General features: G+C 40.7%; 7 protein-coding genes and 3 long non-coding RNA genes across 12 annotated transcripts in view; 5 read left to right on the forward strand and 5 right to left on the reverse strand.

The window, feature by feature from the left end:
* LOC133151088 (multidrug and toxin extrusion protein 1-like) overlaps positions 1–3,128 on the reverse strand; it is an 11,871-nt gene extending 8,743 nt beyond the window's left edge. Inside the window, exons 1-4 of the mRNA XM_061273840.1 lie at positions 2,886–3,128; positions 2,653–2,754; positions 370–438; positions 50–198 (exon numbers count right to left, since the gene is read on the reverse strand). Coding sequence (XP_061129824.1) covers positions 50–198; positions 370–438; positions 2,653–2,754; positions 2,886–3,032 — 467 coding nt within the window. The 5' untranslated portion in view covers positions 3,033–3,128. The remainder of the gene's footprint in view (positions 1–49; positions 199–369; positions 439–2,652; positions 2,755–2,885) is intronic.
* A 5,144-nt stretch (positions 3,129–8,272) lies between these two features.
* LOC133152058 (multidrug and toxin extrusion protein 1-like) lies at positions 8,273–21,895 on the reverse strand. Of its 2 annotated transcripts, XM_061275589.1 has the most exons (16): positions 21,668–21,895; positions 19,735–19,836; positions 17,503–17,571; positions 17,136–17,284; positions 16,736–16,778; positions 16,603–16,647; positions 16,412–16,509; positions 15,862–15,959; positions 15,263–15,444; positions 13,318–13,426; positions 12,693–12,768; positions 11,149–11,218; positions 10,938–11,070; positions 10,770–10,864; positions 10,615–10,681; positions 8,273–9,515 (listed from the first exon to the last, which is right to left on the reverse strand). In XM_061275589.1, exons 1-16 carry the CDS (start codon positions 21,821–21,823, stop codon positions 9,289–9,291), a joined length of 1,719 nt encoding a protein of 572 aa, XP_061131573.1. In that variant the 5' UTR covers positions 21,824–21,895; the 3' UTR covers positions 8,273–9,288. The 2 variants fall into 2 exon arrangements, with proteins under 2 accessions (XP_061131573.1, XP_061131572.1); XM_061275588.1 differs by having other exon boundaries at positions 10,938–11,218.
* A 7,392-nt stretch (positions 21,896–29,287) lies between these two features.
* LOC133151191 (RIB43A-like with coiled-coils protein 2) lies at positions 29,288–30,292 on the forward strand. Its single transcript, XM_061273997.1, has one exon. The coding sequence runs from the start codon at positions 29,288–29,290 to the stop codon at positions 30,290–30,292; it is 1,005 nt and encodes a 334-aa protein (XP_061129981.1).
* A 5,988-nt stretch (positions 30,293–36,280) lies between these two features.
* LOC133151089 (multidrug and toxin extrusion protein 1-like) lies at positions 36,281–43,508 on the forward strand. The gene is made up of 15 exons (XM_061273841.1): positions 36,281–36,292; positions 36,760–36,827; positions 36,997–37,146; positions 37,826–37,868; positions 37,949–37,993; positions 38,106–38,203; positions 38,699–38,796; positions 39,101–39,282; positions 40,020–40,128; positions 40,638–40,713; positions 40,823–40,892; positions 40,966–41,098; positions 41,192–41,297; positions 41,767–41,825; positions 42,199–43,508. Exons 1-15 carry the CDS (start codon positions 36,281–36,283, stop codon positions 42,414–42,416), a joined length of 1,467 nt encoding a protein of 488 aa, XP_061129825.1. The 3' UTR covers positions 42,417–43,508.
* A 4,420-nt stretch (positions 43,509–47,928) lies between these two features.
* On the reverse strand, positions 47,929–74,027 carry LOC133151090 (multidrug and toxin extrusion protein 1-like). Its single transcript, XM_061273842.1, has 17 exons — positions 73,959–74,027; positions 73,627–73,775; positions 72,907–72,949; positions 72,782–72,826; positions 72,558–72,655; positions 72,175–72,266; positions 71,689–71,870; positions 70,841–70,949; positions 70,504–70,579; positions 70,325–70,394; positions 70,119–70,251; positions 69,931–70,025; positions 69,778–69,844; positions 69,289–69,396; positions 68,820–68,911; positions 62,804–63,030; positions 47,929–48,019 (listed from the first exon to the last, which is right to left on the reverse strand). The coding sequence occupies exons 1-17, from the start codon at positions 74,025–74,027 to the stop codon at positions 47,929–47,931; spliced, it is 1,746 nt and encodes a 581-aa protein (XP_061129826.1).
* A 3,728-nt stretch (positions 74,028–77,755) lies between these two features.
* On the forward strand, positions 77,756–84,658 carry LOC133151091 (multidrug and toxin extrusion protein 1-like). The gene is made up of 18 exons (XM_061273843.1): positions 77,756–77,908; positions 78,046–78,147; positions 79,287–79,355; positions 79,539–79,687; positions 80,365–80,407; positions 80,488–80,532; positions 80,659–80,756; positions 81,048–81,139; positions 81,444–81,625; positions 82,365–82,473; positions 82,735–82,810; positions 82,920–82,989; positions 83,063–83,195; positions 83,289–83,383; positions 83,470–83,536; positions 83,918–84,025; positions 84,403–84,510; positions 84,615–84,658. The coding sequence occupies exons 1-18, from the start codon at positions 77,756–77,758 to the stop codon at positions 84,656–84,658; spliced, it is 1,743 nt and encodes a 580-aa protein (XP_061129827.1).
* An 11,597-nt stretch (positions 84,659–96,255) lies between these two features.
* On the forward strand, positions 96,256–113,737 carry LOC133151723 (high affinity choline transporter 1-like). 2 transcript variants are annotated; one of them, XM_061274994.1, is made up of 9 exons: positions 96,256–96,551; positions 102,232–102,430; positions 102,509–102,620; positions 103,857–104,014; positions 108,138–108,286; positions 109,192–109,335; positions 109,518–109,671; positions 111,599–111,816; positions 112,166–113,737. In XM_061274994.1, exons 2-9 carry the CDS (start codon positions 102,247–102,249, stop codon positions 112,694–112,696), a joined length of 1,650 nt encoding a protein of 549 aa, XP_061130978.1. In that variant the 5' UTR covers positions 96,256–96,551; positions 102,232–102,246; the 3' UTR covers positions 112,697–113,737. The 2 variants fall into 2 exon arrangements, with proteins under 2 accessions (XP_061130978.1, XP_061130977.1); XM_061274993.1 differs by lacking the exons at positions 96,256–96,551; positions 102,232–102,430; positions 102,509–102,620; positions 103,857–104,014 and adding exons at positions 105,859–105,909; positions 107,513–107,583.
* A 6,691-nt stretch (positions 113,738–120,428) lies between these two features.
* LOC133151949 (uncharacterized) lies at positions 120,429–121,755 on the forward strand. The gene is made up of 3 exons (XR_009714022.1): positions 120,429–120,811; positions 121,254–121,433; positions 121,521–121,755. It is a non-coding gene; the product is annotated as an uncharacterized LOC133151949 (long non-coding RNA).
* A 308-nt stretch (positions 121,756–122,063) lies between these two features.
* On the reverse strand, positions 122,064–122,734 carry LOC133151950 (uncharacterized). Its single transcript, XR_009714023.1, has 2 exons — positions 122,482–122,734; positions 122,064–122,420 (listed from the first exon to the last, which is right to left on the reverse strand). It is a non-coding gene; the product is annotated as an uncharacterized LOC133151950 (long non-coding RNA).
* A 943-nt stretch (positions 122,735–123,677) lies between these two features.
* LOC133151951 (uncharacterized) lies at positions 123,678–124,898 on the reverse strand. Its single transcript, XR_009714024.1, has 3 exons — positions 124,501–124,898; positions 123,879–124,058; positions 123,678–123,791 (listed from the first exon to the last, which is right to left on the reverse strand). It is a non-coding gene; the product is annotated as an uncharacterized LOC133151951 (long non-coding RNA).
* Positions 124,899–129,866: the final 4,968 nt, after the last annotated feature.

Here is a 129,866-nt window from a genome sequence, read left to right on the forward strand (position 1 = left end):
ATAAAAAATAGTATGCTGAAGGTGATGGGGGGATTAAAACGCGACTTACCTGGCAACCTCATGGCTCTGTTTAACGGCAAGTAAAAAGGGTTCAGTATTGATGAGAACAGCCCAGCAGGGGAAACACGCCAGAAGGATAATCAGAACCCCTCTCTGAAGGATCACCCCCACACGCTTCAGGTTTCCACTTCCAAAGGTCTACACAAGAGCAGAATCAAATAAATAGCAACACCGGAAGCCCACTAATGAATACTGTAGTTTTGATAGATGGAAGAAATCCAAGGTTGAACTGTTTTGAAGTGGAGCTGAGAGTGAGCCCAAAGAGGTTTTGTTTCACTAAAAGTGCAACCTTTCTTGAGGGCACACTACCTGAGATATAAGGGTGTCACAAGTCAATGACAAGCCACTCCCAACGGCAATGCCAGTCACATTAACCACCTGCAATTAAAGAAGCATTAATAAAGACATGGCGTATAATGATATTTCTTTGACACAGAGGTTTGAGCACAGTATTCAGTCAAACGTCCTCTCAAATAAGCTAATTTACAATGTTTTTCCATAGTAAATTTCCTGTCACCAAGGCGCCATCTCATGGAAAAATAATCAAAACTTATGGCATTCAAAAAGCACTACCTCTTAATTGTGGGATTCCCATTGTCACCCTTTGCATTGAAGTACTACACATTAGCTTATATCTTTAATTACAACGGCCAACTAGAAAAGAGCCTACAATCTGCCAGGCAAAGTTATTTTACTAACTAAATAACCAAGACTAAAATTGATGAAACATTTTGTTTACGGAATAAAATAAAAATGAAAAGGCTTTTATTCAAACAAAAAAATAACAACTTACTTCTTACTACAATAAAAAAACACACACACACAAAAATGTAACTTCTGCTGTTGCCTTTCAGCAATAAGTTCAGGAATGCTCTGATTCACTTTGGAAATTACCACCCTCACATATTTTTGTATCAGTTAGCTACTTTCTTTTGCTACTATTTTTGAAAACAATTTAGATACGTCAAAAGGATGGGAGTGTTGTTAACGGAATAAAATAAAAATGAAAATGCTTTTATAAAAACAAAAATTAACAACTTACTCTTTACATTTCCCCAAACTAACCAAAACTAATAATAATTATAGTGAGAATGTCTTTTGTTTTTGTCTTTGGCACTGAGTTTCATACAGAAGCCTTTGGGGTTGATTTAAAATGTATTTATTTTGATATTACTCCATGGTCGTTTCAATCAGTTTTACTCATCGATAAATGCATAGCACTTATCCTGCTCATTTGAAAACAGAGGTTATGAAATAAATATGTTTTTATAGTATATTATGTCTGTGTATACTGTATATGTTATACACGCTGTACAAATATTGTACTAAAACAAACACATTAATATGTTATTGAACAGTTTGTCTATAACTCTCGCTGGTGAGATCACTATTTACCCAACAATTAAGTCAGAGAAGCAAAGTTTTACCATCTATTTCAGCTCGTTAAATATGATTTTTCATAGTATCTCTGACTCCAAATGTCACCAGTTTTTGTTGACTAAAACAAAGTGGCAAATCCAAATTCAGAATGTCAAAGCCCTGTCACAACTTGGAATTCAACCACAGCTGCTTCTCCTCAACTGGCATTCTACAACAAAAAAAAAAACAAAAAATATAATAATGTAACTTCTGCTGTTTCCTTTCAGCAATAAGTTCAGGAATGCTCTGATTCACTTTGGAAATTACCACCCTCACACATTTTTGTATCAGTCAGCTACTTTTTTTTTGCTACTATGTTTTAAAGCAATTTAGATACGTCAAAAGGATGGGAGTATTGTTTTCTTATTGTCGCAAATCATACAAGTGGTGTGGACAAAACAGACTGTGTTTGTTCTTTGACCTCCCCTGAACCCTTGAGGCTGGCTCACAGAACATCTGGGTAGTAAAGAACCACTTCGGAAGAACGTGCAAAATACACACAGAAACAATCACATCTCACTGTTGAGTCAATCTTGTCTTTCCAACAAAATCTAAATTTTGTCTGATAATTCATTATTTTAAATCATGTGGCTATTGCAGACAAATTTGCTTGGTCAATTTGTCTTTGACTTGTTGGGTAAATATATACATTATCTTGCCAATTACATCATTCTAAGATCATTTTATGAACATTTAATACACTGTTGCTCATAGATTTGGAATACAATGTTTTGTTTTACAGTGGCAAGCAAATGTTATGACGTCATTTCATCTATGCCTGATGCATGATGAAATCTGTGCCTTAGGTTAAAAGTGATAAAAGTAATTCATTTTGAGAACTATAATTATGGCCAACAGTCTATTTACCCAATGTTTTCCAGCTTTAAACAAGCCACTTCACAGTTTGAAAACCCTAGCAAACATTTCAAAAGTCCCAAAAACTGACACACGAGTCATGCTGCACATGCTCAATCAAAAGTAGCAAAATGATTGCTTTGACCAGTCCCCCTCCCAACGTTGATTTGGGTGACAAATTACAGAGCACTTTAAGGTAAAAAACCACAACAGCAATAAGAAAAAATGCATTGATTTTTTTTCTGAAAGTAACGTTTGTCAGGCAAGTTAATTGTGTCAATGTACTAGTGGAAATAACAATGGGGCAAATGTCCTCACCGCAATTGCCAGTGATACAGCTGCAAATTGTGTTTTCCCTAGATGACCGCAAAACACCATGCTGATGATACTGATCATGAAGATCATCATCTGGGAAAGGACCTGGAGTAGTTACAAACAAAGTGGTAAATGGTTTATCACCAGTATTAAGATTGATCAAATATACATACATATACAATTACACAATTTGAGCCAAATGAAGCTTTGTCAGTCATTTCTTTTTGGGATCTTACCACAGGTCCTGCCAGCATCAAAAGGAGAATCACTTCGGTGCGGTAACTGGACGGGATGAATCCTCTAATGCGTCCCAACCACATGCCGCGAGAAGAGGCTCCATTCGCCTCTGAATCTTGCCTAGCCTCTTCGGAAGTCTCAACCATGATGCTTATAGTGGGCAGAGAAGGAGATATTAAGGCTCATTTGAAGTTAATCTTCTGTGCAGTTGTGCGCCAGTGATGCAAGTTACTTGATCTTGCTGTGACTGAACCAGTGGAAGGGAGGGTGAGGGAAAGGGCGTTAATTTGGAGGACAGCATAATCCCATAAGAATTAAAACCAGTAGTTGTGCAGTCACAGCCTACAAGGTTTTCTCTGCTGCCCTAAACACACTCAGAAGCACTGACCTGCATTTTCAACTTACATTAAATTGTATAAATTTATTTCCCAAAAATAGATCTTCATTATATAGCTTGTGTCTTGGCTGCCCAGCTTCCAGCCAGAGTAATGAGGAGGACACCATTTAGACTTAGACTTAGACAGACTTTATTGTCATTTTATAAACACTTGGTGCACACAAAACGAAATTTCGTGGCATACGGCTCTCAACAATGAAATGATATTTTGGCTGAATAAAAAGTGACATTTCTATATAAATATGAAATAAGATAAGTATAAAGCGCAGCAGTGATAAAGTATGTACACAGTGCAGGAAACAAAAACAGTATTTACAAAGTGCGCAGAGGAATGCTAAGTTGACTGTTCAACAGTCTGACGACAGTAAGGAAAAAAACTGTTGCAGAACCTGGTGGACCTGCAGCGGATGCTGCGAAACCTCTTCCCAGAGGGTAGCAGGGAGAACAGTCCTTGGTGGGGGTCACTGATAATATTTCGGGCTCGGGACACGCACCGCTGGGATGACAAGTCCTGAATGGAGGGAAGAGGAGCCCCGATGATCCTCTCTGCTGTCCTCATCACTCTCCTTACGTTCTTCCAATCGGAGGCGCTGCAACCCCCACACCACACCGAGAGACAGCTTGTCAGAATGCTCTCTATGGTGCTTCGGTAGAACGTCCTCATGATGGGTGGGGGCAGGTGGGCTCTCCTCATCCTCCGCAGGAAGTACAAGCGCTTCTGTGCCCTCTTGACCAGTGTCGTGGTGTTCCCAGTCCAGGTGAGGTCGTCTGTGATGTGGACCCCAGGAATTTAGTGCTGCTGACCACCTCCACAGCTGAGCTGTTGATGATCACTGGAGCGTGGTGAGGCTGGTTCTTCCTGAAGTCGACGATGATCTCCTTCGTCTTCTCCACATTCAGTGCAGGCCATTGTCTCTGCACCAGCCCACCAACTGCTCCACCTCCTCTCTGTAGTCCAGGTCGTCGTTTTCACTGATGAGGCCCACCACTGTTGTGTCGTCTGCAAACTTCACGATGTGATTTACAAGTGAAGTGTTTGTATTTGCTTGTTTGTTTATAATTTAAGGTAACATTTTCAATTGCATTTAATCTTTTTTTCATTTTCAGTGTTAAACATTCTACAGTCGCACGTTTGATTAATTTTCAACTAACCTTGCCATGCAACCACTATTTCTGGATGAGCTAAGGCAGGGGTGGGCAAACTTTTTGACTCACGGGCCGAACTGGGTTCTAAATTTGGACCGGAGGGCCGAACCAGGAGCAGATGGACGTAGTGTTTGTGTGAAGTAATATAAGCGACCTGTAAAGGTCATTGCATAAAAGATTTTGGCCTTTAGTAGGTAGTAAAGCATGGATATTCCAAACAAGTGTTTGGAAAACAAATGCATTTATTAACAGCATTAAAAAAAAAAAAATCACTAATAAACTGCTATCAGTGATTCTCATAAAATACGACACTATTATTATGAATAACAGTCTCCATCACTTCAGTGCCTGCAGGTCAGATTAATGAAAGATGTTTAGCTTATGAGATCACATCAAACGGCAAACATACTGACCAAATATAGCATCTTGAAGAATTGGTGAAAGCATACATCCAAATAAAGTAATCAAAACGCCAACACGGTGAGGGGTATCTGAAAATCAGAGCAGAGTTTTAATTCACAAACACCTGCTAACAGAGGTGAGGAAACGGGAAACACCTAACTACTTTACAGGTTAAGATTAGTCGCAAACAGGTGGTGCATCAATGTCCTTGAGCATCCTGGATTGTTTGAAAATGAGAATGGTCGCTGGTCCCTGATATGTGTACAAATCATATTCAAAATGCATTTTTTTACAACAAACTTGAGAGCCTCCCCTTCATTTTCAGTGGGAACAGTGTTGTTGGTCTCCCTTTTTTGCTAGTGCGTCATAGCCTGGAGTACGTACACGCACTTGTGATTGTGCACCGAGCTTTCTGACACGGCTTCCGGTAGTAAATGCGCAGGCGATTGGTTCTCCATCTACTGGGGAAACGCAGTCATTGCAGGCAAAATGACCCCAAAAAATTGTAATAATACAATTTATTCAGGGTTGGCGGGCCGTAGTTTGCCCACCACTGAGCTAAGGTGTCTTCACAGCGTTACCCCATCGTAAAGTTTTCAATTCAAGCAATACTTAGTGTCTTACCTGCAGACATGGAACTGTTGTTGTGTTGTTTAGGCTGTAGTAGAAAGCGCACAATCGGTAAGTTGGTTGACAACTCCAACGGCAGTTGCCTCATCTACATTTTAGTTCCTGTAAATGTCTTCCAGCCCCAAAGCCCAAGCCACTACAGACTGAGATACTGCTGCCTGATGAAACGTTTATATACGGGCCGCAACCTCCTGGCAAGAAAACCTGTTGTGCAACATCACAGAATGTTTACTTATTGTAATTACAAGGTATAAAAAGACCTGCACTTTTTTTTAACAGGAAACACACGTTCTGAACAGTTAAGGGAAAACTTTCTTGTTGCCTCTGTTGTTTATGTTCTAAATGAGAAGCACAACATTTTGCTTTTGAGTCTTTTGTTACATCAATAAAATGTGTGCTAAAAATGTGTGTGTCTTTTTTATGACATTGAAATATGACAATATTGACATGGTGGAACACTGGTTACAATGCAGAGGTGGTGAGTTTGGTTCCAGCTCCAGTCTGGAGTTCTGGAGTTTGCATGTTCTCCTCATGCCTGCGTGGGTTTCCTCCGGGAACTCCGTTTTTTCCCACATTCCAAAAACGTGTAGTAGGCAGATTGTGAACTCCAAATTGCCCGTAGGTGTGCGTGTGAGTGCAAATCTATGTGTGCTCTGCGATTGGCTAGCGACTGATTCAGGTTGTCCCACGTCTACCGCCTGAAGCCAACTGGAATAGGCTCCAGCACGTCTGCTACCCTTTAGAGGAGAAGAGGTTTGAAAAATGGATGAATGAAATATGACAATTACACCATGTGGATTATGTAAAACTGTGTGTGTGTGCGTGCCTGTGTGTGTGTGTACTAGTTAGCACGTCTGCCTAACAGTTCAGAGGGTTTGATTCCACCTCCGGCCCTCCCTGTGTGAGTTTGCATTTTTTCCCGGTACCTACGGTTTCCTCCCACATCCCAAAAACCTGCTTGGTAGGCCAATTGAGCACTCCAAATTGCCCCTAGTTGCGAGTGTGGATGGTTGTTCGTATATATATATATATATATATTCATTCAGATCAGATTTTCAACCAGATCTTCTGGTGGTGCTTCTCTTAGCCTTTGTAGTTGGCGTCGGGGTTGGCCGCTGTCCATTCGAGTCATGATCTTATTTTTCAGGTCAGTTGCTGACTTGTTCAGGCTTGCATATTCTCTTGGAGCTGTGTACCCAATTCCTTGGGCAGTTGATGTTGACTCCTCTCTGACCTGGTATTCGGGTTCCTGTGTGACTTGGCATCTGTGTTGTACCTCGTCAATCTCAAGTTGTGATATCAATTGCCGTTTCTGGATATTGGAGCACTGAGTTACTAGTTGTTTAGCGGTTAGTGTTGAGTGTGGATATCGCCCTTGCCATTGCTCCCACATTCGCTTCATGTACCCTCTCTGTCTTGGTTCACTGGAGTAGTAGCACTCCAACAGTGTTAGGTTCTCACATCTCGCCCATTTCCGCCTTGTTCCAGTAGCCCACTTTACATCTAGGCGTTCTGGTTCCCCAACGCCTGACGCAGACCTTGTTTGTCCGGGCGACGTCTGAGCCGGCATCTCATTTGATTCTTTATCTTTCCAACATCAGGAAAAAAGAACTTGAGAAGCTAGAGAAATACCAGAGCCTCAAAGAAGAGCTTGAGAAGGCCTGGAAAGTGAAGGCCTCGGTGGTGCCCGTGGTCATTGGGGCACTTGGGGCAGTGACCCCCAAACTGGAGGAGTGGCTACAGCAGATTCCAGGAACAACATCAGACATCTCAGTCCAGAAGAGTGCAGTGCTAGGAACAGCCAAAATACTGCGCAGAACCCTCAAGCTCCCAGGCCTCTGGTAGAGGACCCGAGCTTGGAGTGGGAGACCACCCGCGGAGGGTGAGAGGGGAATTTTTTATATATATATATGAGTGATGTGACTATCTACAATGTGCAGTAAAGATTTTCATATACATCTACTTGAATTGAGTACATGCCGAACTAGTTACAGTTTTGCTCAGCAGGCCGTTATGCACTACATAAATGAGAGCTCGTCAGTCCATGCAATTAGTTTTGGTTGCTTGTCTTTCTTTTGGACTGCAATTACCGTGATTTTCCATGCAAAATACGCCCCCGTGCATAATACGCACCCTAAAAATGGCATGTCGATGCTGGAAAAAAGCATGTACCCATGTATAATACGCACCCAAATTTTGTCTCTTACTCAGGTCCGTAAACGTAAAATTATTTCAGAAAATAGATCATCTTCGGGAACAACCGGATGTTATTCTGCCGGTCAGTATCACTGCGCATGTGCTAGCGAACTTGATAGCGAAGAAATGTTTCGGATTTGTGTAGGATACATTGTGACAGACAGCAAACGAGCAGGTGATCGAGCAAGCGTCTGACACGAGAGCATTGTGTTCGTATGGAGCGTGTTTGAAGTGAACAGCAGAGAAGAAAGGAACAAGGCAAAGTGTTGTGAAATAAAATATTACCTGTAATACACATTTTGTTATTTGCTGATTGAAACTGCTAATTAAACTGTGAATTGAAACTAATAGGTCGAGAACTAAACTCTCGCTCTTTATATAGCTGACGTGTCTTGCGCATCCGTTCTGCGCATACTGTCATGGCGGCCTCCATATGATATCCGGTCTGCGATGGAGATAAAAAACAAACAATATTTGACAATAACACACCATCAAGGATTGTATCATCGCATCAAACGATGTGTCGTCAATTATGAATTTTACTGACTAAGTTAGTTGGGCAGGATGGCTGAATGCGATGCGCGATTGACAACTAACAAGAAGAAAGGTGTGATTTCAAGTTTTATTTCGAGGGAGATTTTATTCAAAAATTGTTGTACCCATGCATAATGCGCACCCCAGATTTTAGGACAATAAATTAGTTAAATTTTGCGCATTATGCATGGAAAAATCACGGTATGCCAAAGAAAATCTGTATGCATGCAAGATTTTTCAACTACAAACTAATTACAAAAGGAAGGGGCACATGGATGTGACTGAATTTGTCTGAATTATTTATGTATTGTCATTATTGCAAGATTTCACAGCAAACAGGTAGTCAGGCTGAATATGTTAAATTGACACATTGGGGGGAAAATCTCAGAGAGGTTTACAGCAAGAGCCTTTTTAAACCAACAACAGCATCTACAGTAATCTGGATTTAATTGAAGAAAATTATCATGAGAATAAAATCTTTCTGATGTAAAATACAATGTTAAAAATTTAATTGCACAATAAATTGTCACGAATTGAATCTGCCACATCTGTAATACATACAATGCATATTACATATTAGAAATATGTATAAAAAAACATTTTTACAATAGGAGCCCATTTGCTATCACCATAACTGTCTCCTCCATTAAATAAGCAACCCAAGTTTATCCCTGTTTCTCATCTGACAAAATTGAATCAAGACTTGTCTCCTTGAGTTGCCGTTTAGAGTTCAACTGCTGTTCCCACTCACAGAGCTTGATTGTCTTTTCTTTCTCAGGTGGAGTGTATTCTTCAGTCAATGCTTTGTTTTGTTTAAGCTCCACTTTTGGGCACGCTCTGCCTGCACGTAGTTTTCAGTCTTGCAATCATTGGCCCATAGCAAGGTGCAGAATGAACACTATTGCTGAATAAACACCAAACACAATGCAAAGTGATTGCATTTACATACATTATTGACACGTTTATGGTCGTGGGTTTGATCGTGATGATTTACTCATGATATAAGAGATGAGTTGATATTAGAAGCAACTAATAAACCCACTATTGAGTCCTCTAGTGTTCACTTAATGACTGTCCGTTACAAACCAACACGAGGCTCATTTCAGCAGTTTGACAAGGAAGTGACTGGCGATAATTCCGGCTGCTAAGATGGCAACAAAGATAAGTAAAATCAAGCTACGCTTCAAAAGCAGCTGTTTTACTGTGAGAACATTGCCGACTATGGTAGTTGCAGTTTTATGTTGATCTGGAAGCTGTTGGCCCTCTGAAGCACTCTCACACCTGGATGTAGGAGAAGTAACTGGGTCCTGGTTGGTGTTTGACTCTGAAGATTCAAAAACACAACTATAGTTTGAACACTTAACAGACAAAAATATTTGCTTCACTTTGTACTCGACCAGAGACAAAATACTTATAATACAATATATTGCATTGCAATGGCTCCATATACGGAAATAACACTCAAGATACTGACACAGTTTCTGGCCAACATCTGAGTATTTGCAGTTGCAACTTAATGGTGAATTGAACTTTGTCACCTCAGAATGTCTGTATTTATCTCCATGTTGAAAATATTTTTAGTACTATTTATTATTTTTATTTAGTATTATTTATTTATATTTTTAGTATTGTTTGCCGACCTACTTTCTTCCTTGTGGTATTCATTGGCGCCCAAATAATATTTTATATTTTTCAGCCATCTGGTTTAAGTGGTAACATTTTGGTTACATCAGGTAAAAAATACCTGTGTGCTCCATCCATCCATCCATCCATCCATCCATCCATCCATCCATCCATCCATCCATCCATCCATCCATCCATCCATCCATCCATCCATCCATCCATTTTCTGTACTGCTTTATCCCCACGGGGGTCACGGGTGTGCTGGAGCCTATCCCAGCAGTCATCGGGCAGTAGGCAGGGGACACCCTGAACCAGTTGCCATTCAACCGCGGGGCCCACAGAGACGAACAACCATCCGCGCTCGTACTCACATCTATGGGCAATCTATGGTGTTATTAAATAGTTATAATGAGAAATGAGTCATAATGAGAAAATTTTTGGTTTTTTAAGTGCGCCTTATAGTTCGGAAAATACGGTATATATGAATATATATATATATATATATATATATATATATATATATATATATATATATATATATATATATATATATATATATATATATATATATAGATAGAGAGAGAGAGAGAGAGAGAGAGAGAGAGAGAGAGAGAGAGAGAGAGAGAGAGAGAGAGAAGAGAGAGAGATACACACATACAGCTGGAATAAGCTCCAGCACGCCCAGGACAAGCAGTACAGAAAATGTACCACTGTGTATATATATATATATATATATATATAAAGTGTTTTGTTTGTTAAATCATCAAAATAAAGATGGCTATTTGTATGCCTGAACTTACCGAACTTGCAATCTTCTGTCTTGACCGTGTCGTCATAGGGGACCTGGACCCCGGCTCTAATTTTAGCCTGATTGAAGGCATTAAAAAATGTTACAATGCAAACCACTTGATTTCATAAAGTCACATTTGTGTTTTCAGACGATTGAGTAACCCACCTTTTCAGCAGCCTTACTCCAATCTAGTTTGTATAGATAAACGAGTAAGAAAGTAGCCTGCATGAAGACACAGAGAGTAAGACCTATCCAAAGCCCTGTTGAAGAAACAACAGCAGCGTTTCTGAAACTCACATGACACATTTTGATTCCAGAACATGCAGGTCTTACCTAGGATGTTCAATTTTGCCGCAAAGGTTAAGGCCAAGCCAATGGGAAAGCCAATGAAGTAGTGTCCCACCAGGTTACAAAGAGCACCAACCTTTTGTTTCCCAACTCCTCGGATGACACCTCCGCACACACCCTGCGGTGATTGTTGCAAGTTCACACAAAGCACATTTAAAACTTCTCCTAAAATGTCAGATAGGATTTTTTTTCTTACCGCAACAGCGTCAGAAAGATGCAAGAAGATGAAAACAATCAAGATTTCAGCAACCCGTTTCAAAATTTCTCTGAAGGTTATGAGACAAATATGATGAGATACAACATGAAAAATCTAGCAAAAGAAAAGCAAGTAGCTCTGTGAGGTGCTGACATGTAAAAATATTCCAAATAATTTATGGCTAATAATATGTACGTAATGTAATGTAATATGTACGCTTTCTTCACAAGCTATAGTCTGAATTTGTGAACTCATTGTTTTTCATTGTAATTTGTTCCCACTTGCACAGCATGGTATTAATTTTGCGTGACTTTAAATTTTGATCTACAATCACATCAGATTACATCTTAATTTTATTCACTTATATAGTAATATTTTTCTATTTTAAATTTTTTAGTTTAACTGGTTTGATAGTTCATTGAGAACTCTCATTCCTTTATTATTCACTGTCAATGGGGTGCATTAAATGCAATTGCATTTCAATTAGATTTAGCACTTTACGAAAATACGTTATTGTAAATAAATGTTAGTCGTAACAAAAACATAATACAGTGAGCACTCGTTTTTTGCTGGAGATGCATTCCAGCACCACCTGCAAAAAACTAAAATCCGCAAAGTAGAAACGATATATAGATTATTTAGAAAATTAAACACCATATGGAAATTTTCAACACGTAATGTTTTAGTTGGTTGCTAGGGAGCACAGGTGTAATGGAAGTCATTTAGAAAGTGTCTGCCTTCAGAAATACCACATTATGCTAACCCAGGGGACATCACGCATAGCGAAACCAAAGTGAGTCGGTTGCGGATGAATCTCCTGTTGCATTGTGGTCATATACATATATTAAAGGCTCCTCAATACTTTTACGCTACATAAACCGTTCCCATTCCCTTAATAACTATTCCCACACTGTTCTGTACATATATTGTACCTTTACAGTACCGTAATTTTCGGACTATAAGTCGCGTTTTTTTTCATAGTTTGGGTGGGGGGGCGACTTACACTCAGGAACGACTTATATACATATATATGTTTTTTTTCCACTTTTTTGGGCATTTTATGGCTGGTGCGACTTATACTCCGGTGCGACTTATAGTCCGGAAATTACGGTAAATAAAAGAACAGACATGTGATATTGTCACATGCTCCGATTCCTTCTGCACCATTTTCTGCATGTGGCCGGCTGCCGCCTCCTGCGCTTGAACTCAGTCACGTCCACAGTGATGCACATTGCTCAGAGGCACGTGTGTATTTCCCCGTTACTTATAAACCCGTGAAGTAGCGCATTCGCAAAAGGAGAAGCGCGAAGTGGCGAGGGATCACTGTAAACACGTTTTTAATCTCTATAACAACTTTAGTTTTATTCACTTTTTTCCCCCACAACAAATGACTGTTGTTTTAACTTACTAGGTTATAATTAAGTAATTCATTTACATGTTCTGATAGCTTTTTAATGTGAACTACTGTATTCTTTAAAGACAGTTCCTCGGTGTGGCACGTATTACGAGCGCCAAAGTTACTAATATGTAACAGTATAACTCACAGGTCTGAGGTGAAAATGTAGCCAATGACACTTTTGGCAAGGGTGATGGTAAGACCAACAAAAAAGGCCACGATAACTGCAATGGGAAACAGAGTAAGAGCAATAGATGTTTACATTTCAGTTACCAGATCAAGGATGACAAAAATGAAAATAACTGTCACAAAGGTAGTGGTGGTGGGAGGGTATAGACCAGGGGTGTCAAACTCGTTTTTTTCGCGGGCCGCATTGTAGTCATAGCTTCTTTCGGAGGGCCATTATGACTGTCAACCCAAATAATTGTATGAGCACCTCATATTATATACAGTAAAAGCTACAAAACAAACTGTCAAATAACTCGTTTTCAAATCATACGAGTAAAAACTGGTCAAATATTTTAAAAAAAGATATTAAAAGTGAAGACAATTTGCAATTCTAGTAATGACACATGAATTTGATGCACAATTTGTTTCTTATTCAGACATTTCTGTTATCCATTTCATTACTTGCCTATTACTACATGCCATGTGCTTTGTGGCCAATCTCCAATTAAGCAGTGTTTTTATGGCCTTATCCTTGCTGCTTAGCAAATGTAAAATTTACCAATACCATTTCCAGTTTACAAACATACATACAAACATTTTCTTACATGCACAGATGATGGAAACTTTGCTTGACAGCTTGGCTTGCTCAATGTTTCCTGCACCAAGCGCATTCCCTACTCGAACACTAACAGCTGCAGAAATTCCAAGTGGGAACTGCAAAGGTAGAATGTATAGAAACAATTATGCATTATTTAGGATTCCATCAAATAAAACTGTTAAGATCAGGTTGTGGCCAACACGAGATTTGTGAGATGAATGCAAATCATTATTTATTTTTTTATTTGGTTATCAGAGGTTTATCTCTTTCACTTTCTTCTGAAAAATGCTTTAAAATATTATTTGTTTCAATGATTATACAGCATACAGCTGATACGCCAAGTCAAACACTCTGATTGTGGCAAACTGGCTGTGTAGCTTGTTTGCATGCATTTCTTCCATGTTATTTACTAGAAAGTAGTTTCTAAATAAGCCAACAGTTAGCCTAGCACAGGGGTGGGCAAACTTTTTGACTCGCGGGCCGAACTGGGTTCTAAATTTGGACCGGAGGGCCGGACAAGGAGCAGATGGACGTAGGCGTTGTGTGAAGTCATATAAGCGACCTGTAAAGGTCATTGCATAAAAGATCTTGGCCTTTAGTAGGTAGTAAAGCATGGATATTCCAAACAATTTTTTTGAAAACAAATGCATTTATTAACAGCATTAAGAAAATAATAATTCACTAAAAAACTGCTATCAGTGATTCTCATAAAATACGACACTGTTATTATGAATAACAATCTCCATCACTTCAGTGCCTGCAGGTCAGATTAATGAAAGATGTTTATCTTATGAGATCACATCAAACGGCAAACATTCTGACCAAATATATCATGATCTTGAAGAATCGGTGAAAGCATACATCCAAATAAAGTAATCAAACCAGCAACACGGTGAGGGGTATCTGAAAATCAGAGCAGAGTTTTAACTCACCTGGTAACAGAGGTGAGGAAACGGGAAACACCTCCTTAAAGTAAGCCTTAAGAACTTTACAGGTTAAGATTAGTCGCAAATAGGTGGTGCATCAATGTCCTTGAGCATCCTGCATTGTTTGAAAATGAGAATGGTAGTTTCAATCCCTGCTATGTGTACAAATCATATTCAAAATGCATTTTTTTACAATAAACTTGAGAGCCTCCCGTTCATTTTCAGTGGGAACAGTGTTGTTGGTCTCCCTTTTTTGCTAGTGCGTCATAGTCTGGAGTAAAATTTGTTGTGGCAATTCTTAGGCGAGATCCGAGGTGTTGGTCCGTTTACCTTGATCTGTGACGGGTTGATGTTGATGTGGCTGAACGTCACGTCGCGTACGTCGAGCCAAATTGGCCACTCTTTTTTAACATTCGGCACTCACTTCTTTTTTTCGGGCCACTCATTTTAATGGAAGGATTCCAGGGGAAGGTTTGTGGGTGGCTTTAGCGCAAAACTGCATCTGAAAGCTCAGCGCGCGAATTATAAGAATGCTGTCGTCAAAACCCACGCTCTAAATTCGGGACTGATACGAATAGAGCGAGAGTGCGCCAAGTCCGTACACGCACTTGTGAGTGTGCACCGAGCTTTCTGACACGGCTTCCGGTAGTAAATGCGCAGGAGAGCGCTTCGCCATCTACTGGGAAAACGCAGTCATTGCAGGCAAAATGACAAAAAAAAAAAAAGTTTAATAATACAATTTGTTCAGGGTTGGCGGGCCGGATTAAACGGTCCCGTGGGCCGGATGTGGCCCGCGGGCCGTAGTTTGCCCACCCCTGGCCTAGCACCTTCTAGTTTTTGTTCCACTACACTTTCTTCCCCATTTATTTTGGGCAGTCTGGATGTCCAGTGCTACCATTATTATTTATTATTATTTGTGTCCACCACTGTAAGATACTTTTATTGTGGTAGTGCAGGCATTCATTTGTTGTGTGGCTGCCTGTGCTTATGATGCTGATCAAGTTTAGATGAATTTGTTTCACTTACCATGTAAGCTACAACTGTGAGCTGATATGTAACGGACTGGGCTCCCAGCTCTATTTCACTAATTATACCAGCAATGAATCCTCCAACTTCAAATAGCCACCATTCCAGACAAAGCATGAGCATGCTTGGGATGGCCAGCTTAACAAAGGGTCCCCACTCTTGTAAACAGTCGACAGACCAGCCTGTGGATCAAACCATTAAAAAAGAATAAACATAACTTTCATAAGATTGATGTGTTATAAACGTAAGACAAATAAGTATGATAAATAATTTATCAATTGAAATTGAGCATGCATACAGTATGTGCTTAAATGGATAAATCCAGAAAGTAATCCCTTAATATGTGCATGCATAATAATAATATGTAGTGCTTCTTGATAGGCAAATAATGAAAGTGGGACTCATCACCTCTCTAATCTGTTGCATTGTTTAGTTACAAAATGTAACCAATTTTGTTCAAACATTACACATTTGGACTTTGCTCACAAATGTACTGTAACATCAAATGAAATAGTGCAACTGGAAAGGAAAATGAATCATAAAGAAACACTAATCATTCATTCATTATCAGGTTTAAAGTGAGTGAGAGGGAAACTGACCTCCCCACGTGGCCTTGTGCAACCCCTTCCAATTAATGTAAATAAATAAGACCACAGCCAACACGTACTGTGAGATTGAATTGGCGGCAGCGGAACCACTTGAACAAAGACATAAACAGCATGATTTAAACACAGCTAAAAAAATTCTAGAATGTATTAGCTGCATTTAAACTATTCTTTTTCTAAAAGATGATATCAAAGTAGAAACTTATTTATTGACCTGAATTATTTTTATAATAATTGACAATCATTGGAGGCAATCACAATTGTCCAAAAAAGAAATGAGGGAAATCTGTTCAATAGTGCCATCCACAATAAAATGTCAAACAAAAACATCCTTGGGATTATAGATAGATTTAAAATCACGCAAAGGGGAATGTGCTTTGCATAATTAGGACTACAATTACAATGAATTATGCGATGAGAAAAAAACCTCTTCTGGAATATTAGCAGGCGAATTTCAGGTCTGGCTCCACTATATCAACAAAACATATTCTGACTAATATTATTTTCCCAAATGAACTACTAATACTATAAAAAAAAAACTTACGCAACTCCCAAATGCAGAAGATGTAGGAAAACATAATTGATGACTGCATTTAAAATGTTCCCAACTGCGCCGGTTATGACCTGTGGCCAAATGATTCCCTGCAAACAAACAAAAAAAAAGACAGAAAAACACATTCGCAAACATGTTATTTACATGTATATTATGAACTTGTGTGCCTTGCTTTACGGAACCTGATTTTGAAGATATCTCCCTTGCAGCTGGTACATAAATGCCGCCTGAAGGGGTAAATCATAATCTTACATGATAGAAGCACATAATGTCTAGTGCTATAACTCATGCAAACCAAGATGAATGTGAACTCACCGGCAGAGCAGGCATGGAGATCTTCACATAAAGTTGTGACAGACTATGCAACACACAAATAGCCATGTAAAAATTTGGGTTGGAAACATCCATGAACATATGTATTACATTGTACATTACACCATACAATATATGTATTATATTTATTTTGTTAAATTCCATTACTACTACTACTGACTATTACTTTTACAATAATTCAAATGGGCATTACGCAACTGAAAGAAGCCATGAAACACAGTGAAGCATTGGTTTATAGAGTATCCAAGAGTCTGACTGATTTGATAAAATGGAATGATAAGAACAACAACAACAATTATTAATATTATTGTCATTATTATTAACAATAGGCTCTTTCCAAAATTATTGTAACCAAGATGCTGCAGATTGAAAAGTGACTGACCTGGCAACCTCTCGGCTCTGTTTGGCTACGATTAGAATAGGTTCAGTGTTGATGAGAACAGCCCAGCAGGGGAAACAAGCCAGCAGTAGAATCAGAATCCCCCTCTGAAGGATCACCCCCACACGCTTCAGGTTTCCGCTCCCATAGGTCTACCCAAAGGCAGAATCAAATAAGCAGTGTTAGGAAACACTAACATCACACTAATGATTTGTTTAGATTCATGAAATGTAAACTAACTTGATACAATATATTATTGTTCAACTGTTTTAGTTGGAACCCATACAATCCGAGAGCCCAGTCAGAGTGGTTTGTGTTTCAATATCACTAATATAAATAAGGTGGAAGTGCAAGAAGTTGAGGACACTACCTGAGATATGAGGGTATCACAAGTTAAGGATAGCCCGGTTCCAATGGATAAACCAGTCACATTAACCACCTGCAATTAAAGCACCATTGTCAATAATATGTTATTTTACAGTAAAACACAGTAAAATGTTTACTGTGACATTCAGTAGATACATACGTAACAGAGGATTAGTTCTCCATGCCATAAAAAATATGCTGAGGATCTGTATGATTGTGCAAATACAGAAATCAATTTCCCATTTAACTTGGTCCACTTCTCAGAATGATCATGGAATTGCTTGTCTGATTGTTTAGAATGATCTTAGCATGACAAAAAATACTAATGTATCCTTTCTTCCTTTTTTTCCACCTTTCCTTTTACTTTTCCTCCATTTTTTTTAAAATTTTGGTTAAGTAGTTGACCGAAGTCTCCATTTTACAGTATGCAGTATGCTAGGAATCAGCAACTGGTGGCCGCACAGACCCCTCGATTGATTAAACAAAAATAATAATAATAAATATGGGGGGGGGGGGGGTTCTTATAAACTATTTTCCTCTTTATCTTGTAACCTTTCCTCTATTATGGTGGACCCCTACATAATCAGTTTGGCAAGACAGGCTTACAAATTCGTAAATTATTTTTTCAACATTTATTTTTTTTTTTGTTTTTTGTGTTTTGTGTTTTTTGGGTTTACATAAAAAAACAACTGTTGGGGGACCCATCCCCTCACCCGAAGGAGGAGTGACGCTCTTTGTTGGAAAATGGAGTGAGACCTCATCTCCTTGTTTGTGTGTGTATATGTGTTTTATGTGCCCGTAATTGATCTCTGCACATCATTGGACAATTGCTTTGCTGTAACAACCCTGCACATTGGCTGCTGGAAGAAGAATGTTTGTTGTGGGCTCTACTGAATGGCGAGCTTCAAATTATGCTGCTGTCAGTGTCAAGACTGGCCTCTTTGACATGTCCCTCCTTGTTACCGTCACCTTGAGTTTCTTGTTATTGTCTAGCCCTTGAATAGTGTAGATCAGGGATTGTCAATCGGTGGTTCGTGGCCCTCTAGTGGTTCGCGGCGGTATTGCAGGTGGTCCGCAAAATTGGAAATGGAAAATAATTGCAACATTTTTTTAAATGAAATTGATGCATTATTTTGACTTGATTAATTTTTCAGATAATTTTGTGCTCAATCAACTGACTTTGAACAGGTTGCCCCCTCCCCAAGCAAAGTTACAGGGGGTTACTAACTCTAATAGAAGCGCTATTAGAATAAGTCGGCTCGTGAAAATAAGTACCCACTCCCATTTTCAAATTCTTAGCCATCAACATTTTCCATCCAATGGTGATTCCTGACTGCCTATTTATCACGTGGCTCAGTCGTAGAGTGAAAGTCTCCAAACCTGGTGGTGCTGGGTTCTATCTTCAAGCCCGGTGATCATGTCAAAGTGTCCTTGAGCAAGGCATATTTTGCTCTCAGTAGGGTTTGGCAGCGCCATTCATGGCAGCATCAATTTACTTTTTCTGTCTTCTTGGGTTTTCACCAAGTGTAGCATATTTGAACAAGTTTCTCCCTCCCCAAGTGAAGTTACAAGGGCTTGGTTATAGAGTGATAGACTTCAACCAAGAAGGTGGTGGGTTCAATCGTCAAGTCAATTTAGACTTGAATTTTTTCCCAGCTAATTTTGTGAATCATTTACCCATTTAAACGACGTCAAATGTAGCTGAGATTGCCAAAATAAACATACAGATGGAAATAAATAGCCTGTGTAGGCCTATCCTCTTTTGGTGCAAAATGAAATAACATTCTGCCAAAGCACTGGTCCCCAAGTTGCTTCTTGGTTATATTGGTGGTCCCTTGGAGATAACCAGTTGAAAACCCCTGGTGTAGTTTTTTGGTTAATTGAATTTGTGAAGACTGTTGGGATAGGCTCCAGCACGCCCTCGACCCTTGGGGGGACCAGTGGTATGGAAAATAGATGGCTGGATGGATGAATTTGTAAAAGCTAGATGTGTTTGTTATTTTGGCTCTGGCTTACTCTGAAGGAGCTCTTCACATGGTATTAATCCACTTCTGATCAACCGTGTAGTATTTTATGTTATATCGTAGACCAACTTTTAGATAGTGGAGCAACTTTGAAAGCCAGTGAATGAATGCTTTTCCTCGCCTGAATGACAGAAAAATACCAAAATGTTGGTGGATTTGTGGACATAACCTGGATGTATTAATCACAGATAATTGTGAAAAAAATGACTTACTGCAATTGATAATGATACAGCTGCAAGTTCTACTTTTCCCAAATGACCACAGAACACCATGCTGACGATGCTGATCATGAAGATCATCATCTGGGAAATGATCTGGAGGAGAAAAACGAATATAATAAATATTGTCACTTGTTTCACTGTATTTCTAAAGTAATGGCTGCCCATTTATTTTCCCACACTCTAACTACATTGACTCAAGATTTTGTACTCTTGTATGTATTTTTTCTGCACAGCCATCATTGTAACATTGTAAAAGCGCTTAACACGGCCATTAAAAGTCCAAACATAAAATACCCGAGTAAATTAAAACTTATACTGAAACATATGCAGAAACATACTCTGCGTGTACATAGTTCGGGGCACACGTTTACGCAGCTGAGTTGGGACAAACGAATCGTCGAGGCAGAGTAAATGTAATCGATGCATTTTTCTAATCAAATAATTCAAAATACTTGATGAATACTTTCAGCCCTATATGAATGTGTGTGGGACATGTTGAAGCCTTATAAGCGAGCGGGTTGAATGATTTTATGAAACTGATTGCAGTTTTTCTGATATTGTTTTTTACATTCGTTCATAGTGGAGAATTTGAGGAAATGTCAACCCTTTAACCAGCTGTAAAGTAAACTACTACATATGTGGTTGGAAGGAGTAGGACATTGTAGAGAATGCACTTTATCCTTCTCCAGCTCGGTGAAATATGACAGACTTGAGCCCTAAAGGGAGTATTTGTTTCCTGGGGTCCATTGTTCTGTTCCAGTGGCGACAATTTCATCCAAATTTAACATTATTCTGGTGGAATCATTACTCCATTCAAGTGCTTCTTTTAGCAAGTGGATTAGCAACTGTTGCCCTCTTAGCAAATATATTAGACTACTTGAATAGCGTTTCACTTTACTCAAGCAGTGGCAGATTTGATGATCTCGTGTCCCTCAAATTTTGGTTTGCAGTTCAAAGCAAAAAAATCAACCTGTAACTTGAAAAACAAGTCAAAGTACCAAATAGATTTGTAGTGCGCATTTAAAATATGCCGTTTGAGAAACAGGTCCTGGAACCTTTCTGGCACCCATTTTAATATGGTTGATCATGGCATTGACTGAATATGACAATTAACAAGATAACACATGTTAAATGTTTGATACCAAACTTCGAGGCAAGCACAATTAATTAAATATTAAAATAAAATCAATTTAAACTTGTCTTCTGTTTTGTATTAATGTTTTTGGTTCACATCCCTCTTTGTCCCTTTTGTTGTTATTTATTTGTTCCCCTCTCAAGAGAGGCCCGATAAAACAGGGTTTGGAATTAGCTGCCCATACAATATTTATAATTTTGAGGCTTTGAGTATTGCAAATATTTTATGAATAGTTCACTTTATATGAAAATATGGGTTTATGGTGTAGTGTATTGCTTTTAGAATGAATGTAGGAACGATTATATTGATAAGCCAGTGAAATGTTAAAATTAAATAATATATTGGTGTTTAAATACGGTATTGTGAGAGAAGGTTATGGCAAATTAAAATATAATGTATTTTGTATAGATAAGGATGAATATTCCAAAATACTGATATACTAGTAACTACAAAATATATGGGGGTCGAGATAGATCCTTTTGGACATGTAAGTAATCTGTATGTATCAATGGTTACATTTATTACCCATCTTGTATTCATTATTTTGAACCATTTTTCTTTGTCTTTATTTTTGTATTAGATGAGTTGAATTTTGTTTTTTCCCGCAAGTTACTGAATTATCCTGCACTCTTTTGCATCTTCAAAATAAATCGTAAAATAATAACATAAATAATATAATAACTAAAAAGACTGGAAGAAACACAGAAATACACTGTAAAGAAAGAAAAAGACAGTACATTAACTACGCCTCTGGAAGGAAACCTGGTGCTGCGTTTATGGTCATCTTACCACTGGTCCCGCGAGTTTGAGGAGCTGAATGAGTTCAGTGCGGTAATTGAGCGGAATGCATCTGCCAATGCGTCTCAGACAGGAGTCCTTGGAAGCCGCTTCGTTCACAGAATAAACCCCCACGGAATTCTGCATCGTCTTCAAGTTGATGTCCATGTTGACGGAAAGTGGCAGCGAGCTCTTATTAAGGTTAAATTGAAGCGTCCTGCGTGGAAGCGGCTCTCAGTAGAGGTGTCAGGAGGAAATGAAACTTCACTTGGAGCGTCGCGGCAATATTCCCTCTTCCCGCCCCCTGTAGTAGTCGGTGGTTAATGCACGTGGATGGTGCATTCATGGCCCGGCCCATCACGCACAAGACGCATCCTGTCCAGGACGGCAACCGCGGGCTAAATCGTTCTCCAATAATATACACTTGAACACGTCTGACTATTGTGATAACAGAATGACATATGAACTAGGGCAGGGGTGGGCAAACTTTTTGACTCGCGGGCCGAACTGGGTTCTAAATTTGGACCGGAGGGCCGGACAAGGAGCAGATGGACGTAGGCGTTGTGTGAAGTCATATAAGCGACCTGTAAAGGTCATTGCATAAAAGATCTTGGCCTTTAGTAGGTAGTAAAGCATGGATATTCCAAACAATTTTTTTGAAAACAAATGCATTTATTAACAGCATTAAGAAAATAATAATTCACTAAAAAACTGCTATCAGTGATTCTCATAAAATACGACACTGTTATTATGAATAACAATCTCCATCACTTCAGTGCCTGCAGGTCAGATTAATGAAAGATGTTTATCTTATGAGATCACATCAAACGGCAAACATTCTGACCAAATATATCATGATCTTGAAGAATCGGTGAAAGCATACATCCAAATAAAGTAATCAAACCAGCAACACGGTGAGGGGTATCTGAAAATCAGAGCAGAGTTTTAACTCACCTGGTAACAGAGGTGAGGAAACGGGAAACACCTCCTTAAAGTAAGCCTTAAGAACTTTACAGGTTAAGATTAGTCGCAAATAGGTGGTGCATCAATGTCCTTGAGCATCCTGCATTGTTTGAAAATGAGAATGGTAGTTTCAATCCCTGCTATGTGTACAAATCATATTCAAAATGCATTTTTTTACAATAAACTTGAGAGCCTCCCGTTCATTTTCAGTGGGAACAGTGTTGTTGGTCTCCCTTTTTTGCTAGTGCGTCATAGTCTGGAGTAAAATTTGTTGTGGCAATTCTTAGGCGAGATCCGAGGTGTTGGTCCGTTTACCTTGATCTGTGACGGGTTGATGTTGATGTGGCTGAACGTCACGTCGCGTACGTCGAGCCAAATTGGCCACTCTTTTTTAACATTCGGCACTCACTTCTTTTTTTCGGGCCACTCATTTTAATGGAAGGATTCCAGGGGAAGGTTTGTGGGTGGCTTTAGCGCAAAACTGCATCTGAAAGCTCAGCGCGCGAATTATAAGAATGCTGTCGTCAAAACCCACGCTCTAAATTCGGGACTGATACGAATAGAGCGAGAGTGCGCCAAGTCCGTACACGCACTTGTGAGTGTGCACCGAGCTTTCTGACACGGCTTCCGGTAGTAAATGCGCAGGAGAGCGCTTCGCCATCTACTGGGAAAACGCAGTCATTGCAGGCAAAATGACAAAAAAAAAAAAGTTTAATAATACAATTTGTTCAGGGTTGGCGGGCCGGATTAAACGGTCCCGTGGGCCGGATGTGGCCCGCGGGCCGTAGTTTGCCCACCCCTGAACTAGGGCATGATAACCTTATTGTAGTATCCAACAATTGGATGACCTTGACTCATTGAGCAAATCTATCAGCTGCAGATGTCATGGAACGCCGACCAACAGACATTTTCTTTGAGACTTTTGACTAATTCTAATAAAAACAGTGTAATCAATTGAGGATAGCAGATTTCAAGAGCGACTGCATTGTTGCGAGAGCTCAGTGGATGGGCAGTACAAATATAGTAGAGCAAAAATAATAATATGTTGTGTATATATGTATATGTATAATATGTATATGTTGCAAAAATATGGAATGTTGTTCTTATGGAATTATTATCTGAATTTCACCAGTCAGACACAAACTTAAATGTACATCGTCACCCACAGTTAAACCATTATCTAGGTAATTACTAGGAATGAGCGAGTACCAATACCAATTATCGGTACTCACGACATTAGCTGATATCCTTTTGTGGCAGTTTTATGATAAGAAACTAAAAATAAGAAATTATATTACCATTCATTTTTATACAATTTTAAAGTAAATGTCAATATTGGGATATAGGTATTTTTAGAAAATGATGTCATTGTTTTTGGGGGAAACTTGATGTCGCAAAAGTACCAGTGGTATACGGTGCTTGGGATTGGTGACGAGTTAAGTACTGAGTATTGTATTTGTATCAGTCTAAAAAAAAATGGTATCGAACATTAATTAGCTAAATTGAGCTTACTAAATTTTCTGCATGAAACGTGATATGTGATATAGTTGTTGACTATATCAATATTGATATTGTCGCAATATTTATTGTATCTAAGAAAAAAGACATTTTCTGATGAAGGAATTACTTTATTAGAAAATGTCATTTTTCTTAAAGTTTTTTTTGTTGCATCAAAAGTTGCCACTGAATATCCCCTATTTGTCGTCAAAGGGGCTGTTAAGGATCACTGAAGCTTATTATGCAAGGACGCTCTAGTGTCTGATTTTTGGTTAATGTAAAACTGTCTGTATAACATTGTGAGAACAAGCTGCAGAAAACTTTTGTACAACACAAATGCGACAAAGCAGTGACAACCGATGATGCCAGTTAAACTGCATTTTAAGAGAACATTAGCTTGCAAAAAGCTGACACAGCATCATAGGACACATAAAAAAAAGTCAAATATATGTGTACATATTTCAAAAATGCGGTAATGTGACTGAGCAGAATGACAGCAGCAGTATATGTCTCAACAATACATGAATAGACACTGCAATACGATGTAAATACTATATAATATTATTGTGTTGTATTGTATCGTATCGCATTGCATTGGATTGATTACTTTCGAGGTACTTTTTAGTAGTCGATTAAATGTTTTTTCTCCCATGTTAATAGCACGGATTTCCATCTTGAAAATGCTAATCTCTCTCCTTCCTCCATTTTTCATTCAGTTGAAACGTGACATCATGCATTTCACTTTCCCCAGACGGAACACTAAATTGTGACGTTCCAGAATGATTAGCTGTCAAGATCTAAATCTTTTTTATGTATTCTATAATGTACTGGGGTTTGCTGTGTGTCGTCTACTAGGAATGGGGTCTCCTGTAGTTTTTGTTAATTATTAGTTTTGTTCCATGCACAGGCATGAGGGAAAGAACACCGTGATTGAGAAATGTCATTTCCATTCACGTGCTGTGAAATGTTTCTCACAGTCACGTGCCATTTGATAGTGGATGACAAGTACTTTTTCATCACGTGAGCTTTTGATAAAATTAAAAGATTAATGATTAAAGTCCCAATGATCGTCACACACACATCTGGATGTGGTGAAATTTGTCCTCTGCATTTAACCCATCCCCATGTGATTTTGATCCATCCCCTGGGGGAGAGGGGAGCAGTGAGCAGCAGCGGTGCCGCGCTCGGGAATCATTTGGCAATCTAACCCCCCAATTCCAACCCTTAATGCTGAGTGCCAAGCAGGGAGGCAATGGGTCCCATTTTTATAGTCTTTGGTATGACCCGGCCGGGGTTTGAACCCACAACCTGAGACTGGAAGGTTGTGGGTTCAAACCCCTATATGTAGTATATGCACGTGTACCTTGTACAGTGGTACCTCTACATACAAACTTAATTGGCTCTGCGGGCGGGTTTGTAAGTAGAATTGTTTGTAAGTAGAAGCACCGTTTTCCATAGGAATCAACGTAAAAGCAAATGTATGCCGGACTGTTGCCCTATTTTTCCATGTAAAAAATACAGAAAACCAAAACAATAGTTCTAGTTTTGCTTTTTAAAACCTTTAGACTAAAAAATAAATGTCACTTTATTCTTGACCTCCAAACTTTGCTTAGGGAGGTTCAGATTTTCTACACTTATTAAAAATACCCCTGAGAAGACAGAAAAAGTCAAGCTAAAAATTCACCACGAACGGCGCTACCAGGCCCTACTGGGAGCAAGATAAAGTTCAATATCTTGCGCAAAGACAATATGATACAATAACAGGGGTTAATGAGTTTTCCGACTGTGTGAGTGGTCATTGAAAGCCCCATTCATGGCAGCATCAATTTACTTTTTCTGTCTTCTTGGGTTTTCACCAAATGTAGAAATTTGATTAGGTGCCCCCCTCTCCAAGCAAAGCTTCAAGTGGCATGTTTCATTTAGAGAGTGATAGACTTCAACCTTGAAGGTAGTGGTTTCAATCTTCAAGTCAATTTAGACTTGATTTATTTTCCAGCTGATTTTGTGAATCATTTACCTTTCCAAATTATGTCAAATCTAGCTGAGATTCTCAAAATAAACACACATATGCAAATATTGGTCTATCCTCCTTCGGTGCAAAATAAAATAATTTTCTGCCAAAGCAGTGGTCCCCAAGTGACTTCTTGGTTATAATGGTGGTCCCTTGGACAAAACCAGATCTACTTAATAGGCATTCCTGTTCTGGGTTTCCTAAAGCTTGTTGCTAATAGCTTGCATTGCATCTAACAATTTTTGAATATGTGAAGAAACTAAAATTTGATTATTTCACAGATCTAAATAATGTATCCGATTATATAATACTGTACGCTTTTGATTTTTAAACCAACCCAGTTGGTGACATCTGGTATTACAATGCATTCTCAGACTCAGTAACTCGGTGACATTTACTCATTTACCGCCTCAAAGCAATATATTACTGTAACGTGACCTCCAACACTGCATGTGAGCGTAGGAAAGCAGTGGACTTCCCCCTGCTTACATCACAAGCAGCGGTCTTGCATAGTGACCTCCCCTCCAAAAAAGGCTCCAAGTTGTTTAATGACACACTCAGTTAATGGTTACTGTCAAATTAAATGTAAAACCTCCAAGTCTGCTATTTCAGTGCTATTGCATGATAGTAAACGTCATAGACAGCCGAACGATTAACCATCTATCTATGTGGCAGTGTTATGCTTTAAGGCAGGGATTGTCAACCGGTGGTCCGGTGCGGTATTGCAGGTTGTCTGCCAAATTTTGAAATTGGAAATAATGGTAACTTCTTTTTAATTAACTTTCCAGCTAAATTTGTGAACTATTTACCCATCTAAATGATGTCAAATGTAGCTGGGATTCCCCAAATAGACATACAGGTGCAAATAAATAGCCTGTATTGGTCTATCCTCCTTCGATGCAAAATGAAATATTCTGCCAAAGCAGTGGTCCCCAAATTGCTTCTTGGTTATAATGGAGGTCCCTTTGACAAAACCAGTTGAAAAGAGCTGCCTTAAGAGACATGTAGCGAGACAATACTCACAGATATATATTATTTATTTTCTGCAAACAATAATCTCACTTCAGATCACTGAGTCATCTAGACTAGTTCTTCGTTTGTCTGCACAAGTATATTAAACTGCCTCGCAGTGGCTAAGTCGTGCATAACAGAAGAGCTTCAATGACTTGTTCATGATGCACAAACTGTCAAACCTTATGTTGTTTTTACCACAAGACGTACAGTAGAAATACTGTTTACAATATGAGTTTTGCAGTATTGCTTACAGTGAACAAAATATCCATGAAATACACAACAGCATTCTGAACAACAACAAAAATACAACAATAAAAAGCCCAAATAAAAAGGGGGCACTAAAAAGAATTACAAAATTACTGTATCGAATGTATTAAATAAAATATTTAATTATTTCACATTTGTCTCCATGAAAATACCTTGAGGTCATGATGTTGTTTTTTGATGATGTCATCCTTTGTACTGTCTCTGGATGATGTATTACTTTGAAAACTTTATGATGACATAAGTTGTAACAGTACATGTCGGATGAGTTCATCTGGGTAGTTAGGCACTCAGGGCTATGTCAAAGGATGATGTCAGTCTTTTACGCAAAAGGGTGACAGTGAATTTCCTTGAGTTTGAAAGTGATGGGATGAGTTGTGTTGATTTTGTAGTAGACTACAATAGATTAAGTAGAAAAGCTGGGGGTAAAAGAAAGAAAGGATTTTGAGGTGGAACATTTATAGCTTTACTATTGTTATATCAAGAAAGTTCCAGGACTTAGCGGGTCTATTTTAAAAAAAATTTTTTTTGAACAAAAAGGTGGCTATGACAACACTGTTGCCTATGGTGAGACAAAAACAGGTGATTGAGAACCACACTGTTTATGAATGCTAATGTTTAAAACGTTTTTCAGGGTGCACTTTTCAAGAAAATGAGTGCCACCTGGACTGCTGATGTTAGACAACAAAGCAACGAGAACTACTGCTGTAGTTCCATTTATGAACAGGAAGGCATGAGCTCTTACTTACACTTGACAAGTTGAATTGGTAACATTCTGGGATTGCATACAATTAAAAAAAAAAAGTGTTCCTAGTCCTACAAAACAGTTGAAAGGATTAGAAAATTGTGGCTGATTGTGGAACGTCAAGTAGGAAAATTCAACAATTCAGTGTTCCACAAAAGCTCTGATACAAAATGGTAAAATTTTTGTTAACGTATTTCATATTTCAGTGGAACTTTTTGGACTTGTAATTATGTTACTTTAAAAGTTGGAATTCGACTTTAACAATTCCAATGAAAAACAAAACAAATTATGAGCAATTCAGGAGTTTGATTGTCTTCCATGAATCTACTTAATTTGATTCATTTCTTGACAGTCAACAATTATTTCATTTGAAGTAATTTTAGGAAATTCAAATAATCTGAGCCTTGCAGAGTAGTAATTAGGAATGTGTGATATGCCCTCATATTCTAACCCACTAGTATTGTTACTATTTTGTGTTAGATTGCTTCAAATCACAAGGTCAGAAATAGATGTTTTTTGATTTTGTGCTCTCCTTATCACAACCTGTGCAAGCTTGCAATTTTAAGACATCAGAGATTTAAACATGCGGAGGTAATCCATTTTTAGTTATACTGTGTGTGTAGTTTGAAAAAGTCATTGCTCCTTCCTGGTTTATTTGTTTCCATGTTTAGTGTGAAACTATGCAAATAAAAATTTTGAAGAGAGCAAACACTTTTTCATGGCAATATCATGGCAGTATAATACTACATATATTGAATTTTACCACATTCAATGTCCATATCATTACCATTAAGCACAAAATAAGTATGCATTTAGTGAATGAGTATAGTGTGTTTAATGGGCAAAGTGCCAAAGATTTAAGATCATGTTTTGAGAAGCATTGGTTAATTTTATTGATTAAAATATTTTAATTGTCTCATGTTAAAATGTATATTTTTTTACAGTCTTGTCTCTTTACAGCAAGTAGACACTTATTCAGCACATGAACATTATAGTGAAAATCTTGTATGTTTTTCTGTGTGTGTGTTTTTCAGGACCAGGCGTAACAGAAATCAAGTGAACCGTACATCAGTGCGTTGTAAACCACTCTGAACAAGCTGGTCATTTTAACACAAACTACCTTTCTTTGTTAGCCAAAATGTGGAGTGGCTCTAACTTTGAACGGGCAAGTTTAGAAAGACGCAAATACAATGAGCGACTAAGAAAAGAAAGAATTTTTAACGACAAACTGAGAACCATCGGTATTGACAAGCAATGCCTTGACAGGCAGCTGGATGACAAGAAAAAATGGAAAGATGCAGAAAAGTTTGAGCAAGATACTTTTGAGGCCCAATTCCTTCATGATAGCAAGCAAGCGTATCTTCTTCAACGCAAAGAAGAAAGGGAGAAATTTGAAGCGGAGAAGAGCAATTTTCAGGAACAATATGCGCGTGCCATTCAGGAGAAATTGAACCGGGATGAGTCTGAGGAGCCACTTGAAAACATGATGCCTCCGGGAATGCCAGGCGAGGACCCAAACAGCGAAAACCGAGTATGCAGGCAGAAAGAGCAGCTGAGGGAGTGGCTGCTCCAGCAACAAATAGAGCTAGCCAGAGAGAAAGAAAGACAAAATAATGAAAGGTTGAACGATGACAAATTCAGAGTACATATAGACAATGTCGCTCAGGGACTGCAAAACGTCGTGTTAGAGAGAAGGAAAAAAAATGCAGTTGAACTGAACGAGTTCAATCAGGCATTGGCTGAAGAGAGGCAACGGTATGAACGGGAACTCAGAGATGACTTCAGAGAGATACGGCCGAGTCAGTTGGGGGTTCCTGGTATGTTGCACGCCTTTGATAGAAGGCCACGTGCCGAGAGCTCTGAGCAAATGAAAAAGTTCTGGAACCTTCAAGTTGAGGAGAAAATGATGACAAAATTGGAGGGGATCAAAGAGAAGCAACAATACGACCGTTGGTGCTCCAACACGACACGTACGGCTATGATCATAGAGAGGCAGCAGGAGCGACGGAAGAAGGAGCAACGGCAGGAGCTGGACTATAACAACACCACCACTGCTGAATATGACAGGCGCAATAGACCTGACATTAAAACAGGAGGCATCGATGAAAGCTTCTTCGCCAAATTTAACACGTGCAGTCGCTGAAACGGCACTCGGACATCTCCATAGATTCCAATGGACAAGTATCATTTCACAAGGGCAGATTCAGAATCATATTCTAGAAAAGTTTACTTGCATCTCTGACTAACGATACGTTTAAAAAGAAATCGGCGTAATTAACGTACCTATAAGTGATTATAGAATTGCCCATGTTTAAAATTTACTGGGAGCCATAAATGTATCACAAATGATCGAAAATACTTAATATTATTTCAAATGCAGACAAGAATTCAAACATTGCTGTTGATGATGGTGAAAAAGAATTACTGTAGCGGAGCAGTCCAGTGGAAAACTATGAAAATGTGACTTTAATGATTGACATTTGATTGTACTACAACAGGCAGGAGTTACATTCATGGTGCCAATGCTCCTGCGGGACTGTTGGAGAGAAACTTGTCTAGGGATGATGTAGAAGCTAGCGCTAGAAGGACTAGGTTTTGTTTTATTTACTAAAACGTCGGATTAATTTGTGCGCATCAAAAATGCTTTTGTATATCTTTGAGCAAGTTACAAATAAATTGGAATGATTGTCTGTTTTCCCTTCCATTATTAATGAGCCACTTATGGGTTGTGTAAGATATTGGACAGTAAGGTGGGAGTAGCTGGAGCTGGCGCTGGATCGGCGATCAGCCTGGCAAGAACAAGCTGTTCTGCGGTCTCTTCGATTCTTCAGGTGGCGCCGGTACGTGACAGGTTGTGCAGGTTGGTGCATTTTTTGGGGCTTGCAAAGTGGCATTCAAAATTGTTGGGAAGAAATGCAGTAAGCACTGATTTGGACTATTTTCACTAGGGGTGTAACGATACATCGATACACATCGATTAATCGATATAATGCTCTACGATTTATTGGCATCGATGCTAAACGTAAACATCGATTTATATCGCCGTGTTTGACCTCGGACATTAGACGCGACTTTATTTTGAAATCCAGTTCATTGTTGCTTGCTTCCTCTTTCCAGGAGCAGGGAGCAGTGCGCGGCGTTGCTGCACGTGAAAGGGGAGTCGACAACTAGTACGCTGCTCCTGGGCTGGTGCTATGGCTAGTGTCCAAAAAGACGAGGAAATTTGCTCCCCTTTAGGCTTCAAGTCATTCGTTTGGAAGCACTTTGGATTCCAAAGAAAAGATGGCTCAACCGACAAGACACGTGCAGTTTGTAAATCCTGCCATGCGGTGATCAAATATTCAGGGAGCACAAATCTCGCCGCACATTTAAAGAAAAAACACGACATCAAAGTTCAGTGTTAAAAGAAGCACTTTGTATACTGCAATACTCTTGTAATTTCCTAAATAAAGAGTTTGCAGTACCTTGTTGATTTTGCGTATGAATTGTTATAAATCAGGATATTGTTCTATATTTTTTATTAAAAAAAAAAAAATCGATCGTAGAGCACTATATCGCGATATATCGTGAATGAATCGCAGCAGGCTTTAAGGTATCGGCAAATATCGTATCGTAGTTCTTTATATCGATATTATATCGTATCGTGACAAAACCTGCGATTTACACCCCTAATTTTCACCCATTAATTGATGTGTTTTTATTTATTGTAATCTATTTTGAACATGCATAGCGTGTTCTCTTTGATATTCAGTACTGCACTCTTCTTGGATACTACATTATTATTATTATTATATATATGTAATTTTTATTACAACATGTCTTCAGTGAGGGATTAAGCGGCTGAGAGGTTTTATGCGCGCCTCCGGTGAGTTCCGTCCTTTGTGTCCAAAATAAGCCCCTCTGAAGCTACTTTGACAGCACACAATGGATTTGTAGTGCTAATACCATGTTCTGCCTCTCGTACTAGCCACTGTCTTTTTCCTCAGTTATAAGATAGTGACAGAATAAATTTACATTAGTCCATCTTTTTTATCCATCCCAATCTTTTCAGTCAGGAAAGTATATGGTTTGGTGAAAACAATATAACAAATAAGACTGGAATGATTAATCCACGACTAACTGATTATCAAATCAATCGATATATATTTTTGGTCATTGACTAATCATTTAAAATCTAAACAATTACTTTTATACAAAGTAGTTGTTTTAAAACTACTCAAATTATAAAAGTGGATCATGTGTACAGCTGACCATTAATGCGTGTTAACATTTACTGGAATGTTCATCCTAACTTTGCTGCGGGAATATGTGAGGACCACAGACGTAAGATGATAAAGCGGGCCACAAAAAAATGATTGCTGCTTATAAATATGGCAATATTAGAAGTATATAGTTTCTTAACTCATTCAAAATGAGTGATTTTAGGATTTAAGTACAATTTCTTGCCTCTGATCATGCATGCTGCACTATGTCTTGGCATCTTTCACAAAACGGTCAGATGTAATAAAAAGTGTAAAAATGTTCAATTTTGAACACCCCTTTCTCAGTCTACTTGCCTTGGACTCCCCCTTCTGGCGACTGCCTCCTCTACTCATATTTCCCACTTGATTTGGCTGCTTGTCTTCATTTAGTTTCCTGATTCAACTGTTGTTTTCATCAAGCAATTACTTTCTTCCCTGTCACTTGCTTCCCTTCTGTTTTTGGTCGTGAAATCGATATATCTTCTGTTTCCCTGTGGTGTGTGTGGCTTTTTATCTCGTCTGTAATTGCCCTGAATTAATATATGTACATGGATCCATATAAAAGTCAAAGTCAAAGTCAAAGTCAGCTTTATTGTCAATCTCTCCACATGTCACAACACACAAAGAGACCGAAATTACGTTTTTCTCTATCCCACGGTGACGAGACACATAACACGATAGACATACATGTACGCGACACAATATAAAAACAAGAAGGCAAAAATTCTAAAAATCAATAGTAAGAGTGATGAATAAATAATAAATAAACAGATAACACAATAAATAACGGAGCCAGCAAGCATAGCGCAAAAGTAAAAAACATCATAAACAAAAAGGCACAAACAATAAATAAGAGTAATAACAAATAATAAATAATAATAGCCAGTGTGCATTCAGACAGTTCAGACAGTAAAAGTACAGGACGCTACGCAGAACGGGGGAGCGAGTTCAGGATCCTAACAGCCTGGAGTATGAAGCTGTTTGAGAGTCTGGAGGTGCGGGAGCGCAGGCTTCTGTACCTCTTCCCAGAGGGCAGAAGCTCGAACAAAGAGTGAGCGGGGTGACTCGCATCACTCACAATCGTGGTCGCCTTGCGGGTGAGACGGGAGGTGTAAATGTCCTTCAAGGAGGGGAGCGAAGCACCAGCAATCTTACCAGCAGTGTTCACTATGCGCTGCAGGGCCTTCAAGTTGTAGTCAGTGCAGCCGCCACCCCAAACAGCAATACAGCTGGAGAGGACGCTCTCAATGGTGCCGCGGTAAAATGCAGTCATGACGGCCGGAGGAGCGCTCGCTCGCCTGAGTTTCTGCAGGAAGTACAGGCGGCGCTGGGCTTTCTTTGCCAGTGATGCGGTGTTGGTGGACCAGGAGAGATCCTCACTGATGTGCACCCCCAGGAACTTGGCGCTGCTCACTCGCTCCACCACAGCACCGTCGATGGTCAGCGGCAGGTGTTGGGTGTGACCCTTCCGGAAGTCCACAACAATCTCCTTGGTCTTGTCGACGTTCAGCAGGAGGTTGATGTCCCTGCACCACGTGGTCAGAAGGTCAACCTCCAGCCTGTATTGAGTCTCGTCTCCCTTGGTGATGAGACCCACCAGAGTCGTGTCGTCAGCAAACGTCACGATACGGTTGTCGCTGTAGGTTGCAGTGCAGTCATGCGTCAGGAGGGTGAAGAGCAGCGGACTGAGCACGCAGCCTATGTGACTAAATTTGAAAAAAAGTGGACAATCCAACCTTTAATTCAAAGGCATTTATTCAGTGTGAAAAAAATCTGAATTGATAAATAATTATTTATATCAAAATCAAGTGTGCCACAATTCTAAGTATCCCTGATGTTAATACATTTTACAATCCCCATTTGTTGACAAAAGAGCACCTAATTTCCTGTAACGTCTCACAAGATGGGACAACACAGAGAAACAAATCTCAATCATTCTTCATCCTCCAAATCATCCAGCGACCTGGTTTTACATTAAACTCTTGAGCTCACTTGACAATCTTTCAATGGGGTTGAGGTCTGGAGATTGAGATGGCCATGGGATGAGCTTGATTTTGTGACTGATGAAGTAGCCATATGGTGGCGCAAATCCCTCGACTTGTTCTCTATCTCGCAGCTATTCCATGCTTGAAGCTAATTGTTACTTAGCAACTTTTCCTGTCGCACAATCGGCGTTTGTCAAATTACAATATATAATTCAAAATTGAGCTTTCCATGACCACACTTAGAATGAGTGCAGTTGTAAGCTGAATTTATAGACACTCCAAGTCGCCAGCACAAGTCAGCTGTTCTGTCACGCAGGTTTCATCAACGGAGCATGAAAGCGGTTAATTGAATCAAAACGTTATGTGTTTCATTTTCAAGATGCACAAGTTCTTGGTACTTCCTCTTGAGCACGCAAGAGAAAAGATGCTTGAGAGTCTGGGGGGATCTCCATTTGACAGTTGCCCTCTTTATGTGCCCCGTGACTGTCACCAGTCCAGTCCAAGATATTTTCTGCCTTTGTGCCAAAGATACCTTGCCCTTTTCAATAACATATTTCTGAAACTGCCAATTTTAAAAAAAAATCTCTACCCGTGTCCAAATTCACAGGCTGGATCTTCCGAAGGCCGCAGTTTCTGCAGCATGTCACTTTTCGGCATGACTCGACCCCACTTGGTGTTCAAATACACATCAAGCCTGTCCAAATTCTTCACAGTTTATTAGGGGTGTAAATCGCGGGTTTTGTCACGATACGATATAATATCGATATAAAGAACTACGATACGATATTTGCCGATATCTTAAAGCCTGCTGCGATTCATTCACGATATATCGCGATATAGTGCTCTACGATCGATTTTTTATTTTTTTTTTTAATAAAAAATATAGAACAATATCCTGATTTATAGCAATTCATACGCAAAATCAACAAGGTACTGCAAACTCTTTATTTAGGAAATTACAAGAGTATTGTAGTATACAAATTGCTTACTTTAACACTGAACTTTGATGTCGTGTTTTTTCTTTAAATGTGCGGCGAGATTTGTGCTCCCTGAGTATTTGATCACCGCATGGCAGGATTTACAAACTGCACGTGTCTTGTCCGTTGAGCCATCTTTTCTTTGGAATCCAAAGTGCTTCCAAAGAATGACTTGAAGCCTAAAGGGGAGCCAATTTCCTCGTCTTTTTGGACACGAGCCATAGCACCAGCCCAGGAGCCGCGTACTAGTTGTCGACTCCCCTTTCATGTGCAGCAACGCCGCGCACTGCTCCCTGCTCCCGGAAAGAGGAAGCAAGCAACAATGAACTGGATTTCAAAATAAAGTCGCGTCTAATGTCCGAGGTCAAACACGGCGATATAAATCGATGTTTACCTTTAGCATCGATGCCAATAAATCGTAGAGCATTATATCGATTAATCGATGTGTATCGATGTATCGTTACACCCCTACAGTTTATGCATTCATGAAGGCTACGTAAGGAGGAACCTTAGAAGATATCAAAAGATCCAGCCTGCAAGTTGTCTTTCTAGAATTTGGAAACCATGTCTTCCCGGAACTGACATTATGCACCTGAAAAATGCAGCCTGTATATCTCCTGTATTTTGCATCTCACTCACATGTTGTTGTTTCCTTCTCCGAGAGACTTTGTGTGCCTGCTGCCAATGGCAGTAACAGCGCACTGAGAGCTGCTCGGTGATCAGGAAGCTCCTCACACACACGTTCTATAACGGCGCTGACAGCGAGCAAACGTTCCTTTAGGCTCCGCGTAGCTGCTTCCACCGATCCAGATGAGGATGATGGTCGATACTTTCCATCTGTCACCTCTTGGAGTTTCTTGGCCTTGCTCTGAAATTCCATCAGATGAGCTTGGTCCTAGAGAGGAGGTAGAAAAGAAACTATGTGAATATGGTGGTTTTGGTGAGAATAGATGGCTCAAGCTGATGTTGTCCTGCTGTGGAAAAAATAGATACATTTCCCAACATTCATTTAACCAAGGCACACGGTGTATGTATTTGTAGCTTCTGCCATCTTGTGGAAGATAATTATTATTTGCAGTCAATCATTTTTAGACTAATGAATTTCACATAGCACACCACAGATATTTTCACAGCTTGGCCGTTGTAATTAAAGATATAAGCTAATGTGTAGTACTTCAATGCAAAGGGTGACAATGGGAGTCCCACAATTAAGAGGTAATGCTTTTTGAATGCCAGAAGTTTTGATTATTTTTCCATGAGATGGCGCCTTGGTGACAGGAAATTTACAATGGAAAAACATTGTAAATTAGCTTATTTGAGAGGACATTTGACTGAATACTGTGCTCAAACCTCTGTGTCAAAGAAATATTATACGCCATGTCTTTATTAATGCTTCTTTAATTGCAGGTGGTTAATGTGACTGGCATTGCTGTTGGGACTGGCTTGTCATTGACTTGTGACACCCTTATATCTCAGGTAGTGCCCTCAAAAAAGGTTGCACTTTTAGTGAAACAAAACCTCTTTGGGCTCACTCTAGGCTCCACTTCAAAACAGTTCAACCTTGGATTTCTTCCATCTATCAAAACTACAGTATTCATTAGTGGGCTTCCGGTGTTGCTATTTATTTGATTCTGCTCTTGTGTCGACCTTTGGAAGTGGAAACCTGAAGCGTGTGGGGGTGATCCTTCAGAGAGGGGTTCTGATTCTCCTTCTGGCGTGTTTCCCCTGCTGGGCTGTTCTCATCAATACTGAACCCTTTTTACTTGCCGTTAAACAGAGCCATGAGGTTGCCAGGTAAGTCGCGTTTTAATCCTCCCATCGCCTTCAGCATACTATTTTTTATTCATTTTTATTTTTTATTAGTTAACAATTAGTATAATAAATACATAAAGAAGGTAATGCATCCATCAGACTATTATTACTCATATTATTTAGTGGTCAAGCAATTAAAATATTTAATCAGGATTAATCTCTTTTTTATTGTTCACTCATTGTTAATCACACATTTTATTTATTGTAAAAAAAAATCCCTTGAGTTTTAGCAAATTGTATTACCATTAACATGAAGAAGAGGTTTGATTTTCTTATGCAGACTCATTTTTTATTGAATTGGATTCAGTTTATAAAAAGTCACACAAACAGCTCATCAATTCAAAATTTGGGCAATATAAAAAAATACAACATGCATTCAGCATGTAAGCATCCATCTCCATGCATGATGATGCACCACAGCGGTGCACACAGTTCTTTGGCCTTGGCTAAAGTTGACAGCAGAGTTCAGTGTTTTACTTCAATAAATATCATTGGTGACGTTTGTCCGAGCGTGTCTGCAATATAGTGGGTAGAATTTTGAAACCGAGATACCTTACAATATCGTGACATCCTAAACATTACTATAATATAATAATGCATGTGATCTATATTTTAATGTCTCCATACCGCAATTTCACGTGACGTTTTGTGTGCTTCACAGTCTGGCACAAGTGTATGTGAAGATCGTCATGTTTTCTCTGCCAGTGAGTTCACTTTTGTCTCTGTCCATAAGTTATGTAGACTGCTTCTATCATGTAGTAAGATTGTGATTTTTCTCCATCAGGCGGCATTTATGTACCAGCTGCTGGGAAGATATCTTCAGAACCAGGTGCTGTGTAGCAATACAATATTTTTTATATGAAGGTTAATAATAGACATAATACATTTCAAGAGCCTGCGTGTGTGTGTGCGTCCGTTGTTTTGTTTTGTTTGTTTTGCAGGGAATTATTTGGCCACAGGTCGTAACGGGTGTAATTGGAACCATTTTAAACGCATTCGTCAATTATGTTCTCCTCCATCTTCTGCAACTGGGAGTTCCGTAAGTTTCCCAGAATATATATATTTTTTATTTACAAAAATACAGATCTTGTATGTTTTGCAAATACGTTGAAGATCAACTTTCAATTAGTGTAATATTTACTCAGTATCATTAACATGCAGAGGTGTTTGATATTTTTATGCTGATATTAATTCCCACAATGCAATGCACGCTCTACTTGCCTAAATGTGTTTTGAAGGTATTTTTATTTCAGTGTTACTACACAAAATATAATTTGTAAAGATGCCAAAATGTGAACGTTTACTCCTAATTAGTGAACAATTGACCAATTTTGCCAGTTCGCCCTCTGTCCTTTGTCCAGCACCCTTCCGTCCTCCACACCACAGGGAGACGGGGGTCACACTGCAGTCCTAGTTTATTTAGCACTCGTTCTCTTCTTGCTTCTAACATTCAACTCAATATTGTCTCATTTTCTCTTAACCACTCTAATTTCATACCTGTGTTTAAAACATTCTATGTTTGTGTTTGTTAAAGTGGGTCTGCCGCAGCAAATGCAATGTCACAGTGTGTTTTTTCCATCACCCTACTGGCCTATATTTGGTGGAAGGGGTTACACAAACCCACATGGGGAGGTCAGTTGCCTTCTAACTTTCAATGCAATGATGAATGGATAAGTGTATGCATCTTATTAAGTTATAATAGTACACTACCTGTACAGTGTACAGTATTTATAGTTACACCTACAGTTAGTGTCGTATGTGATGATGTTTCAACTAAATTGTTAATGACTGTAGCTCTACATGGAGATGGGCAGATTAAATGATGGAGGCAGTCACGATGGTCAAAAGTAGTGGTTTCACATCATATAATCAAATGTAACACTTCAAGTCTCATTAAAACACAGATTTGTTGATGACTTTAATTTTTGATCCTCAGGCTGGTCACGTGAGTGTCTCGAGGAGTGGGGACCCTTTGTCAAGCTGGCCATGCCAAGCATGCTCATGTTTTGCCTTGAGTGGTGGCCATTTGAACTGGGAGGATGTCTTGCTGGCACAATTAGTGAAGTTGAGTTGGGAGCTCAATCTGTGATCTATAACCTGACTGTTGTGGCTTTCATGGTAAGTCAAATGGAATTCATGTCATTCAGTGGTGGCCAACTCAATTAGCATTAAAAGTCAGACTGTTTCTTGAACCTAAACATTATCTTTGTAAAAAGAGATATTGTGAAGATTTTGTATCCACGACAAATAAATTTGCTGGTCTGTGGATTTAGCTATGGGACGTATCGTAAATTTTAAACCATAGCTGAATAGCGCTGATCTTTTCTGATCTCGGTTTAGACGGTAGGAGACTCAACTATTTTTTGCAATCATTTTTAGGTTTGGAGAGCAGAATTCTCCATTTCGCTGCACAAAATATACAATTCTATAAAGCAGAAGTCCCAACCACCAGCAACCCTGTCTGTGGTTATCTTCTAAAGTGGAACATGCGCCTTCATTCAGCCACTGAGAACTAAGCCAAGTCGAGAACGGAGCAGGCTAACAGGGATACCGTATCTTTCCAATAAATACTATAAGCCAGTCAATCAAAATTTAGGACCAATTTTGAAATATAGGAGCTATCTGCTCAGTTCTTTTCCTTCCAATTTCCAAGATGGCTGTGCAGATGAAACCAGGCTTCACAATATTAATATATAAAATATTAATCATTGAAAAATTGACCGACCGACAGAAAAAAAGATAGCCAAAGAGTCGCATGTGTTTTATGAGCGTTATGTTGGCCACTCTGATCTACATTATGGAATTTTGAATGACTCAAAAGTGTTTCTGATTCTATACATTTTTGACTTTTTCAGTTCCCCATTGGAATGGCAACTGGAGCGAGTGTCCGTGTAGGGAATGCTCTTGGTGCAGGAAACAGTGTGCAAGCCAAGTTGTCTTGTAAAGTTTCCATCATCTGTACATGTAAGGGCAAAAACACAGACGAACAAGACAGCTTACGGCCAAACTATTCAGCCCACTGGTTGTCACTGCAATAAAAAGAGAACATGCCAGTGACGTGGAATGACATTAGTTTTAGTTTATTGTTTTGCACATATTATTATATCAATAACTGTGCAAGGAGGGAGATGAAGCCTAGGGCTTGTAAAGAGCTCCACTCCTTCTAACCCCCAATTCCAACCCTTAATGCTGAGTGCCAAGCAGGGAGGCAATGGGTCCCATTTTTACAGTCTTTGGTATGACCCGGCCGGGGTTTGAAGCCACAACCTTCCAGTCTCAGGGCGGACACTCTAACCACTAGGCCACTGAGCTGGACATCTGTCTCATGGCCCCTCAAATGAGCTGATTTTCCATCCATGCCAAAAATTCTGCTGTAAAATGAATTTGGAGAGGGTTAAATGCAAAAACATTCATGGATCACGATGAGTTACCATTTCATGAATTTTATTCAGTTTGTCTCTTTCCCATTGTAGCTGCAGTCGCCTGTTTTGTTGGACTTAGCCTTACACTATCCAGAAATGTAGTTGGCTACATTTTCACCACAGATCCGTGAGTCATCTCACCTTCACTTGATAATATAACAAATTTGCCACACGCTTACCTTGACATTAACATTGTATTGTATTTTGTTTTTTTTTCAACTTTATCTTTCCTTCAGAAACATTTTAAAGAGGACTGCTGATGTCATGGTTGTTTTTGGTGTCATGCATCTTGCTGATGCTATTGCGGTGAGAAAATTAATTTCATGGGAAAGTGATCAATGTCGAGATCTAAAAGAATTAACTGCAATTCTCATCAAAGGGTGTGAGTGGAGGTGTTTTCCGAGGAGTTGGAAAACAAAAGGTCGGTGCTGTGTCCAACCTGGTTGGACACTACTTCATTGGCTTTCCAATAGGTGTGTCTTTATTGTTTAAGACACAATTGGGCGTTGTAGGTAAGAAACAAGCATAATCGTGTTTTACATTACACAATCCTCACAACAGTCTGACTCATGAGATTCTATTTGCTTCTGTTGATTCTTGAACAGGACTTTGGACTGGTCTTACGATCTGTGTGGTACTGCAGGCCATTTTCTTCGTGACATATTTGTGCCGTCTTGATTGGAGAAAGAGGCGGCTCGGTGGCGCACTTGGGTAGCACGTCCGCCTCACAGTTAGGAGGGTGCGGGTTCGATTCCACCTCCGGCCCTCCCTGTGTGGAGTTTGCATGTTCTCCCCGGGCCCGCGTGGGTTTTCTCCGGGCACTCCGGTTTCCTCCCACATCCCAAAAACATGCTTGGTAGGCCGATTGAACACTCCAAATTGTCCCTAGGTGTGAGTGCGAGTGCGAATGGTTGTTTGTCTCTGTGTGCCCTGCGATTGGCTGGCAACCGGTTCAGGGTGTCCCCCGCCTACTGCCCGATGACGGCTGGGATAGGCTCCAGCACGCCCGCGACCCCCGTGGGGACTAAGCGGTACAGAAAATGGATGGATGGATGGATGGATGATTGGAGAAAGGCTGCCGATGATGTGAATAACTAATTTGCTGGAAAACACAAACATGGCATGCAATTTAAATGATTTTAATTTTGACAAATTTGTGTATCTCTGGTCAGGCTCAAAGGAGAGCAGGTGTTCAGGTCAAGGCTGAAGACACTGTGGAAATGCTAGACTGCGAGCCAGGCAAGACCACGTTTAGAATAATGCAGATTATCACCATGTTGCAATTCCGTAATATACTTGGCTTGAACATGCACATACTGATGGTTCTCTGGTTTTAACAACAGATATCAGTAACATGAAAAACATCAGTAAGACAACCAATTAACTGGGCAATAAATTATATTAATTATTATAATTATGATCATTAATATCATTTATAAGTGACCTCAAACTTTTGAATGCATGGTTTAGACAACATGAAAGTGGATACAGTGATTTGGAGGTCAAATTTGTCAAAACTGCCAGTAAGTGCAACATACTTGGATGAGAAGCTACATTATTGTGATTTTATTTGCCCATCAGTCAATACATCACGCTTTTATTTCATTTCTAGACTCTACTGCAGTGGTTCCTGCTCCTTCACCCAGATGTGAGAGTACTGCAGAGGACCAACAGATTCCAGAGCAGCATGAAACTGCAGTCACCATCGTCGGCGATGTTCTCACAGTGAAACAACTGCTTTTGAAGCGTGGCTTGATTTTACTTATCTTTGTTGCCATCTTGGCAGCCGGAATTATCGCCAGTCACTTCCTTGTCGGAGGATTGAAGTGAGTCTCGGCTTGGTTTAGAGTTTGAGATTTGAGAGTTATCAGGTGACCGTGTTACTGGATGACTCGAGCATTGTGGAAGAGCCAAGTTTCTGATCATATACCACTTCTAATTATCATGAGCTTTATCGTTGTGATCAGACTCAATATCAGAAATCACTGTATCATCAAAGTCAAAGTCAGCTTTATTGTCAACATCTTCACATGCCGAGACACACAAAGAGATCGAAATTACGTTTTCCCTATCCCACGGTGACAAGACATATTACACGATAGACATACAAGTAAACGACGCAATATCAAAAACAAGAAGGCACAAACAATAAATAATAAGAGTAACAATAAATAATAAATAAATAGATAACACAACGAATAAAAGCCAGTGTGCATACAATTACGTATGTACAGTACATTAGAAAGGCTGTGAATTATGTTAATTTTGTGTTTATTTGACGATATAGAGAACCTTTGCACATATTGCCAATGATTTTTTTATTTGTTGCCTTCTTAGACTGACTCATATTATCGTTCTATTGGTGTCTACTTTATAAATATAGAAAGTACTGAATATTAACTTGTTTTAATTGACTGCTTTGCTGTCTTTGTGGTTGTAACAAAGAGGAAAAGACAACGACCCATTTTGCAATCAATATAATACAATACCATTACAATAAAATTACAATACAATTACAATACAATCTAATTTTATTTATATACCCTATTTCACAGCTGTGTAAAAAAACACTTGATATATACATAATGTTTCTTTCCCAAACTGCCACCAGAGGTTGCTGTCTGCTCAGTTTACTCGGAGCTGTGATGAATTGAATGGTGCTTGGGTGCGCCTATATGCTGTATATGTAATGTAAAAAGTACATGATGCTAATTGAAATGTGACTAACAGACAAAGAGTGATATATTATTTTGTAAGATTCTGTACACCGGGAAATCACGAGTGTCAAAGGGACCAAAAAGACAGTGACTGATTCATTATGCCAATGTTCATTTGCTTGGCATCTCATTTGCTTTTGTCAAATAAGACCTCTGTGACTTAAGACTGAATACTATGTTGTACACCACCAATAAATAACCAATCATTTCAAGTAAACCCCTCTCAATTATTTGCTATTATTAGACTGTCACCTTAAATCGCTGACAAAAATTGATGAGATTGTTTACACCCTAAAAAGGCTGCTGTGCTATGAGATGGCTCATCCCATTTTAAAAGCACATACACTCACATCATACATTTAAACATGATACCTTGGCACACATTCTGGTGTTGAATGATGTCAGAACAACCATCGATGACAACTGTGGCTGTCGCTAGGGTCCTGAAAAAGAAATGGCTTGAAGTCTAAACTTTAGAAAAGCGGGTTTTCTTCCGAGCGCAGGTAGTCAAAATCGATTTTGGCGTATTTGATCAAGGCCCAGAGAGACAAATCGGAATACTTACTGGAGGCGATTCCAGGTGACTTCAGCTGAAAGACAGGTTACTCACTGTCTGAACAGACTGACAATCGCAGGGCTTTTGTTGTGAACGGTCGTATCTCGATGTTGCCGTTGCTCTACAGTTGCTGATCCTTTACGCTCTATCCTTTTATTATAAGTTCATTCTGATTCTGTCAAAAGCCTAATTCCATAATGTATCTGTTGCTATGCATTTGCTGTTTCCCCTTATATACTTTGTCCTGTTATGGCCACCTTTATTCTGTCATATAGGCCTGATGTCTGACAGTATATACGTTTGCTCTGGCTTTCAGTCCGTCGAGACTTCTTCCAGTTGAAATGTCTAGTTTTTGTCTTTGTTGATAGTTGGTAAAGACTTACTTTTCAACTTTCGTGTCATGTCTGCTTCTGGGTCCAAACCTGCTCCATATGTGCGTCTCTGACCTGTCATGGACCCAGCAGACTTCAAAGTCTGCTTTATTGTCAATTTTTTCGCATGTCGAGACACACAGAGATCGAAATTACGTTTCCCACTATCCCACGGTGACAAGACATAGTACACAATATACATACAAGTAAACAACACAAAAAGTAAAAACAAGAAGGCACAAACAATGAATAAATAAGAGTGATGAATAAATAATAAATAAACAAATAACATAATGAAATAAAAGGAGCAAAAATGGAGTAAGTGTGCATCTAGCAGACAGTCAGAATATAGCGCAAAAGTACAGGACGTACGCAGGAGGGGGGAGAGAGTTTAGGACCCTCACAGCCTGGAGTATGAAGCTGTTGGTGAGTCTGATGATGCTGGAGCGCAGGCTCCCGTACCTCTTCCCAGAGGGCAGAAGATCAAACAAAGAGTGAGCGGGGTGACTCACATCACTCACAATCGTGGTCGCCTTGCGGGTGAGATGGGAGGTGTAAATGTCCTTCAGGGAGGGGAGTGAAGCACCAATAATCTTACCAGCCGTGTTCACTATGCGCTGCAGGGCCTTCAAGTTGTATTCAGTGCAGCTACCACCCCAAACAGCGATACAACTGGAGAGACGCTCTCAATGGTGCCACGATAGAATGTAGTCATGACGGCCGGAGGAGCACTTGCTCGCCTGAGTTTCAGCAGGAAGTACAGGCGGCGCTGAGCTTTCTTTGCCAGTGATGCGGTGTTGGTGGACCAGGAGAGGTCCTCACTGATGTGCACCCCCAGGAATCTGGTGCTGCTCACTCTCTCCACCACACCACCGTCGATGGTCAGTGGCAGATGTTGGGTGTGACCCTTCCGGAAGTCAACAACAATCTCCTTGGTCTTGTTGACGTTCAGCAGGAGGTTGTTGTCCCTGCACCACGTGGCCAGAAGGTCGACCTCCGACCTGTATTGAGTCTCGTCGCCCTCGGTGATGAGACCCACCAGAGTCGGGCATATTTCAGCACGCGGTTGCTGCTGGAAGTTGCAGGGCAGTCATGCGTCAGCAGGGTGAAGAGCAGCGGACTGAGCACGCAGCCTTGGGGGGCCCCTGTGCTCAGCGTGATGCTGGCGGAGACATTGTCGCCAACACGTACTACCTGAGGCTTCTGACAGAGGAAGTCCAGTAGGGCCATTGTAAAGGGGTGAAAATCGCGAGGAGGAGGAATCTGTGTCTACATCCGTGACGAATGGTGCCGACACGTCACCGCCACCTTCTAACAATCCCTTCACCTCCAATCAGAGAGTGATCATCTTACCAGCTACTGCTTCGCCTTTTTGCCAGGAATCCCTCTTGTTGCTCCTCCTTGATGGGTCACTCAGACCATCACAAACTCCATCCATCTTACCCACCACTACCGCCCACAGCCTGCTGACCACCCCCACGCTCTTTGTGTAAGCTCAGTCGTTTTCTCCTTTTCTTCCCATAATTGTGTCATTGCAAACATGTGCCCAAGCCACTTACTTCATTGAGAATCAGAATCAGATCAGAATTAGCTTTATTGCCAGACTCTGTTCCAGAGACGCATGCCCTGTGACCACCACACAACCCTCGCCAGCAATGCACGCTCGGCGACCGTCGCCCGACCACACCCCGGTGTTGCGTGCGCCGCGGCCGTCCTCCAACCCTGCTCCAGCTGCCCAAGCCTCCAAGACCCTTCTCTGGACGCACAAGCCTCCAACCCTCTCTCCAGCGACACAAGCCCTGCGGCTACCCTCTGACCTCGCTGAGGGGGCACAAGCTGTGTCGCCGTCCTTCTACCCTCCTCAGGCTGTGCAACCCTTTCCGCCGCCCTCTGAATCAGCATTAGTTTCTTGATTTCTTTAATTCTTTGTCACTTTTAGCTGCTGTTTGTTTTCTGTTCTAGCCATGCCGGTTTTTTTGTGTTTGTTTAATTGCTTTGGTTCTTGTTCTGGACTTGGGGTTTTAGGGTGACCGGTCGTTTATCGATGTAGCGCTTGCTATACAGTAGCTGATGCTTTGTCCTTTTGTCTTAATCCTTTATGCTATTTCCTTTATGTGTTCATTCTGTCAGAATTCCTTGCCGTATCAGTTGCTATGCAGGTGCTGTGCTTTGTTCTTTTATTATGTCACCGTTATTCTGTCATAGGCCTGATGTCTCACAGTATATGAGATTGTGTTACTCTGACAAGTGATAGTATAAAAGTAATTGTTTTAAAACTACTCAAATTATAAAAGTGGATCATGTGTACAGCTGACCATTAACGCGTGTTAACATTTACTGGAATGTTCATTCTAACTTTGCTGCGGGAATATGTGAAGACCACAGACGTAAGATGATAAAACCGGCCACAAAAAAAATTATTGTTGCTTACAAATATGGCAATATTAGAAGTATATAGTTTCTTAACTCATTCATTTATTAATTGGTGATACTTTTAACTGATGTTTCATATTTGGTGTTGGTAATAAAGAATGGGTATGTTTGTTTGCTTGACCATAAAGATTTGACCTCTATCCTATAGTTTTTTTACAGGAGGGTCATGAGCTTGAGCTCCGGAAAAGCCTGAACTGGAGTGAATCGCATCAAAATTACATCAAAAATATGTACAATTATATAAACATAGGTGTTACAGTGTCAACTAGGAATGATAAAGTTCCATTGATACGTATTGGCCAGATTTTAGTCCTAAATCTCGTAATGGAGGCGGCTCGGTGGCGCACTTGGGTAGCACGTCCGCCTCACAGTTAGGAGGGTGCGGGTTCGATTCCACCTCCGGCCCTCCCTGTGTGGAGTTTGCATGTTCTCCCCGGGCCCGCGTGGGTTTTCTCCGGGCACTCCGGTTTCCTCCCACATCCCAAAAACATGCTTGGTAGGCCAATTGAACACTCCAAATTGTCCCTAGGTGTGAGTGCGAGCGCAAGTGGTTGTTTGTCTCTGTGTGCCCTGCGATTGGCTGGCAACCGGTTCAGGGTGTCCCCCGCCTACTGCCCGATGACGGCTGGGATAGGCTCCAGCACGCCCGCGACCCCAGTGGGGACTGAGCGGTACAGAAAATGGATGGATGGATCTCGTAATGGCTTCTAAGGTGAACTTAGGAGGGAATCTGCTCGGACTGATCTCGGCTGCTTGGAAGATGTCCGACCTCAAATCGGGGATATTCAATGTGTTGGATTGTTTTGACCTAACTTAGCATTGTGTGTTGTGTCCTCCGAGGGCGAATGAATATGCAGCTGACTGACAGTGACGTGCACCCAATCACAAAGTGAGGTAGTGAATAATAATAATTTAAACACTTTAAAGTGTTCATATCATTCTTTTACCTCCTTCTTTGGCGGGAAGAGAGTGCAAAATTTAAAAAAAGTCCCGAATAAAAATTGGGGGGTTTCTCTGTCTAAATTTATCATTTTTTTTAAACTGACTGAAACTTTTCCAGCTTTAAACCATTTCGCTCATTGTAGTAGGGATGTAATAGGGAAGTAAAAGTTCTTTAGCTTCAGCAAATGAGTTATGAACATCTCAGGGTCAAATTAAACAATGATAAGATGACGTGTGATAGAGAAATGTGACACCCGGTCATTGCGAGGACAACACTGGCTCAGTGGGACAGCACACAAGGACAGTAAAATTCCACAACGCATTTAGGTGATCCCGTTTTGGTGATCGTGGAAGTCTGTAAAGGTGACCTTCGCATATTTGCGGTTCTCTTCTACGGTTGTAAAAATGGAAGCACTGAAAAACTGAATGACAAGCAAACAACTTTGGAGAGCCTCTTCAGAAACGAAACGCAATAACAGCCTCCAATAGCCAAGAAAAAGACTGCTGAATTTAAGACATCACAAGTAAAATGAAAACTTCAACAAATGTTTAGCACTAAAGGTGAGTCTCACACACCAGCCCACTAATGAGAAAATGAAGCCTTCAAAATTGCTTAGGCACATTTTGCACATTCTCATCTATATTAGCAAAGTTCACTACATTAAGGCCATTAGGATGCAACTTTCAATTATGTATGAATATAAAAATGTTTCTTACTAACCATTCATATGTTAATATTGGTGCAGATTGTCCTAACTTGTTTGTGATACTTGCCAAAACAGTAGAACCCCTTCATTAGGGATCATTATGAAATCCTTATATTAATTTCAGGATCTCAATGATGTACTTCAGTCATTGTTTTTGACAGGGTCCGAATTGTACATGTAGTAAAAGTTCAATTACTGTGAAGTTCAAATTTGTAAATGTAACTTCTTTCCCAAGCTTTAACCCCGTGGCTTAAACACTAAAGAATGTGTTTCATTTGCAGATGGTCACATTATTTTCTATTCCCGGCTCAACAAAATTGTGTTTACTGTTTATGGCTTTTTAACAAGCTCCATGTTGTTATCAGTTCACCGTTTTAAACCCGTGCACATTGAAGCATTTGGATTGTATTCAGATATGCTCTACTGAAGTGCATGCATTCTTCATGCCAAAAAGGCAACATAATACTATTTATACTAATAATATTTTGTTGTAACACTAGCAGTATATTCTCTTCTGTGTCATGTCCTACACTAACGTTGTCAGTTCTTGTTTTTCTCTTGTATATTGTCTGCCCTCCCTCAAAAGTGAACTGCTAAAAATGTAATTGGTTCTCCAAATGAAAGACAAAGTGTTCTTTCACTGCTTCCATTCAAAGTACTTACTATACAGCATTACTGCCATTTCCATCAATTTAAGTAGGAAATGCCATAGATCAGGGGTGTCAAGCTCATTTTTGTCGCGGGCCACATTGTAGTCATCGTTTCCCTCGGAGGGCCATAATAACTGTCAACCCAAATAAATGAACGCCTCATATTATATACAGTATAAGGTACAAAACAAACTGACAAAGATGTTTTTTCAAATCAGACGAGTGGAAACTTTTCAGATATTTTAAAAAGTAGATTTTTTAAAAGGTAAAACAATTTGCAATTTAAGTACGACATAAATTCAATGCAGTTTGTCTTCGCGGGCCACAGAAAATGATGCAGTGGGCCATATCTGGCCCCCGGGGCCTTGAGTTTGACACCTATGCCATAGATGGACTAACTGAGCTAATTCATTCTTGAGTCACTTGAAAACGGTAAAATTTAAGATGTTGGCTCACTTGCTACAGCCGGTCTAGTAACTGAAGGGTCGCTGGTTTGAATCTCAGCTCTGAATGAGCAATGTTGCCGTGCCTTTGGTCAAGAAACTCAACCCTAAGTTACTCCAAGTGGAAATTTTGTGGTGTACGTGAAAAAAGTTACGATTTTTGCTGTTGTGGACGTGGCCATCAACAGGTACACTCAATATTTTTTTAAGAACATAGATGTACACAGCTTCATCTCAACTCAAATGAAGATCCATAAAAAATGCGTCAATGCCACACAAGGAAACCAACCAATTTACCAATTATTTACAAATGATCAATTAATCCCTTTCCAATTCGAGGTCATCATTTGGAAGGTAGATAACTGACAAAGAACTACAATCAGCATGTGTCATAGAGTTTTAGTCGAGGTTTCTCAACGGGCACATATCACCAAGATGAAATAAATCCACAGAATCAGAATGTGTTCACAATGCCACTCGGACCCTATCCTTACTGGGAACAACAATAATAGTTGCAGTGACCTTATCAAAGCTATTTAATTACGCAGCAACACGCCAAACACATTAAGTCAGGGTACATGGGCCGTGTGGGTGACTCTAAGCGCACCTGCTGCCGAACATGTGAAGGTTAAGGAATACGATTCAGAGTAAACACGGCAACATAAACCAACCTTCAACTTGACAAACACTCACAAATGACTTAACATATCAAAATGTTTGTTGCATTCACATACTTCAAGGTCAATCTATTACAGAAATCAAAGCATTAGAGCAGTATTGACAATAGTCAACGGACTGAAGCTTCACTTTACATGTATTTAGCAGCAGAATTAGGGTAAGTAAACAAATAAATAAGTAAACAGCAGATTTTTTGTGAATGAATGTATAAATAAATAAAAAATGAATAACTTCAATAGGGCATTAGGTTCGATTAATCCTCGACGAAATAATGCACAAAATTTGTAGTAGTGGTAAGCTAGTCGGCCTCATTGTCAAAAGGTTCTGGCATCAAATCTGAAGCCCTCCTATATGGAGTTTTCATGCTTTGCTCTTACTACTGTGGCTTTTCTCAGGGTACTCTTCACCGTTTACTAATTGAAATTCATCCATCCATTTTCATTTCATTTATAACACTGCCTATCCTGTTCAGGGGTGCCAGAGGCGCTGGAGCCTATCCCAATTGATATCGGGCAAAAGGCAGATTACACCCTGAAATTGTCGCAGGGCACATATGGAGACGAACAACCATTCACACCCACATGCACACTGCCACTGAGCAGGAATCAATCCCACACTGCCCGCACACAAGTCAGCCGCGTGTACCCCTACACCATCAGCTGTTTTGCTAATTGAAATTTCAAATAAAAATTCTTGCATCTATTTAAAAGGCCAGCCTCTGTTTCATTTTTGAGCTTCGAAAGTCTTTCCAACTCAGTAAAACCTTTCCAGTCTTCCTTTCTACCCCACATTCTAATTGGGAATGTTTTGAGTCATGTTGATACCAAGAATGATCCACAGTTGCCACATCCAATATTCTGGATCAAATCATTTTTGGACAAAAATCTGTAGACCCTGTCTGTCCAATGACATTTATACGGTATGTTTATGAGAAGAGTGAGCTGTGTGCCGTCATACTCCCCTTCAGTGTGGCGGCCACGTGTTCCAAAATAGCTTTAAAGTCTCTTTTTCTCTGCCTCCTTTACTCGTGTATTTATTTGTTTTGCTCAGGGGAAATTGTTTACGCAAAAGTCAGTCGAAACAGGGCAAAGGGCTGGACTGAAATCCAAGAATCTGAAACAATAGAAACCCTCTGACTTCATTCAGCACCACTGCAATAATAATTTCCACCTTGACCTAGATTTGACCCTCATTCTTTCAGATGTGTTGTAAACGGACCTGTTTTGTCTGGAAAGCCATAGTGTCTGTTGATTCAGTACATTGTCAACATTGCTTTTTCCTATTTTCATTGTCTTTGCTTGCTGTTTGATTGAACTCTGCATTGTGAAGCGTAACAGTTTTGATTTTTGCAGATTTGAATATGGCTCCTTTTATCAGCACATTATTCTCTGTACCTTGACTTTTTGTCAGGTTGTAATCATTAAAGTTAAGCGAGCATGAACTTTTACTTCTTACCCTTGGGACAAAAAATTGTTTTCTACTGGCATGATTTGTAAATCAGTTCAGTTGTGTTTGTATAGGAAACGTGTGCACCCTTGTGGAGCCATTATCAGGGGTTGTCAAGGATTTCCCCCCAAAACATTGAATTATCAATATAAAAAAACTGTGACTTTTGTAGTTTTAACGTTTAGTAAATATTTGGGGAAGAACACGTTGCCTGGAGGTGGAGGGTACACAAAATGAACAAATTCAGATGGTCCGATTGGGGTCAACAAAGATGTCAATGCATGTTGTGTGCACCATCATGCCCACCAGACCAAATGAAATGAAGGAGGCGATTAATTAGCTGATGGTTGTCTAGCATCTTTGCTGGTTGCTGAAGCAAAATCTTAATTTAAACAAAATCCCTTATAAATTAGATCCTCCCGGGGTAACGTTTTCATTCATGTCATGTTTGTCATCAGATCAGCAATTTCTACTCTCTGCTATTTCTCGTTAATTTCATCTGGCACCAGCAAGCTCTTTCCCTCATTGAGTTTTGATTCTTGAATTTTCTCCAAGGTTTCTCTTGCAGCTGTGGCTGATGGCCCTGCCCTGATATGTACCACTGGTGTCTTTTTATCCTCCCCTGCCACCTACTTGCTGGTCTGTTTAGTCTGTAACTTCCACCATACCCATAGACCTGCATTCCAGTACTATTCCAGTGTTCATTGCGGTGAACGCAACCACCTGATTCTGCATTTTTTATTTTAATCTATTCCCTTGCTTTGCATTCAGCCTGACAGTGTACCATATATCTATACATCTTCAGGGGCTTTGCCACTGAACCATGTTGCAACGACATGTTGAGTCTTCGTAGCTGGAATGCACCCGTGCAGTGAGTAATCACTGCAATCCATCCATCCATCCATCCATTTTCTGTACCGCTTAGTCCCCACTGGGGTCGCGGGCGTGCTGGAGCCTATCCCAGCCGTCATCGGGCAGTAGGCGGGGGACACCCTGAACCGGTTGCCAGCCAATCGCAGGGCACACAGAGACAAACAACCATTTGCACTCGCACTCACACCTAGGGACAATTTGGAGTGTTCAATCGGCCTACCAAGCATGTTTTTGGGATGTGGGAGGAAACCGGAGTGCCCGGAGAAAACCCACGCGGGCCCGGGGAGAACATGCAAACTCCACACAGGGAGGGCCGGAGGTGGAATCGAACCCGCACCCTCCTAACTGTGAGGCGGACGTGCTACCCAAGTGCACTGCAATCCATCTCTCAAAATATCCACACTCTCTCCTTTGTTATCCTCCAATTACTTTATCTGAGGCCATTGGCTATTTTCTTAATGGTTGTGCCGTGTTTTTTTTTTTTTGTTCAGTACATATAACACAGTACAACATATTGTATGTGCAGTTGGAGTTTTATATACATCCGTTTTCTTATGATATGCGTATGCCTGCCTATACGCAGTCGGCAGGCAACACTTAATTGCTTTGTTCGGATCAACAATTTCAGTTAATTGTGCTTCTACCGGGTGTGGAGAGGGATGTCTATTGATGATCTCCCTGAAGTATTCTGTTCAGCGGTCTTATTATTCTCGGTCGATGTTTATTTTATGTATTGTGCAATGACAAAAACGTTTCTATTCTACTTTTGTTCGTGTGATTGACTGGCACAGGAACTGATGAGTTGCGACCCATGAGATATTATCCAAGTAAATGAACGAGCAAAGAGTAAGAGATTCTATGAATTATAAAGCCAAAGGCAGCAGAGTGACTGGCAAACTGGCATGTTTACCCACTGAAAGTATGAGGCAGCGTGCCCTCACGGCCCGGCACAACCCCCGTCATCATGGAATGGTGTCACGTTCCATTTACCTAGGAAGTCAGATCGCTGTCATCGTATTGACGTCAATATCGAGTTGCACATTTATTCACATCAACATTTATTCACAGAGAACAGGACTCCAGTTCTTAAAATAAAAAAAAGAAAATGAAGTGTTAGAAATTAATATGTATTGATATATGTTACATGTTGAGATTAGATTGTGTTAATTTATGAACGTGTATTTGCTAGTTTATACACACACACACACACACACACACACACACACACACACACACACACACACACACACACACACTTGCTGTCATGAATGAATGAATGAATGAATGAATGAATGAATGAATGAATGAATGTTAGACATTGTTGTAAAATGTCCAAATGTTTTGCTTTTATTATCCATGCATATAAAAGTAGACAAAATGCTTGGTACATTTTTAATTTTTTTTAGAGAGTTTATATTTTATGCAACATTCTAAATTGCAGGAGTGCTTATTTTTCAATGGAAACAATTCAGCACTTCTTTTATAATCCAAATAAACAAGCACTAGGGAAAATAAAACAAAAATAAAATAAACAATATAAAAAATTATGTCATGAACATATTACTCACGTGTGACGTAAATTACGCATATTCGCAGCAGAGAAAGAAAGCACGAAGCGTTTCGATTGTGTTATCTAAAGTTTATGACTAAACATAGCTGTCATATGTCGATGCTAAAACATATGACCACAAAAGGTTTAACGTTACGTCAAACGCGACATATTTTCGTAGCCTCGAGCATTAGGTCACTTTGTCTGATCATAAGCTGCTTCAAAATTCTGCTGCGCTATAGGTGTCGTATAAACGCACCGTTTCAAATGGAAAATATTTCCGTAATCAGCAATAGTCTTACTTAGAAAGGAATACAAACACAAATGTAAGTATGATGGACTCAATATGGTAAAATAAATACTAATGCACTACCACTTGGGGTTGCTATGGAAGCCGTTTTGGATGTGGTGGGGATCAGTCGAAGCTTTGGACTTTGCATGGGGTCTCTTCGTGGTCTGACTACTCTTGAGTCGCAGAAAATAGCAACGTTAAACTTCAAAACTCTCATTTAAACGATTTAAATGATGAGAGGCATTGGAACTAATGTAACAATCACTCTTTTTTTGAAAATGTATCAAATTAAAAGTACAGATACTGGTGTTAAATGTAACAAATAAAAGCAACTGGTGTTAAATGTAACAAATAAAAGCAAAAAGTAGCCTGATGAGTATGCATGTAAGGTAAAAAGTACGGGGGAAAGAACTAATCAAGGACATTGGTACACAGTTAGTTATTCAATTGTTTCAATCATGCAACTCAAACTAATCTAGGGAAAATTATGGAATCACTTAGTTCTGAGGAGAAAATTATGACATTATGGAAAAACAACAACAAATGATTTTTTTATATATATATAAGGGCTTGCAGTCTTATTGTGATATTATTTGCCCATCAGTCAATACATCACGCTTAATTCGTTTCTAGACTCTACTGCAGTGGTTCCTGCTCCTTCACCCAGATGTGAGAGTACTGGTCAGGCTCAAAGGAGAGCAGGTGTTCAGGTCAAGGTTGAAGACACTGTGGAAATGGTAGACTGCGAGCCAGGCAAGACCACGTTTAGAATAATGCAGATTATCACCATGTTGCAATTACGTAATATACTTGGTTTGAACATGCACATACTGATGGTTCTCTGGTTTTAACAACAGATATCAGTAACACCAAAAACATCAGTAAGACAACTGGGCAATAAATGATATTAATTATTATAGTTATGATCATTAATATCATTTATAAGTGACCTCAAACTTTTGAATGCATGGTTTAGACAACATGAAAGTGGATACAGTGATTTGGAGGTCAAATTTGTCAAAACTGCCAGTAAGTGCAACATACTTGGATGAGAAGCTACATTATTGTGATATTATTTGCCCATCAGTCAATACATCACGCTTTTAATTCGTTTCTAGACTCTACTGCAGTGGTTCCTGCTCCTTCATCCAGATGTGAGAGTACTGGCCAGGCTCAAAGGAGAGCAGGTGTTCAGGTCAAGGTTGAAGACACTGTGGAAATGGTAGTCTGCGAGCCAGGCAAGACCACGTTTAGAATAATGCAGATTATCACCATGTTGCAATTACGTAATATACTTGGCTTGAACATGCACATACTGATGGTTCTCTGGTTTTAACAACAGATATCAGTAACATCAAAAACATCAGTAAGACAACTGGGCAATAAATGATATTAATTATTATAATTATGATCATTAATATCATTCACATATAAGTGACCTCAAACTTTTGAATGCATGGTTTGTTTAGACAACATGAAAGTGGATACAGTGATTTGGAGGTCAAATTTGTCAAAACTGCCAGTAAGTGCAACATACTTGGATGAGAAGCTACATTATTGTGATATTATTTGCCCATCAGTCAATACATCACGCTTTTAATTCGTTTCTAGACTCTACTGCAGTGGTTCCTGCTCCTTCACCCAGATGTGAGAGTACTGCAGAGGACCAACAGATTCCAGACCAGCATGAAACTGCAGATGTTCTCACACTGAAACAACTGCTTTTGAAGCGTGGCTTGATTTTACTTATCTGTGTTGCCATCTTGGCAGCCGCAATTATCATTAGGCACGTCCTTCTCTGAGGATTGAAGTGAGTCTCGGCTTGGTTTATATTTGAGAGTTATCAGGTGACCGTGTTACTGGATGACTCGAGCATTGTGGAAGAGCCAAGTTTCTGATCATATACCACTTCTAATTAACATGAGCTTTATCGTTGTGATCATACTCAATATCATAAATCACTGTATCATCAAAGTCAAAGTCTGCTTTATTGTCAACATCTTCACATGCCGAGACACACACAGAGATCGAAATTACGTTTTCCCTATCCCACGGTGACAAGACATATTACACGATAGACATACAAGTAAACGACGCAATATCAAAAACAAGAAGGCACAAACAATAAATGATAAGAGTAACAATAAATAATAAATAAATAGATAACACAACGAATAAAAGCCAGTGTGCATACAACGTGCTCAGCGTGATGCTGGCGGAGACATTGTCGCCAACACGTACTACCTGAGGCCTCTGACAGAGAAAGTCCAGTAGGGCCATTGTAAAGGGGTGAAAATCGCGAGGAGGAGGAATCTGTGTCTACATCCGTGACGAATGGTGCCGACACGTCACCGCCACCTTCTAACAATCCCTACACCTCCAATCAGAGAGTGATCATCTTACCAGCTACTGCTTCGTCTTTTCGCCAGGAATCCCTCTTGTCGCTCCTCCTTGATGGGTCACTCAGACCATCACAAACTCCATCCATCTTACCCACCACTACCGCCCACAGCCTGCTGACCACCCCCACGCTCTTTGTGTAAGCTCAGTCGTTTCCTAATTTTCTTCCCATAATTGTGTCATTGCAAACATGTGCCCAAGCCACTTACTTCATTCAGAATCAGAATCAGATCAGATTTAGCTTCATTGCCAGACTCTGTTCCAGAGAAGCATGCCCTGTGACCACCACACAACCCTCGCCAGCAATGCACGCTCGGCGACCGTCGCCCGACCACACCGCGGTGTTGCGTGCGCCGCGGCCGTCCTCCAACCCTGCTCCAGCTGCCCAAGCCTCCAAGACCCTTCTCTGGACGCACAAGCCTCCAACCCTCTCTCCAGCGACACAAGCCCTGCGGCTACCCTCTGACCTCGCTGAGGGGGCACAAGCTGTGTCGCCGTCCTTCTACCCTCCTCAGGCTGTGCAACCCTTTCCGCCGCCCTCTGAATCAGCATTAGTTTCTTGATTTCTTTCATTCTTTGTCACTTCTCGCTGCTGTTTGTTTTCTGTTCCAGCCATGCCGGTTTTCTTGTGTTTGTTTAATTGCTTTGGTTCTTGTTCTGGACTTGGGGTTTTAGGGTGACCGGTCGTTTATCGATGTAGCGCTTGCTATACAGTAGCTGATGCTTTGTCCTTTTTGTCTTAATCCTTTATGTGTTCATTCTGTCAGAATTCCTTGCCGTATCAGTTGCTGTGCAGGTGCTGTGCTTTGTTCTTTTATTATGTCACCGTTATTCTGTCATAGGCCTGATGTCTCACAGTATATGAGATTGTGTGACTCTGACAAGTGATAGTATAAAAGTAATTGTTTTAAAACTACTCAAATTATAAAAGTGGATCATGTGTACAGCTGACCATTAATGCGTGTTAACATTTACTGGAATGTTCATCCTAACTTTGTTGCTGGAATATGTGAGGACCACAGACGTAAGATGATAAAGCGGGCCACAAAAAAATGATTGCTGCTTATAAATATGGCAATATTAGAAGTACCGTTTTTTTCCGTGTATAGTGCGCCCCCATGTATAGTACGCACCCCTAAAAATGGCATGCTGATGCTGGAAAAAAGCTTGTACCCATGTATAATACGCACCCAATTTTTATGAATTTTTTTAAAAAAAATTTTTTTTTTTTTTTTTTTTTTTTTAAGTCCCAATGATCGTCACACACGCAGGGAGGCAATGGGTCCCATTTTTATAGTCTTTGGTATGGTCTTAACTAGGCTGGATGTAATTTTTTTTGTTGGCGTTGATTTCTCCGACTGCCCATAAACGCACCACCGCGCTCCGTGCGCATGGAGCGTGTTTGAAGTGAACAGCAGAGAAGAAAGGAACAAGGCAAAGTGTTGTGAAATAAAATATTACCTGTAATACGGATTTAGGTAGAGAATTGAACTCTCGCTCTTTATATAGCTGACGTGTCTTGCTCATCCGTTCTGCGCATCTGTAATGGCGGCCTCCGTATGATATCCGGTTTGCGTGTGTGCGAGAGCGAGAGAGAGCGAGAGAGAAAGCGTGCGAGAGAACGCTCAACCGTAGCGCGCCGCCGACCGCCCAACTGCTGGTCGATTAGTGTGACAGAGCCGTCGCTGAAATTTAGAAGATATTTTTAAAGTCCTGATGTACTTTCTAAAATTTAAGTGGACCTCAGTGCGCACTGCGCAGGGAGCTTAATTTGGTGCGGTCGCGCAACCGCAGCGCGCCGGGCGCTCACTGTCGCATTGCTTAAAGAGCGCCTTTGTGTTTTAGGATGAACAGCAGAGACCAAAGGAACAAGGCAAAGTGTTGTGAAATAAAATATTACCTGTAATACGCATTTTGTTATTTGCTGATTGAAACTGCTAATTAAACTGTGAATTGAAACTAATAGGAAGAAAACAACTCTCGCTCTTTATATAGCTGACGTGTCTTGCGCATCCGTTCTGTGCATTTTATTTCACAACACTTTGCCTTGTTCCTTTCTTCTCTGCTGTTCACTTCAAACACGCTCCATGCGACCGCAATGCTCTCGTATCAGACGCTTGCTCGATCACCTGCTCGTTTGCTGTCCCGTGCGCGCACGAAGCGCGGTGGTGCGTTTACGGGCAGTCGGAGAAATCAACGCCAACAAAAAAAATTACATCCAGCCTAGTTAAGACCATACCAAAGACTATAAAAATGGGACCCATTGCCTCCCTGCGTGTGTGACGATCATTGGTACTTTAAAAAAAAAAAAAAAATAAAAAATAAAAAAATAATTTTTTTTTTTTTTTTTTTTGTACCCATGTATAATGCGCACCCCAGATTTTAGGACAATAAATTAGTAAAATTTTGCGCACTATACACGGAAAAAAACGGTATATAGTTTCTTAACTCATTCAAAATGAGTGATTTTAGGATTTAAGTACAATTTCTTGCCTCTGATCATGCATGCTGCACTATGTCTTGGCATCTTTCACAAAACTGTCAGATGTAATAAAAAGTGTAAAAAATGTTCAATTTTGAACATCCTATTCTCAGTCTACTTGCCTTGGACTCCCCCTTCTGGCTACTGCCTCCTCTACTCATATTTCCCACTTGATTTGGCTGCTTGTCTTCATTTAGTTTCCTGATTCAACTGTTGTTTTCATTAAGCAATTACTTTCTTCCCTGTCACTTGCTTCCCTTCTGTTTTTGATCGTGAAATCAATATATCTTCTGTTTCCCTGTGGTGTGTGTGGCTTTTTATCTCGTCTGTAATTGCCCTGAATCAATATATGTACATGGATCCATACAAAACCGATTACTTTGAATCTTCAGGAGTTGATGGCGGAACTTATGTAAGTTCCGCCATCAAAAACATTAATACAAAACAGAAGAAAAGTTTAAATTGATTTTATTTTAATATTTAATTCATTGTGCTTGCCTGGAAGTTTGGTATCAAACATTTAACATGTGTTAGCTCAGTGCTTCTCAATTATTTTCTGTTACGCCCCCCCCTAGCAAGAAGAAAACTATTCGCGCCCCCCCTCCCCACCGTGACTATCCTAACTTGTCTTGTAAGCCGTAAAATGTTGCACTGTCGCAAACGTGACAGAAGTAACAATGAGAGCGCCACTGTCCCCTGCTGTAGTAAACGCGCAATTACACTTTATTCTAGTACTGCCAAAAAAAAAGCCTGTTCCCCAGGGTCACACGCGCCCCCCCAGGAATAGCACCGCGCCCCCCAAGGGGGGCGCGCCCCACTATTTGAGAAGCACTGTGTTAGCTTGTTAATTGTCATATTCAGTCGATGCCATGATCAACCATATTAAAATGGGTGCCAGAAAGGTTCCAGGACCTGTTTCTCAAATGACATATTTTAAATGCGCACTACAAATTTATTTTGAACTGCAAACCAAAATTTGAGGGACACGAGATCATCAAATCTGCCACTGCTTGAGTAAAGTGAAACGCTATTCAAGTAGTCTAATATATTTGCTAAGAGGGCAACAGTTGCTAATCCACTTGCTAAAAGAAGCACTTGAATGGAGTAATGATTCCACCAGAATAATGTTAAATTTGGATGACATTGTCGCCACTGGAACAGAACAATGGCCCCCAGGAAACAAATACTGTTTTTTTTCCATGTATAATGCGCAAAATTTAACTAATTTATTGTCCTAAAATCTGGGGTGAACATTATACATAGGTACAAAAAAAAAGAAAACAATTATCATTATTATTATTATTTTTTTTAAATCCGGATATCATACGGAGGCCGCCATTACAGAAGCGCTTTCTTCTCTGCTGCTCACTTCAAACACGTGCCATACGAACACAATGCTCTCGTATCAGACGCTTGCTAGATCACCTGCTCGTTTGCTGTCACAATGTACCCTACACAAATCCGAAACATTTCTTCGCTATTGAGTATGCTAGCGCATGCGCAGTGATACTGACCGGCAGAATAAGATCCGGTTGTTCCCAAAGATGATCTTATTTCTGAGATAATTTTACGTTCACAGACTTAAGTAGGAGTCAAAATTTGGGTGCGTATTATACATGGGTACAGGCTTTTTTCCAGCATCAACATGCCATTTTAGGGTGCGTATTATACATGGGGGCGCATTATACATGGAAAAAATCGGTACTCCCTTTAGGGCTCAAGTCTGTCATATTTCACCGAGCTGGAGAAGGATAAAGTGCATTCTCTGCAATGGATACAATGTCCTACGCCTTCCAACCACATATGTAGTAGTTTACTTTACAGCTGGTTCATTAAAGGGTTGACATTTCCTCAAATTCTCCACTATGAACGAATGTAAAATACAATATCAGAAAAACTGCAATCAGTTTCATAAAATCATTCAACCCGCTCGCTTATAAGGCTTCAACATGTCCCACACACATTCATATAGGGCTGAAAGGATTCATCAAGTATTTTGAATTATTTGATTAAAAAAATGCATCGATTACATTTACTCTGCCTCGACGATTCGTTTGTCCCAACTCAGCTGCGTAAACGTGCGCCCCGAACTATGTACACGCAGAGTATGTTTCTGCGTATGTTTCAGTATACGTTTTAATTTACTCTGGTATTTTATGTTTGCACTTTTAATGGCCGTGTTAAGAGCTTTTACAATGTTACAATGATGGCTGTGCAGAAAAAATACATACAAGAGTACAAAATCCTGAGTAATTGTCAGGAATGAGGTGAGCCAGGGCGACCAAAGGCAGCTTGGACTTGGATTTATTGAAGGGAAAGGGAGTTGGAAGGGAGTCAGGTGGGGAAACAAAGACACAAACGGGATAGAGACTCACGGCCAGCAAACAGACAGAAGTCTTCTTGGACACTTGGATACTTGGACACTTGGAAACTTGGACAAGGATAAAATTCTGACCGTGAGCCTCCAGACAGACCGTGGAAAACCAAACGACAGGAACACTGGGCGCGGACAGGGACAGGTCACAACAGTAGACACCGACAGGGAGAAATACACGGGCAGGGCTTAAATACACAGGGTAACAAGAGGAACCAGGTGACAGACATTACGGCAACGAAAGGGGTGTGGCCGAGGGAAGTGCAGGCAGCCCGTGCTCTGGCACGGTTGTGACAGTACCCCCCCCCACAAGGGACGGCTCCCGACGTCCCAAAATCCAATCCCTCACGACGGCACGCGGGGGGGCGGGTGGGCAGAGAGCCGCACTCGGGCGGCCACTAGGGGCAGAGAGCCGCACTCGGGGGGCGGCGACTAGGGGCAGAGAGCCGCACTCGGGGGGCGGCGCCTAGGGGCAGAGAGCCGCACTCGGGCGGCGGCAACTAGGGGGACAGAACTGCACTCAGCGGAGGTCAGGGGCCCAGAGCCACACTCGCGGCACACACTGGGGGCCTGACGCGCAATCGGCAGGAACTTGGGGAACAGAACTGCACTCAGCGGAGGTCAGGGGCCCAGGGCCACACTCGCGGCACACACCGGGGGCCTGACGCGCAATCGGCAGGAACTTGGGGAACAGAACTGCACTCAGCGGAGGTCAGGGGCCCAGGGCCACACTCGCGGCACACACTGGGGGCCTGACGCGCAATCGGCAGGAACTTGGGGAACAGAACTGCACTCAGCGGAGGTCAGGGGCCCAGGGCCACATTCGCGGCACACACTGGGGGCCTGACGCGCAATCGGCAGGAACTTGGGGAACAGAACTGCACTCAGCGGAGGTCAGGGGCCCAGGGCCACACTCGCGGCACACACTGGGGGCCTGACGCGCAATCGGCAGCAACTTTGGGGGACATGAACCGCACTCGGGCGGCGACCTGGGGGACATGAACCGCACTCGGGCGGCGACTTGGGGAACCGATGGCGTCGCAGATGGGGCTTGGCTTGGCTCGGCTGTGGCTTGGCTCGGCTGTGGCTTGGCTCGGCTGTGGCTTGGCTTGGCTTGGCTCGGCTGTGGCTTGGCTTGGCTTGGCTTGGCTTGGCTTGGCTTGGCTTGGCTTGGCTCGGCTGTGGCTTGGCTTGGCTCGGCTGTGGCTTGGCTTCGCTCGGCGGTGGCTTCGCTCGGCGGTGGCTTGGGCTGTGGCTTGGGCTGTGGCTTGGGCTGTGGCTTGGGCTGTGGCTTGGGCTGTGGCTTGGGCTGTGGCTTGGGCTGGGGCTTGGGCTGGGGCTGGGGCTGGGGCTTGGGCTGGGGCTTGGGCTGGGGCTTGGGCTGGGGCTTGGGCTGGGGCTTGGGCTTGGGCTGGGGCTTGGGCTGGGGCTTGGGCTGGGGCTTGGGCTGGGGCTGGGGCTTGGGCTGGGGCTTGGGCTGGGGCTGGGGCTTGGGCTGGGGCTTGGGCTGGGGCTTGGGCTGTGGCTTGGGCTGTGGCTTGGGCTGTGGCTTGGGCTGTGGCTTGGGCTGTGGCTTGGGCTGTGGCTTGGGCTTGGGCTTGGCTGGGGCTTGGCTGTGGCCCGGCTTGGCTTTGGCAACGGAAGCTGGTGGTGGAGGGGGGTCCAAGCGCTGGTCGCTGTGCTGGTCGGTGTCTTCTGTCAGGAATGGGGTGAGCCAGGGCGACCAAATGCAGCTTGAACCAGGATTTATTGAAGGGAAAGGGAGTTGGAAGGGAGTCAGGTGGGGAAACAAAGACACAAACGGGATAGAGACTCACGGCCAGCAAACAGACAGAAGTCTTCTTGGACACTTGGATACTTGGACACTTGGAAACTTGGACAAGGATAAAATTCTGACCGTGAGCCTCCAGACAGACCGTGGAAAACCAAACGACAGGAACACTGGGCGCGGACAGGGACAGGTCACAACAGTAGACACCGACAGGGAGAAATACACGGGCAGGGCTTAAATACACAGGGTAACAAGAGGAACCAGGTGACAGACATTACGGCAACGAAAGGGGTGTGGCCGAGGGAAGTGCAGGCAGCCCGTGCTCTGGCACGGTTGTGACAGTAATGTCTTAATAAGACAAAAGCATGTTTTATCTGATTAATCGATGTAAGTAATCGCTCGATAACTAGAATACAAAACTAATCGATAGCTGCACCCCCAGATTCATATAAAGTCTGCCATGCTTGGTATTTCAAATTTCTATTTCAAATTGATGTATTTAAGCCAGAAGACCAATTTGCCAAGCACAAATCAATGTAGTTAGAGTGTGGGAAAATAAATGGGCAGCCATTACTTTAGAAATACAGTGAAACAGGTGACAATATTTATTGTATTCGTTTTTCTCCTCCAGATCATTTCCCAGATGATGATCTTCATGATCAGCATCGTCAGCATGGTGTTCTGTGGTCATTTGGGAAAAGTAGAACTTGCAGCTGTATCATTATCAATTGCAGTAAGTCATTTTTTTCACAATTATCTGTGATTAATACATCCAGGTTATGTCCACAAATCCACCAACATTTTGGTAGTTTTCTGTCATTCAGGCGAGGAAAAGCATTCATTCACTGGCTTTCAGGTACATCTCAAAGTTGCTCCACTATCTAAAAGTTGGTCTACGATATAACGTAAAATACCACACGGTTGATCAGAAGTGGATTAATACCATGTGAAGAGCTTCTTCAGAGTAAGCCAGGGCCAAAATAACAAACACGTCTAGCTTTCACAAATTCATCAATCCAGCCATCTATTTTCCGTACCACTCGTCCCCCCAAGGGTCGAGGGCGTGCTGGAGCCTATCCCAACAGTCTTCACAAATTCAATTAACCAAAAAACTACACCAGGGGTTTTCAACTGGTTATGTCCAAGGGACCACCAATATAACCAAGAAGCAACTTGGGGACCAGAATGTTATTTCATTTTGCACCAAAAGAGGATAGGCCTACACAGGCTATTTATTTCCATCTGTATGTTTATTTTGGCAATCAATGGAAATGGATGGATGAATTTCAATTAGTAAACGGTGAAGAGCACCCTGAGAAAAGCCACACTAGTAAGAGCAAAGCATGAAAACTCCATATAGGAGGGCTTCAGATTTGATGCCAGAACCTTTTGACAATGAGGCCGACTAGCTTACCACTACTACAAATTTTGTGCATTATTTCGTTGAGGATTAACCGAACCTAATGCCCTATTGAAGTTATTTTTTTATTTTTTATTTATTCATTCACAAAAAATCTGCTGTTTACTTATTTACTTGTTTATTTGTTTACTTACCCTAATTCTGCTGCTAAATACATGTAAAGTGAAGCTTCAGTCCGTTGACTATTGTCAATACTGCTCTAATGCTTTGATTTCTGTAATAGATTGACCTTGAAGTATGTGAATGCAACAAACATTTTGATATGTTAAGTCATTTGTGAGTGTTTGTCAAATTGAAAGTTGGTTTATGTTGCCATGTTTACTCTGAATCGTATTCCTTAACCTTCACATGTTCGGCAGCAGGTGCGCTTAGAGTCACCCACACGGCCCATGTACCCTGACTTAATGTGTTTGGCGTGTTGCTGCGTAATTAAATAGCTTTGATAAGGTCACTGCAACTATTATTGTTGTTCCCAGTAAGGATAGGGTCCGAGTGGCATTGTGAACACATTCTGATTCTGTGGATTTATTTCATCTTGGTGATATGTGCCCGTTGAGAAACCTCGACTAAAACTCTATGACACATGCTGATTGTAGTTCTTTGTCAGTTATCTACCTTCCAAATGATGACCTCGAATTGGAAAGGGATTAATTGATCATTTGTAAATAATTGGTAAATTGGTTGGTTTCCTTGTGTGGCATTGACGCATTTTTCATGGATCTTCATTTGAGTTGAGATGAAGCTGTGTACATCTATGTTCTTAAAAAAATATTGAGTGTACCTGTTGATGGCCACGTCCACAACAGCAAAAATCGTAACTTTTTTCACGTACACCACAAAATTTCCACTTGGAGTAACTTAGGGTTGAGTTTCTTGACCAAAGGCACGGCAACATTGCTCATTCAGAGCTGAGATTCAAACCAGCGACCCTTCAGTTACTAGACCGGCTGTAGCAAGTGAGCCAACATCTTAAATTTTACCGTTTTCAAGTGACTCAAGAATGAATTAGCTCAGTTAGTCCATCTATGCCATAGGTGTCAAACTCAAGGCCCGGGGGGCAGATGTGGCCCACTGCATCATTTTCTGTGGCCCGCGAAGACAAACTGCATTGAATTTATGTCGTACTAAAATTGCAAATTGTTTTAACTTTTAAAAAAAGTTTCCACTCGTCTGATTTGAAAAAACATATTTGTCAGTTTGTTTTGTAGCTTATACTGTATATAATATGAGGCGTTCATTTATTTGGGTTGACCGTTATTATGGCCCTCCGAGGGAAACGATGACTACAATGTGGCCCGCGACAAAAATGAGCTTGACACCCCTGATCTATGGCATTTCCTACTTAAATTGATGGAAATGGCAGTAATGCTGTATAGTAAGTACTTTGAATGGAAGCAGTGAAAGAACACTTTGTCTTTCATTTGGAGAACCAATTACATTTTTAGCAGTTCACTTTTGAGGGAGGGCAGACAATATACAAGAGAAAAACAAGAACTGACAACGTTAGTGTAGGACATGACACAGAAGAGAATATACTGCTAGTGTTACAACAAAATATGTGCAGTACAAGTATTATATTGCCTATTTGGCATGAAGAATGCATGCACTTCAGTACAGCATATCTGAATACAATCCAAATGCTTCAATGTGCACAGGTTTAAAACGGTGAACTGATAACAACATGGAGCTTGTTAAAAAGCCATAAACAGTTAACACAATTTTGTTGCCGAGACTCACTTCAATCCTCAGACAAGGAAGTGCCTAATGATAATTCCGGCTGCCAAGATGGCAACACAGATAAGTAAAATTAAGGCACGCTTCAAAAGCAGTTGTTTCAGTGTGGAGCCTGCAGTTTCATGCTGGTCTGGAATCTGTTGGTCCTCTGCAGTACTCTCACATCTGGGTGAAGGAGCAGGAACCACTGCAGTAGAGTCTAGAAACGAATTAAAAGCGTGATGTATTGACTGATGGGCAAATAATATCACAATAATGTAGCTTCTCATCCAAGTATGTTGCACTTATTGGCAGTTTTGACAAATTTGACCTCCAAATCACTGTATCCACTTTCACGTTGTCTAAACCATGCATTCAAAAGTTTGAGGTCACTTATATGTGAATGATATTAATGATCATAATTATAATAATTAATATCATTTATTGCCCAGTTGTCTTACTGATGTTTTTGATGTTACTGATATCTGTTGTTAAAACCAGAGAACCATCAGTATGTGCATGTTCAAGCCAAGTATATTACGTAATTGCAACATGGTGATAATCTGCATTATTCTAAACGTGGTCTTGCCTGGCTCGCAGACTACCATTTCCACAGTGTCTTCAACCTTGACCTGAACACCTGCTCTCCTTTGAGCCTGACCAGTACTCTCACATCTGGGTGAAGGAGCAGGAACCACTGCAGTAGAGTCTAGAACAGGGGTGGGCAAACTACGGCCCGCGGGCCACATCCGGCCCACGGGACCGTTTAATCCGGCCCGCCAACCCTGAACAAATTGTATTATTAAACTTTTTTATTTGGGTCATTTTGCCTGCAATGACTGCGTTTTCCCAGTAGATGGCGAAGCGCTCGCCTGCGCATTTACTACCGGAAGCCGTGTCAGAAAGCTCGGTGCACACTCACAAGTGCGTGTACGTACTCAGTAGTACGGACTTGGCGCACTCTCGCTCTATTCGTATCAGTCCCGAATTTAGAGCGTGGGCTTTGACGACAGCATTCTTATAATTCGCGCGCTGAGCTTTCAGATGCAGTTTTGCGCTAAAGCCACCCACAAACCTTCCCCTGGAATCCTTCCATTAAAATGAGTGGCCCGAAAAAAAGAAGTGAGTGCCGAATGTTAAAAAAAGAGTGGCCAATTTGGCTCGACGTACGCGACGTGACGTTCAGCCACATCAACATCAACCCGTCACAGATCAAGGTAAACGGACCAACACCTCGGATCTCGCCTAAGAATTGCCATAACAAATTTTACTCCAGACTATGACGCACTAGCAAAAAAGGGAGACCAATAACACTGTTCCCACTGAAAATGAACGGGAGGCTCTCAAGTTTATTGTAAAAAAAAATGCATTTTGAATATGATTTGTACACATAGCAGGGATTGAAACTAGCGACCATTCTCATTTTCAAACAATGCAGGATGCTCAAGGACATTGATGCACCACCTATTTGCGACTAATCTTAACCTGTAAAGTTCTCAAGGCTTACTTTAAGGAGGTTTTTCCCGTTTCCTCACCTCTGTTACCAGGTGTTTGCGAGTTAAAACTCTGCTCTGATTTTCAGATACCCCTCACCGTGTTGCTGTTTTGATTACTTTATTTGGATGTATGCTTTCACCGATTCTTCAAGATGATATATTTGGTCAGAATGTTTGCCGTTTGATGTGATCTCATAAAATAAACATCTTTCATTAATCTGACCTGCAGGCACTGAAGTGATGGAGATTGTTATTCATAATAACAGTGTCGTATTTTATGAGAATCACTGATAGCAGTTTTTTAGTGAATTATTATTATTTTAATGCTGTTAATAAATGCATTTGTTTTCAAAAAAACTTGTTTGGAATATCCATGCTTTACTACCTACTAAAGGCCAAGATCTTTTATGCAATGACCTTTACAGGTCGCTTATATGACTTCACACAACGCCTACGTCCATCTGCTCCTGGTCCGGCCCTCCGGTCCAAATTTAGAACCCAGTTCGGCCCGCGAGTCAAAATAATTGCCCACCCCTGGTCTAGAAACAAATTAAAAGCGTGATGTATTGACTGATGGGCAAATAATATCACAATAATGTAGCTTCTCATCCAAGTATGTTGCACTTACTGGCAGTTTTGACAAATTTGACCTCCAAATCACTGTATCCACTTTCATGTTGTCTAAACCATGCATTCAAAAGTTTGAGGTCACTTATAAATGACATTAATGATCATAATTATAATAATTAATATCATTTATTGCCCAGTTGTCTTACTGAGGTTTTTGGTGTTACTGATATCTGTTGTTAAAACCAGAGAACCATCAGTATGTGCATGTTCAAGCCAAGTATATTACATAATTGCAACATGGTGATAATCTGCATTATTCTAAACGTGGTCTTGCCTGGCTCGCAGTCTACCATTTCCACAGTGGCTTCAACCTTGTCCTGAACACCTGCTCTCCTTTGAGCCTGACCAGTACTCTCACATCTGGGTGAAGGAGCAGGAACCACTGCAGTAGAGTCTAGAAACGAATTAAAAGCGTGATGTATTGACTGATGGGCAAATAATATCACAATAATGTAGCGTCTCATCCAAGTATGTTGCACTTACTGGCAGTTTTGACAAATCTGACCTCCAAATCACTGTATCCACTTTCATGTTGTCTAAACCATGCATTCAAAAGTTTGAGGTCACTTATAAATGATATTAATGATCATAATTATAATCATTAATATCATTTATTGCCCAGTTGTCTTACTGATGTTTTTGGTGTTACTGATATCTGTTGTTAAAACCAGAGAACCATCAGTATGTGCATGTTCAAGCCAAGTATATTACGTAATTGCAACATGGTGATAATCTGCATTATTCTAAACGTGGTCTTGCCTGGCTCGCAGTCTACCATTTCCACAGTGGCTTCAACCTTGTCCTGAACACCTGCTCTCCTTTGAGCCTGACCAGTACTCTCACATCTGGGTGAAGGAGCAGGAACCACTGCAGTAGAGTCTAGAAACGAATTAAAAGCGTGATGTATTGACTGATGGGCAAATAATATCACAATAATGTAGCTTCTCATCCAAGTATGTTGCACTTACTGGCAGTTTTGACAAATTTGACCTCCAAATCACTGTATCCACTTTCATGTTGTCTAAACCATGCATTCAAAAGTTTGAGGTCACTTATATGTAAATGATATTAATGATCATAATTATAATAATTAATATCATTTATTGCCCAGTTGTCTTACTGATGTTTTTGATGTTACTGATATCTGTTGTTAAAACCAGAGAACCATCAGTATGTGCATGTTCAAGCCAAGTATATTACGTAATTGCAACATGGTGATAATCTGCATTATTCTAAACGTGGACTTGCCTGGCTCGCAGTCTACCATTTCCACAGTGTCTTCAACATTGTCCCGAACACCTGCTTTCCTTTGAGCCTGACCAGAGATACACAAATATGTCAAAATTAAAATCATTTAAATTGTATGCCATGTTTGTGTTTTCCAGCAAATTAGTTATTCACATCATCGGCAGCCTTTCTCCAATCAAGACGGCACAAATATGTCACGAAGGAAATGGCCTGCAGTACCACACAGATCGTAAGACCAGTCCAAAGTCCTGTTCAAGAATCAACAGAAGCAAACAGAATCTTATGAGTCACACTGTTGGGATGATTGTGTAATGTAAAACACGATTATGCTTGTTTCTTACCTACAACGCCCAATTGTGTCTTAAACAATAAAGACACACCTATTGGAAAGCCAATGAAGTAGTGTCCAACCAGGTTGGACACAGCACCGACCTTTTGTTTTCCAACTCCTCGAAAAACACCTCCACTCACAGTCTTTGATGAGAATTGCAATTAATTCTTTCAGACGTCAACATTGATCACTTTCCCATGAAATTAATTTTCTCACCGCAATAGCATGAGCAAGATGCATGACCCAAAAAACAACCATGACATCAGCAGTCCTCTTTAAAATGTTTCTGAAGGAAAGATAAAGTTGGAAAAAAAACAAAATACAATACAATGTTAATGTCAAGGTAAGCGTGTGGCAAATTTGTTATATTATCAAGTGAAGGTGAGATGACTCACGGATCTGTGGTGAAAATGTAGCCAACTGCATTTCCGGATAGTGTAAGGCTAAGTCCAACACAAAGGGCGAATGCAGCTACAATGGGAAAGAGACAAACTGAATAAAATTCATGAAATGGTAACTCATCGTGATCCATGAATGTTTTTGCATTTAACCCTCTCCAAATTCATTTTACAGCATAATTTTTGGCATGGATGGCAAATCAGCTCATTTGAGGGGCCATGAGACAGATGTCATTCCACGTCACTGGCATGTTCTCTTTTTATTGCAGTGACAACCAGTGGGCTGAATAGTTTGGCCGTAAGCTGTCTTGTTCGTCTGTGTTTTTGCCCTTACATGTACAGATGATGGAAACTTTACAAGACAACTTGGCTTGCACACTGTTTCCTGCAACAAGAGCCTTCCCTACATTGACACTAGCTGCAGTTGCCATTCCAATGGGGAACTGAAAAAGTCAAAAATGTATAGAATCAGAAACACTTTTGAGTCATTCAAAATTCCATAATGTAGATCAGAGTGGCCAACATAACGCTCATAAAACACATGCGACTCTTTGGCTATCTTTTTTTCTGTCAGTCGGTCAATTTTTCAATGATTAATATTTTATATATTAATATTGTGAAGCCTGGTTTCATCTGCACAGCCATCTTGGAAATTGGAAGGAAAAGAACTGAGCAGATAGCTCCTATATTTCAAAATTGGTCCTAAATTTTGATTGACTGGCTTATAGTATTTATTGGAAAGATACGGTATCCCTGTTAGGCTGCTCCGTTCTCGACTTGGCTTAGTTCTCAGTGGCTGAATGAAGGCGCATGTTCCACTTTAGAAGATAATCACAGACAGGGTTGCTGGTGGTTGGGACTTCTGCTTTATAGAATTGTATATTTTGTGCAGCGAAATGGAGAATTCTGCTCTCCAAACCTAAAAATGATTGCAAAAAATAGTTGAGTCTCCTACCGTCTAAACCGAGATCAGAAAAGATCAGCGCTATTCAGCTATGGTTTAAAATTTACGATACGTCCCATAGCTAAATCCACAGACCAGCAAATTTATTTGTTGTGGATACAAAATCTTCACAATATCTCTTTTTACAAAGATAATGTTTAGGTTCAAGAAACACAGTCTGACTTTTAATGTTAATTGAGTTGGCCACCACTGAATGACATGAATTCCATTTGACTTACCACCAAAGGCACAAGAGTCAGGTGATAGACCGCAGATTGAGCTCCCAACTCAACTTCACTAATCATGCCAGCAAGACATCCTCCCACTTCAAATGCCCACCACTCAAGGCAAAACATGAGCATGCTTGGCATGGCCAGCTTGACAAAGGGTCCCCACTCCTCGAGACACTCACGTGACCAGCCTGAGGATCAAAAATTTAAGTCATCAACAAATCTGTGTTTTAATGAGACTTGAAGTGTTACATTTGATTATATGATGTGAAACCACTACTTTTGACCATCGTGACTGCCTCCATCATTTAATCTGCCCATCTCCATGTAGAGCTACAGTCATTAACAATTTAGTTGAAACATCATCACATACGACACTAACTGTAGGAGTAACTATAAATACTGTACACTGTACAGGTAGTGTACTATTATAACTTAATAAGATGCATTCACTTATCCATTCATCATTGCATTGAAAGTTAGAAGGCAACTGACCTTCCCAATTGGGTAACCCCTTCCGCCAAATATAGGCCAGTAGGGTGATGGAAAGAAAATACTGTGACATTAAATTTGCTCCGGCAGACCCACTTTAACAAACACAAACATAGAATGTTTTAAACACAGGTATGAAATTAGAGTGGTTAAGAGCAGTAAGAGTAGTAACACTGAAATAAAAATACCTTCAAAACACATTTAGGCAAGTAGAGTGTGCATTGCATTGTGGGAATTAATATCAGCATAAAAATATAAACACCTCTGCATGTTAATGATACTGAGTAAATATTACACTAATTGAAAGTTGATCTTCAACGTATTTGCAAAACATACAAGATCTGTATTTTTGTAAATAAAAAATATATATATTCTGGGAAACTTACGGAACTCCCAGTTGCAGAAGATGGAGGAAAACATAATTGATGAATGCGTTTAAAATGTTTCCAATTACACCGGTTACGACTTGAGGCCAAATAATTCCCTGCAAAATAAACAAAACAAAACAACGGACGCACACACACACACACACACACGCACGCAGGCTCTTGAAATGTATTATGTCTATTATTAACTTTCATATAAAAGATATTGTATTGCTACACAGCACCTGGTTCTGAAGATATCTTCCCAGCAGCTGGTACATAAATGCCGCCTGATAGAGAGAAAACATCATTTTACTACATGATAGAAGCCGTCTACATAACTTATGGACAGAGACAAAAGTGAACTCACTGGCAGAGAAGCCATGACGATGTTCACATACGCTTGTGCCAGACTGTGAAGCACACAAAACGTCACGTGAAATTGCGGTATGGAGACATTAAAATATAGATCACATGCATTATTATATTATAGTAATGTTTAGGATGTCACGATATTGTAAGGTATCTCGGTTTCAAAATTCTACCCATTATATTGCAGACACGCTCGGACAAACGTCACCAATGATATTTATTGAAGTAAAACACTGAACTCTGCTGTCAACTTTGGCTCAGGCCAAAGAACTGTGTGCACCGCTGTGGTGCATCATCATGCATGGAGATGGATGCTTACATGCTGAATGCATGTTGTATTTTTTTATATTGCCCAAATTTTGAGTTTGTGTGACTTTTTATAAACTGAATCCAATTACATAAAAAATGAGTCTGCATAAGAAAATCAAACCTCTTCTTCATGTTAATGGTAATACACTTTGCTAAAACTCAAGGGATTTTTTTTACAGTAAATACAACGTGTGATTAACAATGAGTGAACAATAAAAGAGATTAATCCTGATTAAATATTTTAATCGCTTGACCACTAAATGATATGAGTAATAATAGTCTGATGGATGCATTACCTTCTTTATGTATTTATTATACCAATAGTTAACTAATAAAAAATAATAATAATAATAAAAATGAATAAAAAATAGTATGCTGAAGGTGATGGGAGGATTAAAACGCGACTTACCTGGCAACCTCATGGCTCTGTTTAACGGCAAGTAAAAAGGTTTCAGTATAGATGAGAACAGCCCAGCAGGGGAAACACGCCAGAATGATAATCAGAACCCCTCTCTGAAGGATCAGCCCCACGCGCGTCGGGTTTCCACTTCCAAAGGTCTACACAAGAGCAGAATCAAATAAATAGCAACACCGGAAGCCCACTAATGAATACTGTAGTTTTGATAGATGGAAGAAATCTTGATAGACAAATCCAAGGTTGAACTGTTTTGAAGTGGAGCTGAGAGTGAGCCCAAAGAGGCTTTGTTTCACTAAAAGTGCAACCTTTCTTGAGGGCACTACCTGAGGTATAAGGGTGTCACAAGTCAATGACAAGCCACTCCCAACGGTAATGCCAGTCACACTAACCATCTGCAATTAAAGAAGCATTAATAAAGACATGGCGTATTACGATATTTCTTTGACACAGAGATTTGAGCACAGCATTCAGTCAAACGTCCCTCTCAAATAAGCTAATTTACAATGTTTTTCCATAGAAAATTTCCTGTCACCAAGGTCATTTGGGAAAAGTAGAACTTGCAGCTGTATCATTATCAATTGCAGTAAGTCATTTTTTTCACAATTATCTGTGATTAATACATCCAGGTTATGTCCACAAATCCACCAACATTTTGGTAGTTTTCTGTCATACAGCAGTCATTCACTGGCTTTCAGGTACATCTCAAAGTTGCTCCACTATCTAAAAGTTGGTCTACGATATAACGTAAAATACCACACGGTTGATCAGAAGTGGATTAATACCATGTGAAGAGCTTCTTCAGAGTAAGCCAGGGCCAAAATAACAAACACGTCTAGCTTTCACAAATTCATCAATCCAGCCATCTATTTTCCGTACCACTCGTCCCCCCAAGGGTCGAGGGCGTGCTGGAGCCTATCCCAACAGTCTTCACAAATTCAATTAACCAAAAAACTACACCAGGGGTTTTCAACTGGTTATGTCCAAGGGACCACCAATATAACCAAGAAGCAACTTGGGGACCAGAATGTTATTTCATTTTGCACCAAAAGAGGATAGGCCTACACAGGCTATTTATTTCCATCTGTATGTTTATTTTGGCAATCTCAGCTATATTTGACGTAGTTTAAATGGGCAAATGATTCACAAAATTAGCTGGGGAAAAAATTCAAGTCTAAATTGACTTGACGATTGAACCCACCACCTTCTTGGTTGAAGTCTATCACTCCATAACCAAGCCCTTGTAACTTCACTTGGGAAGGGAGAAACCTGTTCAAATATGCTTCACTTGGTGAAAACCCAAGAAGACAGAAAAAGTAAATGGATGCTGCCATGACCCGCGTGTGCTCCGAATCAGCGACGAATGCCTTAACAGTTCGATGGTCGCGCTTAAATACGTCCATTTTAAAAAAGAAATTTGAAATACCAAGCATGGCTTCATTTAGGTGACTAACAACATTCAGGACATGTGAATAATGGCAAAAACAGTGTAGACAAATTCAAGAAGGTGTGAGGAGTAGGATGTTATTGCACAGTAATGTCTCTGAGACTCTATGAGTGGTGTGAGTTCATCAGAGCAACAGCCTGGGGGAAGAAGCTGTCTCTGTGTCTGCTGGTTTTGGCGTACCGAGCTCTATAACGCCGTCCGGAGGGGAGTAGTTCAAACAGACTGCAACCCGGGTGAGAAGGGTCTGTAGAGATGTTCCTTGCCCGATTCCTGGTCCTGGACAGGTACAAGTCTTGGATAGATGGGAGGTTGATTCCAATGATCTTTTCTGCAGTTCTGATTGTCCGTTGTAGTCTGTGCTTGTCTTGTTTGGAGGCCGATCCAAACCAGACAGTGATGGAGGTGCAGAGGACAGACTGGATGATGGCAGTGTAGAAGGTCTTCAGAAGCTCTCGCGGCAGGTTGAACTTCTTGAGCTGTCTCAGGAAGTACAGCCTCTGCTGGGCCTTCTTCCGGACAGAGTCTATGTGGCCGGTCCATTTCAGGTCCCGAGAGATTGTGGTTCCCAGGAACTTGAAGGTGTCTGTGGAGAGAATAGTATTACTGCGGATAGTGAGGGGTAAAAGTGGTGAAGGGTCTCGCCTGAAATCCACTGTCATCTCCACGGTCTTGAGCGGGTTCAGCTCCAGATGGTTTTGACTGCACCAGTGGACCAGCCGCTCCACCTCCTGTCTGTACGCAGTCTCATCACCGTCCTGGATCAGTCCGATGAGAGTGGTGTCGTCTGCATACTTCAGGAGCTTCACACGAGAGTCACCTGAGGAGAAATCATTGGTGTAGAGCAGTGCTTCTCAATTATTTTCTGTTACGCCCCCCCCTAGCAAGAAGAAAACTATTCGCGCCCCCCCTCCCCACCGTGACTATCCTAACTTGTCTTGTAAATCGTAAAATGTTGCACTGTCGCAAACGTGACAGAAGTAACAATGAGAGCGCCACTGCCCCCTGCTGTAGTAAACGCGCAATTACACTTTATTCTAGTACTGCCAAAAGAAAAGCCTGTTCCCCAGGGTCACACGCGCCCCCCCAGGAATAGCACCGCGCCCCCCAAGGGGGGCGCGCCCCACTATTTGAGAAGCACTGGTGTAGAGGGAGAAGAGCAGTGGGGAGAGGACGCACCCCTGAGGGGCTCCAGTGTTGGTGGTCCGGGTGTCAGATGTGATGCCCCCCAGCCTCACACGCTGTCTCCTGTTGGTCAGGAAGCTGGTGATCCACTGACAGGTGGAGGCAGGCACCGCAAGCTGGATGAGCTTCTGTTGGAGGATGTCAGGGGCGATGGTGTTGAACGCCGAGCTGAAGTCCACGAACAGGATCCTGGCGTACGTTCCCGGGGTGTTCTCATTTATTTATTTATTTATTTATTTATTTATTTATTTATTTATTTATTTATTTATTTATTTATTTATTTATTTATTTATTTATTTGCTGTAGATTTTTTTTATTTGTCTATAGACACTGCTTTGAACTTAGAAGTCTTCACTGTTTTGAGTTGCACAATTGTTGGCCTTTCTATATTTCTTTGCCTTAAATTATGTTTCCAATATTTACATGTTAATTTCATCACATACAAGTCAAGTCCAATGTATACGTTCTTGTTTGTCATTTTTTATGTTTAGTATTTATTGAGTCAGTAAAACATTTTATATATATATATATATATTTTTTTTTTTTCGTTTTGAAGAGTTATTTGTAATATTTCACGCATTTATATATTCGATTCCTCCCCAAACAACTAATACATATCATACTGTATTTTTGTTCCAAAAAGCACCATACAACTGTTTTTTTTCCTTCTTGTTTAGAAAGAAAAGTGTAAAGTGTATGTTGACAACTTATGTTGTGATTTGTTGTATAAAAGAAACCTGTTTTGAATGACATTATTCATAATTTACATTTATTGAATTCCTTGAAGTTTACTATTATATTGTCTTGTGATCATAGTTTATTGTTATGTTGTCTTGTATGTACATTCTATAACTTGATATAGTGTATCTTATTTTACCGTCTTGACTTGGAGAGGACGCTACCATTTTTCACGTTTTAAGGTGGTGGGGGGGGGGGTCTAAAAGCGTTGCGTTCACGTAAATATAAACATGCACATGTTCACTCAATTGTGTAATCATATTTCACACGAATTTAGAGCGATGTGTTCCGCTCTCAGTGTTTTTCTTCTGTGTCTACGAAAGTTTTGACGCTACGACTAGAAGTTACCTTCGCTTTTCAGACTTCGCACAGACCTTTCACGCCGACGTTTTGCGCCGCCGAAAAGTGGGTGTGGTATAATTGTAAACCTCATTATCATCTTGAAGACGAGAAAGGTAAGTGGCAACGCGAGACATTCTCACAACGTTATTAAGAACCCTTAATATATGCTTACATTTTAACCAGGATTGTTGCGTTAGTGGGGAAAGTAGCAATTCCTCACTTCTAACTGACGTTAATTACGATCGACACAATTCTATTACTGTACTATTACATGTTATTACTCATTAACTGATGAGTAACTGCCTTCGCCTTCACACAATAATAAAGTAAATGGAGTAGAATAACATATGTGTGAAGGCCTTCGCCTTCACACAATGAGCCTTAATATCTCCTTCTCTGCCCGCTATAAGCATCATGGTTGAGACTTCCGAAGAGGCTCGGCAAGATTCAGAGGCGAATGGAGCCTCTTCTCGCGGCATGTGGTTGGGAGGCATTAGAGGATTCATCCCGTTCCCGTCCAGTTGCTGCACCGAACTGATTCTCCTTTTGAAGCTGGCAGGACCTGTGGTAAGATCCCAAGATGAAATGACTGACAAAGCTTCATTTGGCTCAAATTGTGTAATTGTATATGTATGTGTGTGTATATTTGATCAATCTTAATACTGGTGATAAGCCGTTTACCACTTTGTTTGTAACTACTCCAGACCCTTTCCCAGTTGATGATCTACTTGATCAACATTATCGGCCTGGTGTTTTGCGGTCATCTCGGGAAAACACAACTTTCAGCTGTATCACTGGCAACTGCGGTGAGGACATTTGCCCCATTGTTATTTCCAATAGTACATTGACACATTTATCTTGCCTGACAAATGCTACTTTCAGAAAAAAAATCAATGCATTTTTTCTTATTGCTGTTGTGGTTTTTTACCTTAACGTGCTCTGTAATTTGTCACCCAAATCAACGTTGGGAGGGGGACTGGTCAAAGCAATAATTTTGCTCATTTTGATTGAGCATGTGCAGCATGACTCAAGTGTGTCAGTTTGTGGGACTTTTGAAATGTTTGCTAGGGTTTTCAAACTGTGAAGTGGCTTGTTTAAAGCTGGAAAACATTGGGTAAATAGACTGTTGGCCATAATTATAGTTCTCAAAATGAATTACTTTTATCACTTTTAACCTAAGGCACAGATTTCATCATGCATCAGGCATAGATGAAATGACGTCATAACATTTGCTTGCCACTGTAAAACAAGACATTGTATTCCAAATCTATGAGCAACAGCGTATTAAATGTTCATAAAATGATCTTAGAATGATGTAATTGGCAAGATAATGTATATATTGTCAAAGACAAATTGACCAAGCAAATTTGTCTGCAATAGCCACATGATTTAAAATAATGAATTATCAGACAAAATTTAAATTTTGTTGGAAAGACAAGATTGACTCAACAGTGAGATGTGATTGTTTCTGTGTGTCAGAGCATTCCTGAACTTATTGCTGAAAGGCAACAGCAGAAGTTACATTTTTGTGTGTGTTTTTTTTTTATTGTAGTAAGAAGTAAGTTGTTATTTTTTTGTTCCGTAAACAAAATGTTTCATCAATTTTAGTCTTAGTTATTTAGTTAGTAAAATAACTTTGCCTGGCAGATTGTAGGCTCTTTTCTATAGTTGGCCGTTGTAATTAAAGATATAAGCTAATGTGTAGTACTTCAATGCAAAGGGTGACACTGGGAATCCCACAATTAAGAGGTAGTGCTTTTTGAATGCCAGAAGTTTTGATTATTTTTCCATGAGATGGTGCCTTGGTGACAGGAAATTTTCTATGGAAAAACATTGTAAATTAGCTTATTTGAGAGGGACGTTTGACTGAATGCTGTGCTCAAACCTCTGTGTCAAAGAAATATCGTAATACGCCATGTCTTTATTAATGCTTCTTTAATTGCAGATGGTTAGTGTGACTGGCATTACCGTTGGGAGTGGCTTGTCATTGACTTGTGACACCCTTATACCTCAGGTAGTGCCCTCAAGAAAGGTTGCACTTTTAGTGAAACAAAGCCTCTTTGGGCTCACTCTCAGCTCCACTTCAAAACAGTTCAACCTTGGATTTGTCTATCAAGATTTCTTCCATCTATCAAAACTACAGTATTCATTAGTGGGCTTCCGGTGTTGCTATTTATTTGATTCTGCTCTTGTGTAGACCATTGGAAGTGGAAACCCGACGCGCGTGGGGCTGATCCTTCAGAGAGGGGTTCTGATTATCATTCTGGCGTGTTTCCCCTGCTGCGCTGTTCTCATCTATACTGAAACCTTTTTACTTGCCGTTAAACAGAGCCATGAGGTTGCCAGGTAAGTCGCGTTTTAATCCTCCCATCACCTTCAGCATACTATTTTTTATTCATTTTTATTATTATTATTATTTTTTATTAGTTAACTATTGGTATAATAAATACATAAAGAAGGTAATGCATCCATCAGACTATTATTACTCATATCATTTAGTGGTCAAGCGATTAAAATATTTAATCAGGATTAATCTCTTTTATTGTTCACTCATTGTTAATCACACGTTGTATTTACTGTAAAAAAAATCCCTTGAGTTTTAGCAAAGTGTATTACCATTAACATGAAGAAGAGGTTTGATTTTCTTATGCAGACTCATTTTTTATGTAATTGGATTCAGTTTATAAAAAGTCACACAAACTCAAAATTTGGGCAATATAAAAAAATACAACATGCATTCAGCATGTAAGCATCCATCTCCATGCATGATGATGCACCACAGCGGTGCACACAGTTCTTTGGCCTGAGCCAAAGTTGACAGCAGAGTTCAGTGTTTTACTTCAATAAATATCATTGGTGACGTTTGTCCGAGCGTGTCTGCAATATAATGGGTAGAATTTTGAAACCGAGATACCTTACAATATCGTGACATCCTAAACATTACTATAATATAATAATGCATGTGATCTATATTTTAATGTCTCCATACCGCAATTTCACGTGACGTTTTGTGTGCTTCACAGTCTGGCACAAGCGTATGTGAACATCGTCATGGCTTCTCTGCCAGTGAGTTCACTTTTGTCTCTGTCCATAAGTTATGTAGACGGCTTCTATCATGTAGTAAAATGATGTTTTCTCTCTATCAGGCGGCATTTATGTACCAGCTGCTGGGAAGATATCTTCAGAACCAGGTGCTGTGTAGCAATACAATATCTTTTATATGAAAGTTAATAATAGACATAATACATTTCAAGAGCCTGCGTGCGTGTGTGTGTGTGTGTGTGTGCGTCCGTTGTTTTGTTTTGTTTATTTTGCAGGGAATTATTTGGCCTCAAGTCGTAACCGGTGTAATTGGAAACATTTTAAACGCATTCATCAATTATGTTTTCCTCCATCTTCTGCAACTGGGAGTTCCGTAAGTTTCCCAGAATATATATATTTTTTATTTACAAAAATACAGATCTTGTATGTTTTGCAAATACGTTGAAGATCAACTTTCAATTAGTGTAATATTTACTCAGTATCATTAACATGCAGAGGTGTTTATATTTTTATGCTGATATTAATTCCCACAATGCAATGCACACTCTACTTGCCTAAATGTGTTTTGAAGGTATTTTTATTTCAGTGTTACTACTCTTACTGCTCTTAACCACTCTAATTTCATACCTGTGTTTAAAACATTCTATGTTTGTGTTTGTTAAAGTGGGTCTGCCGGAGCAAATTTAATGTCACAGTATTTTCTTTCCATCACCCTACTGGCCTATATTTGGCGGAAGGGGTTACCCAATTGGGAAGGTCAGTTGCCTTCTAACTTTCAATGCAATGATGAATGGATAAGTGAATGCATCTTATTAAGTTATAATAGTACACTACCTGTACAGTGTACAGTATTTATAGTTACTCCTACAGTTAGTGTCGTATGTGATGATGTTTCAACTAAATTGTTAATGACTGTAGCTCTACATGGAGATGGGCAGATTAAATGATGGAGGCAGTCACGATGGTCAAAAGTAGTGGTTTCACATCATATAATCAAATGTAACACTTCAAGTCTCATTAAAACACAGATTTGTTGATGACTTAAATTTTTGATCCTCAGGCTGGTCACGTGAGTGTCTCGAGGAGTGGGGACCCTTTGTCAAGCTGGCCATGCCAAGCATGCTCATGTTTTGCCTTGAGTGGTGGGCATTTGAAGTGGGAGGATGTCTTGCTGGCATGATTAGTGAAGTTGAGTTGGGAGCTCAATCTGCGGTCTATCACCTGACTCTTGTGCCTTTGGTGGTAAGTCAAATGGAATTCATGTCATTCAGTGGTGGCCAACTCAATTAACATTAAAAGTCAGACTGTGTTTCTTGAACCTAAACATTATCTTTGTAAAAAGAGATATTGTGAAGATTTTGTATCCACAACAAATAAATTTGCTGGTCTGTGGATTTAGCTATGGGACGTATCGTAAATTTTAAACCATAGCTGAATAGCGCTGATCTTTTCTGATCTCGGTTTAGACGGTAGGAGACTCAACTATTTTTTGCAATCATTTTTAGGTTTGGAGAGCAGAATTCTCCATTTCGCTGCACAAAATATACAATTCTATAAAGCAGAAGTCCCAACCACCAGCAACCCTGTCTGTGATTATCTTCTAAAGTGGAACATGCGCCTTCATTCAGCCACTGAGAACTAAGCCAAGTCGAGAACGGAGCAGCCTAACAGGGATACCGTATCTTTCCAATAAATACTATAAGCCAGTCAATCAAAATTTAGGACCAATTTTGAAATATAGGAGCTATCTGCTCAGTTCTTTTCCTTCCAATTTCCAAGATGGCTGTGCAGATGAAACCAGGCTTCACAATATTAATATATAAAATATTAATCATTGAAAAATTGACCGACTGACAGAAAAAAAGATAGCCAAAGAGTCGCATGTGTTTTATGAGCGTTATGTTGGCCACTCTGATCTACATTATGGAATTTTGAATGACTCAAAAGTGTTTCTGATTCTATACATTTTTGACTTTTTCAGTTCCCCATTGGAATGGCAACTGCAGCTAGTGTCAATGTAGGGAAGGCTCTTGTTGCAGGAAACAGTGTGCAAGCCAAGTTGTCTTGTAAAGTTTCCATCATCTGTACATGTAAGGGCAAAAACACAGACGAACAAGACAGCTTACGGCCAAACTATTCAGCCCACTGGTTGTCACTGCAATAAAAAGAGAACATGCCAGTGACGTGGAATGACATCTGTCTCATGGCCCCTCAAATGAGCTGATTTGCCATCCATGCCAAAAATTATGCTGTAAAATGAATTTGGAGAGGGTTAAATGCAAAAACATTCATGGATCACGATGAGTTACCATTTCATGAATTTTATTCAGTTTGTCTCTTTCCCATTGTAGCTGCATTCGCCCTTTGTGTTGGACTTAGCCTTACACTATCCGGAAATGCAGTTGGCTACATTTTCACCACAGATCCGTGAGTCATCTCACCTTCACTTGATAATATAACAAATTTGCCACACGCTTACCTTGACATTAACATTGTATTGTATTTTGTTTTTTTTCCAACTTTATCTTTCCTTCAGAAACATTTTAAAGAGGACTGCTGATGTCATGGTTGTTTTTTGGGTCATGCATCTTGCTCATGCTATTGCGGTGAGAAAATTAATTTCATGGGAAAGTGATCAATGTTGACGTCTGAAAGAATTAATTGCAATTCTCATCAAAGACTGTGAGTGGAGGTGTTTTTCGAGGAGTTGGAAAACAAAAGGTCGGTGCTGTGTCCAACCTGGTTGGACACTACTTCATTGGCTTTCCAATAGGTGTGTCTTTATTGTTTAAGACACAATTGGGCGTTGTAGGTAAGAAACAAGCATAATCGTGTTTTACATTACACAATCATCCCAACAGTGTGACTCATAAGATTCTGTTTGCTTCTGTTGATTCTTGAACAGGACTTTGGACTGGTCTTACGATCTGTGTGGTACTGCAGGCCATTTCCTTCGTGACATATTTGTGCCGTCTTGATTGGAGAAAGGCTGCCGATGATGTGAATAACTAATTTGCTGGAAAACACAAACATGGCATACAATTTAAATGATTTTAATTTTGACATATTTGTGTATCTCTGGTCAGGCTCAAAGGAAAGCAGGTGTTCGGGACAATGTTGAAGACACTGTGGAAATGGTAGACTGCGAGCCAGGCAAGTCCACGTTTAGAATAATGCAGATTATCACCATGTTGCAATTACGTAATATACTTGGCTTGAACATGCACATACTGATGGTTCTCTGGTTTTAACAACAGATATCAGTAACATCAAAAACATCAGTAAGACAACTGGGCAATAAATGATATTAATTATTATAATTATGATCATTAATATCATTTACATATAAGTGACCTCAAACTTTTGAATGCATGGTTTAGACAACATGAAAGTGGATACAGTGATTTGGAGGTCAAATTTGTCAAAACTGCCAGTAAGTGCAACATACTTGGATGAGAAGCTACATTATTGTGATATTATTTGCCCATCAGTCAATACATCACGCTTTTAATTCGTTTCTAGACTCTACTGCAGTGGTTCCTGCTCCTTCACCCAGATGTGAGAGTACTGGTCAGGCTCAAAGGAGAGCAGGTGTTCAGGACAAGGTTGAAGCCACTGTGGAAATGGTAGACTGCGAGCCAGGCAAGACCACGTTTAGAATAATGCAGATTATCACCATGTTGCAATTACGTAATATACTTGGCTTGAACATGCACATACTGATGGTTCTCTGGTTTTAACAACAGATATCAGTAACACCAAAAACATCAGTAAGACAACTGGGCAATAAATGATATTAATGATTATAATTATGATCATTAATATCATTTATAAGTGACCTCAAACTTTTGAATGCATGGTTTAGACAACATGAAAGTGGATACAGTGATTTGGAGGTCAGATTTGTCAAAACTGCCAGTAAGTGCAACATACTTGGATGAGACGCTACATTATTGTGATATTATTTGCCCATCAGTCAATACATCACGCTTTTAATTCGTTTCTAGACTCTACTGCAGTGGTTCCTGCTCCTTCACCCAGATGTGAGAGTACTGGTCAGGCTCAAAGGAGAGCAGGTGTTCAGGACAAGGTTGAAGCCACTGTGGAAATGGTAGACTGCGAGCCAGGCAAGACCACGTTTAGAATAATGCAGATTATCACCATGTTGCAATTATGTAATATACTTGGCTTGAACATGCACATACTGATGGTTCTCTGGTTTTAACAACAGATATCAGTAACACCAAAAACCTCAGTAAGACAACTGGGCAATAAATGATATTAATTATTATAATTATGATCATTAATGTCATTTATAAGTGACCTCAAACTTTTGAATGCATGGTTTAGACAACATGAAAGTGGATACAGTGATTTGGAGGTCAAATTTGTCAAAACTGCCAGTAAGTGCAACATACTTGGATGAGAAGCTACATTATTGTGATATTATTTGCCCATCAGTCAATACATCACGCTTTTAATTTGTTTCTAGACTCTACTGCAGTGGTTCCTGCTCCTTCACCCAGATGTGAGAGTACTGGTCAGGCTCAAAGGAGAGCAGGTGTTCAGGTCAAGGTTGAAGACACTGTGGAAATGGTAGTCTGCGAGCCAGGCAAGACCACGTTTAGAATAATGCAGATTATCACCATGTTGCAATTACGTAATATACTTGGCTTGAACATGCACATACTGATGGTTCTCTGGTTTTAACAACAGATATCAGTAACATCAAAAACATCAGTAAGACAACTGGGCAATAAATGATATTAATTATTATAATTATGATCATTAATATCATTCACATATAAGTGACCTCAAACTTTTGAATGCATGGTTTAGACAACGTGAAAGTGGATACAGTGATTTGGAGGTCAAATTTGTCAAAACTGCCAATAAGTGCAACATACTTGGATGAGAAGCTACATTATTGTGATATTATTTGCCCATCAGTCAATACATCACGCTTTTAATTCGTTTCTAGACTCTACTGCAGTGGTTCCTGCTCCTTCACCCAGATGTGAGAGTACTGCAGAGGACCAACAGATTCCAGACCAGCATGAAACTGCAGTCACCACACTGAAACAACTGCTTTTGAAGCGTGCCTTAATTTTACTTATCTTTGTTGCCATCTTGGCAGCCGGAATTATCATTAGGCACTTCCTTGTCTGAGGATTGAAGTGAGTCTCGGCAACAAAATTGTGTTAACTGTTTATGGCTTTTTAACAAGCTCCATGTTGTTATCAGTTCACCGTTTTAAACCTGTGCACATTGAAGCATTTGGATTGTATTCAGATATGCTGTACTGAAGTGCATGCATTCTTCATGCCAAAAAGGCAATATAATACTTGTACTGCACATATTTTGTTGTAACACTAGCAGTATATTCTCTTCTGTGTCATGTCCTACACTAACGTTGTCAGTTCTTGTTTTTCTCTTGTATATTGTCTGCCCTCCCTCAAAAGTGAACTGCTAAAAATGTAATTGGTTCTCCAAATGAAAGACAAAGTGTTCTTTCACTGCTTCCATTCAAAGTACTTACTATACAGCATTACTGCCATTTCCATCAATTTAAGTAGGAAATGCCATAGATCAGGGGTGTCAAGCTCATTTTTGTCGCGGGCCACATTGTAGTCATCGTTTCCCTCGGAGGGCCATAATAACGGTCAACCCAAATAAATGAACGCCTCATATTATATACAGTATAAGCTACAAAACAAACTGACAAATATGTTTTTTCAAATCAGACGAGTGGAAACTTTTTTTAAAAGTTAAAACAATTTGCAATTTTAGTACGACATAAATTCAATGCAGTTTGTCTTCGCGGGCCACAGAAAATGATGCAGTGGGCCACATCTGCCCCCCGGGCCTTGAGTTTGACACCTATGGCATAGATCAGGGGTGGGCAAACTACGGCCCGCGGGCCACATCCGGCCCACGGGACCGTTTAATCCGGCCCGCCAACCCTGAACAAATTGTATTATTAAACTTTTTTATTTGGGTCATTTTGCCTGCAATGACTGCGTTTTCCCAGTAGATGGCGAAGCGCTCGCCTGCGCATTTACTACCGGAAGCCGTGTCAGAAAGCTCGGTGCACACTCACAAGTGCGTGTACGTACTCAGTAGTACGGACTTGGCGCACTCTCGCTCTATTCGTATCAGTCCCGAATTTAGAGCGTGGGCTTTGACGACAGCATTCTTATAATTCGCGCGCTGAGCTTTCAGATGCAGTTTTGCGCTAAAGCCACCCACAAACCTTCCCCTGGAATCCTTCCATTAAAATGAGTGGCCCGAAAAAAAGAAGTGAGTGCCGAATGTTAAAAAAAGAGTGGCCAATTTGGCTCGACGTACGCGACGTGACGTTCAGCCACATCAACATCAACCCGTCACAGATCAAGGTAAACGGACCAACACCTCGGATCTCGCCTAAGAATTGCCATAACAAATTTTACTCCAGACTATGACGCACTAGCAAAAAAGGGAGACCAATAACACTGTTCCCACTGAAAATGAACGGGAGGCTCTCAAGTTTATTGTAAAAAAAAATGCATTTTGAATATGATTTGTACACATAGCAGGGATTGAAACTAGCGACCATTCTCATTTTCAAACAATGCAGGATGCTCAAGGACATTGATGCACCACCTATTTGCGACTAATCTTAACCTGTAAAGTTCTCAAGGCTTACTTTAAGGAGGTTTTTCCCGTTTCCTCACCTCTGTTACCAGGTGTTTGCGAGTTAAAACTCTGCTCTGATTTTCAGATACCCCTCACCGTGTTGCTGTTTTGATTACTTTATTTGGATGTATGCTTTCACCGATTCTTCAAGATGATATATTTGGTCAGAATGTTTGCCGTTTGATGTGATCTCATAAAATAAACATCTTTCATTAATCTGACCTGCAGGCACTGAAGTGATGGAGATTGTTATTCATAATAACAGTGTCGTATTTTATGAGAATCACTGATAGCAGTTTTTTAGTGAATTATTATTATTTTAATGCTGTTAATAAATGCATTTGTTTTCAAAAAAACTTGTTTGGAATATCCATGCTTTACTACCTACTAAAGGCCAAGATCTTTTATGCAATGACCTTTACAGGTCGCTTATATGACTTCACACAACGCCTACGTCCATCTGCTCCTGGTCCGGCCCTCCGGTCCAAATTTAGAACCCAGTTCGGCCCGCGAGTCAAAATAATTGCCCACCCCTGGCATAGATGGACTAACTGAGCTAATTCATTCTTGAGTCACTTGAAAACGGTAAAATTTAAGATGTTGGCTCACTTGCTACAGCCGGTCTAGTAACTGAAGGGTCGCTGGTTTGAATCTCAGCTCTGAATGAGCAATGTTGCCGTGCCTTTGGTCAAGAAACTCAACCCTAAGTTACTCCAAGTGGAAATTTTGTGGTGTACGTGAAAAAAGTTACGATTTTTGCTGTTGTGGACGTGGCCATCAACAGGTACACTCAATATTTTTTTAAGAACATAGATGTACACAGCTTCATCTCAACTCAAATGAAGATCCATGAAAAATGCGTCAATGCCACACAAGGAAACCAACCAATTTACCAATTATTTACAAATGATCAATTAATCCCTTTCCAATTCGAGGTCATCATTTGGAAGGTAGATAACTGACAAAGAACTACAATCAGCATGTGTCATAGAGTTTTAGTCGAGGTTTCTCAACGGGCACATATCACCAAGATGAAATAAATCCACAGAATCAGAATGTGTTCACAATGCCACTCGGACCCTATCCTTACTGGGAACAACAATAATAGTTGCAGTGACCTTATCAAAGCTATTTAATTACGCAGCAACACGCCAAACACATTAAGTCAGGGTACATGGGCCGTGTGGGTGACTCTAAGCGCACCTGCTGCCGAACATGTGAAGGTTAAGGAATACGATTCAGAGTAAACATGGCAACATAAACCAACTTTCAATTTGACAAACACTCACAAATGACTTAACATATCAAAATGTTTGTTGCATTCACATACTTCAAGGTCAATCTATTACAGAAATCAAAGCATTGGAGCAGTATTGACAATAGTCAACGGACTGAAGCTTCACTTTACATGTATTTAGCAGCAGAATTAGGGTAAGTAAACAAATAAACAAGTAAATAAGTAAACAGCAGATTTTTTGTGAATGAATAAATAAAAAATAAAAAAATAACTTCAATAGGGCATTAGGTTCGGTTAATCCTCAACGAAATAATGCACAAAATTTGTAGTAGTGGTAAGCTAGTCGGCCTCATTGTCAAAAGGTTCTGGCATCAAATCTGAAGCCCTCCTATATGGAGTTTTCATGCTTTGCTCTTACTAGTGTGGCTTTTCTCAGGGTGCTCTTCACCGTTTACTAATTGAAATTCATCCATCCATTTCCATTTCATTTATAACACTGCCTATCCTGTTCAGGGGTGCCAGAGGCGCTGGAGCCTATCCCAACTGATATGGGGCGAAAGGCAGATTACACCCTGAAATTGTCGCAGGGCACATATGGAGACGAACAACCATTCACACCCACATGCACACTGCCACTGAGCAGGAATCAATCCCACACTGCCCGCACACAAGTCAGCCGCGTGTACCCCTACACCATCAGCTATTTTGCTAATTGAAATTTCAAATAAAAATTCTTGCATCTATTTAAAAGGCTAGCCTCTGTTTCATTTTTGAGCTTCGAAAGTCTTTCCAACTCAGTAAAACCTTTCCAGTCTTCCTTTCTACCCCACATTCTAATTGGGAATGTTTTGAGTCATGTTGATACCAAGAATGATCCACAGTTGCCACATCCAATATTCTGGATCAAATCATTTTTGGACAAAAATCTGTAGACCCTGTCTGTCCAATGACATTTATACGGTATGTTTATGAGAAGAGTGAGCTGTGTGCCCTCATACTCCCCTTCAGTGTGGCGGCCACGTGTTCCAAAATAGCTTTAAAGTCTCTTTTTCTCTGCCTCCTTTACTCGTGTATTTATTTGTTTTGCTCAGGGGAAATTGTTTACGCAAAAGTCAGTCGAAACAGGGCAAAGGGCTGGACTGAAATCCAAGAATCTGAAACAATAGAATCCCTCTGACTTCATTCAGCACCACTGCAATAATAATTTCCACCTTGACCTAGATTTGACCCTCATTCTTTCAGATGTGTTGTAAACGGACCTGTTTTGTCTGGAAAGCCATAGTGTCTGTTGATTCAGTACATTGTCAACATTGCTTTTTCCTATTTTCATTGTCTTTGCTTGCTGTTTGATTGAACTCTGCATTGTGAAGCGTAACAGTTTTGATTTTTGCAGATTTGAATATGGCTCCTTTTATCAGCACATTATTCTCTGTACCTTGACTTTTTTTCAGGTTGTAATCATTAAAGTGAAGCGAGCATGAACTTTTACTTCTTACCCTTGGGACAAAAAATTGTTTTCTACTGGCATGATTTGTAAATCAGTTCAGTTGTGTTTGTATAGGAAACGTGTGCACCCTTGTGGAGCCATTATCAGGGGTTGTCAAGGATTTCCCCCCAAAACATTGAATTATCAATATAAAAAAACTGTGACTTTTGTAGTTTTAACGTTTAGTAAATATTTGGGGAAGAACACGTTGCCTGGAGGTGGAGGGTACACAAAATGAACAAATTCAGATGGTCCGATTGGGGTCAACAAAGATGTCAATGCATGTTGTGTGCACCATCATGCCCACCAGACCAAATGAAATGAAGGAGGCGATTAATTAGCTGATAGTTGTCTAGCATCTTTGCTGGTTGCTGAAGCAAAATCTTAATTTAAACAAAATCCCTTATAAATTAGATCCTGCCGGGGTAACGTTTTCATTTATGTCATGTTTGTCATCAGATCAGCAATTTCTACTTTCTGCTATTTCTCATTAATTTCATCTGGCACCAGTAAACTCTTTCCCCCATTGATTTTGATTCTTGAATTTTCTCCAAGGCTTCTCTTGCAGCTGTGGCTGATGGCCCTGCCCTGATATGTACCACTGGTGTCTTTTTATCCTCCCCTGCCACCTACTTGCTGGTCTGTTTAGTCTGTCACTTCCACCATACCCATAGACCTGCATTCCAGTACTATTCCAGTGTTCATTGCGGTGAACGCAACCACCTGATTCTGCTTTCTTTATTTTAATCTATTCCCTTGCTTTGCATTCAGCCTGACAGTGTACCATATATCTATACATCTTCAGGGGGTTTGCCACTGAACCATGTTGCAACGACATGTTGAGTCTTCGTAGCTGGAATGCACCCGTGCAGTGAGTAATCACTGCAATCCATCTCTCAAAATATCCACACTCTCTCCTTTGTTATCCTCCAATTACTTTATCTGAGGCCATTGGCTATTTTATTAATGGTTGTGCCGTATTTTTATTTATTTTTTCAGTACAAATAACACAGTACACATATTGTATGCGCAGTTGGAGTTTTATATCCATCTGTTTTCTTCTGATATGTGTATGCCTGCCTATATGCAGTCGGCAGGCAACACTTAATTGCTTTGTTCATCAACAATTTCAGTTAATTGTGCTTCTATTGGGTGTAGAGAGGGATGTCTATTGATGATCTCCCTGAAATATTCTGTTCAGCGGTCTTATTATTCTCGGTCGATGTTTATTTTATGTATTGTGCAATGACAAAAACGTTTCTATTCTACTTTTGTTCGTGTGATTGACTGGCACAGGAACTGATGAGTTGCGACCCATGAGATATTATCCAAGTAAATGAACGAGCAAAGAGTAAGAGATTCTATGAATTATAAAGCCAAAGGCAGCAGAGTGACTGGCAAACTGGCATGTTTACCCACTGAAAGTATGAGGCAGCGTGCCCTCACGGCCCGGCACAACCCCCGTCATCATGGAATGGTGTCACGTTCCATTTACCTAGGAAGTCAGATCGCTGTCATCGTATTGACGTCAATATCGAGTTGCACATTTATTCACATCAACATTTATTCACAGAGAACAGGACTCCAGTTCTTAAAATAAAAAAAAGAAAATGAAGTGTTAGAAATTAATATGTATTGATATATGTTACATGTTGAGATTAGATTGTGTTAATTTATGAACGTGTATTTGCTAGTTTATACACACACACACACACACACACACACACACACACACACACACACACACACACACACACACACACACACACTTGCTGTCATGAATGAATGAATGAATGAATGAATGAATGAATGAATGAATGAATGTTAGACATTGTTGTAAAATGTCCAAATGTTTTGCTTTTATTATCCATGCATATAAAAGTAGACAAAATGCTTGGTACATTTTTAATTTTTTTTAGAGAGTTTATATTTTATGCAACATTCTAAATTGCAGGAGTGCTTATTTTTCAATGGAAACAATTCAGCACTTCTTTTATAATCCAAATAAACAAGCACTAGGGAAAATAAAACAAAAATAAAATAAACAATATAAAAAATTATGTCATGAACATATTACTCACGTGTGACGTAAATTACGCATATTCGCAGCAGAGAAAGAAAGCACGAAGCGTTTCGATTGTGTTATCTAAAGTTTATGACTAAACATAGCTGTCATATGTCGATGCTAAAACATATGACCACAAAAGGTTTAACGTTACGTCAAACGCGACATATTTTCGTAGCCTCGAGCATTAGGTCACTTTGTCTGATCATAAGCTGCTTCAAAATTCTGCTGCGCTATAGGTGTCGTATAAACGCACCGTTTCAAATGGAAAATATTTCCGTAATCAGCAATAGTCTTACTTAGAAAGGAATACAAACACAAATGTAAGTATGATGGACTCAATATGGTAAAATAAATACTAATGCACTACCACTTGGGGTTGCTATGGAAGCCGTTTTGGATGTGGTGGGGATCAGTCGAAGCTTTGGACTTTGCATGGGGTCTCTTCGTGGTCTGACTACTCTCGAGTCGGACCGATTTTGAAGTTTGGCTTCAATTGTCAGTTGCTCCCTTAAAAGAAAAACTCACTTAATTGTGTACGCTTGTTTTTCCATACAACCCCTAGTGAAAATTACAGAATTACCAGTCTCGGAGAATCTTTATTCAATTGTTTCAATCATGCAACTCAAACTAATCTAGGAAAAATTATGGAATCACTTAATTCTGAGGAGAAAATTATGAGATTATGGAAAAACAACAACAAATGAACACTTCAAAATGCCACTAATACATTGTCTGGCTTTTTTTTATATGTATATAAGAGCTTGCAGTCTCAGAGGCATAGACTTAATGTGTGATAAACAGAACTCTTCATCAATCTGTTGTTGTCAGATTAGTCTCTTGTCCTGGACCATTTTCTTAAACTTTCAACCAGATAGAAAAGATTTTCAGTTATATTGAGAAATGAACCATTGGCAGGACTTGACATTGACCGTATGTGTCTTTAAGGAATGTTTTGACAATTTTTACATCACGGCTAGATGTGTTATTGTCTTGAAAAATTATTTACTCATTCCCAAATGTCCTTGTTCCACATTCAATTGATAAGACAAAAAAAATGATCCAAATCTAAATTTGTATATTATGCTCAGCCCGTCCACCTCACAGTTCTGAGGTGTTTGATCTCAGCTTTGGCCTTCCTGTGAGAAGTTTGCATGTTCTCCCTGTGCTTGCGTGGGTTTTGTCCCATACATGGTAGGTCAATTGAGCACTCCAAATTTTCAGTAGGTGTGAGTGAATGGATGTTTGTCTACATGTGCCTTGCGATTGGCTAGTGACCAGTTTAAGGTGTTCCCCATCGACCGCCCAAAGACTGCTGGGATAGGCTCCGGCAAGCCCATAACTCTGGAGAAAAAGTGGTTCGGATGATGCAATGCGAGCCATATGACTCCATATGACTGTTGAAATGTTTTCTCCAGGCAGTCATTTTCTCATCTTTTTGGATATGTAAATCGTATTTCCTTTACGTGGTTTCTAATAGTTCGATCACAGGGGCTGAATCCAGTTTCCTTCCATTTGTTCCTCATTTGTTCTGCTGTGCATTTTCTAGTTTCTAGTAAGAGGTTGTTTTAAATTTTCTGTCTTTACTAAACCAAATCAATTTCTTCTTGGTCCAGATTTTATCACTGTTGATTGTGAATAACCATTTACCTTCTTTGAGAAGTTTGCTAATCTTCTCCTTTGTTTCTCTTGTTGGAGCCATGATTCATGTTTTATGCAACAGCTCTTCCAAGGTGTGATTACTCCTGTTTAACTGCAGCCAAACAAGCAGGGCTAATCTGGTGAAGGTGTTAGTTTTGGGAATGGAAATTTACCAGTTGACTCCATGTTCAACACCCCCCCCCCCCCCCCCCCCCTCTCTGTGCTTGGTGTAAATTGTCAATTGAGTACCACAAATGTTTGTGTTGCTTAAATGCAAAAACAAAGTTGCCATTTGAAACAACTCGTTCTGTGTCATGTCTGTGCTCTTCTTTTTTCGCCCCTAGAAATTGAAACAACTCGAGATCCTCTGAGTGATAATTTGTCGCCAAACGAGGAACGTGCCCTACGACTGGCTGGCCACCAGTCCAGACTGTAACCTCATTTCTCTGGCAAGTCAGTTACATTAGGTTCCAGCTCACACATGACTTTAATTGTACATGAGGTATAGAAAATGCATGGAACTTAGCATATTGAAGAAATGGGGTCTGGACCAAATCCAGCAATATGATTGATGAAATACATAATGTACAATTACCTAGTTGGTATAGCAGCATGTAAATATTTCATAATGTTTGTCAACCTATTTGGATTCTTTTATACGTATTTATGAGAACTCCCAATTCCAGTGACGTTGGCACCCTTATTAAAAACAAATAAAAACAGTACAGTGATTTGCAAACCCATTCTAACCTATAATAACTGATCACAATACAAATAAGATACTAAATGTTTAAGATAATGAAAGTTATTTCCTGGCAAATATTCTCTCATTTTGAATATGATGTCCGCAAAAAAAGATGGGATGGGATAACAAACCATTGGGAAAGTGGAGGGATGCTGGAAAAAATGGAACATTCCATAGGTGAGCTGGTTAATTGAAAACGGGTGAGTGTCATGATTGGTTACAAAAGAGTTATCCTCAAAAGGCTCTGTTTCACTGCTTTGTGAACAACTGTTAACAAATAATCCAACTGTTTAAGAACATTTCAACTGAAACATTGCAATGAATTTAGATTTCATCATCAACTATGGTCCATAATGTCTTTAAGAGACTCAAAGAACCTGGACAAATATTTGCATAGACATTTTGAATGCTCTTGTTCGTGTGTAATCTGGTTTACTGTTTCTTATTATCCATTCATTCATTCTCTGTTCTACTTATCTTCTTTAGAATTACAGGTGTGCTGGAGTTGCCACGCTGACTTTGGGCAAGGTGGGGTACACCCTAAACTGGTTGCCAGCCCGTCGCCGTGAGTTCAATTTTCCTTTTGATGCATTTCATTGCTCAGAAGAAAATTTGATTATCCTGATTTATTTTGAACTGTTAAACTCACCCTATAAAATTGTAGGTCAACATTACATGTCCTTAATTTGGACCTATTTCACACCATTGGTGTTTTTGTTGCCTTTCTTAGAGTAACAGTCAAATATGATCTGTTCTTTTCATGCCCGCTGGGCATATTAAAAGTAATGCCTAGAAGTTGTTAACTTGTAAATCTCCATGACAGCATTCCTCAAAGTTCACTTCTAGTGCCAGGACAGTGCCCATTGTACATTGTTACTTTTCCCAGTTGTGCGTAATGTTTGTTTAAAGTTTGATCAGATGACGCCAATGAATTCTGTTACTGTTTAATATGTGCATTCATTGACTTGGCTTTTGACTATATTGTTGGTCAGACTTGTAATCATATTAGAGCATGCAATTACTGCACGAGCAGAAAGCCAAAAAGGTAAAAAATATATATATATAGTAAACGACTAGTTGCCCCTTTCTGAAACTGTTCTTTCACACCAAATTCATACAGGAGTAACCTTGCTTTCGGCACTGTAACTGAAAAGGCCTTAATTAACTGTTCCCAAACAGACAATTGTCCTGAAGTCTTACCAACTTCTTAATGTCTTAATTCCTGATCAAACGTAGCATTATATGATAGGATGAGTGTGTGTAAAGTGGATATTAACATTGAAATGTTTATCTCACGTGTCAAACTCAAGGCCCGGGGATCTAGATGTGTTTCAAAGTGAAAGTAGAGAGCTTGGGGTACATTTCTTTCGTGAACTCAATTCTTCAGTGCTGTAGCAACGTTTCTTCCCATGTGATTTACTCAATACTTCATGCATTAAACCATATGGAGAGAAACAAGGAGGGCTTTGTGGAAGTCTTGAGAAAGGAGGCACTCACATCCACACAGCACACACTAATCAAACTGTAAGGGAGCAACACAGTACAGGCAGCCTGAGAGAGGAGGACATTTTTTGTTTTTTTCCTATATGTTGTGAGTGTGTGAGGTGTCAGGCTGGCTGTACACAGTCACTGTCAAACACAACAGGTAGGTGAGATGTTGAGCTAAGATGTCAATTGTATTCCTATGTTATATATACGTACATCTACAATTTATAGTTATAGTTAGTTATTTTCATTTGGGTAGAGGATGTGAATTGAGTGCAAGTGTTGAACGGAGAAGGTGCTGGGAGTGGGCACTCCAGGACCAGTCACCCACATATGGATTGACTTTACATGTGGGCTGGGCCACGCCATGCATTCTGCTCACAGCTAATTGGTTGTCGGTCGACTGGGTCTTCGGAGCAGTCGCCAATCAAGTCGTAGTGGTCCCCTGTTTTTTTTTCCACTTTGGCCACTTTGTCACGCCCCCTGGAGAGCTTTATAGGAAAGGCTTGCAGGCCACTTCCAGAGAGTTCCACCCTCCCTTCCTTGAGACTGGTCTGTCAGTAAACCTCAACTTCTAACTTGCCAGCATTTTATTTGAAACGCCAAACCATTTAAATCAAAACTAAGTACAATTCTGGTAGTTTTTTTCTTAGGTTTTTTTTTTTCCTTAGCAGTGTTTAACATCATTCCATTTGAGTGCATGTTTTTTTTTCTTTTTCCTCTTTGGAAGGACTCAATCATCTGGTGTGTTCTGTGACCTGTAAGAATAGCATCTCTCTCTTCCACCGCCCATCATCACAAAGACCTGAGACGTTCTGTGTAACACCGTTTTGGGTATGTTACCTATGTCCTGTTCAGATGCGATGTGCCCTAAATGTTGCTTTCATTTACATTATAATGTATGCATGCTTGTTTGCTTCCGTTTGTCTTCAAGTTAGAGCAGCACACATAACCATTCTCTAAATAGCCTTGAGTGATAATACTCTTGAGGCCACATAACTAGAGGGTCTCACCAAAGTGTACAGCCAGTTTGCTTTTTGTGAATTTTATCTCCCAGGGATTATTTCTCACTACTACACTGCTTGGAGTGTGTGTGTGTGTGTGTGTGTGTGTGTGTGCGCGCGTGCGTGTGCGTGCGTGCGTGTGTCTGTGTCTGCGTGTCTGCGTGTGTGCGTGTGTGCGTGTGTGCGTGCGTGCGCGCGTGTGTCTGTGTCTGTGTCTTTGTCTGTGTGTCTGTGTGTCTGTGTGTCTGTGTGTGTGCGTGTGTGCGTGTGTAGCCTTGAAAAAGATCACATTATTGAAACAAATAACTGCAAAAATTGTTAAATAAGTGTAATCCACGCATCTGATTTGAAAACAAGTTATTTGTCAGTTTGTTTTGTAGCTTTTACTGTATATAATATGAAGTGCTCATTCATTTATTTGGGTTGACAGTCATAATGGCCCTCCGAAAGAAGCTATGACTACAATGCGGCCCGCAAAAAACATGAGTTTGACACCCCTGTACCAAGGTATCAGAACTGTCTGTCCCAATTCGAAACCAAATTCTGTAGACTTTAGACTTCTTCATAAAATGGGCATATATATATATATAAAAAAAAATTGTTTGTTTTTTATATATACACACACATACACACACACACACACACACACTTTATATACTTTATATATAGATAGATAGATAGATAGATATGCATTTTTTTTGTCTTTATGAGACAAAACACACAGGTCACATTTCACGGAAGCTTTAACACACATCAGACGTTTTTTACTTTTTTAATAATGAGCGCAAGTGATTGTATGGAATTTGGCCATAGGTGTTAATAGCAGTGGAAAATTACCTATCCACAAGATTACAGGCGTGATGGAGAAGATAGTGAGCAACAGCGGAGAAGTACTGAGAGGAAGGGAAATGGAGACATGTGGCTAGGGAGGAAGGTATTCATAGATAGTAATAGCTGGGCATTGCCAAGTCACACGTCTGCACCTGTATCAGAGGACATGGCTTATTTAGACAGAGAGCGTCCTCATGTCTAAAGTTACTCTAGTTACACTGGCAATAAACAAATGCTCTGCCAGCTGTCTGGCAGCCAAATGTTGCCGAAGGTTGCATTGAGCCCTCTGATGCAACAACTTCAAATGTCAATTGGTGGTCAATTGTATATCCTGTCAACAATACATGTTTAATTGCGGCTGCTCTGTTGGATAAAATACCCTGTATAGAAATTCCCTAAATTTATAAGCAGTAACTTTTTCTGTATTTAAACCTACCTCAAAATCTTATTTTATACTGAGGAACGTATCCCCCTGATGCATAATTTTTGCACTCCAGAAGTTTCAATAAAAAAATAACATTCCTAAATTCCTTAATCCATCTAGCCCAGGGGTGGGCAAACTACGGCCCGCGGGCCACATCCGGCCCACGGGACCGTTTAATCCGGCCCGCCAACCCTGAACAAATTGTATTATTAAACTTTTTTATTTGGGTCATTTTGCCTGCAATGACTGCGTTTTCCCAGTAGATGGCGAAGCGCTCGCCTGCGCATTTACTACCGGAAGCCGTGTCAGAAAGCTCGGTGCACACTCACAAGTGCGTGTACGTACTCAGTAGTACGGACTTGGCGCACTCTCGCTCTATTCGTATCAGTCCCGAATTTAGAGCGTGGGCTTTGACGACAGCATTCTTATAATTCGCGCGCTGAGCTTTCAGATGCAGTTTTGCGCTAAAGCCACCCACAAACCTTCCCCTGGAATCCTTCCATTAAAATGAGTGGCCCGAAAAAAAGAAGTGAGTGCCGAATGTTAAAAAAAGAGTGGCCAATTTGGCTCGACGTACGCGACGTGACGTTCAGCCACATCAACATCAACCCGTCACAGATCAAGGTAAACGGACCAACACCTCGGATCTCGCCTAAGAATTGCCATAACAAATTTTACTCCAGACTATGACGCACTAGCAAAAAAGGGAGACCAATAACACTGTTCCCACTGAAAATGAACGGGAGGCTCTCAAGTTTATTGTAAAAAAAAAATGCATTTTGAATATGATTTGTACACATAGCAGGGATTGAAACTAGCGACCATTCTCATTTTCAAACAATGCAGGATGCTCAAGGACATTGATGCACCACCTATTTGCGACTAATCTTAACCTGTAAAGTTCTCAAGGCTTACTTTAAGGAGGTTTTTCCCGTTTCCTCACCTCTGTTACCAGGTGTTTGCGAGTTAAAACTCTGCTCTGATTTTCAGATACCCCTCACCGTGTTGCTGTTTTGATTACTTTATTTGGATGTATGCTTTCACCGATTCTTCAAGATGATATATTTGGTCAGAATGTTTGCCGTTTGATGTGATCTCATAAAATAAACATCTTTCATTAATCTGACCTGCAGGCACTGAAGTGATGGAGATTGTTATTCATAATAACAGTGTCGTATTTTATGAGAATCACTGATAGCAGTTTTTTAGTGAATTATTATTATTTTAATGCTGTTAATAAATGCATTTGTTTTCAAAAAAACTTGTTTGGAATATCCATGCTTTACTACTTACTAAAGGCCAAGATCTTTTATGCAATGACCTTTACAGGTCGCTTATATGACTTCACACAACGCCTACGTCCATCTGCTCCTGGTCCGGCCCTCCGGTCCAAATTTAGAACCCAGTTCGGCCCGCGAGTCAAAATAATTGCCCACCCCTGATCTAGCCCCTTGGTGGTTGTAAGTTGTAACAATGTTAAATTTTATTATTGTCGATCTGTTACGTTACGTGTTCTGTTGAGTGTTTTATGAAGCTGCAGCTGTTGTGAGAGTGTATGTATTAGGAGAGACATTTTCTATTTTGAAAACTATGGGATGGCTAAAACGGGTGGATTTTGCTTGTTTATTTCTTATTCCACAACTGAAACTTTCACAATCGGACTGCACAGATCATATTATAACAAAGAAAATGTTTGCATTACCTTCCTTTAATGGGAATTTCAAAGATGTTTTGGGGTTGAGGCCAAATGACCATTTTGACCTATTTCACCTGCTGAAATAGCAATCTTTCTCATATTATAAGCGGTTAAAATGACAGATTTGGGATAGTTTAATGATTTAATCAAAACTAAACAATTACAGTACACACAGCCAAAAATGCACTGCACCAAACATGAGCAGTATAGAAAACATGTCGCTCATTCGAAAAAAACAGAAAAGCCACAAAACATGTAAATAGTGACTTGTCCAAAAATACAGTATGGACAGTATATACAGTAGGATATGTAATACTGAATACTTACAAGAGTGATGTGATCAGTGTCTGTCAACAGTACTCGTCAGATAAGATAAACACGCAGAGCCAACCCACTATTTGGGGCCAGACTAAGTGAGAGAAATTTATATGTACTGAGATAATTCAATAAAGTGTTTGTTACTGTACTGTATTTGTCACGTGTGTGGCGGCGAATTACACATGCGAGTACGCCCGCTGCACTCAATGTATGCGTCTGGAGTGAGAAATGTTTACTGTATCTCCAACAGCAGAAGTGAAAAGAAAAAAAGTTGGCCCAAAGATGAGTAGTCCACGGTTTTTATAATTACACCAAATCAATCATGTTTCCCACTAGCTGACATTCAAAAAAAAATGTGGATCTTGGGATTTTACAAACATTAACAATGAATGTCTGAGGTGTTGTTGGTTTTTTTTCTAGATGTGTGGTTTACAATACACCATCATGGTAAAAAAAAAAAAAAGGGAGAAAGAAACGACTGCCGATATCTCAGCCACCTGACAGCCAGAGTTCCTTGGCTTATAATTTTACTGTGTGTTAAAAGTGTTTAAGGGTGTAGATATAAGAGGAGCCCCCCTCCCCCAACTTCAAAATCAGTCCAATCCCTATGAAGGAATCCAGACATCACCCCAATGTGAAATATCTTGCATACAGTCAAGTAGGAGACTCCCCAAAATAACCAGCCATCTACAAACAACTAAATGTGCACTTGTCTGAATTGAGAAAACCACTACTACAAATATCATTTTCAATATTAAGATTCAACTTCTGAAAACTTTCAGGCAGTTACCACATGTTAGTAAACAAGATGCTCTACAATGTTTTCTCTATCAGGGTTGTTTGTTCTTCCATTTTAATTCCTCAACTAGTATAAATGAATTTGGGCAACTCAGACAGCATTTAATGCAGTAATGATTGATTATGGTGTATTAGCTGTGCACACAGTGGCTGACAGAAGGATGATTGTGTCATCTAGACCTGCTGTGGGCTGTGTGTTTTAGAAGCTAGTAAAAAATAACAGCATCCTAAGGGAATTCTCCTTCCCTGCCCGTACTGTATATGTATACACTAGCACTGCTCTTGGACACGCCAGACATAAGTTGTTTTTACTGTGCTTTATGCAGTTGAGATTTAGAACTGGCAACCATGTACAGTAAAAAAGAAACAAGCACAACGCTGTTTCCACTGTGTACCTCTGCTGTCTGGATCTGGAAAAAGAAGAAGAATTGAGCTATAAAACCATTTTCGTCTCCTTTTCCCTTATGAACATAGTGCACCGACTCCCTCTTTACAAAATAGACACACTTTGGCGTCGAGTAGAATTCTCGCATCTCCCAAACCATCACTTTTCAAAGGGACCAAAAAAAAAAAAAAACAATCACAAAGCGCAAGCCATTTGCATCACTTTAGATTGGGTAATCATTTTGTACGCATAACGCACCCACGTGAGGGGCTGACCAATAGTGTCAATTTTGCCAAACAATATCAAATTGAACAAATGTTGGAGGTTTCCGCCCGACGTTTTGAATTCTGCAATGTGTGCTGTGATAAAAAGCCGCGCACTGCAGTGCACACACTTGTAGATCACATGAGCCATATAAGCGAGTTTTTGTTGCCTTTGGCAACTTTCCCGGTCCGTCAGCCATTCCTTCTATACCTTGCACAAAATTACACGCATACACACATAGTACACAACATTCCACTTGGCTTCTATTTTCTATTCCCTGGCCTTGACAAACACTTCCTTTCTACCCTGTACTCATTTGCAAGTTAATGTCCATACATTCTTGAGGCAGTTGTAATTTGACTTTGGTCTTACAATGCATTTTTTTTGTACTGAACAGAGGCTCTGTCTTTTTTTCTCCTGTGTCCTAATGTCGAGATGTTTGAAAAAATACTTTGTTTTCCAAGTTACTCTGATCGATCACTCAAGTTGTTTGTCCACCGTTTTCTGAAGTACGGTATTGTGAGACCACCTTTAACTCTCTTGTATTTCCAGCCCGTTTTTAATCTGTCTGCTGTTGCATTTCCTCGTCCGCTCATTCAAAGAAAACTTTTCGATGTGAATTATTTTAAGGATGTGCTAAAAAGTTATGTTAACCAGACCCCATCATTTCTCACCTATCACATTTTGTACCAGGCTAAGACAAATATTTTGAAATTTAATGTTGAGTGGACACGTGCAATTTGTCTTTGTTTTGTGTACGCGGCCGATATTTATACGTCTTTCCTGTTCAACAGAGGCAATAGTTAACCATGACTTTAAACGTGCCGGGTCTGGTGGTGATGGCAGCCTTCTACCTGCTGATCCTGGGCACAGGCATTTGGGCTTCCATGCGTTCCAGGAAGGAGGAGAAAAAATGCAAAGGAGATGGAATGGAGATCACACTACTTGCTGGACGGAACATTAACTTGCTCGTGGGCGTCTTCACCCTGACAGGTAATAAAAAGTTGCTGGCTTATCTGTGGGAAGACAACAAATGATAGATATTTAAAAAAATAAAAACTGTCTTTGCAGCCACGTGGGTAGGAGGAGGTTTTATCTTGGGTATAGCGGAAGCCACGTACAATCCAACATTGGGAGCAGTGTGGGCTCTCATGCCAGTGCCTTATGTTGTCACATTTTTCTTGGATGAGTAGAAGTTGTTTATACTGAAGTCACAAATTGAAAAGTTCTCCCCTTTGTGACAAATGTCTTCTGATTCGTAGCTAGGCCCGATGATAAACGACGCACTTGCACACAAGTGTAGAAGCTTTGAAATTAATAGCAGCAAGGAGCAGGAAATGCCGGTAAAATTAGATGCTAAATGGAGTGCGTTCTTCTGTGCGTTACGCAACAACAATGCCCCCCCCCCCCTATGTAAATGGAACTTATGCTGCACATTTTTAAGAGGGGGGGGGGGGGTGATTTATAAGCATTTCATTACATGTTGCAATATGATAAAAATTGTCAGCAAATCAACACAAACCATCTCATACCGCGTTTTGAGGGAAAAAGACAAACAATGTTGTTGTTTTTTTATTTATAGTAACAAGTGCTGTTGAGTTCTGACAGAGCCTCAATTTCTCCACCATCGGCCATCTGACTGCACCAAACTATAAAAGTGTCGCTCTGTTTAAAAATAGGACCAGGAGAAATTAGTTTCGGGTGGTAATATGAGGCAACAGGTGCAAAGTGATGACTTGAACCAAAGAGACCTCTAATCGCTGAGAGATACACATGCACATAAACATTTGCAACAGGTGATGTGACCTGCTGGGACAATGTCACAATAGCTGGCACAATGTGAACGTTATGTGAGATCGGGAAATAAGAGGTGCCATGTGCTGTTCTTGACCGCTATTGGCTACGTTGGACTCCTGTGTTCAGCTGATAGTATTTTCTTATCTCGAGCAGGGGTCTCCAACTTTTTTGAAACCGAATGCTACTTCTTGGCCTCTGATTAGTGCAGAGGGCTGACACACATTTGAAACAATAAATCTTTTTGCTATGACTAATAACTGATATGAAGTTATGCAAAGACATTTGTCACGTTATCGACATAATTAGGAAATAGATAAATACTGTATCACTAATACATCTCTGTCAATGTACAGTGCAATCTTATTGCTTGTACAAGAAAATCACTGGTGAGTTATTTTGGGAACAGGCCCATGTCCTACTTATGTGATCCTTGAGGCCTACCACGTGGGTGACCCCTGATCTAAAGAGAACACTTGTTTTCCTTAACATCCTCATGTACTGTCATCATTCTTCTGAACCCCCTCTTTGCCAATTTCTATTTTTGCGTTCCTCTGAGAAAATTCTCAGCTCTTTCTGTTGCACTAACAGCTTTATTTTGCACCAATGCTTTCCGTTCTATTCCAGGTGGCTTTTTCTTTGCAAAGCCCATGAGAGAGAACAAGTATGTGACAATGATGGATCCTTTCCAGAAGAAGTATGGGAACTTTGTGAGCAATGCTCTGATCCTCCCTGCACTGATCGCTGATGTTCTGTGGGTGGCACGCACACTTGTCAGCCTGGGTGAGTTCCTTCATACTGTAGAACTGCATGTGTGAAGTAATTATGTGGACATCTGCCGTGCAGGCTTAAACAAATCCAAGCACACAATGAACAGTGCACTAGAAAAACTACAACTGGACCGAATGATTATTGTCAGTAGTATACATAGAACTACTGAAGTTAGATCCGTATTGACTTAGGTCATACCATTGATGTAGTGGTAGTCAAATGTCCATGATGGATCCCTGAGTGCTTATTCCTGCACTTGTTGAAACTACGCCCTCCAGACTAAATTACGAGAATTTACACTTGTATGTTAACTTGTGAAGTCCTTCCACTGGTGGGTGGTGAGGGGCCGGGATCCCTCAGCTGACAGACATACCCAAAATAAGTCAAGGACAGCTCCTCAATTATAAGGGCATGGCTTTTGTACATGCTCTTGAAGTGTAATGAGAATGCTAAGACACCTACATTTATAAACAACACGCATGTCAACACTAATCTCATTACTTGGCAAAAGTTTGGGATCATTTAAAAAAGCCGATATTTATAAAAGAAAAGCGCTTTTATAATGGAAGAACTTTGCACATTATGTTGGTGAATCATTTTGGCCAGGACTTTCATTAAATGCTACCCACGAAACACCAATGTGAATCCTTCCCAATAAAATTAGTAACAGGGAAAGTCATTTCAAAATGACAGTTATGTACAGCAACAACGGAACTAACTGAAGAGTGATAATCGGATGTGATGGTCCGGACTGCTTTGTTACTGCTATTCTGCTTTGTAGGTGGTGACCATATTTAAACTTCACTGTCAAGTACAATACAAACCTGTGTATAATCCGCACCCCCAAAATCAATCTTTAAAACTTGTTTTTCTCTGTACCCATGTATAATATGTGGCCTTATAGCTGGTATCCATAACTATGTTTTTTAATGCTCACATAACAGTCTCACTTTACATTATATGACATGATGGGTTAAACTTGTCCTCTTTTTCACTGTTTGGATCAAACTCCTCCACTCGCACTTTTCCTGTTTTGAAGAGAGCAGCAGGAGTGTGTGCGGAGACAAAAAACAGATTGCTTTGTTCTTAATTTGAACATATACAGCAGTTGCACTCAATTAAACTGTGTTCATTTTATTTGATTATTAATTCAGTTTGTGATGCAATGCCTGAAAAATGCTGCAACACGCTGTCGAAAACAACTTCAAAATGAAAAGCGTACTTTGGCATTGATGTCCATGTATTATTTTGTTGGGTAAAGTTTATTTTGAAGTTGGCCTTATCGCATTGGTAGCGTGATGAATAGCATGATTTTTGCCTGCTACCATGCCTAGCTACTGTCTATGCACTGGTAAATGTCTAAACAAGGTGGATATATTTGTGTCATATTAACACCCATGTATAATACTCACCCCAAATTTGGGAATACTTTTTTGGGGGCGTGCCTATTATGCACAGGATTTTAGGGTGTGTTAAACATCAAATGAGCCCAGGATGCATGGAAGGGTGCATAAATGTTTGACTATAAATGCTCTAAATTGTCCAAGCTGATCTTTTACATTCATGAACTGATCAGTTATTTTTGTGAGTGATCCCAAACTTTTTAGGGTCAGCATTGGCAAATGCATTTTAGTACAACTTCAGTCGCGGTGCTAGGATTTTGATGAAATATTGCATTGTTTCTTTGAAACAATATTTTGCACTGTAATTCCTGCTGTCATTTCTGTATGCTTTACGTTGCTGTGTGTGTCTATGTAGGTGTGGATGTAGTAAGTGCTATGATGTGCCGTGCGAATGGGTTTATGAGTGTATTTAATGTTTTTGCGTGTGTGTTTTAACGCTGTCTTCTTTTCCAGTGGTATTCTAAAAAGGGGGTTAATCATCGAGCAGCCTGTTGATTGTGAAAGGTGATCAATTATTCAAACCAGTTTGTTTGTATCATGAAAAACGTTTCTATTTGACTGATTGCTTCAATGCAAATGATATGCCTTTACATAGCTTCTTGTGTGTGCGCGTGTGTGTGCGTGTGTGTCTGCGTGTGTGTGTTTGCGTGCGTGCGTAATGTTTATACATGTAATATCTGTTTGAGTCACCATGGAAGCGCTGTAAACTGTTCACTGACACTCCACAAAAGGAATGTTCTTGAGACATATGTCCAAAGTAATTAAACCAATTTCGTCTCTGGGTAGACACCTCACTCCTCAGTAAAACCTTCTGACATTTGGATGACCGCTATGAACAGAACAGAAGTTTGTCAGCAAAAAAATTAAAAACAAAATAACAACAAAAAAAGCACCAATGGGATTAAAAAGTCAATCAAAAAAATTTTGTTAGGCAAAATTCAACCATTTACACCAAGCATCATGCATCTCCTTATTCAGTGTAAGAAAGAATTTTGCATTTAAGAAAACATGCTGTCAGTCGTCATCCAATATCAACAGCCACGGTCAAATTTCCACAGGGAAGGAAATTGGTATCGGCCACGTTTGAAAGTGGTGTGTGTCCTTGTATGTGTGCGTGTTTCTTGCCCCACTCAGCGTGTCCCTGGGTCGGGAGAGGATCTAAAAACAACATGGGTGTATTTAAGCAACCCCTATTCTCTGGCCTAACCTATGAAGCCAAAGGGCCCCCTGATTCTCATTCCACCATCTATTTTTATCCTAAAATTAGCGCCGTGCTAAAGGGCACAGCTCGACACACAAGGAGGATGCCACAAAAACTGTAAAGCATACCAACCATGAATGCTTGACAATTCAGTCAATGCTACGTCATGGCCAGCCTTGGCTTCGGTAATAAAAGGATAAGAATGTATCCAAAGAGATTGAGTTGACATGTGGCATCAGTACATATATAGCTTCACTTCCCTTCTTGAATATAAATTCAAGAGCGGACTATGACTGCCAGTAATACAAAATAATGCAACGTGACATTCAGTACTATAAAATACAGACAGGCCCTTCCTTCAAGTGAAAAATACTCTTTCCGGAAGAAAACTGGTACCATTTCTCGTTCAAGATTGTCTAAAAGTCATCTAAAAACGAATTATTGGACCTTTTGTTCCATCTTTTGGCATATACCTTACCACCTAATACTGGGATTAAATCAAATAGCGACATCATTGAGACGGGGATTTTTTATTTTTTTTTTTAAATAAATAGAGGTGGCTGTGGTGTTTTGGAGTTTCATTTTCTGCCACTCACCACATGTGAATGTGGAGTACAGAGTGACTTAGACTGACCCCACCTTGAACATTTTGGCATTTAAGCGCCAAGTGTGAACTGCCGTCAAAGTTACGTAAAGGTTAGTTGGTAAGGGGTCCCGTAGGTACGTTAAGACTAGTATTACTAATGCAATGAATGGGAAGAGGGTAAACGACGTGGCAGTCAAATAAACATCAAACACCAAGAAGCGAGAAATTGTTTTTTACAAAAGTGGGATGGGGTGGGCACGGTAGGGCAGAGGGTGGTAAGTAACGATAGATGGTGCAGATCTGACACTTCTCTGTTTAAGGACATTGTTGTGGTGTGGCTGCAGGCTGCGGCTGGGGGGACCCTGGCAAGGTGGGAGAAGAAACAGTAAAGGTAGTGACGTTTTGCTTGCCTTGTTTGAGTAACAAGATTTTCTTGTTTTTAAATTCACTTATTGACATTTACTCATTCTTTACACATGCTGTTTCATTACTTTCGTAAACTTCTGTTTTTTGTTTGTTGATTTTTTTCTTTTTTTAATGATCAGTGTCTATTGAGGGTTATGGAGTCACAATCAATAGGCTGCTTCTGGTCTTCTGGTTCTGTTTTTAATATCATTGCTTTATGTCCACCTTTTGCAGTAGGATTTATTTTTGAGATGTTTAATATAATGCTATGCTAGGCAATTGTAATATGTGGTTGTTCTTTTCAGGATATGAATTAAATATGACCAAATAAATACGTTAAAAGTGGATGCATGTATGTATATGTATGTCTGTATGTCTGTGAGAAGGAGAGAGAACGATTTAAAAGCAAAAGAGGGGTTTAGAACATAATAATAATTTAATCCCATCACAAAAATGTGTTGCATGTGTCTCCAGTGATGAATGTACGTTGCACCATGAACCTGCTTGCCTGGTGCTCATCACAATGCTGTTTTGTTCCAGGTGGAACTATGAGTGTGATCCTTGACCTTTCTTACGGCTACTCCATTGTCATCTCTGCCGTCGTTGCCATTGCCTACACGCTCCTGGGAGGGCTTTACTCTGTGGCTTACACAGATGTGATCCAGCTCATTCTCATCTTTATCAGCCTGGTATGTAAATGCAGAGACGGCTCCAGGACTTTTTTCTCTCCCGGGGTGAAAGGGGGGGCTGGACTGATACCGCCAAGCAACTTTTCTTTCGTTTGCAAATTGAAATAAACAGAAAGAAATAGTGAGAGCTAAACAATGACCAAATATGCGGCGAGAAGCACCGCTGATGCATGCATTGGTATGGGAGGAGACTTCTTTTCTTCCACAAGGAAATCAAGGGCAGGATCAGTTATTTCAGCAATTATTTGCCATGACTTGCTCTTAATTGAGTCAAATCGCTTTCAAATGATATTAGGCATTAACTACGGGAGTATTACGGGAGTATTGGCTTGACAGCAGAATATTTGTATTAAAAGGGTGACAGACTTTCCATTTGTATAAGGATTTTCAGTGAGGGACTATGTGGTACAGTAAATATGCCGACGTTTTGTGGTAGCCTATTTTAACTGCTGTCTTTAAGAATGTAGCCATCTAGGAACAGCTGTCACAGTGGCGCTTAGCTGCTATTTACTGCTCGCCATAGCAGTTCTGCGCATGTGGCCCGCATTTTGAATTAGCCCAAATAACGTTTGAACTGAAAAAGGTTCTGGTTCGTAACTGGAGCTCATGGACCAGCCCCCCCGCAAGCTATACTTAGTTTCTTTCCTGGAAACTTGTGACCATTGCGAGCCGATGCGCGTGGTAAAGTTGTTACATTAAATTTTAACGCCTTTATATTTTTCTAAAATACTTTGGGAAAGTTCAGCAGCCATATTTCTTACAGTTTTACAGTAATAGCGAAACATACTGCAACGCCACTTATGGTATGGGCCTGGAGAAACTTGGTTTGGATTCCTAGTTTCCAGTCAGACTTCCTCCACTGAGTGCATAATGAAATCAACTTAGCTTTGTGGTTGTGTACACAGTGGGTGTGCGTCCCTTTCCTGTTGACCAACCCTCACTCTGTGGACATCTCGCTGACGGCCTACAACCAGACCTTCCAGGCTCCCTGGGTTGGCACGGTGGAGCTTGATCGAGCCGGCAAGTGGTTTGACGACTTCATGCTGCTGGTGAGTCAGGGATCGCTTCATAAATATACACCGGACAGTAAAAATACATATCTCCTGCGACACGATGTACTGGATTTAAGATTTCTTGCCACAAAAGGATCTTGGAATGGATTTGATGCCAGCTGTTAATTTCCTGAGATGTGAAAAACAGTACAATTTCGTGCTGGTCGTGTTTGTGACAGGCTCTCGGCGGTCTAGCCTACCAAGCGTTCTACCAGAGGATCCTGTCGGCCTCATCTTACACCCAGGCTCAAATGACCTGCTTTGCCTCTGCTGCCTTCTGCCTGGTGCTGGGTATCCCCTCAGTGCTGGTGGGAGCTGTGGCTGCATCGACTGGTACATTCAACTCTTAATTGGACTCGCGGTGTAAAGACATTCAGGGCCTTTTGTCAGGAATGAGTTGAGCCAGGGCGACCAAGTGCAGCTTGGACCAGGATTTATTGAAGGGGAAGGGAGTTGGAAGGGAGTCAGGTGGGGAAACGAAGACACAAACGGGATAGAGACTCACGGCCAGCAAACAGACAGACCGACCGACAGAAGTCCACTTGGACACTTGGATACTAGGACAAGGATTAAAATTCTGACCGTGAGCCTCCAGACAGACCGAGGAAAACCGAACGACAGGAACAGGAACACTGGGCGCGGACAGGGACGGATCACAACAGTAGACACCGACAGGGAGAAATACACGGGCAGGGCTTAAATACACAGGGTAACAAGAGGAACCAGGTGACAGACATTACGGTAACGAAAGGGGTGTGGCCGAGGGAAGTGCAGGCGGCCCGTGCTCTGGCACGGTTGTGACAGTACCCCCCCCACAAGGGACGGCTCCCGACGTCCCAAAAATCCAATCCCTCACGACGGCACGCGGGGGGGCGGGTGGGCAGAGAACCGCACTCTGGCGGCGACTAGGGGCAGAGAACCGCACTCTGGCGGCGACTAAGGGCAGAGAGCCGCACTCGGGCTGCGGCGACTAGGGGCAGAGAGTCGCACTCGGGCTGCGGCGACTAGGGGCAGAGAGCCGCACTCGGGCTGCGGCGACTAGGGGCAGAGAACCGCACTCGGGCGGCGACTTGGGGGGAACCGAATCGCACCGCACTCGGGCGGCGACTTGGGGGGAACCGAATCGCACCGCACTCGGGCGGCGACTTGGGCAAACAAAACCGCAATCGGCGGACACCCGGGGAAACAAAACCGCAATCGGCGGACACCCGGGGAAACAAAGCCGCAATCGGCGGAAACCGCAATCGGCAGACACCCGGGGAAACAGAGCCGCAATCGGCGGACACCCGGGGAAACAAAACCGCAATCGGCGGACGCCCGGGGAAACAAAACCGCAATCGGCGGACGCCCGGGGAAACAGAGCCGCAATCGGCGGACACCCGGGGAAACAGAACCGCACTCGGGGGAAACTCGAAAGTCCGGACTGCACTCAGCGGCAAGAGTCACCACGCGCTGCAGCAGAGGGGGTGGGTCCCCGGACGATCGCGGGTCCGGCGCAGCTGGCTTGAATCTGGCGACGCCCGCGGGTCCTGCAACGCTGAGGTGGAGCCAGATGACGACCGCGAGCCTGATGACGCCGGGAGGCACTCCGATGGCGGCCGCGGATCCGGCTTCGCTGGAGCGAAGTCCGACGGCGGCCGCGAATCTGGCGTCGCAGATGGGCGAAGTCCGATGGCACTGGAACCTGCTCGGACGACGGACGTGGCTTGGGCGTCGCAGACGGGAGCTGGTGGTAGAGGAAGGTCCAAGCGCTGGTCGCTGTGATGGTCGGTGTCTTCTGTCAGGAATGAGTTGAGCCAGGGCGACCAAGTGCAGCTTGGACCAGGATTTATTGAAGGGGAAGGGAGTTGGAAGGGAGTCAGGTGGGGAAACGAAGACACAAACGGGATAGAGACTCACGGCCAGCAAACAGACAGACCGACCGACAGAAGTCCACTTGGACACTTGGATACTAGGACAAGGATTAAAATTCTGACCGTGAGCCTCCAGACAGACCGAGGAAAACCGAACGACAGGAACAGGAACACTGGGCGCGGACAGGGACGGATCACAACAGTAGACACCGACAGGGAGAAATACACGGGCAGGGCTTAAATACACAGGGTAACAAGAGGAACCAGGTGACAGACATTACGGTAACGAAAGGGGTGTGGCCGAGGGAAGTGCAGGCGGCCCGTGCTCTGGCACGGTTGTGACACCTTTTGCTGTTTATAGTGCTTCCTCATTTTTTATCAACTCTCCTTATATAATCGTTCCGTAGATTGGAACTCGACAATCTATGGACTGCCATCTCCATATGAGCGTGGCGAAGCAGGTTCCATCCTCCCCATCTCCCTGCAATACTTCACGCCCATGTACGTGTCTATCATCGGGATCGGAGCTGTAGCCGCCGCTGTCATGTCCTCCATGGACTCAGCCCTGCTGTCCTCTGCGTCACTATTCTCCTCCAATATCTACAAGAACATCATCCGGAAGCAGGTGCGTGTCAACAGCGTGTGCTCGGAGATAGAAAAGGAATTACCTGTGGTTTTAGGTATTGGAACTGATTATCAGCTAGCCCTCTATGCAATTATGTGTACGTAGTGCATTTTGCTGCTCAGATCATTAGCAAGGTCTGTTGAAGCTGGATAAAAATCCTGATCATTCATTCAGGAATCAGGTGTGTTGCAACAGGGAGACATAGAAAACTTGCAGGACACTTGCCCTCGAGGAACGAAATTGTCTGCCCGTGACAAACTATGTTGCTTTGTCATGGCCTCAAGACAACACTAGATGTTCCTTTATTCAAAAGCACGCTTTGAAGTGCGCTCCGTCTGTCTCCTCCCAGGCATCGGACCGCGAGATGCAGTGGGTGATCCGGATCTCGGTGGTGGTTGTCGGTCTGGCTGGCACTGGCCTCACCTTCTTGGACAGCAGTGTGCTCGTCTTCTGGCTGGTGGGCGTAGACATGTCCTACACCATCATGTTCCCTCAGCTGGTCTGCGTGCTCTTCTTCAAGGCGTCAAATGCTTACGGGGCCATCGTGGGCTTCCTTATGGGAATCATCTTGAGAATCCTGAGCGGCGAGCCCCTCATCGGCCTGCCGCCCATCCTCCGCTTCCCCAACTGCCGGCTGGATGCTGAAGGCAAGCTTACTCAGTTCTTCCCCTTTCGTACTACGATCATGCTCCTCTCGCTGCTCACCATCATGGTCGTGTCTTGGCTGATGATATTGGTTTTCGACAACGATCTTTTGCCGGAAAATTGGGATGTGTACAAGGCCAAACGCAAGCAAAGCAAGCCTCTAGAAGAGAGGCCCACCGAAGACAACGAAGAACTTGCCGTATCCAAGCAGCTACTGGACACCACCAGCTGCTGAAGGGCCTTTAAGGCAAAGAAATGGGCCGTGACGGGAGGCAGACAAGCTTGTCTGCTCGACGGGGTTTGCCGATGGCCATTAAGCAGCTGAGGTTTAACAGTGTTAATGGAATCTGGACAGAATCTGATTTTGTATCACATACTGAACAGCCCAAAATTGGAAACCCCTAGCACCCGTCTTTAATATCAGCTTCCTTCTACAATCAAACAGTACGAAATGTCAACTTAGCTTGTGTATGATAGTTACCCATTAACCAGTGTAGCATATAAGGTTATTCATTAAAAAAATCCAATTACTGAGCCTTGTTGTCAGCTAATCACACATCTCTACAATGGACAGAAGGAGCACAGCCTTTAAAAAGCATTTCCATTTGGAAAAGAAAGAAGTATGGAGTTTATTAATTGTTTTGTTTCGTTGATTTGTGTTATGTACAGATTTATAAAAATATATTTTATCACGCTAGCAAAAGTATATTGTTTGTTTTTGGATGCAAATGTGGTCCCTTGACTAAAACGCGCCTGCAACACTTTTTGGTTCTCTGCACAAATGTTCAGTCCAACTGGAGAAAGTAGTTAGCAAGTCCTTTATAGCTGATGTGTTGCAATTCGCCAGGCTTGTGCAGATTGTTTTACTTGCAACATACAGTCCAAATTGTCACTTTAGAAACAACGGCAAAAGGCAATCATTTTTTAATTACTCCCATTCAGTACAGTTAAGTTGTAGTATTGATTACACTTGTATTTGCATCAATGCCCCTAACCAGTTCATGTATGTTTGCATGATTGCACATCTTGTGAGCAACTTTATCAATGTTTCAATGTGTTGCATTGTAGCCATGCCCGTATAAAACAGAAAGGTGTACTGATTTGAAAATAAACTCAAGTGTCAACTGTTGTTCTTTATTCACGCACAATCAGTTACTGTATGTGAACATGCCCATAATGTGAATACAAACACCTCAAGCAGGACTGTCAACAGAGGCAAGCCAGTTAAAAACTTTCCATTGTATTCTTTTTGACAATGCTGTGACAATGAGGGGAACCGGGGAAACCGGGGAACCCCCTCCCCCCATCCCTCCAAGATTGTCCCACCCCAGCATGTCACATGCTGCTGGTTGTGCAATGTAAGGAAATATTCCAATTTAAAGACCCCATGCATATGTGATCAATACAAACACTATTTAAAATAAATTCTGGCATCTGTTATGTAACCTGTTTTGAGAGAATGTGCATTTTGTGTTTTCCTTTTAACTGATTATCCTTCAGGCATTGTATTGTGAGCCTCCAAACATTTTCTTGTATAAGGCACAACCTAAACTAGCCTTCACGTAAATATCACTGGAAACTGCTTTGCCCCCCTGATTTAATTGATGCCGTTGAACGTGTGTATACGGACCATCATGTTTAGTGGGCTCGAGGTCAACACTTGTTTCTGAATGCCAATTAAAACAAATTGTCAGATGGTCAAAATCTGTTTTCCAAAGACTTGTGGAATCAAAGCAGAACTCATTGCATGCATCTTTTTGAATAAATGTGAGTTCTAAATGTATTATACACTTGTACAGCTTAATCATAATTTGTACATTGACTCTTGTTATTTTTATATCAAAAGTGGATTGCCATGCGTTGTTAGTTTTAGAGGAACAACACAAACGTGTATTTGTATCTCAAGTGAACAAGGAGTAAAATTTACCCAGGATTTTGCTGAAAAAAAAAATGAATGTAGACCTGTTATCACTTTATGTTCAGATTGGCCTTTTGATTGGCCTGCACTATTCAGCAGTGTGTCACGTCGGAATTGTTAGCACAACGAACACTGCTCCCCAAGCACTACATGCAACTTAAGATATTCAGACATTACAGATGGAAAACTGTGCCTTACTAGTGTAGTTGCGTGACATTTACTTGATACCTTTTGGGGTAGTCATATTTTATTTCCAATGTTTTTAATTCTCCAAAAGTTGCCCATTAACATCCTTGACTGGTTTTAGTTTTATAATTTAAAAAAATGCTCTATTTTATTTCTCCCTCGTTGTCTGCATGTGGTTTTATACTATTATGCATGTCAGTAACTATGTATACTGAACCTTTGTGAAGGCTGTTCTCTCTTGTCGCTTGGCAAGGTCCTACTTTGTAATTGATTGATGTAAATCCCCATGGGGTAAGCTTCTGCGAGAATAAAAGCTGATTTAAAAATGACTACTGGTTACTATGTTTTCTTTGTCATGACTGCAAGGAAATATCTTGGGAACAGCAAAGGGGAAAAATGTAAAAGAGCTGAAAAATATTACTACCGGGCGGCTCGGTGTCGCACTGGGTAGCACGTCCGCCTCACAGCTAGCAGGGTGCGGGTTCGATTCCACCTCCGGCCCTCCCTGTGTGAAGTTTGCATGTTCTCCCCGGGCCCGCGTGGGTTACTCCAGGCACTCCGGTTTCCTCCCACATCCCAAAAACATGCTTGGTGGGCCGACTGAAGACTCCGAATTGTCCCTAGGTGCGAGTGCGTGTGCGAGTGGTTGTTTGTCTCTATGTGCCCTGCGATCGGCTGGCAACCGATTCAGGGTGTCCCCCGCCTACTGCCCGATGACGGCTGGGATAGGCTCCAGCACTCCCGCGACCCCTGTGGGGACTAGGCGGTTTCAGAAAATGGATGGATGGATGGATGGATGGATGGATGGATGGATGGATGGATGGATGGATGGATGGATGGATGGATGGATGGATGGATGGATGGATGGATATTACTACCGTATATTTTGGACTATAAGCTGGACCAGCTAAAAATTGTGATTTTGTTTTAGTTTCATACTTATATAAGCCACACCGGACTATAAACCGCACGTGCGCACGAGTTATTCACAAAGAAAGACACTACACAGAAAGCCCTTATAAAGTTCTAATCACATTAACATTTCATTGTAAACACGGAAGTAACACCACTAGCTGGGCTAAAGTTTTAATAGCATTAACATTTCGTTGTAAACACGGAAGTAACAGCACTAGCTGGGCTAAAGTTTTAATAACATTAACATTTTGTCGTAAACACGGAAGTAACAGCACTAACTAGGCGGGTAAAAAGAAAACATACCAGTCAACAAAGTGACTGAGAGCCATCTTTGTCTTTCTCCTGTCCACTGAAACCAGCAAAATCTTCCTCCTCAGTGTCCGATGGGAATATGCATGTAAAGTCGCCGCATGATCGCGTGAGGTTTTTCATGTTTAATTCCCATTTGTAAGAGAATATACACAAAGATGATTGTCAGGAAAGAGATGATTATTTAGGGACGCATAACTTTTATTAACATAACAGCACAACAGCGGAGTGTATAAGTGTATTAGTCATGAGAAAAATCACGGAAAAAAAACTATATAAGCCGCATCGGACTATAAGCCGCAGGGTTCAAAATTTGAGAAAAAAGTAGCGGCTTATAGTCCGAAATTTACGGTACTATATTGTAAATGAGAGAGCTCAATCATATGCATGAAGGTAAAAAAATAAAATATTTTTAACTTCAAAACATAGTGTTTGGGTTTGATTTCATGTCTCTTGGTAGTGTATTCCAATTCAGTCAGCATAACATCTTCATGCCATGTAACCATGTCGGCTTTAAACGCCGGGCTCCACTATTTGAACCAAGTCTTCAGACTTCACAGCCTTACTGGGTTTATATGTGTATCATTAGCTTTTTTAAAAGAAAAAAAATAATAAATGTATCCAGTAGCTAAACCATTCAGTGATTCGAAGAACAGTAGCAGTACCGCTGAAGTTCTGAATGAGCTGCAACTTTTTTTTTTACCTCAGTTTGTCTTGGGTTGGTTGAAGAAATTTTTGGTTCATCTATTGTTTGTTTTAGGCAATTGTTGTCTTTTGAGGACTACTCAAGTTGATCCACATAACTATAAGAGTCAATGTTAGCGTTCCAAAGGGCTGAATAAATAAAAGGGGGCCAAGAATTGACCCTTGAGTGACCTCATCCGTCAAGGGCTTTATATATACCAACTGCCAGACAGTGCAGAGGTTAGAACATACTTTTTCTTGGTTGTTGTTTTAGTTCAGTATGGTTACTTACGATGACAATGACAATATTTATATAGCTCCAAAATATTTCTGGGCTCAAGTGTCAGCCACAAGTAAGGCGCGTGTTAGATGGAAGGAAGTAGAGATTAAATGCTTGACTTGTTAAAACAAGCTGTGGTCTGTGAAACAAGCACTAATCCCATTTTAAACACACTGTGGGTTCATCAAAGACACCATAAACCCTCTGGTGCACTGCTTTTCAACCAGCAATGATTTTTGCAACTGTTTATTATTTGACCTCTTGACTGAAAGCCCTTTTCCCCTCCCATAAAACAATTACTACACAGAGTGCAAATCAAACTTCATTAAAAGAATAAATAAAGACAGGGCTTACTCTCTGGTTGTCAATACTGAGTATAGGTTTCGAAGCCTGTTGCCAACTCATCGACTATTGCTATATTTAGTGTCTTTTCCATTCCCTCTGGGAAGTAACGCGACAGGCAACAAATCTAGCGACTATTTTTCTTGTGGTTTCCGGAGACTCAGAATCTCCGTGTACAGCAGGAGACGTCCGGACCACCCCTGTGTGTCAAGATTACACGGACACAACTGTCAAATGTAACCATTGCTTTGGCTTGATTGTTTAATTTCACATTTGGTACACTCATCAAGTGGCAGGTACTCAACCCAATGATTTCAATAAAAACAATTTAATGTTCCACTACAACTGTTGACACAGAGTATACATTCAGATATTCAGATGTAATGAATTTAAGTCACTTCTTAAGTGACATGGAGCTGTAAGATAACAATCAGAAAATTCACGTGGCTTCTACACATCATTTGAATAGAACAGGGTGCACCTGACTGATAAGACAGGCTGTTCCTTGTGCTCTTTAGTCGAGTCTTGTCAAACTCAGCTTTCTATCTGTTCTATGCTATCCAAAACATTGTCCAGAAGTAGATCAGTATAACACATGTACAGAGAAGAGAGGTGAAAGAAAGCAAAATGACATATAATCCCTCGTGCAAAAAAAAAAGCTAAGAATAAAGTCTGAAGACAAGCTCAACAGCTGTTTTATTTTGCACCATGCAACTTCAAGGAGGACCCTTGAGTGGAGAAAGAGAGCTCTTACTTTACTTTCATTCTATTTATAACAAGTGGATGCAATCAACAAACACCTCGAATAAAGAGAAGCAAGATTGAGTTTCACAGCATTTGCTGCTGGTGCTCGCCGTTGCCTAGCTTGTATTATTAGGCAGGCTCTGTGACGATCATTTCCCTGGGAAGGAACTATTTCACAGCATTAATATGTAAAAAGAACACATATAATATTGACATACATTTTCTATGTACAGGTTTGATTTGACTTTAAAAGAACATTTACTGCTAAGAACCAAATTATTCAAAACCTAGCTAAATTATGAGTTAGTCAGAGTCTTCAAATATTGTATTTTCTTGCAGGATCAAACACTATATACGTAGGCCATAAAGCCAAACGCAAAGGGCACAAGACTTTGAGGGGCACCACAATTCTTTTTTTTTTTTTTGAGGCAGCCGGGGAACTGAAACCTGGGCGAGAGGCGGTATATCAGGTGTCAAACTCAAGGCCCGGGGGGCACTACAATGCGACCCGTGGCAAAAATGAGTTTGACACACGACATCTTTAGATTCACACACATTCACACTCATGACGACACTTACCAACAGTTGAAGGTCTTCATTTAACCTGCTATACATGTTTTTGGATTGTTAGAGGAAGCTGGCATAACCCTTGCAAGTTTTCTCCCTGCACTTGCCCCACACAGGAAACGCCAGCCCAGATTTGAAGCCGGGGCCTCTCGAATGAAAGGCCGACGTGGTAATGACTGGTCTCTGTACTGTCCCTGTTTTGGATAGGGTATGAATTTTACACAAAAATAGTCCAGTAAAACTCATTAACGGTCTTGTCTGTTGCCGTATCCTCTTCACCCACACTTGAATTCCAATTCATGTGATCATTTATTTTAAGGCTGCACTGTCAATACATTTGTAAACTATAGATTTTTTGGCCTTATTCTTCTGCTGGTTAATGACTTGCCGTCTGAGACCGCTCAGCTGTAAAATTAGTTATTAAGTTTGGTCACAAAACAATGACATAAATAGGTCAAAATCCACATATGTTCCCACCTCAGTGGAAAAAGTTGCATGTCATCCCAGAAAGTATGGCAACATATGGATCATGTAACATGCACCTCTAATGTAAAACAGATGCCCCCATGAGTTGACTGCCGAGCTCAGCACCTGAAAGGCTGAGAATGTTTTTCACGTCTCTAATGACTTTGCCTAATTGGTTACTTGTGGCACTCCATCATAGCTTTAGGTTGACAGTGTGTCGTAGCACATTTGAGGTTGAAAGTCTTTATGACCACGAGCGGCACTGAAAATTCATTTTCGTTTCTCAGCTTCATTAATTCATAAATCCTATGACACATTTTCAAACTTTAGTTTTCCATTTTTATTGTTATCATTTGATACACTTGGACAAGCCGTGCTGATGACCTCGTATTTATGCTCGCTAATCGTGCAGTTGATCTGACAAAAGCTGACACCCACTCATTCAGTCATTTGAGACCTGACATCTGAGTCATGCCAAGACCTTCTTGGAGAGGACACAACCCCACTCATGCCTTCCTTTCTACACTCACGTAGTCCTTTCAAACCCTTTTAGATCAATATTTATATTAATCTTCCAACCATTACTTCACTCTATGGTCACAGAAAAGAAACAATTGTCTGCATACAGAAAACCCTGATTATAGAGTAAGATGATTAAAAAATGAAGACCGGGTGATGATTCTGTTAGGTAACCTTATGATCCTTACTCACATCAGAACAATCTGATTAGACACTTACAGAATGATGAAATGTGTTGTTTCTGCATTATTGTCTGTTTCTTAACATACTAATTTCTTCACTCCAGTTTATGGTGGGAAAGTACCTGCGTGAACTTGGCCCCCCACCAGCCGCAAAACTTAAGCAAAATAGTCTGTTTCGTTTGTGCTTCGTTTGTGCTGGTTTGTGCAGCAAAAATGTTCGTTTGTGCTGCTATGGTTTTTTAGTTATGAACGATTCTTTTATAGGTCATCCAGAGTTCACCCAGCCCCCCATCTGCTCAGAATGGACCCAAAATGGTACTGTTCGTTTGTGCTTCGTTAGTGCTGGTTTGTGCAGCAAAAATTTTCGTTTGTGCTACTTCCGTTTCGGAGATATTAGACATTTATTTTATAGCGATGACGTCACCCAGCCCCCCACCTGTCTCCAAATGGACCCAAAATGGTACCGTTCGTTTGTGCTTCGTTTGTGCAGGTTTGTGCAGCAAAAATTTTCGTTTTTGCTGCTACCGTTTCGGAGATATTCAACATTTATTTTATAGCGATGACGTCACCCAGCCCCCCACCTGTCTCCAAATGGACCCAAAATGGTACCGTTCGTTTGTGCTTCGTTTGTGCAGGTTTGTGCAGCAAAAATTTTCGTTTGTGCTGCGATGGTTTTTTAGTTATGAACGATTCTTTTATAGGTCATCCAGAGTTCACCCAGCCCCCCATCTGCTCAGAATGGACCCAAAATGGTACCGTTCGTTTGTGCTTCGTTAGTGCTGGTTTGTGCAGCAAAAAGTTTCGTTTGTGCTGCTTCCGTTTCGGAGATATTAGACATTTATTTTATAGCGATGACGTCACCCAGCCCCCCACCTGTCTCCAAATGGACCCAAAATGGTACCGTTCGTTTGTGCTTCGTTTGTGCAGGTTTGTGCAGCAAAAATTTTCGTTTGTGCTGCTTCCGTTTCGGAGATATTACACATTTATTTTATAGCGATGACGTCTGGTAGCCCCGCCCCCTTGTTTACTTCCAAACGACCCAAAATAGTGCCGTTCGTTCGTTTGTGTTTCGTTTGTGCTGGTTTGTGCTGCAAAAATGGTACCGATTGTGCCGGCTGCTACGGTTTTGCAGATATTACACATTTAATTCATAGCGAAGACGTCACCCAGCCCCACGTCACTGTATTTTGTCGCGAATTTCAAGCTCCTGGAATGCTCCTCATGCAGGACGAATACAAGGTAAATATGTTCTAAGCCTTTTTTTCTTTTCTTTTTATCTTACGGAAAACTTTCACTGCGGGGAATGGCTTTTAGTGCGAGGATATTTCTGTAATTATGTTTGTATCGTGCTCATTGATTAATTTCCTTGTTTTCAATAAGCCTATGTGATCATTTTTTTCAATTACATCTGACATGCAAAAGGTTCACCGCAACCTAAATACCCTGAAGAGTCTATGTCTGCTCCAAAACATTAATTAATGCAACAATTAATACATGTATGTGAAGTTGATGACAGCCAGAAAAAGAAACTTGAAAACGTGAAAAAATAACTTTCTTTGTCAAAGGGAACATTATCAACATTTTTTTCCAACAATTCAAACAATGCATCACTGCACTGTGTAGAACACAGCATGTGGGAAGATCTTAGTATTTACTGATGCTGCTTTACTCCACTTCCCAGGTCATTATAGATCTCCCAGGCATATGCAGTCCTCCTGCAGTATGCCACATAATGCCCGAGAGAATCCTGGGTCAGTCCTGGTTCAAAGCCAATGACTGCTCTCAAAGTAAAGGTCTTCTCTTTTAGCTCCAGACTGGAGGGAAATTCAAGCAAGGCAACTTCCTTGCAACTGCTACCAAGGTCAGTGTCAATCCACACAAACTCTCCCAGATTGTAGCTGTGAGTAACATTACCTGAACACAGAGCCTTGCCTGTATTGTTGTCCAGAGTTTTGAATGAAGACGGACACCGGGAAGGATTTTTGGCGTTCAGTGAATCATTCAATTTGTCATTTATTTAATACTAATTTATTTTCTAGAGATGTCATATCCTTACTCCATGGATCGTTAATTAACCATTTGTTTGTGCCATTGCAATTTTTCATTATTAAAATCATGCATCTTCATTAACCCCCTGTCATGTATTTTATTCTTTTTCACTTGACATCATGATAACTCCTTAATTCTTACACATGTATTATCCAACTAATTACCATGCCAAGTGACCTCTGCAGGTCGGTAAGACATATCGCAACAGGGTGGCGAAAAACAAAGACGTGCAACTTTTTCAAGCGACAAATGCACAACTATCGCCGAAGATTTAACAGTGAGTGACAGAAAGCGTCTTTTTCTGGGAAGTGACCATCGACAGCCACATGTATGGCGAACATCACAGGAAAATAAATCGATGGACTTCGGAGACCCTGAGCCAAGCCACCTGCCAAATTTGGCCACCCTGCGCAAGGCAAAGCAAGAGAAAAATGATTTGGCATTAGGTGACAAAAATCCAATTTTATCATTGTAGATGTTGAAAAATACAGTGCACCTCACAGTGACAGCATCAAAGACATTGGACTTGACAAGTTCTTCTGTCACTATTGGAGTCAAACACAAATGCACGTGTACAAGAGCTTAAAGAAATCCCACCCAATATTATGTGTTGATGCAACTGGCTCAATAGTTAAAAAACTGATGAGGCCGAATGGCATGTCTGGCCATATCTTCCTGTATCAGGGCGTTATGACAGGGCATACCAGCTCCAGTGTCCCAGTCGTGCAGATGCTGTCAGAGAAGCATGATGCTATCACACAGTGGCTGAAGGAATGGATCCATGCAGGTGCATCTGTTCCTAAAGAAGCAGTGAGTGACTTTTCTCTGGCGATTCTTGGAGCTCTAGTCAAAGCTTTTACCCCTCATCCTGATCTGAAGAGCTACATCAATGAGTGCTTTAACATTTCACGTGGGAATCAACCTGGACATCTACCCCATGTTTTGTCAGGGTAGATGTAGCACACTGCATTAAGATGATCTGCCGATGGGACTGCCTGAAAAACAAAAGACCTCGTGTTACGGATTTCTTTGTTAGGTCAATAGCACAGCTTCTTAAGTCACAATGTTTGCAACATGCAAAAGAACTTCTTCGTGCTATCACCATTGCGGCACTGAGTGCCTGACAAAACATGGGGTAGATGTCCAGGTTGATTCCCACGTGAAATGTTAAAGCACTCATTGATGTAGCTCTTCAGATCAGGATGAGGGGTAAAAGCTTTGACTAGAGCTCCAAGAATCGCCAGAGAAAAGTCACTCACTGCTTCTTTAGGAACAGATGCACCTGCATGGATCCATTCCTTCAGCCACTGTGTGATAGCATCATGCTTCTCTGACAGCATCTGCACGACTGGGACACTGGAGCTGGTATGCCCTGTCATAACGCCCTGATACAGGAAGATATGGCCAGACATGCCATTCGGCCTCATCAGTTTTTTAACTATTGAGCCAGTTGCATCAACACATAATATTGGGTGGGATTTCTTTAAGCTCTTGTACACGTGCATTTGTGTTTGACTCCAATAGTGACAGAAGAACTTGTCAAGTCCAATGTCTTTGATGCTGTCACTGTGAGGTGCACTGTATTTTTCAACATCTACAATGATAAAATTGGATTTTTGTCACCTAATGCCAAATCATTTTTCTCTTGCTTTGCCTTGCGCAGGGTGGCCAAATTTGGCAGGTGGCTTGGCTCAGGGTCTCCGAAGTCCATCGATTTATTTTCCTGTGATGTTCGCCATACATGTGGCTGTCGATGGTCACTTCCCAGAAAAAGACGCTTTCTGTCACTCACTGTTAAATCTTCGGCGATAGTTGTGCATTTGTCGCTTGAAAAAGTTGCACGTCTTTGTTTTTCGCCACCCTGTTGCGATATGTCTTACCGACCTGCAGAGGTCACTTGGCATGGTAATTAGTTGGATAATACATGTGTAAGAATTAAGGAGTTATCATGATGTCAAGTGAAAAAGAATAAAATACATGACAGGGGGTTAATGAAGATGCATGATTTTAATAATGAAAAATTGCAATGGCACAAACAAATGGTTAATTAATGATCCATGGAGTAAGGATATGACATCTCTAGAAAATAAATTAGTATTAAATAAATGACAAATTGAATGATTCACTGAACGCCAAAAATCCTTCCCGGTGTCCGTCTTCATTCAAAACTCTGGACAACAATACAGGCAAGGCTCTGTGTTCAGGTAATGTTACTCACAGCTACAATCTGGGAGAGTTTGTGTGGATTGACACTGACCTTGGTAGCAGTTGCAAGGAAGTTGCCTTGCTTGAATTTCCCTCCAGTCTGGAGCTAAAAGAGAAGACCTTTACTTTGAGAGCAGTCATTGGCTTTGAACCAGGACTGACCCAGGATTCTCTCGGGCATTATGTGGCATACTGCAGGAGGACTGCATATGCCTGGGAGATCTATAATGACCTGGGAAGTGGAGTAAAGCAGCATCAGTAAATACTAAGATCTTCCCACATGCTGTGTTCTACACAGTGCAGTGATGCATTGTTTGAATTGTTGGAAAAAAATGTTGATAATGTTCCCTTTGACAAAGAAAGTTATTTTTTCACGTTTTCAAGTTTCTTTTTCTGGCTGTCATCAACTTCACATACATGTATTAATTGTTGCATTAATTAATGTTTTGGAGCAGACATAGACTCTTCAGGGTATTTAGGTTGCGGTGAACCTTTTGCATGTCAGATGTAATTGAAAAAAATGATCACATAGGCTTATTGAAAACAAGGAAATTAATCAATGAGCACGATACAAACATAATTACAGAAATATCCTCGCACTAAAAGCCATTCCCCGCAGTGAAAGTTTTCCGTAAGATAAAAAGAAAAGAAAAAAAGGCTTAGAACATATTTACCTTGTATTCGTCCTGCATGAGGAGCATTCCAGGAGCTTGAAATTCGCGACAAAATACAGTGACGTGGGGCTGGGTGACGTCTTCGCTATGAATTAAATGTGTAATATCTGCAAAACCGTAGCAGCCGGCACAATCGGTACCATTTTTGCAGCACAAACCAGCACAAACGAAACACAAACGAACGAACGGCACTATTTTGGGTCGTTTGGAAGTAAACAAGGGGGCGGGGCTACCAGACGTCATCGCTATAAAATAAATGTGTAATATCTCCGAAACGGAAGCAGCACAAACGAAAATTTTTGCTGCACAAACCTGCACAAACGAAGCACAAACGAACGGTACCATTTTGGGTCCATTTGGAGACAGGTGGGGGGCTGGGTGACGTCATCGCTATAAAATAAATGTCTAATATCTCCGAAACGGAAGCAGCACAAACGAAACTTTTTGCTGCACAAACCAGCACTAACGAAGCACAAACGAACGGTACCATTTTGGGTCCATTCTGAGCAGATGGGGGGCTGGGTGAACTCTGGATGACCTATAAAAGAATCGTTCATAACTAAAAAACCATCGCAGCACAAACGAAAATTTTTGCTGCACAAACCTGCACAAACGAAGCACAAACGAACGGTACCATTTTGGGTCCATTTGGAGACAGGTGGGGGGCTGGGTGACGTCATCGCTATAAAATAAATGTTGAATATCTCCGAAACGGTAGCAGCAAAAACGAAAATTTTTGCTGCACAAACCTGCACAAACGAAGCACAAACGAACGGTACCATTTTGGGTCCATTTGGAGACAGGTGGGGGGCTGGGTGACGTCATCGCTATAAAATAAATGTCTAATATCTCCGAAACGGAAGTAGCACAAACGAAAATTTTTGCTGCACAAACCAGCACTAACGAAGCACAAACGAACAGTACCATTTTGGGTCCATTCTGAGCAGATGGGGGGCTGGGTGAACTCTGGATGACCTATAAAAGAATCGTTCATAACTAAAAAACCATAGCAGCACAAACGAACATTTTTGCTGCACAAACCAGCACAAACGAAGCACAAACGAAACAGACTATTTTGCTTAAGTTTTGCGGCTGGTGGGGGGCCAAGTTCACGCAGGTACTTTCCCACCATAAACTGGAGTGAAGAAATTAGTATGTTAAGAAACAGACAATAATGCAGAAACAACACATTTCATCATTCTGTAAGTGTCTAATCAGATTGTTCTGATGTGAGTAAGGATCATAAGGTTACCTAACAGAATCATCACCCGGTCTTCATTTTTTAATCATCTTACTCTATAATCAGGGTTTTCTGTATGCAGACAATTGTTTCTTTTCTGTGACCATAGAGTGAAGTAATGGTTGGAAGATTAATATAAATATTGATCTAAAAGGGTTTGAAAGGACTACGTGAGTGTAGAAAGGAAGGCATGAGTGGGGTTGTGTCCTCTCCAAGAAGGTCTTGGCATGACTCAGATGTCAGGTCTCAAATGACTGAATGAGTGGGTGTCAGCTTTTGTCAGATCAACTGCACGATTAGCGAGCATAAATACGAGGTCATCAGCACGGCTTGTCCAAGTGTATCAAATGATAACAATGAAAATGGAAAACTAAAGTTTGAAAATGTGTCATAGGATTTATGAATTAATGAAGCTGAGAAACGAAAATGAATTTTCAGTGCCGCTCGTGGTCATAAAGACTTTCAACCTCAAATGTGCTACGACACACTGTCAACCTAAAGCTATGATGGAGTGCCACAAGTAACCAATTAGGCAAAGTCATTAGAGACGTGAAAAACATTCTCAGCCTTTCAGGTGCTGAGCTCGGCAGTCAACTCATGGGGGCATCTGTTTTACATTAGAGGTGCATGTTACATGATCCATATGTTGCCATACTTTCTGGGATGACATGCAACTTTTTCCACTGAGGTGGGAACATATGTGGATTTTGACCTATTTATGTCATTGTTTTGTGACCAAACTTAATAACTAATTTTACAGCTGAGCGGTCTCAGACGGCAAGTCATTAACCAGCAGAAGAATAAGGCCAAAAAATCTATAGTTTACAAATGTATTGACAGTGCAGCCTTAAAATAAATGATCACATGAATTGGAATTCAAGTGTGGGTGAAGAGGATACGGCAACAGACAAGACCGTTAATGAGTTTTACTGGACTATTTTTGTGTAAAATTCATACCCTATCCAAAACAGGGACAGTACAGAGACCAGTCATTACCACGTCGGCCTTTCATTCGAGAGGCCCCGGCTTCAAATCTGGGCTGGCGTTTCCTGTGTGGGGCAAGTGCAGGGAGAAAACTTGCAAGGGTTATGCCAGCTTCCTCTAACAATCCAAAAACATGTATAGCAGGTTAAATGAAGACCTTCAACTGTTGGTAAGTGTCGTCATGAGTGTGAATGTGTGTGAATCTAAAGATGTCGTGTGTCAAACTCATTTTTGCCACGGGTCGCATTGTAGTGCCCCCCGGGCCTTGAGTTTGACACCTGATATACCGCCTCTCGCCCAGGTTTCAGTTCCCCGGCTGCCTCAAAAAAAAAAAAAAGAATTGTGGTGCCCCTCAAAGTCTTGTGCCCTTTGCGTTTGGCTTTATGGCCTACGTATATAGTGTTTGATCCTGCAAGAAAATACAATATTTGAAGACTCTGACTAACTCATAATTTAGCTAGGTTTTGAATAATTTGGTTCTTAGCAGTAAATGTTCTTTTAAAGTCAAATCAAACCTGTACATAGAAAATGTATGTCAATATTATATGTGTTCTTTTTACATATTAATGCTGTGAAATAGTTCCTTCCCAGGGAAATGATCGTCACAGAGCCTGCCTAATAATACAAGCTAGGCAACGGCGAGCACCAGCAGCAAATGCTGTGAAACTCAATCTTGCTTCTCTTTATTCGAGGTGTTTGTTGATTGCATCCACTTGTTATAAATAGAATGAAAGTAAAGTAAGAGCTCTCTTTCTCCACTCAAGGGTCCTCCTTGAAGTTGCATGGTGCAAAATAAAACAGCTGTTGAGCTTGTCTTCAGACTTTATTCTTAGCTTTTTTTTTTGCACGAGGGATTATATGTCATTTTGCTTTCTTTCACCTCTCTTCTCTGTACATGTGTTATACTGATCTACTTCTGGACAATGTTTTGGATAGCATAGAACAGATAGAAAGCTGAGTTTGACAAGACTCGACTAAAGAGCACAAGGAACAGCCTGTCTTATCAGTCAGGTGCACCCTGTTCTATTCAAATGATGTGTAGAAGCCACGTGAATTTTCTGATTGTTATCTTACAGCTCCATGTCACTTAAGAAGTGACTTAAATTCATTACATCTGAATATCTGAATGTATACTCTGTGTCAACAGTTGTAGTGGAACATTAAATTGTTTTTATTGAAATCATTGGGTTGAGTACCTGCCACTTGATGAGTGTACCAAATGTGAAATTAAACAATCAAGCCAAAGCAATGGTTACATTTGACAGTTGTGTCCGTGTAATCTTGACACACAGGGGTGGTCCGGACGTCTCCTGCTGTACACGGAGATTCTGAGTCTCCGGAAACCACAAGAAAAATAGTCGCTAGATTTGTTGCCTGTCGCGTTACTTCCCAGAGGGAATGGAAAAGACACTAAATATAGCAATAGTCGATGAGTTGGCAACAGGCTTCGAAACCTATACTCAGTATTGACAACCAGAGAGTAAGCCCTGTCTTTATTTATTCTTTTAATGAAGTTTGATTTGCACTCTGTGTAGTAATTGTTTTATGGGAGGGGAAAAGGGCTTTCAGTCAAGAGGTCAAATAATAAACAGTTGCAAAAATCATTGCTGGTTGAAAAGCAGTGCACCAGAGGGTTTATGGTGTCTTTGATGAACCCACAGTGTGTTTAAAATGGGATTAGTGCTTGTTTCACAGACCACAGCTTGTTTTAACAAGTCAAGCATTTAATCTCTACTTCCTTCCATCTAACACGCGCCTTACTTGTGGCTGACACTTGAGCCCAGAAATATTTTGGAGCTATATAAATATTGTCATTGTCATCGTAAGTAACCATACTGAACTAAAACAACAACCAAGAAAAAGTATGTTCTAACCTCTGCACTGTCTGGCAGTTGGTATATATAAAGCCCTTGACGGATGAGGTCACTCAAGGGTCAATTCTTGGCCCCCTTTTATTTATTCAGCCCTTTGGAACGCTAACATTGACTCTTATAGTTATGTGGATCAACTTGAGTAGTCCTCAAAAGACAACAATTGCCTAAAACAAACAATAGATGAACCAAAAATTTCTTCAACCAACCCAAGACAAACTGAGGTAAAAAAAAAAGTTGCAGCTCATTCAGAACTTCAGCGGTACTGCTACTGTTCTTCGAATCACTGAATGGTTTAGCTACTGGATACATTTATTATTTTTTTTCTTTTAAAAAAGCTAATGATACACATATAAACCCAGTAAGGCTGTGAAGTCTGAAGACTTGGTTCAAATAGTGGAGCCCGGCGTTTAAAGCCGACATGGTTACATGGCATGAAGATGTTATGCTGACTGAATTGGAATACACTACCAAGAGACATGAAATCAAACCCAAACACTATGTTTTGAAGTTAAAAATATTTTATTTTTTTACCTTCATGCATATGATTGAGCTCTCTCATTTACAATATAGTACCGTAAATTTCGGACTATAAGCCGCTACTTTTTTCTCAAATTTTGAACCCTGCGGCTTATAGTCCGATGCGGCTTATATAGTTTTTTTTCCGTGATTTTTCTCATGACTAATACACTTATACACTCCGCTGTTGTGCTGTTATGTTAATAAAAGTTATGCGTCCCTAAATAATCATCTCTTTCCTGACAATCATCTTTGTGTATATTCTCTTACAAATGGGAATTAAACATGAAAAACCTCACGCGATCATGCGGCGACTTTACATGCATATTCCCATCGGACACTGAGGAGGAAGATTTTGCTGGTTTCAGTGGACAGGAGAAAGACAAAGATGGCTCTCAGTCACTTTGTTGACTGGTATGTTTTCTTTTTACCCGCCTAGTTAGTGCTGTTACTTCCGTGTTTACGACAAAATGTTAATGTTATTAAAACTTTAGCCCAGCTAGTGCTGTTACTTCCGTGTTTACAACGAAATGTTAATGCTATTAAAACTTTAGCCCAGCTAGTGGTGTTACTTCCGTGTTTACAATGAAATGTTAATGTGATTAGAACTTTATAAGGGCTTTCTGTGTAGTGTCTTTCTTTGTGAATAACTCGTGCGCACGTGCGGTTTATAGTCCGGTGTGGCTTATATAAGTATGAAACTAAAACAAAATCACAATTTTTAGCTGGTCCAGCTTATAGTCCAAAATATA

This window comes from Syngnathus typhle, linkage group LG3 (genome assembly GCF_033458585.1).
Source record: "Syngnathus typhle isolate RoL2023-S1 ecotype Sweden linkage group LG3, RoL_Styp_1.0, whole genome shotgun sequence".
Classification (NCBI taxonomy): domain Eukaryota; kingdom Metazoa; phylum Chordata; class Actinopteri; order Syngnathiformes; family Syngnathidae; genus Syngnathus; species Syngnathus typhle.

Excerpts from the sequence above, each read along its gene's own strand:
- LOC133152058 (XM_061275588.1), bottom strand. The coding sequence starts at position 21,823 with ATGGACATCAACTTGAAGACGATGCAGAATTCCGTGGGGGTTTATTCT. Across the intron at positions 15,445-15,861 it reads GCACAAGGCCACGTGGGGAG|GCTGGTCTGTCGACTGTTTA; the intron begins GTCAGTTTCCCT and ends TTTGATCCACAG. Across the intron at positions 9,516-10,614 it reads GACAGAAGATTGCAAGTTCG|AGTCAAACACCAACCAGGAC; the intron begins GTAAGTTCAGGC and ends TTGAATCTTCAG.
- LOC133151091 (XM_061273843.1), top strand. The coding sequence starts at position 77,756 with ATGGTTGAGACTTCCGAAGAGGCTCGGCAAGATTCAGAGGCGAATGGA. Across the intron at positions 83,196-83,288 it reads GACACAATTGGGCGTTGTAG|GACTTTGGACTGGTCTTACG; the intron begins GTAAGAAACAAG and ends ATTCTTGAACAG. Across the intron at positions 83,537-83,917 it reads AATGGTAGACTGCGAGCCAG|TGGTTCCTGCTCCTTCACCC; the intron begins GCAAGTCCACGT and ends ACTCTACTGCAG.
- LOC133151723 (XM_061274994.1), top strand. The coding sequence starts at position 102,247 with ATGACTTTAAACGTGCCGGGTCTGGTGGTGATGGCAGCCTTCTACCTG. Across the intron at positions 102,621-103,856 it reads TATGTTGTCACATTTTTCTT|AGGTGGCTTTTTCTTTGCAA; the intron begins GGATGAGTAGAA and ends CCGTTCTATTCC. Across the intron at positions 109,336-109,517 it reads TTGACGACTTCATGCTGCTG|GCTCTCGGCGGTCTAGCCTA; the intron begins GTGAGTCAGGGA and ends TGTTTGTGACAG.
- LOC133151090 (XM_061273842.1), bottom strand. The coding sequence starts at position 74,027 with ATGGTTAGTGTGACTGGCATTACCGTTGGGAGTGGCTTGTCATTGACT. Across the intron at positions 73,776-73,958 it reads GTGACACCCTTATACCTCAG|ACCTTTGGAAGTGGAAACCC; the intron begins GTAGTGCCCTCA and ends GCTCTTGTGTAG. Across the intron at positions 69,397-69,777 it reads AATGGTAGACTGCGAGCCAG|TGGTTCCTGCTCCTTCACCC; the intron begins GCAAGTCCACGT and ends ACTCTACTGCAG.
- LOC133151089 (XM_061273841.1), top strand. Across the intron at positions 37,869-37,948 it reads TCGTCATGTTTTCTCTGCCA|GCGGCATTTATGTACCAGCT; the intron begins GTGAGTTCACTT and ends TTTCTCCATCAG. Across the intron at positions 37,994-38,105 it reads GAAGATATCTTCAGAACCAG|GGAATTATTTGGCCACAGGT; the intron begins GTGCTGTGTAGC and ends TTTGTTTTGCAG.
- LOC133151191 (XM_061273997.1), top strand. The coding sequence starts at position 29,288 with ATGTGGAGTGGCTCTAACTTTGAACGGGCAAGTTTAGAAAGACGCAAA.